Source organism: Phocoena phocoena, chromosome 6, assembly GCF_963924675.1.
Source record: "Phocoena phocoena chromosome 6, mPhoPho1.1, whole genome shotgun sequence".
NCBI classification, from domain to species: Eukaryota; Metazoa; Chordata; class Mammalia; order Artiodactyla; family Phocoenidae; genus Phocoena; species Phocoena phocoena.
Genome location: NC_089224.1, coordinates 109,411,083 through 109,514,719, shown reverse-complemented (window position 1 = coordinate 109,514,719; position 103,637 = coordinate 109,411,083). Strand labels below are relative to the sequence as shown.

Sequence of the window (103,637 nt, the reverse complement as noted above, 5' to 3'; positions counted from 1 at the left end):
CTGTGTCTCAACTTGTGCCCTGCAAACGGGTTCATCTGTACCATTTTTCTAGGTTCCACATACATGCGTTAATAAACGATATTTGTTTTTCTCTTTCTGACTTACTTCACTCTGTATGACAGTCTCTAGATCCAACCACGTCTCAACATATGACCCAATTTCGTTCCTTTTTATGGCTGAGTAATATTCCATTGTATATATGTACCACAACTTCTTTATCCATTCATCTGTCGATGGGCATTTAGGTTGCTTCCATGACCTGGCTATTGTAAATAGTGCTGCAATGAACACTGGGGTGCATGTGTCTTTTTGAATTACGGTTTTCAACCACTTCAGACCTAGGGACACATACAGACTGAAAGTGAGGGGATGGAAAAAGGTATTCCATGCAAATGGAAATCAAAAGGAAGCTGGAGTAGCAATACTCATATCAGATAAAATAGACTTTAAAATAAGAATGTTACAAGAGACAAGGAAGGACACTACATAATGATCTAGGGATCAATCCAAAAAGAAGATATAACAATTATAAATATATATGCACCCAACATAGGAGCACCTCAATACATAAGGCAACTGCTAACAGCTATAAAAGAGGAAATCGACAGTAACACAATAATAGTGGGAGACTCTAACACCTCACTTACACCAATGGACAGATCATCCAGACAGAATATTAAAAAGGAAACACAAGCTTTAAATGACACAACAGACCAGATAGATTTAATTGATATTTATAGGACATTCCATCCAAAAACAGCAGATTACACTTTCTTCTCAAGTGCGCACGGAACATTCTCCAGGATAGATCACATCTTGGGTCACAAATCAAGCCTCGGTAAATTTAAGAAAATTGAAATCATACCAAGCATCTTTTCAGACCACAACGCTATGAGATTAGAAATGAATTACAAGGGAAAAAACGTAAAAAACACAAACACATGGAGGCTAAACAAAACACTACTAAATAACCAAGAGATCACTGAAGAAATCAAAGAGGAAGTAAAAAAATACCTAGAGACAAATGACAGTGAAAACACTACGATCCAAAACCCATGGGATGCAGCAAAAGCAGTTCTAAGAGGGAAGTTTATAGCTATACAAGCCTACCTCAAGAAACAAGAAAAATCTCAAATAAACAATCTATCCTTACACCTAAATGAACTAGAGAAAGAGGAACAAACAATATCACAGATTTCATTAGCAGATTTTTTCTTTGTGTTTTGCTGTCTCCTCAGCTAGAGTATGAGCCTCCCGGGGGCAGGGATTCTTTCTTGTTTGTAGTTGTATTTCCAGCACCTAGAAGGCACCTGACTTGCAGTGGCCACTCAGCAAACCTCTGTAAATGAGTGAAGGGCTGAGGGCGGAAGGACACTGGTGCTGGGGGCCTGGGGGTGGACAGAGCATGGCAGGAAGAGGCCACCCTCCTCAGGGCTGCAGGGATGAGGTGGTGGGCAGGGTGTCTTTTTGTCCCCACTTTGGCACATTGTTTAGACCTCAGGGGATCCGGGAAGCCCGAAGGAACGGGGGAGACAGAAACCCTGCCTCTCAACCCCAGATGCCTCCTCCTCTAGACACGCCCCATTCCAGCCTTTCTCCTGAAGGCCTTGCCTGGTCGAGGCCCCGGCCCCAGGAAGCCTTCAGAAAGGGGTACACTTGCTGGCCTGCTAGAGCTCATTCTGTCAACGAAGTGAGGAGGGTACAGGCCCCAAAAGCTGGGCCCACAGTTGGAGGGACCTGGTTTAAACTTGGGAACAGGATGTCCCAACCATGAGGACTGGCTAGGAACGGACAGTAGGGAGGGACCCGCGGTGAGGGGTTTAGAGCTGGCCAGCCCAGCCTGAGTGTCCTGAGGAGGGGGAGCCAGCAAGGGGACCAAGGCCTAGTTGGGACGACAGTGACAGCGGTAGCAATTAAAGCCCTAAATCCACGTGCTCCTCCTGTATTTCTTGCCCACTGTCTACATGCCAGGCACTGTGCTAAGTACTGGGGACACCACTGTGACCAACGTGGTCCATTTCCTCAGGGACCTCCCCCTCCCCTGTCTGCCCCACATTGGTCCCCAAATCACACTGGTGACAAACTCCACGAAAAGATGTGAACCATACACAGAAACTCCTGTGGGGGCAGGGAGCTTCCTGCGGGCCTCACAGATTCACTCTGTCATTCAGCAAGTATTTACTGAGCACCTACTATGTGCTGGGCCTGCAGGATAGAGACAAAACTCCTCCTGTTGTGGAGTGTACAGTTAATGAGGGCAGAGTGATATAAACATAAACAAAATTCATGAGTAAAATATATAATGTCAGAGGTGAAATATAACAATAAGGCAGGGAAGGTGGATGGCAAGTGCTGGGGTGGGAGCTGTGAGATGTTTACTGGCAGGGAGCCCTCACTGAAGAGGTGCTATTTGAACAAGGACCTGAAGGAGGGGGATGCCCTGCAGTGGAGCCTGGTGGCCTGTGTGTGGCCTGGAAGGGGCGCAGCAAGGTGGGGCTTAGAGAGTGAGGCAGAGATGGGAGATGAGGTCAGACTCGGGGATCTGTTGGTACAAAGCTGGATCCCTGGGCTGCTGTACACTGACTCCAGGCAGGTGCGGTGGAAACAGGGACCCTTGGGAGGTCACAGCATCACCGGCTGGGACGGTGGTGGCCGGGTCCAGCGTGGCAGCGAGGACGTAGAGAGAACTGGTTAGACTCGGTTATATTTTGAAGGCAGAGACGGCAGGATACCTGAATGGATTGGGTAGGGGTGTGAGACAAAGAAAGAAGGGAATCAAGGCCAAGGATTTTGACCTGAGCCACTGGGAGAATGGTTTCCATTTGCTACCGTGGGGAGTGGCCAGGTTTGCAGACGGAAAGAGCAGGAGTCCAGCTCTGGATGTGTGAGGTATGGGAGGCTTATTAGACATCCAAGTGGAGATGCCGAAGAGGCAGGTGACACAGGCGCCTGGAGTTCATGGACAGGTCCAGGCTGCAGGGATCAGCTGGGGGGTCATCCTGGCAGAGATGGAATTGAAAGCCCTCCGACGAGATAAGGTCACTAAGGGAGCGTATAGATATATAGGAGCTGGTCGGGCAAGGCTGGGCAGAGTGTTCCGGGCCCCCATGACGTGGGGAGAGCATGTGGGAAGGTGCTGGGACTTGGGGCCAGCCTTACCCTCTTTCCTGACCTGGATTTCAGCCCAAAGGGTCCCTGCCAACATCCAAATACCTTATCCCGAGCCACCCCGGACTAAGCGCTCAGATCCACTCTCTGATACCCGCGTCGTTCTGAGAGCACTGGTTCTGGGTCTTTCTGCCACAAGAATTTGGTGTTTTAAGGTGAAGAAAAATGTGCAGCCAGGCTTCAAGCCAGGGTTTCACGACCAGATTCCCACTTTCAGAGGCTCCTTCTGGCTGCTGTGGATTGGAGGGGACAGAGTCAAAGCCCAGAGGCCGGTGAAGAGCCAGGGAGTTTGAGTGACAACTGATTAGATGGGGGTTGGGGGGATGAGAGAGAGGAAGGGACCGAATGGATCCCTGGTGGAGGGGGTGGAGGGGGAGGGAGAGCCCGGCAAGGAGCAGGTCATAAACCAGTGCGCACAGAATAATCGAATTAGCTCCATATACCTATGTGGAAAGCAGTCTGAAGGGTACACCTCCAGGGTGTTACAGCAATCGCTACCAGTATATGTGGGATTATAGGTCATTTTATTTTCTTCTCTCATCTGTATTTTTCCTTGTGTTTAAAAAAATTGGGATGGGACTTCCTTGGTGGTCCTATGGTTAGGAGTCAGTGCTTTCACTGCCGTGGCCCCGGGTTCAATCCCTGGTCGGAGAACTAAGATCCAGCAAGCCACTCAGCGGAAAAAAAAAAAAAGGGATGTAATTCACATAATATAAATTTACCATTTTAAAGTATATAATTCAGTAGTTTTAGTATATTCACTAGGTTCTTCAGCCATTCTCACTACCTAACTCGAGAATCTCCTCTGTGTCTTATATAGACTGTTTTCTACAACTAAATGCATTGCTTTTGAATAAGAAAAGTATTTGACAAATCATTTTGCTCAGCTGCCGGTAGCCCCAGGAATACGCCTTCCTGAGTCAGCTGCTAGGGCCTGTGGATGACCTGGATGCCCAGCCCCCTTCCAGACGTGGTGAATCTGAAGGAGGTGGCATCAGTCCTGGGAATCTGCATTTTAACCCAGCCTCTGGTCTCCCTCTCTCGCCTTTCAGCTGAGAGTCCCATCCCTTGTGTTATAAGCTCACCTGGGAGAGTGACCCCAGATGCCTGCTTGGTAGTTCTTTCAGAAAGCTTTGTAGGGGGGAAGGAGAAATGACACACATGTGGTGGGCAGAGTCAGGATTAAAGATTCCCCCAGGTCACTGCATCCTGGGTGTCGGTTACCTCTTCTGCCTGATCAACAGCTCCATCCTGATCTCTTCCAGGTCTCAGTCCACACATCCAGTGCCTTACGGGGTGTGTCCATTTGGACGTCTCGCTAGCATCTCAGACTCATCACGACAGAAACGTAACTTATCTCCTCCCTCCCAAAAAGAATCTTCTCCCCTTGGGCACATGGCGCCCCCCCATACTCAGTGGCTCCATCCAGAAATCTGAAACATCTTAGGCTCCTCCCTCTCCCCAGGAACCCCCTCTCTAGATCCATCAACCTGGTCCATGGGATTTCACTGCCTAAAGAGCCCTCAAGGCATAAGGCTTTTCTCCACTCCTCCCCAGCCCACAACCGGTCTAAGCCAGCCACTGCCCTTTCTCAAAGCCACCGTCTCCTGCCTCATCTCTTGGTCCCCCTAACAAGTTGTTACCCCGCCGGGGCTGCCCTCCCGCCCCCTCCCATATTGCAGTGACTGCCTAGACCTTCAAGCTCCAACATGGAAACCCCTCCCACAGTCACGGAGCACCTGAGACGTGGCCGATCCAATGGAGACGTGCTCTCTGCACAAAGTACACATTGGATTTCGAAGGGTCATACAAAATAAAAATAATGAAAACTATCTCATTCATATATTTTAAAAATTTGATTACACATTGAACCGATAATATTTTGGCTATAACGGGTGAAATATATTATTAAAATTAATTCCATCTGTTCCTTTTAGTTTTTTTTAAATGAACCTACTAGAAAATATAAACTTCCACCGGTGGCCACACTCTATTCCTAACAGACAGTGCTGTCTTGGACGTCCCTTCTAGTCTCCATTTAAGCATCGCCTCCACAGAGCCTTCCCGGGGTCCCACAGGTGACCTCATGCCCCTGTAATGTGCACCTACGCCCAACGGCACCTGGTCCTGGGCTTTGCAGCACTTTATGTGATTTAAGGAGGTGTGTCCCGAGGAAGACCTTTCCGTTCCGTCGTTCCATCGGTCAGGTGGGTGCGAATGGGGGCTGCCCAGGTACAGCCAGCTGCTAGGAGTGGGGGGAGGGGTGTGCTGGAATTTGGCCCAGTAGTGGGAGGGGGAGGAGGGGACCCACTGAATCCCCAGCATGGAGCATGCAACCTGAGGCCCAGGTTCAGGCCTGGTTCTGTTCCTCTTGCACCGTGTGGCTTTGGGCAAATCATTTCCCAGCTCATGGACGAATCTGATCTTCTCATGAGGGGAGGGTTTATAAGCGTCAAAGAGGCTGGGCACAAACGCACAACAAACTGTTAACATCTTTAACCTATTAAGAACTTTCAAAGCTAAGAAGCAAACGGTGAGCCCTCAATAGAAATGGGGAAAGTACTCGAGGAGGTGATACTGGAGCAAATGCAAGCCTCCCGTCGGCACAAAAGCTGTCCCTGACAACTCATCAGAGGAGCACAAAACAAACTGGAAAGAAAAAGAGTCAGTGACCATAACCCAGTGTTGGCAAAGAAGTGAGAAAACGGGCAACCAGCCACTGCCAGGCAGGTTGAGTTGGTACAACCTTTCTGAAGAACATTTTGGCAGTAAATACCCATATTCTCTGACTCAGCAATTCCACTTCTAGGAAATTATCCGAAGCCAACCATTGGAGCTCTATACAAGTGTTTAGCTTCAAGGATGTTACTGTAGCGGCACTTATAACAACAACAACAAAAATGGAAACAGCCTACATATCCAAAACCGAGGGATTCCATTATCCATACCATGGAATGCTGTCCAACAGTATTAAATTACAGCATGGACAGAAATCTACTTACGTGAGACAGATCCGTTAACAGCACAAAAAAGTTTCAAAAATCCTAGGATGATGCCAACTGTGGGATGAAAAAGAAATCTGTGCTCTTCATTGTGAGTGTGTGTGGGGTTTTTTTGGCCACACCAGGCGGCATGCAGGATCTTAGTTCCCAGACCAGGGATAGAACCCATGCCCCCTGCAGTGGAGGCGCAGAGTCTTAACCACTGGACCGCCAGGGAAGTCCCTGTGTTTTTTAATTAAGTAGTTTTTAATCATATTTTTTCTCCAAGTTATAAAAAGATTATCAAAAGTATATAATCCAGTATCTCCTGAAGAAAAACCAGTCTCAGTGGTACACATGTCCTGTGGGGAAAAGGGTTCCCTGGTCAAATGCTTTGGGGGGATATCCCATCTAAGAGTCAGGCACGTTCGCATACTAAAGGCTCTGAGAAATCCTGCGGGAAAGAAATTTGTTTTATTTCAGTATTTCTACTCTTATTTTTTCCTTAGCTCCAGATAGCATTTGAAGAATTGATGTCCTGTGGAATACACAGACGTGAGGAACCCACTGTTTTACGGGTTCTCCCGTGGGAGAAATGATGTAATGAAGCGGTGAAATGGATGGCGGCGAAGCACTGAGTCTTGAGTTGTCATATTCACAGGGTCGGCACTGCTAGAGAGAGCCCACCCGGCGGCCAGCTGCCTCCCCATCTCGGATGTCCTGCGGGTACCTGGCCCAAAGTGGGAGCTGCATGGCCACAGGCTGGGTCCAGCTGAGCTGATTCACCCTGTCCCCAAAACATGCCCGGCTCCAGCCCGTGGGCAGTGGCTGCTGTAGCGCTGTGTTGGGCCGGGGCTTGGTTGGAGAGAGCGGCATGAACCACTGCGCTGTGGGTCATGGTCATCACGGAGGAAGAGGCAGCACTGTGTATCTCCGTGCTCCCTTGGGAAGAATTCTGTGGTCTTTCCCATCCTTCTTTCCTGCGGGGCAGGCTACATCATTCAGCCCGAGTGAATTACCACCCCGTCAGGGCAAATGGCGATTGGAGAGGACCAGGGGCTCTGGGGTCAGAGAGCACCAGGGGCTGGTCCTCCATCCATGATGTCAGAACTGCCCACCACAGTCACATCCTCACTAGGCCCTCTGGCCAGCAGCAGTTATAGGGGCCTGTGGAAGTGGCCAGTGGGACAGTGGTTAGCACAGGCCCTGGAGCCAGACTGTGCTTACTGGTTGTGTGGCCTTAGGTAAGTTACTTAAACTCCTTAAGCCTCAGTTTCCATATCTGGAAAGTGGACATAATAAAAATACTACCTCCCCACAGAATCGTTATGAGAATTAAGTGATGTATGGAAATACTTAGCACTCCTTAGTAAAGACTGGCTATTATTATTATTGATGAATAATAACATAGGTTTTAATAATATTATTGTTATTGACAAAGGAAAAGAGATCATTTAATGACATCATCTGGGGGGCGCCCAGGCATGTGACGACCCGAGCACGTGATGTGGTCAGCGCCGAGATCCTCACGGGAGAAAAGAAGAACAAAAAGAAAAACAGCTGGGCAGGTCTTCAAGACGGCGGAGGAGTAAGACGTGGAGATCACCTTCCTCCCCACAAATACATCAAAACTACATCTACATGTGGAACAACTCCTACAGAACACCTACTGAACACTGGCAGAAGACCTCAGACTTCCCAAAAGAGGCCTTCAGGTGACCTACACGCAGAGGCAGGGCCAAATCCGAAGCTGAAACCCAGAAGCTGTGCGAACAAAGAAGGGAAAGGGAAACCTCTCCCAGCAGCCTCAGGAGCAGCGGATTAAATCTCCACAATCAACTTGATGTACCCTGCACCTGTGGAATACCTGAATAGACAACAAATCATCACAAAATTGAGGTGGTGGACTTTGGGAGCAACTAGAGACTTCGGGTTTGCTTTCTGCATCAAATTTGTTTCTGGCTCAATGTTTATCTTAGTTTAGTATTTAGAGCTTATTATCATTGGTAGATTCATTTATCGATTTGGTTGCTCTCTTCCTTTTATATATATGTGTGTGTATGTGGTGTTTTTTTTTTCCTTTTCTTTTTGGGAGTGTGTATATGTATGCTTCTTTGTGTGATTTTGTCTGTATAGCTTGGCTTTTGCCATTTGCTCTAGGGTTCTGACTGTCCGTTTCTGTTTTTTCTGTGGTTTTTTTTTTTTTTCTGTAAGTATAGTTTTTAGTGCTGGTTATCATTAGTGGATTTGTTGTTTGGTTTGGTTGCTCTCTTCTTTCTTTCTCTCTTTCTTTTTTCTTTATTACTTTTTAATTTTTTTATTTTTCATAATTTTTGCCTATTTGAATAACTTTATTTTTTTTCTTTCTCTCTCTCTCTCTCTCTCTCTCTCTCTCTCTCTCTCTCCTTCTCTCCCTCCCTCTCTCTCTCTCTCTTTCTCTCTCTCTCTTTCTTTCATTCCCTTTTCTTCTGAGCTGTGTGGAAGACAGGGTCTTGGTGCTCTGGCCAGTTGTCAGACCTGAGCCTCTGAGGTGGGAGAGCCAAGTTCAGGACACTGGTCCACCAGAGACCTCCCGGCCCCACATAATATCAAACAGCAAAAGCTCTCCCAGAGATCTCCATCTCAACGCTAAGACCCAGCTCCACTCAACGACCAGCAAACTACAGTGCAGGACACCCTATGCCAAACAACTAGCAAGACAGGAACACAACCCCACCCATTAGCAGAGAGGCTGCCTAAAATCATAATAAGATCACAGACACCCCAAAGCACACCGCCAGACGTGGTCCTGCAAACCAGAAAGACAAGATCCAGCCTCATCCACCAGAACAGCAGTCCCCTCCACCAGGAATCCTACACAACCCACTGAACCAAACTTACCCATTGGGAGCGGACACCAAAAACAATGGGAACTACGAACCTGTAGCCTGTGAAAAGGAGACCCCAAACACAGTAAGTTAAGCAAAATGAGAAGACAGAGAAATACACAGCAGATGAAGGAGGTAAAAACCCACCAGACCAAACAAATGCAGAGGAAATAGGCAGTTTACCTGAAAAAGAATTCAGAGTAATGATAGTAAAGATGATCCAAAATCTTGGAAACAGAATGCAGAAAATACAAGAAACGTTTAACAATGACCTAGGAGAACTAAAGAGCAAACAAACAATGATGAACAACACAATAAATGAAATTAAAAATTCTCTAGAAGGAATCAATAGCAGAATAACTGAGGCAGAAGAACGGATGAGTGACCTGGAAGATAAAATAGTGGAAATAACTACCGCAGAGCAGAAAAAAGAATGAAAGAATTGAGGACTGTCTCAGAGACCTCTGGGACAACACTAAACGCACCAACATTCGAATTATAGGGGTCGCAGAAGAAGAAGAGAAAAAAAAGGGACTGAGAAAATATTTGAAGAGATTATAGTTGAAAACTTCCCTAATATGGGAAAGGAAATAGTCAATCAAGTCCAGGAAGCACAGAGAGTCCCATACAGGATAAATTGAAGGAGAAACACGCCAAGACACATATTAATCAAACTATCAAAAATTAAATACAAAGAAAAAATATTAAAAGCAGCAAGGGAAAAGCAACAATTAACACACAAGGGAATCCCCATAAGGTTAACAGCTGATCTCTCAGCAGAAACTCTGCAAGCCAGAAGGGAGTGGCAGGACATACTGAAAGTGATGAAGGAGAAAAACCTGCAACCAAGATTACTCTACCGAGCAAGGATCTCATTCAGATTCGAGGGAGAAATTAAAACCTATACAGACAAGCAAAAGCTAAGGGAATTCAATACCACCAAACCAGCTTTACAACAAATGCTAAAGGAACTTCTGTAGGCAGGGAACACAAGAGAAGGAAAAGACTTACAATAACAAATCCCAAGCAATTAAGAAAATGGTAATAGGAACATACATATCGATAACAACCTTAAATGTAAATGGATTAAATGCTCCAACCAAAACACAAACACTGGCTGAATGGATACCAAAACAAGACCTGTATATATGCTGTCTACAAGAGACCCACTTCAGACCTAGGGACACATACAGGCCAAAAGTGAGGGGATGGAAAAAGATATTCCATGCAATGGAAATCAAAAGAAAGCTGGAGTAGCAATTCTTATATCAGACGAAATAGACTTTAAAATAAAGACTATTACAAGAGACAAAGAAGCACACTACATAATGATCAAGGAATCAATCCAAGAAGAAGATATAACAATTGTGAATATTTATGCACCCAACATAGGAGCACCTCAGTACATAAGGCAAATGCTAACAGCCATAAAAGGGGAAATCGACAGTAACACAATCATAGTAGGGGACTTTAACACCCCACTTTCACCAATGGACAGATCATCCAAAATGAAAATAAATAAGGAAACACAAGCTTTAAATGATACATTAAACAAGATGGACTTAATTGATATTTATAGGACATTCCAACGAAAAACTACAGAATACACTTTCTTCTCAAGTGCTCATGGAACATTCTCCAGGATAGATCATATCTTGGGTCATGAGTCAAGCCTTGGTAAATTTAAGAAAATTGAAATCGTATCAAGTATCTTTTCCGACTACAATGCTATGAGACTAGATATCAATTACAGAACAAAATCTGTAAAAACTACAAACACACGGAGGCTAAACAAAACACTACTAAATAACCAAGAGATCACTGAAAAAATCAAAGAGGAAATCAAAAAATACCTAGAAACAAATGACAATGTAAACACGACAACCCAAAACCTATGGGATGCAGCAAAAGCAGTTCTAAGAGGGAAGAATACTAGCAAACAGAATCCAACAGCACATTAAAAGCATCATACACCATGAACAAGTCGGGTTTATCCCAGGAATGCAAGGATTCTTCAATATATGCAAATCAATCAATGTGATAAACCATATTAACAAATTGGAGGAGAAAAACCATATGATCATCTCAATAGATGCAGAAAAAGTTTCCGACAAAATTCAACACCCATTTATGATAAAAACCCTCCAGAAAGTAGGCATAGAGGGAACTTACCTCAACATAATAAAGGTCATATATGACAAACCCACAGCCAACATCGTTCTCAATGGTGAAAAACTGAAACCATTTCCTCTAAGATCAGGAACAAGACTCTCACCACTCTCACCACTATTATTCAATATAGTTTTGGAACTTTTAGTCACAGCAATCAGAAAAGGAAAAGAAATAAAAAGAATCCAAATCAGAAAAGAAGAAGTAAAACTGTCACTGTTTGCAGATGACATGATACATAGAGAATCCTAAAGATGCTACCAGAAAACTACTAGAGCTAATCAATCAATTTGGTAAAGTAGCAGGATACAACATTAATGCACAGAAAATCTCTTGCATTCCTATCCACTAATGATGAAAAACCTGAAAGAGAAATTAAGGAAACATTCACATTTACCACTGCAACAAAAAGAATAAAATACCTAGGAATAAACCTACCTAAGGAGACAAAAGACCTGTATGCCGAAAACTATAAGACTCTGATGAAAGAAATTAAAGATGATACAAACAGATGGAGAGATATACCATGTTCCTGGCTTGGAAGAATCAACATTGTGAAAATGACTATACTACCCAAAGCAATCTACAGATTCAATGCGATCCCTATCAAACTACCAATGCCATTTTTCACAGAACTAGAACAAAAAGTTTCACAATTTGTATGGAAACACAAAAGATCCCAAATAGCCAAAGCAATCTTGAGAAAGAAAAACAGAGCCCCTGTTTTTCAGGCTCCCTGACTTCAGACTATACTACAAAGCTACCATCAAGACAGTATGGTACTGGTACAAAAACAGAAATACAGATCAATGGAACAGGATAGAAAGCCCAGAGATAAACCCACGCACATATGGTCAACTTACCTTTGATAAAGGAGGCAAGAATATACAATGGAGAAAAGACAGCCTCTTCAATAAATGGTGATGGGAAAACTGGACAGCTACATGTAAAAGAATGAAATTGGAGCACTCTCTAACACCATACACAAAAATAAACTCAAAATGGATTAAAGACCTAAATGTAAGGCCAGACACTATCAAACTCTTAGAGGGAAACATAGGCAGAACACTCCATGACATAAATCACAGCAAGATCCTTTTCGACCCACCTCCTAGAGAAATGGAAATAAAAACAAAAATAAATAAATGGGACCTAATGAAACTTAAAAGCTTTTGCAGCGCAAAGGAAACCATAAACAAGATGAAAAGACAACCCTCAGAATGAGAGAAAATATTTGCAAACGAAGCAACTGACAAAGGATTAATCTCCAAAATATACAAGCAGCTCATGCAGCTCAATATCAAAAAAAACAAAACAAACAAACAAAAAAAAAAACAACACAATCCAAAACTGGGCAGAAGACCTAAATAGACATTTCTCCAAAAAAGATACACAGACTGCCAACAAACACATGAAAGGATGCTCAACATCACTAATCACTAGAGAAATGCAAATCAAAACTACAATGAGGTGTCACCTCACACCAGTCAGAATGGCCATCATCAAAAAATCTACAAACAATAAATGCTGGAGAGGGTGTGGAGAAAAGAACCCTCTTGCACTGTTGGTGGGAATGTAAATTGATACAGCCACTATGGAGAACAGTACAGAGGTTCCTTAAAAAACTAAAAATAGAACTACCATACGACCTAGCAACCCCACTACTGGGCATATACCCTGAGAAAACCATAATTCAAAAAGAGCCATGTACCACAATGTTCACTGCAGCTCTATTTACAATAACCAGGACATGGAAGCAACCTAAGTGTCCATCAACAGATGAATGGACAAAGAAGATGTGGTACATATATACAATGGAATATTACCTAGCCATAAAAAGAAACGAAATTGAGTTATTTGTAGTGAGGTGGATGGACCTAGACTCTGTCATACAGAGTGACGTAAGTCAGAAGGAGAAAAACAAATACCGTACACTAACACATATACATGGAAGAAGATAGGGGCAGGACAGGAATAAAGATTCAGACATAGAGAATGGACTTGAGGACACAGAGAGGGGGAAGGGTAAGCTGGGACGAAGCGAGAGAGTGGCATGGACATATATACACTACCAAATGTAAAACAGATAGCTAGTGGGAAGCAGCTGCATAGCACAGGGAGATCAGCTCGGTGCTTTGTGACCACCTAGAGGGGTGGGATAGGGAGGGTGGGAGGGAGATGCAAGAGGAAGGAGATCTGGGGATATATGTACATGTATAGCTGATTCTTTCTTTTTTTTTTTTTTGCGGTACGCAGGTCTCTCACTGTTGTGGCCTCTCCCGTTGTGGAGCGCAGGCTCAGCGGCCATGGCTCACGGGCCCAGGCGCTCCGCGGCATGTGGGATCTTTCCGGACCTGGGCACAAACCCGTGTCCCCTGCATCGGCAGGCGGACTCTCAATCACTGCGCCACCAGGGAAGCCCTGATTCACTTTTTTATACAGCAGAAACTAACACACCACTGTAAAGCAATTATACTCAAAAAAAAAAAAAAAAAATGACATCATCTGTGGAAAGGATCCTGAACCAATATTGTGAGGGCTGGTCCTAGGGTCAGGCATGGGGCCTCCTGAGCCTCGGTCTCCTCACTTGTAAGTTGGGATCATGGTGCCCTGGGGAGCCTGCTGCCTCACAGGGCTGCTTATGGGCCTTGACAGTGGGGCTTCCCCATGGCAGAAGGAGCAGATATCCCAGGGAGCCGCTGAGCGAGTGGGTTTGTGAATGAGAAGCAGGTGCAAACCCCATTGGCGTGGGGACACACGCTTCCCTCCTCCGTTCTCTCGGGCACCTGGGGAAGTGAGAAGGGATCTCTTTGCTCCTGAGTCCATGACCATCACGGCCACCCACCATTAACAGGCAGTGTTCTGGTCCTCAAAGTCTCTCTGCCCGGTGTGCTTGCGAGATGTACCTTCTCTGAACCTCACCTTCCCAGGAAGCCTTTCACGAGGGTCTCGAGTGAGCTGGAGCTGGCCACACACACACACACACACACACACACACACACACACACACACTCCTGCTGCCCCAAGCCCCGCACAGAAGCAAAGGGGAACGGGCTGTCGGCTAGTGTTCCCCTGTCCTTGCCAACCCCACTAAGGGTTATTCTCTGGGTCTGGGGAGGGGTCAGGGAACCATGCTTGCCCCTGGCCCAGCGGAAGCGAAAGGGGGATTTATTAGAAGGTCAGGAGGAGCCAGGGGGCAGCCCTGGGACAGTGCCTGTTCCTCCCCGATATCCCGGCTCCCGGTGGCCCGCAAAAGAGAGACCAAAGCTGGCTAACGGTAGCAGAACTGGCAACGTTTGTACGCACAGAACTGCTCAGGGGACTGATGGAACAGCCGGAGGACGGGCTGAGGAGGGGCAGGACCCAGGAATCTCTGGAATGTGGAATCTACTGGCAGAGGCAAGGAGACAGTGTCTTCAGGATGAGATGGGCTCTGGCCTCTTCCTCCTCCTCTGCAGCCCTTTGCCCAAAATCCAGTCCCGAGAGAGACTGTGTGATGGTCCACGCCACACTGGGGTCTGGGGACTACACTGGATGGGGGTGGACAGGGCAGCTCGGTGGACAGCTTCCCCAAGGTTGATCCCAGTGGAGGAGTCGGGGGAGTCTCCCTCCAAAGTAAACTGGGTGTTCTTTTCCAGAAGAATGGGGAATGAATGTTGGGGAGGAACGGGGTGCAGCGGGGCAAAATCTAGTACATGATGCCCAGGACCCTGCTTCTTGGGGGCAGTTTCTGCCTTTGCAGACAGCTTCCCCTGTGCCTCCTGCCCCAGCTCGGCCTTACAGTCCCTCCAGGTCACCTGCCCACCAGACCCGCCAGTGAGTCACAAAGCCCAATCCTGGGGAAGAGGATCTGATTGGCTCACATGAGTCAGGTGTTTGCCTGGTCCAATCAGCCCTGGCCAATGAGGTTAGGTCACACAATGCCAGCTTCAGAGGTCCACCCTCTGGAAACGGGAGCTGGACAGACACCCTGAATACCAATGACCACAGAATTTGAGAATCCTCAAAGCTGGTAGCCAGTATTTGAAGGCCCCAAGTCCAACGTGCCCGACTTGCAGACAGGAGAAAGGAAGACAGAGGCTTGCTTCTCTCTGAGGGGCGGGTGCTGGACCCCCTCCCTAGGGACTAGTGGGCTCTCCCAGGGTCAAGCTCAGACATGCTCAGGAGTGGGGAAAAGGAGCAGCTTTCTTGGAGGCCCAAGCCCTGGAGCCCATGACCACCCTGGGTGCTGGGGAGCTGCACACCACCCGCCCCCCAGCTCATCACAGAGATGTCTGTTGGTTTCCAAGCCAGGCCCAGCCCCTCCTCATCCCAGGGAGTGCCAGAACCAGAGTTAGGGGCCAGAATACAGTCTCTTCCGGGCAGATGCAAGGGCTGGCTCCTAGGAGAGGCCCTGACGGCTGCTGGGGCCCAGATCAGCTCTCCCAGGCTCCCGGGCCCCATATGTCTGTTATCTCTGAGCCAACCCAGCAGCCCCATGAGGGCAGGACTCCATGTGTCTTGTCACTGCTGCCTGGCCAGGGCCCAACCCAGAGTGGAAGCTCAGACAACACTGATGAATATGGGTGGTGACCCTTCAGCCCCTTGACTCCTCTCTGACCATGACCTTAAGTCTGTCTCCTTGAGGTCAGCCATGCAGTGAATACAATAACGCCCAGGCCACTGTCCTGGGCTCCAGGCCCACTAACCTCCTTCTGGTACAGACTTGGACAACTGCTCTCACCCTCTGGACCTCAGTTTTGCCGTTTGTACAATGAGGGGCTTCAATGTTCCTTCCAGTTCGGACATTGTATGCTGTAACAGTTCCAAGCTGGGGTTCAGTCTTGAAGCAGTCAGAGCTGACCAGCATTCAGGTGGGACGCCTTGCCTGCTCTTGGAGTCCTTCAGCTTCTCTTGCTTTCAGACTTGAACTTAGTAAAGAGCAAGTCCACAGTAACAGCAGCAGCTACCACTCTCTGCGCCCTTGCTGTGTGCCAGGCAGTGCGCCAAGTGCTTCCTGAGCACCAGCTCACTGAGCCTTTGCAGGATGCTATGAATTAGGCAGCCAGGCCCAGGGAGGTTGAGGAGCTGGGCCTGGGTCACACAGCTGCTGACCAGCCATAGGGATTCAAGTCAGGCTTGCCTGATCCCCAGCCTGTGAGTTCACTATATGGTGCAAAAGCATCCTGAAATCTGAGTACAAAGAGATGTGTGGTCTGCTGAGACCCATCTTCATGTAACCGCTTGGTTTCACAGCTCACCAACACTGGCAGAAGGCAGGGTATCCACATGATTTGGGGCTACTTACTGCTGCATGGATAAGTCTGCAAAGCCCCTTCCTCCTAACAGCTCTGGGGAGCCTGAAGGGCTGCACCTGCTTGGCCTCTGAAGTTTTGCGGAGGGAGCCTGACAGCACCCCCTGGGTCCAGCAAACAGTGGACAGCCATCAACTGTGCATCTTTAAAGCCCTCACTGTCAGGACTTCCCTGGTGGTCCAGTGGTTAAGACTCCGAACTCCCAACGCAGGGGGCCCGGGTTCGACCCCCGGTCAGGGAACTAGATCCCACATGCTGCAACTAAAGATCCCACATGCCGCAACGAAGACCCGGCACAGCCAAATAAATAAATAAATATTAAAAAATAAAATAAAGCCCTCATTCTCAACGGCCGCTGGGCCATCACTAACATACTGATGTGCAGACCTCACACCCAATCCCCCAGCCCAGGGAAATTCACGCTCCCTCACTGACTGCTGGCCAAGGATGCCTGACCCAGGGCTCCATGCCCAGTGTGGGATCCCTGCCCGCCCTACGAAGCCCAACCCACTGCAGGGGACTCAGACGGTGTCTTCGTGTAGATTCTGGGAATAATGAGGCAGAATGCTGCAAAGTAGGATGTAGGAAAAGCTCCTCTGGTGGGTGAGGGCACAGGGCTGAGAGTTTGGAGGAGGAGTTCTAGAAGTGTCTTTCCTGGAGTCCCCAGCCCCCATCTCTCTGCCCCTTCATTTATAAAAGAATGGCCTCTGCTCCTCGTGACTGTGAAATGCTTCTAGAGCTAGCACGGCCACACGCCCCCTCTCGCCCCACAACAGGTTAAGTATGGGCTGGGGACTGGAGAAGGGACGTCCTTCCCCCCTCGCTCCCACTCTGAGAGCCCATCCAGCAGCACACTTGACCCAAGTCCCAAGTCGCTCCCAGGCTGGGGGTGGGAAGGGCAGATAGGACCTGACGGTCCGTGGAACTCGGCCTCTCTCGCCTTCCTGCCCAGCCCACCAGTTCCTGCTCCTCGTGGCTCTCTGCCCCACTCCATCTGAAGGACACCTGCCAACAGCAAGCTGACAACAGGGTCCTGCAGGTGACAGAGTGCCCCTTGGGGCCTGGGGCCAGACTGAAACCAACAAACCAGAGGGAGAGACAGGCATAGCTTTTGGCTCCTTCCAAACAGGCTGGTGGTTCAGGGGTGATTTAAGGGCCAGCTTGTCTCCAGGGGTGAGGATGGGCTCTGAGCCTGGAAGGCCGTGGGAGCCAGTGCAGGCTGTGGGGTGGGGGAGGCCCTGTGATGACTTGGCCCCTTATTGCCCGTGTGACCCTAGGTTCTCCCCTGTTCTGCTGCATGGCCAGGTTTCCCGGCAGTTCCCTCCGGAGAAGTAAATACAGCCTTGTTAATAATTCTGTCTGAATCACCCGGCCTCTGGCTGCTCTGTGCTAAGAGTGGTTCATAGGGGCCTGGAGAGACTCATAACGGGGAGGTTAAACACGACTGAAAATCAATGAGGCCACCCTCTAATGGGTTTTATGAGGCCTGGACCAGGAAAAAGCAGGAGCCACAATAGTCGGGGCCACCAATATGCAGGGCGGGCAAAGGAGCCCGCATGCGAACTCCAGAAGGGGTAAACAAGTTTTCTCTCAAAACCAACAAAATCAGCTTTTATCCCAGGCTCAGCCCTGGAAGTCTTGTTGCTTCCAGTCAAAACGCAGAGTGGTGGGTAGGAAGGACTCGCCCCAGGATACAGCACAGCTGGGCTCCAAGTCCGGCACTTGCTGTGTGGCCGTGCGCAGGTGCGCAGGTCAGTTGCCCCCTGGGACTTCACCTTGGCTGCCTGGTCTATGGAACTGGGCGGGCCCCCTTTCGTGCTCAGTGTTGGGTCTGGGGTCAGGGTTGCTGAAATCCCACCTGGCTGCCTGCCCTCAGGGCACCGGTGATGAATGAATGTCAGTAGCAGATTCTCAGGAAGGACACTGTATAAACCATCCCCTCCCTTCCCATGACAGCCCTTCCACCTCTGCTAACTATCCCCTTCTCGTCTCAGAATTCTGCCCCAACATTTTCCAGGGAGCCTTCCAGAGCCCTCCAAGGAGACTGCAAAGGTTCCTCAGGGCTTCCTGATCCCTTCTGTCAGAGTGTCTACCTGCTGGAACACTGCAGAATAACAGAAAACCTGACCTAAACTGGCTAGAGCATAAAGGGAAATTTGACGCATGTAACTCAGGAGTCCAGCAGTACCTGCCTTCAGGCAAGGCTTGATCCCGGCTTATAGGTTATGAGAGGATCTGGGTTTCCTCTCTCCATTTCTGGCTCTGCATCCTCAGCATTAGGGCCATTCTCAGGAAGGCTCTCCAACTTGCTGCAGGCGGCAGTTTAGGTGTCCCACCTGGTGTTCACATCTTGCTGAAAGTGACCCACTTCCTCCCCACCCTCATCCTGCCAACCAATCAATGTAGTGGGGTGGGGAGACAAGGGATGTGCCGATCAGTTTCAATCCCTTGAGGTTCAATCCTAGAGCTAGGAGTATGGGGTCAGTCTCCTCCAAAACACAAGCCTGAGAAATCTGAGGTCCAGTTTGGGATAGAGAAGAAGAGATAAAAGTGCGAGAGGCAGCCAGGCCATGTCCCCCACATCACTCCTTTGTGCTGTAATTACCAGCGTGCTGGATGCTCAGGGTGCAGTCTGACCACATCACTTCCCTGTTAAATCTTGCCAGTGCCTTCCCACTGCCTTCATGGTAAAGGCCAGCCTCCTTAGCAGAGGGCCTCTTGACACAGCCCACATCTGCTTTTCTAGTCTCATCCCTCTCTGCTCCCGACTTCCCACTCATGATTCCAGCTCTACTGGATCCATCCCAATGTGCCAGGATCTCATCACTGGCCTTAGCACATGCCATCCCCCCCACCCAAACACCTTTCCATCGCTGCCTGCTTCATTGAGCTAATCCATACAAAATGGTACTTCCTCCATGAAGCCCTCCTTGACCTACCCAGGGTTGGGTGCACAGGCTCTGTGTTCCCACAGACACCTCTCAGTTTGGATCACTATTTTTTTAACAGCTTTTGTCAGCTATGATTCACATACCATACAATTCACACATGTAAACTGTACATTTAATAGTTTTTAGTATATTCATAGTGTTGTACAACCATCACCAAAATTTTAGAACATTTTCATCAGTTCAAACAAAAAACACCTCTTCTAAAAAAAAAAAAGTGGATATATGTATAACTGATTCACTTTGTTGTACACCTGAAACTAACACAACACTGCAAATCAACTGTACCCCAATAAAAATTAAAAACAGCAGCAAAACTCACTCTTTAGCAGTCACCCCTTGCGAGCCCCCTCCCCCTGCCCCTGGCAACCACTAATCTACTTTCAGTCTCTTCAGACTTACCTATTCTGGACATATTATATACATGGAATCGTACAATATGCGGCCTTTGTGTTTTCTTTCATCTAGCAAAATGTTGTCAAGTTTCATCCATGTCGTAACATGTATCAGTACTTCACGCTTTTTTTTATTGCTGAATAATATTCCTTTGTATATAGATAGACCACTTTTATTTATCCATTCATCAGTGATGGACATTTGGGTTATTTCCAATTTTAGGCTATCAGGAGTAATGTTTCTACGGATATTCGTATCCAAGTTTTTATGTGGACCTGTGTCTTCATTCCTCTTGGCTGTGTACCTAAGAGCGGAATTGCTGAGTCACATGGTAACTCTACACGTCGTCTTTGGAGGAACCGCCAAACTTTTCCAAAGCAGCTGCAGCATTTTATACATTCCCATCAGCAAGTGTGTAAGGATTTCAATTTCTCCACAACCTCACCAACGCTTCTTGTTATATATTTTTTATTATAGCCACCCTAGTAGTGTGTAGTAGTATCTCACTAATTTTGATTCACTTTTCTCTGGATGTTGAGAGTCTTTTCAGGTGCTTGCTGGCCATCTGTCTATCTTCTTTATAGAAATGGCTATTCAGATGCCAAGACCATTTCAATGGGGGTAAGGACAGTCTTATCAACTAACGGTACTGGGAAAACTGGGTATCCACATGCAAGAGAATGAAGCTGGACCCTCATCCTTACACTATACACAAAAATGAACTCAAAATGGATCGAACTAAACCTAAAACTCTTAGAAAAAAAAATAAAAGCTTCATGGCATTGGATTTGGCAGTGATTTCTTGGCAACAACAAAATAAATAAGTTGGACTTAATCAAAAATTAAAAATTTTGTGCAAAGGACACTATCAAGAGTGAAAATTCATGTTACAGAGCAGAAACTAACACACCATTGTAAAGCAATTATACCCCAATAAAGGTGTTAAAAAAAAAAAAGACAAAGATAGGGCTAATTCCTTGGTTCTGGAGCCAAAGAAGAAGAGATAAATCCAAGAGGAACTGGTGAAAGCCATACTCCCATCACATAGTCCCATGTGTATTCTAGTATCATAACCTTTGTTACTGTGTATGTAATCACCAGTTTACTTGTCAGTCTCCTAGACTGTCAGCAACTTCAGAGCAGGGACCACACTTTATTGTCATTATTATTCCTGTGCCTGACATAGTGGCTAATATTTACTAGGTATTTAATAAATGTTTGCTGAATAAAAAAAAAAAAAAAGAGTGAAAATTCAACCCACAGAGTGGGAGAAAATACTGCAAACCATATATCTGATAAAAGATTAGTATCCAGGGTATATAAAGAACTCCTACAACTCAACAACAAAAAAACCCAATCCAAAAATGGGCAAAGAGAACTTTGAGGACACGACGCTAAGTGAAATAGGCCAGTCACAATAGACAAATATTGTGTGATTCCATTTATAGGAGGTGTCTAGAGTAGTCAGATTCATAGACAAAGTAGAATGGGGGCAGTGCCAGGGATTTGTGGGGTAGGGGAGAATAAGGAGTTGTGGTTTAGTGGGTGTAGAGTTTCAGCTTTGCAAGATGAAAAGAGTTCTGGAGATTGGTTGCAGAACAACGTGAATTTAACGCGACTGAACCGTACACTTAAAAACAGTTAAGATGATAAATTTATGTATATTTTACCATAATTAAAACTAAACTAAAACTGAAATGAGCTAAGGGCTTGAATGGACATTTCTCTGAAGAAGATAAACGAATGGCCAAGCACAGAAAAGATGCTCAACATCACTATTCATGAGGGACAAGGAAATCAAGACCACAATGAGATACCAAATCACAGCCACTATGATGGCTATGATAAAAACAAAATAACCTATAAAATAACAAGTGTTGGCAAAGAACACTTGTGGAGAAACTGGAATCCTTGGGCACTGCTAGTGGGAATGTAAAATGGTACACCTGCTGTGGAAAATGGTACGGCAGTTCCTCCGAAATTTAAATACAAAACTACCATATGATCCAGCAATCCACTTCTGGGTATGTACTCAAAAGAGTTGAAAACAGAGACTTGAATAGATATTTGTACACCCACGTTCACAGCAGCACTACTCACAATAACCAAAAAGTGGAAGCAATCCAAGTATTCATCAATGGATGAATGGATAAACAAAACATGGTATGTCTATATATACAGGAAATGGAATATTGTTCAGCCTTAGAAAGGAATGAAATTCTGATACATATCACAGATGAACCTTGAAATTATTATGCTAAGAACACCTATTCAGATCCTTTGCCCATTTAAAAAATGGATTATCTTTTGATTGAGTTGTAAGAGTTCTTCATATATCCTGGAGACAAGACCATTCTCGGATATACAGTTTGCAAGTATTTGGGTTGTCTTTTCACTTTCCTGATGATGTCCTTTGAAGCACGGAAGTTTTAATTTTCATCAACTCCAGTTTATCTTTTTTCTTTATTGCTTGCCTTTGGTGTCTCATCTAAGAAACCACTGCCTAATAATACAAGGTCACAAAGATTTACTCCTGTGTTTTCTTCTAAGAGTTTTATAGCTTTAAGTGTATGGTTCATTTTGAGGTAGTTTTGGTATATGGTGTGAGGTAGGGCTACAAACTTACTTTTTGCATGTGGATGTCCAGTTGTCCTTAGCAGCGTTGGTTGGGGAAAAAAATTCTTTCCAGATTGCATGGCTTTGGAACACTTGCCGAATATCAGTTGACCATAGATGTATGGGTTTATTTCAGGACTTTCTATTTTATCTCATTGAGCTCTACATTTATGCTTCTATCACTACCACATTCTCTCCATCACTACAGTTTTTTAGTAAGTTCTGAAACTGAGAAGGGGGAATCCATCAGCTTTGTCCCTCTTTTTCAAGATTGTTCTGGCTACTCTGGATCCCTTGCATTTGCATACGGATTTTTTTTTTTTTTTTTGCTGTACACCGGCCTCTCACTGTTGTGGCCTCTCCCGTTGCGGAGCAGAGGCTGCGGACGCACAGGTTCAGCGGCCATGGCTCACGGGCCCAGCCGCTCCGCGGCATGTGGGATCCTCCCGGACCAGGGCACGAACCCCCGTCCCCTGCATCGGCAGGCGGACTCTCAACTGCTGCGCCACCAGGGAAGCCCTTGCATACGGATTTTAAGATCAGCTTGTGAATTTCTGCAAAGAAACCAGCTGGGATTTGGGTAGGGATTACACTGAATTTGGAGATCAATTTGGGGAGTACTGTCATCTCTAACAATACTGTTTCCTGATCCATGAATATGAGATGGCTTTCTATTTATTTAGATGGTCTTTCAGTGTTTTTGTTTTCAGAGTATTAATTTTACACTTCTTCTGTTAAATGTTTTATTCTTTTTGATGCTACTGTAAGTGGAAATGCTTTAATTCCATTTTTTGGACTATTCGTTGCAAGTACATAGAAAGAGCTGATTTCTGTGTATTGACCACGCATCCTCCTTGCTTGCTTTTGCACCTCTACGTTTAACACAGCAGGCAGGCACTCGGCCAAGGCATGGCAAAGGCTGGGAGTGGGGCAAGACTGGAGGTCAGGCCACCAGCTGCAAGGCGGCAGCTGATGTTGTAATCCGGGTTATGGGTGAGTGCGGCTGGCCTGGCTAGTGGCAGTGGGGAGAGAGAAGTGGGTAGGCTTGAGCCACAGGACTGGGATGGGGTGAGGGAAAGGGAGTGTCAAGGAAAAGGCCCAAGTTTTTGGCCTGGATCACATTTACTAGGATTGGGGAGGGGACGTGGTCATTTCATTTTGAAATTGTAGCTTTGAAGTGCCTTTAAAACAGTCCAGGGACTTCCCTGGCGGGCCAGTGGTTAAGACTCCATGCTTCCACTGCAGGGGGCACGGGTTCGATCCCTGGTCAGGGAATTAAGATCCCACGTGTCACGCGGTGCGGCCAAAAAAACAAAAACCAAACAGTCCAGGAGGCAGCTGGATAAACCGTAAGTAGCTCAGGACAGTTCTAGGCTGGGAATATGATCCTGGGTGTCAAAGAGCAGAAGAGAGCTGGGGCAGAGCCGAGGAGCCCAACACCAAAGGGCTGGGCGCAGGAAGCGGACTGTGGCCAAGCAGCTGGAGAGAGAAGGAAAACTACCGGAAGTCTAACCTGGCTGGCGTGGAATTCCGAGGAGGGAGGCAGTGGGTGCAAGGTGATGTGGCCAAGGGTGAAAGGGGAGGGGTCCCACTGTGCCATAGGCTGCTACAGTCACGACAGGTAACCAAGCCCCAGAGGCTGCAGGAGACTTTGGCCAGTGGAACCCAGACCGCAGTGAGTTGCGGGTACTGGAGGGGAAAGAGGCAGACCAGAGAAGTTCGCCCTGTAAGTAGGGGGCGGGGGCTGCAGCTTGGCCTAGGAAGATTTGTTTTTTTTAATGGGAAGAAAACTTGACCAAGCAGTACTGCTGATGCGAAGGGGCCAGTCAAAATGGAAAGGGTGGGAGGAAGGAGGGGAGGAAGCGGGGGCAGCAGTCATGCGCTCAACCCACCCCAACGCACCCCCCTTATTGCTCTCCCATCATGCGGTGGAAACCAGGCTCGCATCATTTTACGCTGTGGTCCTGCAAATACTAGTGCGTTGAGGAGTGCTTTCAGCCCTCGGCGAGGCTTGCAGCCTAGAGCCCCGGGCCCTGAATGAGACACGTGCTAAGCGCATAAACAAGACTTAAGCTCGGTTGGTTCTGCAGATGTTTCCATGAGCAGATTCCTTGTTTTTTATGAAAGTCAGCAACCCTGGCAAACTGGGAAGGAGCAGTGCAGGGTGCAGCTCCTGCAAGGGGCACAATGACCCCCTAAAATCCAGCCCCCAAACCGCTGAGGCAGCTTCTCCCCACGTGGTGGGGGCCAGGCCAGCTCTAGGGCAGGATGGATGCTCGGAAACGCCTGTTATGCAGGCAGCTCGGGCGCAGACCTGCGGGAAGAAAGTCCAGCACTTTCTCACCCTACTTACCAGCCTCACTGTCGAGTAGCCTGAGGGACCACGCAGCTCTCAACCTGCCGACCTGACAGATCCCTGGGGAAGGGCAGGGCGCCCGAAGGCGGCTGCCACAGGGAAGGAGCCCACGTGGGCGTCGGGAGGACTCCACAGGGTCCCAAGGGCCGTCGGCCGCTCTCAGCAGGTAGATCTGGGTCAGCTGTCTGCTGCCCACTTGGTCTGCTCTTCCGGCTCATTAGAGAAACCAGAAGGCGAGTGAGCTGTGGTCGGACCCACTGGCACAGGCCTTCCTGACCCTGAGCGGCACTGGAGGTGCAGGGTCCTCGGCCCGCGAAGTTCACAGGTTGTCAGCCCGGACGGCTGCATTTCTAACGGGGGAGGAGGAAGCCAAGGCTGATGGAGGGGAGCAGCTCAGCTGGCCCGCTGGCACCCCTCACCGGATTACCACTGCAACCCTGCCAGGCAGGCCCGGAGTCAGGACGCCGTCTCGCTGCTGTGTGACCAGCAGGAGTCTGCACGGGTGGGTGCTCGACGCACCCCCTGAATGACTGGGGCAAGTCTCAAGAAGGGAGCTGGGTTACACCAGCGGTTCTCAAGATGTAAAGAACCACCCCTGGGACCAGCCGAGGTGGCAGTCACCTGGGAGCTTGTTAGCAATGCAACGTCTCAGGCCCCGCAAGAGACCTACTGAATCAGAAGCCCTGGGCCCTCCGGGGACTCTGATGCTTACTCCAGTTTGTGAAGTACTGGATTAGACGGTCCCCAGGTCCTTCCCACACCTTTCCTCAGCTGTCCCCTTCCTGGGTGGCCTCAGCATCTCTCACCCTTGAGAGTCTCACCCGATTCCTGGGCTCTACTCTTGGAATGCCCTGTCCCCGCTCCTGAGGCTTCTCTCCATGGACACCCTGGGTAACCCAAGGCCTCTGCAGAGTCAGGAAGGAGCTGCGGGTGAGGCATGGCCGGTAACTGGAAAGCCCAGGGGAAACGACATGGACTCTGAGGCCCTTCATTCCGAGCTTCTGGGATGCTGTGAACTGAGGATCATTCCAACGTTACTGTAAACACAGCAACAGTACCCGAAGAGCTCCAGGCCAGGCCCCTAACTTAATCCTCATCACCACACCAAGGCTGGAGTCAGGAGACCTGGGTTCTCACCTCAGCTCCGATACTTACTGGCTGGGGGAGGGGGAGGGTGGGGCACAACCCTCTCTACGCCCCCATTTTTTTGCAGCTTTAAAGCCAGGGCTTTGGATGGACAAATCACAGACAGTCTCCTGAGTGGAAGAAGCCATACAAGGAAGTGTGATTCCACTCACGTGAAGTTCTAGAATAAACTAACCTACAGCGTAGAAATCAGAGCAGCGGCTGTGGTAGTTCTGGACAGGGGGTGGTTTTGACTGAGAAGGGGCACAGGGGACTTTATGGGGTGATGGAAATGTTCCATCTCACTTATGGCAGAGGCTACAGAACTGTATATACACTTGTCAAAACTCATCCAACTATACGCTTAAAGGGTAAATTTTACTGTATGTGAGTTACACCTCAATTTAAAACATTCCTAGTAAAATAAGGAGTTTGGGATTGGATGACTTCCAAAAATGCTTTGAGTCTGAAATCTTGGGTTTCTCTGATTCTGATGTGGGAACACCAGCAGGGTTATCTGATGACCAACATCACAAGAGGGTGAACCCGAGCCTGTCGCAGGGTGGGCTTTACCCCAAGCCTCCACCGTCATCTCCCCTCAAATGGCAGCAGTGCCCAGGCCCTGACTCAGAGAGCAACCCCTGTCCCCAGTGGAGGCAGGACACCAGTCAACTACAACTGATCTTCAGTTTGTTCCAAAACAAAGCCTCTGGAGTTGAAGTCACGTCTGAGTTTCAATGGCAGCTGAGACACAGGGAGCTTCTCTAGTAGGTGTCACTCTTGCCAGTGGGAGCGAGTGGGAGGCAATTAACTAATTTAATGAACAAAAATCACAAAGGAAAGAATTTTAAGGGGGGAGGGGGGTGGAGAGACAGCAGGCAGGAGTTGGCAACTCCCTCGGATTACAAACATACGTTCCTGTCACAGAATCTTTATTTTACATGTTTGCATCACAGCAGGAGAACCCATCCCCTACATCACCCGGATCGGAACCTCCACCCGGCAGATGTTCACATAAACACTCTTCAGTGACCATCAGTGTTTAAAAAAAAAGTACTGAAAACTCCTGCTGCATCCCAATCTAACCTGGAAAGCAAAGAATATTTACAGACATTTTCTCCCCCAAATGAAACTTATTTCTGGATTGGATGTGTCTGAGTTCTTCTGAGGTCACATGACTAGGCAAATCCAATTTATCATCTGCAAAAGCTGCTTAAGGCATCAAGAAAACCCCCTTGTGTGGACAGGATTTTTGGATCCTTTTGTAATAAGTGTCTTAAACGCTAAGAAGGCTGACCGCCTGGCTCCCTGACTGGTTTGGCTGCCCACCCCAAAGCCTCAAACCCCGCCCCAAGATAAGCTTGCTGTCTGGGGGCGAGCTAGCTCTTCTGTCTCACCTTGACCTTTACTGACTTTATCCGCACTCCTTCCCAAACGGCCCGCCTGCAGACTTCCTGCCAGTAGGTCCCAAAGGTCCTTGACACGACACAACCAAATCCTTGCTCCTGCACCTCCCCGCCCCGCCCCACCGAGTGCTTTCTGCACACAGTCTCTCGGAGGATGTGCGTGTCCATGTCCTAGCAACGAGCCACTGAAAAACATTATATTTCAAGCATAAGCCGTGCAGAGAGGGCAGATGCATCGCCAGGCGACAGAAGGGCCCTGGGGGGAATGTCCGGCTTGCCAATCAGTAACTACATTCCAGGTGGTAGTGACAAGTATTAGCATCAACTCAGGTGGAGCTCTTGTACGACCTCCTGCCAGAAACACCCTAGAGAAAACTGGAGTAAAGGGCAGATCTTCTAGAACGTCTGGTATGGTTTTTGATACACCAAGAGGTATCAAGTTAAAGTCTAACTTAACTTCTTCCGTGGGGAATTCTGAAGAGAAAAGAAAGCAGCAGGCCACAGGCGCCCTGGGCTCAGCGTGTGGGGAATCTGCTGAAGGTCAGGCGTGGGTCAGGGAAGCAAGGGTGAGGTGTGGAGTGCAGAGCAGGCGGAGGAGGGGGCGAGGACCCGTGTCCTCTGAGCAAGCAGCAGGAAGCACCAACAGTCCCACTGCTCTACGGGGTGCACAGAGCAGGGCAAGTAACCCATGAGACTGTCTCAGGTCCTAGAAGCCTCCCTCGAAGGAAATGCTCCAGGATGGCGGAGATGGTCAGAGCCCCTCACAATTAAAACTGGCATCTTTGACACTGTTCCTTGGTCGGTACAGACTAAAATAAGACATACATCTCCGTGCAGGGGCAGGAGATCATATACGGTCCAAAGCAGTAATATGTACTCTTGGGATAAAATTCTTAGCTTGGAAAATACATCCTTCACACAGCTGCTGGGAGAAAATGCTGCAATGCACCACAGGCTTCAGCCCGTATTCCCAGACTGAGCCCATGTGGAACTGATGGGCGAGGGCCAAGGCGAGGAAAGAGAAGGAGATGAGGGGGGGAGGAGGGGGAGGAAGGCGGGGAAGAGGGAGGGGGGGAGAGCATCCTGTGGTGAGATCACAATGAGGGAGTGGATGCCTTGCCGAGGCAGCCCCGTGGAGTGGACTTATGAAGAGATTGGGTGCCGCCTTGGCTGGCTGGACATGTCCAGGGGAAAAAAAAACTGGAAATTTTACTCTAAAGTGGTTTCTTGAAAGAAAACTGAACAGACTCAGGCTATGATCTGAGAAGCCATCTTTTACACCAGAGCAAGCTTCTCTTTACAAGAGGAGCCAGCAGGAGTATTCAGCGGAGGCACTGCTGCTAAAACGTTAAAGTATTGCGGGACCAAGACACAGGCTGATGGAGTCTTCGGCCACTGTTAAGAGCCAGGATTAAGAGATCAGTGATTGTTCTTGTGGTCCCAGAAGTAATTTTCTAGCAAAACACACACACTCTATCAAAGGAAAACAGATCCTTTACTTACTAAAGTTTCACAGCCAGCGGCACCTCCAGTCCACGGCCGGATTCTCAGAGGAAGTACGTATATTTCGCGTAGGCAGAAACGGGGAGCAGCGCAAAGCGAAGCTATAAATACCACCGATCGTTCTATGATGTGCACCGATCCTTTCTGCCCAATCCCTGAAATACTGAGAGGGCTTAACCATTCAAACACTGCATCACCGTGAGCCCAAGGGGACTGTGAAAATCAGGCTGCAGGAAGCGGGCTGTCAGCTGGGGAAGCACCTTGGCTTTAGACCCCAATCAGTCATCTCTACTCAAGAGTAGAGCTGAATGCTGCTTACTGCCATCAAGTCATAGAGAAAGAGAACAAATTTTTGCAGAACAGGATGAAGAGCTTAAATACTTTTGTAAAAACTTGAACTACCACCTATTTTCCCAATCTTGGGCTGGGGGTTTGATTTCTCTTGATCAGCGGCCTGCCTTTAAATCTTCTGCCAGTTAAAATATAGGACGTGGGCAGACGACCCGTTTGCTAGGAAGCCTGCGGCCTGCCTTTATTTCTAATCCATTACCTTATCTCATCTGTACCTTCCGGCTCCAGAAGGGTCAGTACTGTAAAACTGCAGCCTCTCAGCCATTCTGCGAGCCTAGAGGTGCCGCGTGGGATTTGAAGACCAGCCGGTACCACAGAGAAGCCCAGCCCTCTGGCTCATGCCCTCCTGTGACCGCTGGGGCCCGGGGACCTCAGAGTAGGAAGGCTGAGCAGGGGCCGGTGCCAGCCCACATGCACACCCTCATCTTCATTTACTCGCTTCCCCGCTTCCAGCACATGAAGTGAGGACACCTCCGTGGAGACCCTTTTGTGGGGTGTGTGTGTGTGTGTGTGTGTGTGTGTGTGTGTTTCCTCAAACCTTTGGTTCTTGCCAAGAGGTCTACGGCCTAGTCGAGAACATCTGCTTGCAGGACGAACAGCAAACACGTCCCTCGGAGGGAAGCACCAAAGGAAGTTTTGGCCACAGTATGCGACACATTTCTTAATCACTGGGATGGTGTTCACATCAGGTAAACAAAGTCTGAAAAATACTCCCGTCCTCCCTGCCACTTCCTTCTCCTGTCACACAGCTCCCAGATTACTTAAAAGACAAAAAAAGGCCCTTAGATGAATACTTGGGGCCTATTTCCTCGCTCCTGAAGATGGGAAGACACACGAACCCTTCCCTAAAATATCTGCGGAGAGGTGGGCAGCAGCAGCCTTGGAAGACGCTGGTCTTCCTCCTCACTCAGCCAGGACCGAGCCCCTGTGGAGGTGGCACTGGGCAGAGCACAGAGGGCTCATCGAAGCACATAGAAAGGACACTTGCTTCCTCACTGGTCATTTAGGAAGTGACAATGGTACAGGAGAGGGAAAATAACTGTTTTCTGAGTAAAGACACTTCAGGTTCCCAAACTGGGCATACTGAGCGGCACCCCTAAATCTTGTGGTTTCTGATCGACCCTTCCAAGCCAGAGGTAAGAGAATAACCACCAGCCACCGTCACCATCCAGCACCCAGGAGGCAGGCCAGGGGGTGGGGGGGGTGGGGGGGGGCTCAGGCTCCTGACGCACGTGGGCACTGGGAGCTACCCCGCCCGGCCGGGACCCCACGCTCCAGGGAGCTTGCCTGATGCAGTGTTTCAGTCCCCATCTCAGGCTCCAGCCGCCAAAGCCTTAGTAGGAAATGAGCGGAAAGCCCTGCTATGCCCTCCGTCACAGGGAACCTTCTGAGCTTGTCCCAATACTCAGATGACTTGGCTACGAGCTGCAGTACTGCTCACCTCAGGCAATCTATCCGTGCTCCTCTCCAAGCTCTGAAAGTTTGGAAGGGAACCTCACTGAGCTTCTGTGAAAGATCTCATCATCCCCACACCCCAGAGTAAACCTGCTAATCACCCTCATCTTCTTTGCATACTTACTCTTGGAATACAGGGACAAGGTCTGCTGCATTCCTCCCTTTAGAAGTCCTACCTGGCTACAGGGAAAGCTTTGTCATGATGATGATGTGCCTTAAGGATCTGCTCCGACATGATCCTTTCTGCCCCCAGCTGCTCCTTAAGGAAAAGTCCTTCCCGTTTCCCCGTATTCTGATCACACAAAATAGATGCAGCTGCGAGAAGAGAGGGACGAGAGGGCCGCCAGAGACGGTGCTGCTCTGCGCGGTCAGGGGGCCAGATGTTCAGGGAAATCCTACAGGAGGCGGCTTTTCGAGCTTAAAAACACACTTCCGTCCATCCATTAGGTAACACACAACACACTTCAGTCAAGAGAACCATTTGCCACCACCAGGGCCTTGACTCTGACACCGTAGCCCTCGGACGACTGTCGTTCCTGGTCACTTTCAGAATCCGGGATGAAGGTCTGGGGCGACATTCAGGGCCGGAAATCCTGGGGCACTCTCTTAATACTAAATTGGGTTTTGACTTTGCTTTCTAAAATAACCTGATCTCAATCGTTTTTTGTCCCCAAGATGCAGCGATGCTCACCTCTCCCTTCTTTGTGAGCCCCCGTGCCCCACTCGACATCTGCTCGTTTCCTAAAGCCCCTTCCCGTGCCCTGAACGGCTGCAGACACACCACCACCCGCCATGCCCCATCCACCAACATTCCACTGCTACACACTGGGCCACAACTGCACCTACCTGAAGAGTTCCCAATTTAAAATAATAGAGATTAAAAACAAAGTCTTCCTTTTACCCTCCTCCTCTTACACCCCCTACCCAGCACTCCCACCTGAAGGAGAATTCTAGCTGCCTATCACCAGCCACAGATCCGGCTTCCAGAAAAGAGTGAAAAGTTAGGCTTCCGTGGCAATTGCTCCCAGCCACAGGCTCTGCGGTGTCACCGTCGGGAGGGCCGACCTCTCTCGCCGACCAACAGGACTACAAATAAACCGTTTCCTTTGACAGTGCCGCCTCGGAGCTCCTCCATCACGCGCTGCCTTCCCACTCACCCGGCGGCTCCACCGAGCCATTGGTCACCTTCTTGACTTTCTTCATATTCTCCATCACCCCTGACGTGGTCACTCTGAATGAGGGAAAAAACGAGGAAAACCTCAGTCTTAAAGTAAAAGGCCGTCTTCACCACAGCACAGCGGCAGCCAGGGGTAAAGGGTGTTGGCTCTGGAATCAGACACACGCGGGTTCAAATCCTGACCCGCCCTTTGCTGGCTGTGTAAGCTTGCCCAAGTCACGTGACCTCCCTGTGCTGCAGGAGAAACACAGTCCCCACTTTCCAGAACTGTCGTGAGGGAAAAACGAGATTCTCTGTCCTGCCCAGTCACTACACACCAGCTGTTATCACAACCAGCATTCATCTCTTTTTGTCACAAATTTTTATGTTAACGTATAAACACTAGTCACAATTATGACACCAGCATCTGTATCATAATTAACATTCTGAAAAAAAGCTAATCAGCTGTAGACGTTTACACTAACCAGCCCCAGTGGATCATTTCTGAGTCCTGGGACAGAACCACAGGTTTGGAGGAACTTTCTGGGCCCAAAGATTCTTTGACCGTTAGAGACAGAGAGTGACTCACACATCTCCTGAGAAGGTGGGGGTCTATGAGAAGACAGCCTCTTGCCTCACAAAATGTGAGCTAGACAGATTCTAAGGATCTGGGTATCCATGACGCAACTGAGCAGCTCCGTAGCAGGAAACACCAAGCCGATCCTGAACTCCACCTGGTAGGCGGAGCACAGGGGATTTTCAGGGCAGCAAAATGACTCTGTATGATTCTGTTATATAATGGTGGGCACACATCTGTCCAAACCCACACAGTGTACAGCACCAGGAGTGAGCCCTACTGTAAACTACGGGCTCTGGATGATAACACGCCCATACAGGCTCATCAATTGTAAGGAACGTACTACTGTGGACAGGGGATGCTGATAATGGAGGAAGCTATGCGTGTGTGGGGCGGGGGCATATGCGAAGTATCTGTACCCTCTGTTCAATTTTGTTCAATGTTATGAACCTAAAACTGTTCTACAAAATAAAGTGTTAGAAACAAACACCCCTGGCCCAGCATCTCCTTAAGGCCTCTAGGAAGCAAGGAGGCACCTATGTTCCTCCATCGCGGACCAAGAGGAATTTCCTAATCAGTAAAATAAATTCAATCAATCATTCCAACAGACTCTCTCCAAGGACCCTACCTATCCCCCGCACCAACTCCCAAATCCTGTTACTTACAAATGGCAACTCAGTGGCCCTACATGTGACATCTAGAGTTTGTCCAGCTGGACCTAACAGTAGATAAATTATTTTATTTGAGTAAGGAAAGAAAATTTTTTCTCCCTTCTTTCCTGCCACCAGCTGCTGCTGTGACCAAGCCCCAAAGCCATCCAGTCCTCCCCAGAGTTGGGGCTTTTCTCAAACAAGAGTCCTTTGGACTCATGCGTTATCTGTACTTCTGGTAAAGCCAGGACAAAGTATGCTGCAGGTAGGTGGTTCTTGTGGGAACTGAGGGATCCCTGCAGAGGCTGTGGGTGAGTATAAATGCAGCCCCCAGACAAAGGGAACACCAACTGAGAGAATCTAGCATCACTTCCTGCCAGCCGGTGCCCGTCTCGGGCCTGACCTCACCGGGAAGCGCTCACACTTCTCCCAGGAGAAATCCATGCACCCAGGGCAGCTTCTAAAAGGACCTCCTCCAGACTAGGACATGGGCACCACAAGCCTTTCCAGCCCCAGCAGAGCAACCCCTATGCGCCTCCAAACCTGTTGATGTAAGGGAAGAAGTACAACCTTGAGTCTTCCAGCAACACTCCTGGCAACAGCCAGCAGATCGTGTGGCTACTGCCCCAGGTTGAAAAGGACAAGGAGGAGGCCAACCCGCGCGGACGCGGAGGGCAGAGCACAGGCGCCGTGACCCGAGGACGGCTCGGAGAGCGGGCCTGGGAAAACCTTTGCTCCCTTTCCTTCCCTAAGGAAATACTCCTTGCCAGATGGTGGCCCAACTGAGAAAACAACATTCACTCTGTCAGGCCAGGCCTGGGGCAAGGACAGAGAGCTGGAACTGGTGCTCCCAGGGAGCCCACTGCCCAGCAGAAGGGACGGTCTTCCCGACGGACACGCAGAGCCACTTCACACAGACAGGATGGGCGTGCCAGGGTGCAGGTGTGACGACGGCTTGGGGTGAGAAGAGTCACCTCCTGTGTTGAAAGACAGGAGCAGCAGCGAGGTGGAGGAGAGGGGGGAGGGCAGGGGAGTTTCTGAAAAGAAATCTAACAAGAAAAGGCTTGGAGGAAACACAAGAAAGCTCCCCGACAGTCAGGGAGTGCTTAGAAGCTGCTGGTGAAGGAATGTGGCAGGTGAGTCGAGGGTGGGCACGCGGGGCTGTGGACAGCCTTCCGTGCTGTGTCACCGGGGTGGGAGTGACTCTTACACCTGGGTTCTCGGGCCTGGCTCCAGCAGGATCCAGGGGAGTCAAAAAAGCACAGAGACACCTGAACCCCCAACATTCAGAATCTAGTCTCTGGGGAGGAGCCAGGGTATCCTCTTAAAAAACAGTCTACAGGTGATTCGGGTAGCTGAGGAGAATGGACGGGAAGGGAAGAAGATGGGAGGTGAGGACATCGGCCACACGAGGGTAGGGCACCAGGATAAAGTGGGGAGAGGGCGGGAGACACGACGTTAAGCCTCCAAGAAGCGGTCACTCACCCCACACAGGCCGAGGGAGAGGGAGGCATTTAGGCCAAGACCCATATTCTGCTGACAGCGACTGGGTGGATGCCGAAGCCCACAGGGTATGCAGGAGAGAGGCAAGCTTGGGGTGACAGTGGACAGGTGGACAGAGGGACCCGAAGCTCAGGACAGGCAAGGGAGCTGGAGACTGGGGAGCGGTGAGTGAGCGGCGTGGAGGCGCCCCGGCTGCGGGGTGAGGGGTGCGTGGGCACAGAAGGGCGGCACGGGCGGAGCCAGCGATGATGGGATGTGGTGTGAGGCTGGACGGGCGCTGTGCCCTGGCTCCCCAGTGAAACTTCTGCGAAGTGAGAGGGGTGCCAGGTGGAGGAGACAGAGGAGGAGACCGTGGTCAGACTGACGCCCGGGAGCCTCCCGGGCAGGAGGCGGCGCTTTGGCAACTTCACAGCTCCACGCACACCCCCCTGCATGCCCTGGTTTCAATACAAACACTGAATGGGGACCACAGCCGAAGAGCCGTCCTCGGAGCAGCGCCCCGCACTACACACAACCTGCGCACAGGCCCTCCGACACCGGACAAAGCTCAGGCCGAGCACCGAGCAGCGGTGATTTTCAGTCTAAACTCAAGCCCCAGGGATGCGAATGCAGGTGCAGCCCCCGGAGCCGCCCAGGCGGGGACAGCCCGGTCCCCAGAGGGCAAGGCCTGCCCTTCCTGCCTCTGCCCATCCCAGCCCTGCCTGACCTCTCGCCCCCACTGCTGAGATGCCTTTCTGTGGCTCCAGACACACACCTCTATCGCAGCGCTGTCTACACTCTGTCATGCTGTTCCCGTAGGAGACTGGGGCACCGGCTGGTGTCCGGAACCACCTGTAGGGCTGACAGAGCGCTCATACCACCACAGGTAGACTCGGTGCCCGGGCCAAGCCAGCCTCTCTGGCTGCCAAGTCCCACGCTGCTTCCAGCAGAAGCTGTCCTGCCCCCAGGGCCTGCTCAACTTTTTTGAGCCGAGGTGGCCACTCCTGACTTCAAGAGGACACTGGCCCAAGGGTCAGCAGCTCCTGAGCCGGTCTGAGGCAAGGGGCAACAGTGCTAAGGCGACGGAGGTGCTCCCGGGGGATGGGTCCAGGGGAGCGTGGAGGATAGAGAAGACAGTGGAGCAGAGAGGTGCCCAGAGGAGGGGAGCTCCAGCAGAGACGGGGGGAGCAGACGGACCCAGCTGCCTCTCGCTTTCCTTCTACCCCTATGTGGTGACGTCTCTTTTCCTTGTAGAGGCCTGAGTCTCGTGTTTGCAACCAACAGGGCCCTAATGAATACGGGAAAGACGAGAAAGGGGGCTTCGGGTCCCCACTGCTCCTTCTGCCACACGAGACTGCCGTCAACTGTGGCTTGGGCCGAAGTGGCACACGGATGTGTCTGTTTCTGTAACCAAACTAAATCTAAATGCTAACCATTTCTGGACTTGAAATGTGGAGAGGTTTGGTTAAGAGACAGTTCTATTAGTCTCCAACCTCTGTTTCTACATTTCCTGGTTACCCACTTGCACGAATGCAGGAAGTAGTAAAAGGTTGCCGGAGACCCTGAAGCCGGCACTTGGGAAGGGGAACTCCAGAGACACAGCTTCTGGAACCCAAACCAGATCTCTTCCCGCTCCCGCTTCTCAAGATGGCAGAAATAATTCAGACCATCGAGGAAACGCATAGCACGTGCGGTGGCTAAAAGTCTGATAACTGAAATTACATCCAATACTTAACTTGCTGATTTTGCTATGATAAATTCTGTTACCAAAATCAGTAAGCCACTCTGAGCTTGAGCCCAAAGAGAGATGTCAAAAGGAACAGAAGGAGAAAAAGATGGAAAGTCAGCATTACTTCTGAAGGCGCCCTCACCCCCCCAGGCCCAGGGGGCGCAGCTGCCCGGACTGCATGCAGGCCTAGGCTGGAGGCGGGGAGGACGCACTACCCTGGGCCAGACTCACTTCCCAATGCACCGCCCTCCCGCAGCTCAGCTTCAGACAGGAGGTAAGAAGAGGTGAATGAGAAGCTACCCAGAACCTCAGTCGGCAAGGTCACTGCGCGGCCCAGGTCAGAGTTCTGGTGCAGAGGGCATATTAGGAAGGGTGTGAATTCGTCTTAGGTGTGCGAGGCATAAACATGATTACTGATACTTTGCACAAAGAGGTGCTTAATGTCCTGGGTGGGGATCAGACCTAGTGCCCTCTTTCAGGAAACACCCTCCAGTGTGCATGACAGGGCACTCAAGACCTTCTAGAAAATGCAGGCAAGGCTGTGCTGGTCTCCGGTTTGGGTTATTTCTGGAGGATTTAAGAAGGCCTCCAGGAATAGAACTTGCGAGCAGAAGAGGGAGATGACAGTCCGGGCTCGGCGGTCCCAGAAGCTGCTGAGCCTTGACCCTCACCTGCGGCGGAAGCCTCCCCCTCAGGCCTTTTCTGCTGTCACATCTTGTAACTTCACAGAACTTTCCCAACAGTCGAGTTCTCAGCTGAAGAGGAATCCCAGCACAACTGCCTTGCTGACTAAAAGGCACCTGGCCTCAGCTGGCTCCTCAACTTGGCTTTCACAGGCTCATCGGGGCTGGTGCTCCCGGGAACACCACCACCACTCCTGTAAGCAAACCTTCATTTGGGCCGACTCCCTCTCTAGGCTGGTACATGTGCAGCCCTCCCGTCACGGAAGAGACGCTCACTTCACCATTACGGGAGGGCCCACATTCAGCCAACCCCGGAGAACAGAGCACAGAGCGCTCTTCCCCGGTAACAGGAGTAGAAGCTGAGGCAACCCAAGGGTCAACCTTGGCTCAAACTGCCCACCCTCCCCAAATCTTGCCAGAAGAAAGAAACACACTCCCCCTAGTCTCCAGCGGACTGCTGGTCTGTCTTCTTCCCTTTTCCTCCCCTGATTTTAACACACACACAGGCCCTCTTGCGTTTTCGTTACCACTACCACCAAATACTGTCAGAGAGAAATAAAAACCAAAACAAATTTAAAAAATTTTGTCAATGAGACAAACATACCTTAACAAAGCATCTGCGATTCTAGATGCAATGGCTGGTGGAAAGGATGTGGGGAACAGGAACGCCTGCCTTGCTGGGGAGAACATCAACTGACCACACTTCAGTCAAGCGGAAGATGCTAGGACCCAGCCATTCAGCTTCTCGCTATGACCCCAGAGCAACCCTGCCTCGAACGGTTACGGAATGCTGAGCTACAGGGCTCTCCGCAGGGGAAAGGAAAAATACACCACGTCTCAGGTTACTTCCCAAAGCTGCTGCTTACCAGATGGACTCTATTTTTTTACCAACAGCTTAAGTATTTTAATTGTTTCCAACTAAGCTTGTTCATTATAAATATATAATAAAAATGTACAAAGAATAACGTTGCACTTTTTGGTTAGATTTAAGTCAAAGGCATTCATCAATAAGGAATCTTCGGATGTGAATATTCCAGAAATTTCTCTAAGCCATCTGATGAGGAAATTGTCTCTGAGTATTACCTTACTTAGGAAGGTATTGGCGGACATTTAAATTGAACTCAGACTTCTTCAAAATAAACCTTAATTTAAAAAAACTATTCTGGCCTGAGGGTCTGGCTTCCAATCTGCCTGAATCTCGGTGCTGCCTGAGATCCTTCCCTTCGGGACACTGATAGTTCTAGGAAAACCCTCAACTACCAGGAGCCACTAAAAATAAAATAGGCCACTTGGATGATCACAAAGGTTTGAGAGACAACCAAGAGTCAGGGCAGGGTTGAAGGAGGAGGCTCATCTCCTCCATGAGGCCCCTCCTTCAAGATTGGGAGAGGGGGTTGTTTATCTAATGCATAGACACCAACACAGAGTCGAGCAAAATGAAGAAATCGAAGACTATGTTCCAAACAAAAGAAAAGCTAGAACCTCAGAAAAAGCCCCTAATGAAATGGAGAATTGACTAGAAAGCTTTTCTGAAAACTAAAATGACTAGTTTAAACAACTTGTATATGAACGAGAAGCATGAAAACAAATTTACACAAATGAGACCTAACGGAAGGAATGGCCATCTTGATTTAAGGCAGCCTGGGAGCATGTCTTAAAAAGCAGTTGCAAGATGATTAAGTTCCATATATACGCTGTAAAACACTGTGGCTATAATTAGCAACACTATGATACACTTAAACGTTTAGTAAGAGGCCACGTGGCTGACAGGGTCTCGGTGCTCCAGCTGGGTGTCAGGCCTGTGCCTCTGAGGTGGGAGAGCCGAGTTCAAGACATTGATCCACCAGAGACCTCCTGGCTCCATGTAATATCAAACAGGAGAAGCTCTCCCAGAGATCTCCATCTCAATGCTAAGACCAAGCTCCACTCAACGACCAGCAAGCTACAGTGCTGGACACCCTATGCCAAACAACTAGCAAGACAGGAACACAACCCCACCCGTTAGCAGAGAGGCTGCCTAAAATCATAATAAGGTCACAGACACCCCAAAACACACCACTGGATGCAGACCTACACACCAGAAAGACAAGATCCAGCCTCATCCACCAGAACACAGGCACCAGTCCCCTCTACCATGAAGCCTACACAAACCCCTGAACCAACCCCTTAGCCATTGGGAGGAGACACCAAAAACAACAGGAACTACGAACCTGCAGCCTGCGAAAAAGAGACCCCAAACACAGTAAGTTAAGCAAAATGAGAAGACAGAGAAACACACAGCAGATGAAGGAGCAAGGCAAAAACCCACTAGACCTAACAAATGAAGAAGTAGGCAGTCTACCTGAAAAAGAATTCAGAGTAATGATAGTAAAGATGATCCAAAATCTTGGAAACAGAATGCAGAAAATACAAGAAATGTTTAACAATGACCTAGAAGAACTAAAGAGCAAACAAACAATGATGAATAACACAATAAATGAAATTAAAAATTCTCTAGAAGGAATCAATAGCAGAATAACAGAGACAGAAGAACGGATAAGTGACCTGGAAGATAAAATAGTGGAAATAACTACCGCAGAGTAGAATAAAGAAAAAGGAATGAAGAGAATTGAGGATTATCTCAGAGACCTCTGGGACAACACTAAACGCACCAACATTCCAATTACAGGGGTTGCAGAAGAAAAGAAAAAAAAAAGGGACTGAGAAAATATTTGAAGAGACTATAGTTGAAAACTTCCCTAATATGGGAAAGGAAATAGTCAATCAAGTCCAGGAAGCACAGAGAGTCCCATACAGGATAAATCCAAGGAGAAACATGCCAAGACACATATTAATCAAACTATCAAAAATTAAATACAAAGAAAAAATATTAAAAGCAGCAAGGGAAAAACAACAAATAATATACAAGGGAATCCCCATAAAGTTAACAGCTGATCTTTCAGCAGAAACTCTGCAAGCCAGAAGGGAGTGGCAGGACATATCTAAAGTGATGAAAGGGAAAAACCTACAACCAAGACTACTCTACCAAGCAAGGATCTCATTCAGATTCAATGGAGAAATTAAAACCTATACAGACAAGCAAAAGCTAAGAGAATTCAGCACCCCCAAACAAGCTTTACAATGAATGCTAAAGGAACTTCTCTAGGCAGGAAACACAAGAGAAGGAAAAGACCTACAATAACAAACCCAAAACAATTAAGAAAATGGTAATAGGAACATACATATCGATAATTACCTTAAATGTAAATGGATTAATCGCTCCAACCAAAAGACACAGACTGGCTGAATGGAGACAAAAACAAGACCCGTATATGTGCTGTCTACAAGAGACCCACTTCAGACCTAGGGACACACACACACTGAAAGTGAGGGGACGGAAAAAGATATTCCATGCAAATGGAAATCAAAAGAAAGCTAGAGTAGCAATTCTTACATCAGACAAAATAGACTTTAAAATAAAGACTATGGGCTTCCTGGTGGCGCAGTGGTTGAGAGTCCGCCTGCCGATGCAGGGGACACAGGTTTGTGCCCTGGTCCGGGAAGATCCCACCTGCCGCGGAGCGGCTGGGCCCGTGAGCCATGGCCGCTGAGCCTGCGTGTCTGGAGCCTGTGCTCCGCAACGGGAGAGGCCACAACAGTGAGAGGCCCGCATACCGCAAAAAAATAAAAATAAAATAAAGACTACTACAAGAGACAAAGAAGGACACTACATAATGATCAAGGGATCAAACCAAGAAAAAGATGTAACAACTGTAAATATTTATGCACCTAACAATGGAGCACCGCAACACATAAGGCAAATGCTAACAGCCATAAAAGGGGAAATTAACAGTAACACAATAGTAGGGGACTTTAACACCCCACTTTCACCAAGGGACAGATCATCCAAAATGAAAATAAGGGAACACAAGCTTTAAATGATACATTAAACAAGATAGACATAATTGATATTTATAGGACATTCCAACGAAAAACAACAGAATATACTTTCTTCCCAAGTGCTCATGGAACATTCTCCAGGACAGATCATATCCTGGGTCACAAATCAAGCCTTGGTAAATTTAAGAAAACTGAAATCTTATCAAGCAGCTTTTCCAACCACAACGCTATGAGACAAGATATCAATTACAGGAAAAGATCTGTAAAAAACAGAAACACATGGAGGTTAAATAAACAAGAGATCACTGAAGAAATCAAAGAGGTAATGAAAAAATACCTAGAAACAAATGACAATGAAAACACGACAACCCAAAACCTATGGGATGCAGCAAAAGCAGTTCCAAGAGGGAAGTTAGCAATACAATCCTACCTCAAGAAACAAGAAACATCTCAAATACACAACCAAACCTTACACCTAAAGCAATCAGAGAAAGAAGAACCAAAAAACCCCAAAGTAAGCAGAAGGAGAGAAATCATAAAGATCAGATCAGAAATAAGTGAAAAAGAAATGAAGGAAACAATAGCAAAGATCAATAAAACTAAAAGCTGGTTCTTTGAGAAGATAAACAAAATTGATAAACCATTAGCCAGACTCATCAAGAAAAAAAGAGAGAAGACTCAAATCAACAGAAATAGAAATGAAAAAGAAGTAACAACTGACACTGCAGAAATACAGATGATCATGAGAGATTCTACAAGCAACTATATGTCAATAAAATGGACAACCTGGAAGAAATGGACAAATTCTTAGAAATGCACAACCTTCCGAGACTGAACCAGGAAGAAATAGAAAATATAAACAGACCTATCACAAGTAATGAAATTGAGACTGTGATTAAAAATCTTCCAACAAACAAAAGTCCAGGACCAGAAGGCTTCACAGGCGAATTCTATCAAACATTTAGACAAGAGCTAACACCTATCCTTCTCAAACTCTTCCAAAATATAGCAGAGGGAGGAACACTCCCAAACTCATTCTTGAGGCCACCATCACCCTGATACCAAAACCAGACAAGGATGTCACAAAGAAAGAAAACTACAGGCCAATATCACTGATGAACATAGATGCAGAAATACTCAACAAAATACTAGGAAACAGAATCCAACAGCACATTAAAAGGATCACACACCATGATCAAGTGGGGTTTATCCCAGGAATGCAAGGATTCTTCAATATATGCAAGTCAATCAACGTGATACACCATATTAACAAACTGAAGGAGAAAAACCATATGATCATCTCAATAGATGCAGAAAAAGCTTTCAACAAAATTCAACACCCATTTATGATAAAAGCCCTCCAAGAAGTAGGCATAGAGGGAACTTACCTCAACATAATAAAGGCCATATATGACAAACCCACAGCCAACATTGGTCTCGATGGTGAAAAACTGAAACCATTTCCACTAAGATCAGGAAACAAGACAAGGTTGTCCACTCTCACCACTATTACTCAACATAGTTTTGGAAGTTTTAGTCACAGCAATCAGAAAATAAAAAGAAGTAAAAGGAATCCAAATCGGAAAAGAAGAAGTAAAACTGTCACTGTTTGTAGATGACATGATACTATACATAGAGCATCCTAAAGATGCTACCAGAAAACTACTAGAGCTAATCAATGAATTTGGTAAAGTAGCAGGATACAAAATTAATGCACAGAAAATCTCTTACATTCCTATCACTAATGATGAAAAATCTGAAAGAGAAATTAAGAAAACACTTCTGTTTACCACTGCAACAAAAAGAATAAAATACCTAGGAATAAACCTACCTAAGGAGACAAAAGACCTGTATGCAGAAAACTGTAAGACACTGATGAAAGAAATTATATTGGGAGATTGGGATTGATATATATATACACTAATATGTATAAAATGGATAACTAGGGCTTCCCTGGTGGCGCAGTGGTTGAGAGCCTGCCTGCCGATGCAGGGGACACGGGTTCGTGCCCCGGTCTGGGAAGATCCCACATGTCGCGGAGCGGCTGAGCCTGAGTGTCCGGAGCCTGTGCTCCGCAACAGTGAGAGGCCCGCGTACCGCAAAAAAAAAAAAAAAAAAAAAAGTTGTAAAATGGATAACTAGTAAGAACCTGCTGTATAAAAAAATTCAAAAAAAACACCATATGTAAAAAAAAAAAAAGAAATGAAAGATTATACAAACAGATGGAGAGATATACCATGTTCTTGGACCGGAAGAATCTACATTGTGAAAATGACTATATTACCCAAAGCAATCTACAGATTCAATGCAATCCCTATCAAACTACCAATGGCATTTTTCACAGAAATAGAACAAAAAGTTTCACAATTTGTATGGAAACACAAAAGAGCCCAAATAGCCAAAGCAATCTTGAGAAAGAAAAACGGAGCAGGAGGAATCAGGCTCCCTGACTTCAGACTACACTACAAAGCTACAGTAATCAAGACAGTATGGTACTGGCACAAAAACAGAAATATAGATCAATCAAACAGGATAGAAAGCCCAGAGATAAACCCATGCACATATGGTCATCTTATTTTTGATAAAGGAGGCAAAAATATACAATGGAGAAAAGACAGCCTTTTCAATAAGTGGTGCTGGGAAAACTGGACAGCTACATGTAAAAGAATGAAATTGGAGCACTCTCTAACACCATACACAAAAATAAACTCAAAATGGATTAAAGACCTAAATGTAAGGCCAGACACTATCAAACTCTTAGAGGGAAATATAGGGAGAACACTCCATGACATACATCACAGCAAGATCCTTTTTGACCCACCTCCTAGAGAAATGGAAATAAAAACAAAAATAAACAAATGGGACCTAATGAAACTTAAAAGCTTTTGCACAGCAAAGGAAACCATAAACAACATGAAAAGACAACCCTCAGAATGAGAGAAAATATGTGCAAATGAAGCAACTGTCAAAGGATTAATCTCCAAAATTTACAAGCAGCTCAATATCAAGAAAACAAACAGCCCAATCCAAAACCTGGCAGAAGACCTAAATAGACATTTCTCCAAAGATGATATACAGACTGCCAACAAACACATGAAAGGATGCTCAACATCACTAATCACTAGAGAAATGCAAATCAAAACTACAATGAGGGGCTTCCCTGGTGGGCGCAGTGGTTGAGAGTCCGCCTGTCGATGCAGGGGACACGGGTTCGTGCCCCAGTCCGGGAAGATCCCACATGCCGTGGAGCGGCTGGGCCCGTGAGCCATGGCCGCTGAGCCTGCGCGTCCGGAGCGTGTGCTCCGCTACGGGAGAGGCTGCAACAGCGAGAGGCCCACGTACCGCAAAAAAAATAAATAAATAAATAAGAGGGACAACCTCTGGAGCAACAAACTGCGGAGAGCAGCTGCTCCAGCTCATACCACGCTGCTCTTAGTTACGTGAGGGGCAAGGGAGGGAAGGGAAGAAAGGAGATTCTTACACAGATTCCATTTCCAAGTCATCTTCTTCCTGAGAAAGTTGTAGGTAGGGGTTATCTGAAGCTGGACGGAACTTATACCCCGTTAGAACAAAGAACACCAGCGTGGCCATTTCATCCAGGAGCTGCAAATTTTAAAACCACCCCCAAATAAAGGGATTAGAATACTGTTCTTCAGAAAGCAGTGGAACTAAACAAACTGACCCCCCCCCCCCCCCCCGACCACTCGGAGATCAGTCACTCAAATGCCAGAGCTGACCGCTGGGGAGCATTTTCCTTAGAGGATTTGCTGAAGCCTTAGCTAGGAGCATTCTGCCCAGAGATGACATTTGAGACTCCTTGCTTTAAGTGTCTTCATTGGCATCTTTTAAGAGCTCATTACATACATACATTTTCCTACAGTGTCTAAAGCACCAAGTGAGAGCCTCCAGAAAAAAGTCTCGAAATCATATGGTGGCTACCCTAGTTCTAGTATATTGCAAAGATACTTTGTTATTGAAATAGTAATAATGGGCAAGAAAAAGGGAGGTCTGGATTCCAAGCTATTCTAAGCCCTATAACTGACTTCATCTAGATTTTAATTATACAGGGCAAGTCTTTCTCGGCCTGAGGCTTTTCTCTGCAAAAACTTTTAAAATTGAAAATTAAAATCAATAATGCAATTACTTCCAGATTTCTCATGTAATCCAGCAGCTTTCCGGGACAAACATATCGTCTTAATTGCAGACCGGAAGAGACAAAAGGTCTTAGTGGCCACTGCCAAATAAATTAGTAACGATCTTAAGTTACACCCTAAGACTTCATCCTCAGACACAAATTCTCTGGCACTGTCCCCTGTGAGCAGCATACCTGGTAGAGCCACTTCCACTGGAACGGAACAGCAAGTTTGAGGAGAAATGCAATAATCCTGGTGAAGTATATATAACATACGATCTATATGAGGGGCAAAGAAAACAAGAAATAAAATCAACATAGAAATTATGGCACCCCTTTCTTCCAATGACCTGCTTTCACAAATTAACTATAAAAGAGAAAACAGAATTACCTGAAGATTATTTGACACTTATAGTGCTAATTAATAAACATGGCAGAGAGACAGATGCTCTGCTAGTTACACTAGAAAGGATTTCTTCTTTTTCTCTAGGTGACCAAGATATTGACTGATCACAGTCACACCCACTGGGAGGACACTTTGCTGTAGTTGCTCTTAATTCCTGAGTAACCCCTTCGTCGCCTAATTCTCATACATAACCCACTGATTTCAAGCCCCAAAGGGTAATAGTTTTTAATTCCCAGGATTTGAGAAATATTTTCCAGCAGTAATAGCGAAATAAAGCCACACAGGGAAAATACTGATTTTTAGTCTCTTGAGCAGATGCTGCAAATGTTTGAGGTCCACGCTCAGGGGAAGCACCGATAATCCTAAGCATTCCAGTAAGAGAGGACGTGAAAAGGATTCAACATGATGACCCCTCGAGAGTGGACGGCTCACTGGGACCGCACCCAGGGCAGACAGGCTTGCAGGGGACTGTGCAAAATGACAGTCAATGCCAAAACCACAGATGAAGATGACTCAGAAGCTTTCGTTTAGTAGTACGGAAGCAAATTCTAGAAGAAATCTATACCTTATATAGTCCAGGAAATTATGACTCTAATAACTTATAGTAAGTCCTGCCTTTGGTGCTACGTTTATATGGACTTTTCATGTTCATTCCAGTCCTGTTTGTAGATATGATCCCATTTTTGTAAATGAATTTTTAAAAAAGCAAGTCAAAGGAACAGCTGTGCGTGGCATATGCCTAGAAAGGAATCTAGCGAAATAACCATTGAACTGTTAACCATAATACCTGGGGGGAGGAGGAAGAAAAGGGGAAGGGGTATAGAAGGTCGGGGTCATAAGGGGCTTTTGCTGTGTTCCTATAATCCTGCATTTTAAAAATATCAAGCATGTATTACTTTTCTGAGTATTTAAAGCCAAATTTAAAACTAAAATTTAAAAAGAAGTAACTCAGATATTTAATTTCCCATGTCCACGGCCCCCATCTGGTTTTGTAAAACGAAGCCCACACACAGCTCCAGGTAGCACACTTCCTGTGCTTCTACCAATGTTTTGGAAGTTCATTAGCTCTACTCCATGAATTGACCTTATTTACAAATTTAGGAATTTTTTACTCACCAAGACGTAGTAATGTCTGAAAAGTTTCAGCTTTGCCAAGTTAATGGCAGCTGGGGAGAAGAAAAGAACAAAATGAGAGGCTACTTCTTTCCTCATTCTTAAAGCCCATCATATTCAGGTACCCTCTCAGTCAAGAGGCCAAGTCTAATGCACATGGGTACCGCCCAAGGGGTCGGGGGCACATCTGTATTTCTGGAAATGCAGTTTGGCAGGGTCTCCCCCAGTCACCAGGAAGAATCTGGGAGCTGTGGCGGCAACATGCTGGGACTCCCAGCTCCAGTAAACCAGTGCACCTCTCCACTCCACGTTCAGAAGCTTTAAACAGCCATGCTGAGAATACAGCGACACCACAGAAATCGGCAGACACTACCAATCAGGACTCTTCCCCCGCCACCCCCAAAGCCATCATTAAACATTTCAGCTCTGCCACTGTGGTTACAGGGCTGCACCCCCCAATAGGACCAGTCCCAGATGGGTCCCTGAGCCCCATCCAGGGGAGCCTCCAGCTAACTGAGGGTGTAAATTCAATTAACCCATGGGTGCGTCTTGCAAATTTCACTTAGGTTTTCACTAAGTGTCTTGTAACAGAGCCCTTTAAATACAACCTCCCCAGCTTTGCCCTACCTTCAAGATTGCTCAAGGTCAGGGAGCCAGGACAGCTAACTTCCTGCCACCTCCAATGGCCATGAAATACTGATGATGACCACAGAGGGTAGCCTGGCTCCCTCCCCGATCAGCAATCCTTTCATTCATCATAAACCTCCCTGCAGGAGGCAAATTAATTTTGCTCAGTAACGTTTAATTCCTGGTTCCCTTTAGGAATGGAACTGTGGGTGGTGAAGGAGCGACTTCCTTCCGTCTCCCTCCTCTGGCTCACGATTAGTCGGGGGGCAGTCAAGCTTAGGATTCCTGGAATCCTGAACTAATCTTCAACTAACAGTATCTGCAAGAATCCGCTCTGAGAAACTGAGTGTGTCAATGAGAGAAGGTTCAGAAAATCTGAGAAATTCTAACTCCCCAAATCGAGAGGCTATAATACCCACATATAGAGCTGTGATGGACTCATGCACTCAGGTAACACCTGAAGAAGCTAAATGAAGCAGGCAGATCAGCAAAAGCTTTCTTATCTAGCAACCCCTCTGGCAGTCTTGCTATTTTTTAAATTAAATCTCTCTGGTTCTCCGTCCTTCTTCATCTACTCTGACTCTGGGCCAGGTCCCTGGATGCAGCAGTGACCACGGTGCCTGCCCCAGGGGTGGCTGCCATCCCTTAGGGAAGGAGAGGCACTGGATCACTGGCCATCCACTCACAATGCTAAGCGCACAGAGTACTGGGCGGTGCGGGTGTGGGGTCAGGTTCTCCTCCCCGCCTGGGGGACAGGAGAGGCTTCACGAGGTCAAGATGTTAAAACTGAGAAGTGTCGGATAACTACGTCACCAGATTTCAAACTCTGCACGTTTGCATGAACCAGGGTTCCTTCTGTGTTCCTCTCTGCGTTTGAGTCTCTGCTCACACTGGCGGCAGTCAGCGACATGGCCAGTTGCTCCTGCACTCTGCCCCATAAAACCAGGTGGCCTACGAGAACTGGGCCCCTTCCAAACAAGCAAATCGGTCTTGGATTTGGACGTTCAATCCTCTTCTTTGTGAATAACTGACAAAAAACAGCACCAACAACCAGACCATTTAGACAATAAAAATGCTTTCCAAGTCTCTTCTGAATTTTGCTTGCTGAAATAAATCCTGGCAAATGAATCTCCCTGCCTTTGCTTCAACAAGGAACATCAGCCCAGCAGAGAGAAGCAGCATGTTTCTATTCCTGGATTTCACAGTGCTGTGCTGGGATATGCATGGTTGCCATGGCCACGCCCAACCGAAGGGCTCCCAACTCAGACTAAGGGGATAGGGAGGAAAGACAGGATTCCCAAAGGAGGTGGTGTCCAAGCAGAGGCCTGACGGGGGCTCAGGAGGGAGCGAGAGTGGAGAGGCCGAGCAGAGAGAACGTTGGGGAAGAGCATATACCAAGGTTTGGAGATGCTGGTATCACGTCTCGGTGCAGAGAAAGCAGCTCAGCGCAGGTGGACTGCGGAGAGGCTAGGGACACGGCTGGGCTGAGGACAAAGCCCAAAACGCGGTCAGACGCAGACCTCGAGCTGCTCTCCTCGTTGATGCCAAGGCCCCAGGGAGCCTCTGAAGCATCTCAAGCAGGGCAAAGCCTGAATCACATCTACATTTTGGAATAATCTCTCTGGAGAAAAGATGGAAGAGTCAAGAATAAGAGTCCAGGGACTTCCCTGGCGGTCCAGTGGTTAGGACTCGGCACTTCCACTGCCGAGGGCCGGGGCTCAATCCCTGGTCGCGGAACTAAGATCCCACAAGCTGTGCAGTGCGGCCCCAAAAAAAAAAAAAAAAGAAGAAGAAGAAGGAGAGCCCCACTAAGGTCAAAAACCTTGAATTTGACACCTCATTATAGTTTTGATTTGCATTTCTCTAATGATTAGTGATGTTGAGCATCCTTTCATGTGTTTGTTGGCAGTCTGTATATCATCTTTGGAGAAATGTCTATTTAGGTCTTCTGCCCATTTCTGGATCGGGTTGTTTGTTTTTTTGTTATTGAGCTGCTTGTAAATTTTGGAGATTAATCCTTTGTCAGTTGCTTCATTTGCACATATTTTCTCCCATTCTGAGGGTTGTCTTTTCATGTTGTTTATGGTTTCCTTTGCTGTGCAAAAGCTTTTAAGTTTCATTAGGTCCCATTTGTTTATTTTTGTTTTTATTTCCATTTCTCTAGGAGGTGGGTCAAAAAGGATCTTGCTGTGATGTATGTCATAGAGTGTTCTGCCTATGTTTTCCTCTAAGAGTTTGATAGTGTCTGGCCTTACATTTAGGTCTTTAATCCATTTTGAGCTTATTTTTGTGTATGGTGTTAGGGAGTGATCTAATCTCATTCTTTTACACGTACCTGTCCAGTTTTCCCAGCACCACTTACTGAAGACGCTGTCCTTTCTCCACGGTACATTCCTGCCTGAATGGCCATCATCAAAAAATCCAGAAACAAACGCTGGAGAGGGTGTGGAGAAAAGGGAACACTCTTGCACTGCTGGTGGGAATGTGAATTGGTTCAGCCACTATGGAGAACAGTATGGAGGTTCCTTAAAAAACTACAAATAGAACTACCATATGACCCAGCAATCCCACTACTGGGCATATACCCTGAGAAAACCATAATTCAAGAAGAGTCATGGGGCTTCCCTGATGGCACAGTGGTTGAGTCTGCCTGCCGATGCAGGGGACACGGGTTCGTGCCCTGGTCCAGGAAGATCCCACATGCCGTGGAGCAGCTGCGCCCGTGAGCCACGGCCGCTGAGCCTGCGTGTCCGGAGCCTGTGCTCCGCAACGGGAGAGGCCACAACAGTGAGAGGCCCGCGTACCGCAAAAAAAAAAAAAAAAAAAAAAAAGAAGAGTCATGAACCAAAATGTTCATTGCAGCTCTATTTACAATAGCCCGGAGATGGAAAAAACCTAAGTGTCCATCATCGGATGAATGGATAAAGAAGATGTGGCACATATATACAATGGAATATTACTCAGCCATAAAAAGAAACGAAACTGAGCTATTTGTAATGAGGTGGATAGACCTAGAGTCTGTCATAAAGAGTGAAGTAAGTCAGAAAGAGAAAGACAAATACCATATGCTAACACGTATATATGGAATTTAAGAAAAAAAAAATGTCATGAAGAACCTAGGGGTAAGACAGGAATAAAGACACAGACCTACTAGAGAATGGACTTGAGGATATGGGGAGGGGGAAGGGTAAGTTGTGACAAAGCGAGAGAGAGGCATGGACATATATACACTACCAAACGTAAGATGGATAGCTAGTGGGAAGCAGCTGCATAGCACAGGGAGATCAGCTTGGTGCTTTGTGACCGCCTGGAGGGGTGGGATAGGGAGGGTGGGAGGGAGGGAGACGCAAGAGGGAAGAGATATGGGAACATATGTATAACTGATTCACTTTGTTATAGAGCAGAAACTAACACAACATTGTAAAGCAATTATACTCCAATAAAGATTAAAAAAAAAAAAAAACCTTGAATTTGTAGAGGTTCCTCGAAGTGGCAAGGGATCTGTCTGACAGGGCAGAGCAGTGGCGGGCCAGGGAACAAGGTGGATCCTGTCTTAGTGGCTGGGGGAGGGGTGGGATGAAGTTGAGAGTACCAGAGAGAATTCTTCAGGTGAAGTCTGAGCCCCCCGCCATCACAGGAAAGCAAATCAGGGGCAGAGGGAGGGCTGACTGAGAGGAAGCAGAGGGGTCAGGTCACCGCAGGTCTCCATGGGATCAGAGGAAGGTGGGGAGGCCTCTCCCATCCCCCTGCGATCTGCACCACCACGGCTGCCTGTCAGACACTCCGAGAAGTCAGGCAGGCCAGGAAGCACTCAAAAAATAAGCCTGCACATGACGTCCAGGCAACACGAGGAAACGTCAGCACAGGCACCAATGCTGTGCCATCCCAGGACACGTGCTAGAACAGATAAACGGACCTCGGGAACAACCGGTGTTGACTCTTAAGAAATGTAGCCACAACACGCAGGGCTCAGGGTTGATCCCGAAACCCAACAGTCACGACAGACATCATTTCCAGTCACAAGAAAGACATCCGTTTGCAAGTCTGCTGCTCGTGGGATCAGGCTCCCGGGTCCCACATGGGTGTTCCAGTCACAGCCACGGCTGTGAAGGCAAGAAGCAAGCTCACTTATTGTTGTGAGTAACAGCGTAAGCCCTGCACATCTGAACATTTTGGGTTCTAATTCCAACTGTGCTTTTACTGGCTGTGTGACCTCAGATAATTCACCTAACTTCTCTGAGCCTCAGTTCCTTCATCTGTAAAACAAGAATAACACCACCTACCACTAGGGTTGGTTGGAGGAATTGATTGACACGGTACGTGGAAGACAAACAGCACACAGTAAGCACCAGATGAACGTCTGATGTTACAGCATTAGGACTGTATTAGGATTACAGCTGATCCTTGAACAACACGGATTTGAACTGCTCAGGTCCACCCTGACGTGGATTTTCTCCCCCAGCTGTAAATACTACAGTACTAGGGGACCCGTGGTTTGTGGAATGCAGATACGGAAGAACAGCGGTGACTGTTATACTCACCGATTTTCGACTGCGCAGAGGATTCGACTGCCCCAAGCCCCGCGCTGTTCAAGGGTCAACTGTTTATTGTTTTCCAATACCAGATGTGTTGTGGTGGCTGCCACATCTGGCAGGAGTCCAGGCTCTAGTAAGTGAAACGGGAACAAGTGGTGGCCCTGGGCTCTCCTGGAAGCAGGGCTGCCCTGTGCACATGCGGAGTCAGCACGCTGAGCAGAGGAGGAACCAGCTCTGAGGGTGCAACCTCACCAGTGTCCTGCAATGGGCAGTGATGCAGCACGTCGCAGCCTGGAAGCCCAAGCCTCCCCTTGCTTTTCTTCCAAAAAAGCTTTCCCTGCAGCTAAGAGCGCCGAAGGCCTGCGGCTTACTGGACCACGGCAGGGCTGGTCTCCCAAGGGAGTGAGGCTCACCACGTCTGGGCTGGCTATTTTTGATCCCACCACGAGGAACAGCAAATATGGTAAAAGAATGAGCAAGATGAGAGGAAAAATACCTCGGAAGGAGCCAGGAGACCCGAATTCTGGTCGCTGCACCATCGTAACTCAGTGTGCCCTAGCCTGGCCTGCCACTTCCTTCTCTGGGCATCAGTCTCCTTTAGAGGAGAATGTCTTAGTGGTGGGTTAGAATTTCTTTATGGCAATGGCTCTTAACCGGTGAGCACCAGAATCATCTGGAGAGCTTTATTTAAGGACAGATGCCCAGCTTGCCCCTGATTCTTCTGCAGTTGGGCCTGGCTATAAGGATTTTGAAAAGCCTCCCAGGGAACAGGGAAGGGCAGGGATTGGGGGCAGGGAGGGAGCAGGTCCACCTGCTTCAGGAGCTCCTACAAGGCTGACCTCTCATGGATTCCTCTTCCTCCCACTCACTCTCAGGAAAACAGCCATGACTCTGGGTTTTGGCAAGTGCTTTTTACTGATGAGCACAGAACAAGTGCCCACGAGGCAGGAAGAACCCAGGTTCTCATATACTTAACAAGTCAGTTCTCTGATGCAGTAGCAAAAGAGCAAATGCGCCCGACCTAGAGGAAACACCACACCCTCCCTAGACTTTCACCTTTCCTCTTTACACCAATGGGTAACTAAACAGGCTGGCAAGAAGGCAGGTCGTCCCTTCCTCCCCAGTGGTCTTCCCTGGGTGGTCTCGGAACTGTGACAATGAAAAGAACAATAGTGCTGGTGGTCACATCTATTGAGTAGTAACCACGCACCAGACATCTGCCTGGGCACCCCTCATGCTTCATCTCATGTAATCCTCACCACATCCTCTATGAGGGAAGAGGCATTGTTACCACTGCCTCACAGATGAAGGACTCAGGCCTGAAGTTGTTTAGTAAATTACCAAGGTCACATAGCTTGTAAGTGGGGAGGCCAGTGCTCAAACCCAAGTCCCTCCCTCCAAGGACCAAGCTCTTAACACCTACACTTTGTGCTAAGAGAAAGGCAATCCATAGCTTTGTAATCCACTGGCAGCTCAGGGATGTGATGGTGGCTCAGAGTGTGGGCAATGCCCAGGAGCTGCCAGCAATCCAGTATTGAGGCGTCAATACTGGATGATCCATGGGACACAGAGGCAAAGGCCCACGACAGCCACTTAAAGGGTGAAAATCCTTCCCCGGGAGTAAGGAAAGCCTCAGGGCTTAAAAACATCCTCACCTACCCATCACCTTTTTCTCCTGCTTCCTCCCTGCCACGCTTCAGAGGGAATTTTGAGTCAAGCACAAAAATTAAAGAAATGAGTGTGATGGCAAAGCCTGGACGGCAGGAGACTCACTCTGACTCACTCTCAGTAGTACCATTTCCACAACCTGCTTCAGCATCGGGCTCAGGCCCACTCTGTACGGGGGACAGGGCTGCTTCCCCTGTTCACGGTCAAGCACAGACCTGAAAGCCAGGCCACACACTGACCTGGGACCCCACTGTTCTGAAAGGGTCCTTTCTGGGGAGTGATCAGCTCATGGGGTGCCCTATGGCCTCCACTAAGAAGAGATTCCACTAACGCATCTCGCAGAGAAGGTATCAGCAAGTACAAGGAAGGGTGCGCTAATACAAGAAGAACTACTTAGAGAAGGAAACTCTTTGACCTTCAAACTGTTGAGGGTTGTGTGAAAGGTGGTTCAAAATACATTTCCAATATATACTTAAATCAATGACCCAGGAGTGGTCAAAAGTCATGAACTGAACAGTTAATGACTGTGCATCTTACTGTAAGCAAACTTTTATCTTAAATGACTAATAAAAAGAAAGAAACAAGAATGGCCCAAGAGAGCGGCTGATGGCCATCCCACACGAGGAAAGTAATTCTATGAAGACGTGCACTGTCAAGTCAAGCAAATTTCTGCCTTTTGCTTCCCTTATACTCCAGAACCACACCAAAGGCCCCGCTAGAGGAGGGATCCTCAGGGCCAAGCTGATCTCAGACTCGGCTCCTGTCAGCCCCTCCCATCACGTCCCGTCTCTGGAAGTCCGCAATGAGCTGAGCTGAGTAGAGTGCCTGGGACTCCCTCAGCCCCAGGGCCGCCCACTGCACAGATTCAGTCCGTGGCTGTGAGGAAGTCAGACATCCCACTGCTTAAAGACACAGCTGGTTAACAGCGGACAGCACCTTCTCAATAAGAGAACCGGACCTCCCTGAGTACTGCAGTGATGGAGAAGAGCTGCTTTCAACTGTGTCTGTCTCGAGACTCTCAGGGTCAAATGCATGCTGACAACCCTAGACAGAGAACCACGCCCGGAGCCAAGGTGGGCCGCCAACCCAGATTACTGACCAGGCCCGCTGGGTGGCCAAGGGAGGGACTCCTCAGGCAGTTAGGCTCCCAATGTTTTAAAGGCCTAATAAAAAACTGGTAATGTGACCATGATAAGGCTGGTTCTCAGCCTCAGGACACGAGGGGCCCCTTTGCTTTTGGTTGTAGATTATACGAACTCAGGGCGGTATCACTGGCTAAATGATTATTTCAAAATGTTGATTAGAAGCTGTGATTAGGTTCACGACATTGAAGGAATTTTGTGTGATCTGCGGAGGGCAAGTAATGAGAAGGTTTTGGTGTTTAAAGAAATTAAAAATCACTGGGCTTCCCTGGTGGCGCAGTGCTTAAGAATCCGCCTGCCAATGCAGGGGACATGGGTTCGAGTCCTGGTCCAGGAAGATCCCACATGCCACAGAGCAATTAAGCCCGCAAGCCACAACTACTGAGCCCACGTGCCACAACTACTGGAGCCCACGCGCCTAGAGCCCGTGCTCTGCAGCAAGAGAAGACAGCGCAGTGAGAAGCCTGCGCACCGCAATGAAGAGTAGTCCCCGCTCGCCGCAACTAGAGAAAGCCCGCGCGCAGCAATGAAGACCCAACGCAGCCAAAAATAAACAAACAAATAAAATTTTAAAAAAAATTAAAAATCACTGTATTAAGCCAGTCTCATAAAATACACTTTTTTCTCTCATTCTCTCTTCATGACAGTCTACTTAGCTATGGTTTTCACCCCTCCTAGGGTCACAGATTTGTTTGAAAATTTGCTGAAGGCCATGCACCCCCTACCTGCACCTGAAGTGCCTGGAGGCACACGCCAGGGTAAGGCACTCCCGGATGCCATGGGAAGAACATCAGAGTCAGAGGGTCGCCACACACTTCAGTGAAGTGGCCCTGAGCACAGGACAGAATCCTTTTGAGAGCTCGACATATGCCCCCTCACCTCAAGCCTTAAGAGAGGTAGGAGGTTTTATGAGTACTTCTATCACACTGCCGGAGAGAAAGTGGTCTGCCTAACACTCCACCCTTCTGGAGCCGAGGACTGTTACAGTGTTCCCGTGGTATGCGTCAGACTGCTGGCACAGAGGTGGATTTACAAGTACATGCTCTAGCTACACACGGACAAAAGGAAGCATGAACATCTTCTGAGGGACCGGATAAAGGGAATCTCATTTCTTCTGCCTCTTCTCTCCTATCATCAGGAAACAGCACTCCACAGCCAGGAGCCCAACAGACTACACTCCACAGTGGGGCAGACACTAGCAGACGGCAGGCAGTTCTGGAGGAAATCAGCCTTGCCCAGGCCGCACCCCGTCCTAGAGCACCGCCCTCAACCCTCACCTCCCGCCCCAGCCCCATGCCGAGAGATGGAATCACGCCAGATGTGCAGCCGGGAGGCTCCCCCTTCTCCTGCCCTCCTTCTTCCCCTCCAGGCTTTTGACCCAGAGTCTCCAAGTTTAACCTAATCACAGTCCTCAGTGCCTAGAGCATCAGTGCATCTGGGGCTACCTTAGTTTCCACTTGGACAAACCTGGAATTATAACCAGGAACTGAAATCAGGAAAAGGTGCTTACTCACATGGGCCAGGCGGAAGGGTACAACCCAAAGCCCTGCTGGTAAACAGAGGAGATCCATGCGAAAAGCCATCTTGCTAGTTAAAGAAAGGTACCAATTCCCATTAGAGTAAACAGGTCAGGTAAACACCAGAGCAGATGAAGATGCAAAAGCTATTTTTCCAATCAAACAACAAAGAACACAGTGCTGGATACAAAAGTTGGAGTTCGGCAAATACGTAAAAGCAGTGATTTCTTACATCTATGTGAGCTTAATAGTTTTCAAAGTGCTCAGTATAAATGAAGTCAGTCAACAGCACTACACTGTAGGTACGGTTTTTAAAATGGTATCTCTTAAATGTCTACAACAGTACAACAGCCAGGAGCCGGCAAACTGTTTCTATGCAGGCCTGGAGAGTAGGCGTCTGGCCTTGCGGGCCGGGGAATCTCTGCCACCTCAGCGCAAAAGCAGCCACAAACCACAGGCATACACACTGCACAGCTGTGTTCCAATAAGGCTTTATCTATAAAAACAGACAGGGGTATTTCTCTTCCTTTCTCATCAGTGGGTTTTTCATTAGGCCTGTTTATATGAATACATCCAAATGAAACATTTTTTCCCCCCTGTGAGTTGCCCAGAATGAACAGACATCTTTAATAGTCATAGAATATGGCCAAGTAAGTCTGAAACGGGCTCAAGTAGGCACAGGAGAAGAGAACCAGGCAGGCTTTTCACTCCCCTTCACGGTCATCGTGACCACCAGACTCAAGAAGCCTTGTCCCTAACACACGTTTCTCAAACTTTCAATGTCAGGACCCCTTCACACTTTTTTTTTTTTTTGCGGTACGCAGGCCTCTCACTGTTGTGGCCTCTCCTGTTGTGGAGCACAGGCTCTGGACGTGCAGGCTCAGCGGCCATGGCTCACAGGCCCAGCCGCTCCACGGCATGTGGGATCCTCCCAGACCGGGGCACGAAGCCGCGTCCCCTGCATCAGCAGGCGGACTCTCAACCACTGCGCCACCAGGGAAGCCCAGGACCCCTTCACACTTTAAAAAAATTACTGAGGACCACAAAGAGCTTTTGTTGATGTGGGTAGAGCCTACCAATACTTACCATATTAGAAATTGAAAAAAATTTCAAAAACATTTAATAATTCATTTAAAAGTAACAAAAATAAATAATCCATTACATGTTAATATAAACAATGTTTTCCTTATTAAAAAATAACTTTCAAAAAAATTTCATGAGAAGAGTGAAACTGTTTTCCATTTTTGTAAATTCCTGTAACGTCTGGCTTAATAGAACACAACTGGATTCTTGTATCTGCTTCTGCCTTCAAATCTGGAGTGAGGGAGTGTTTTGGTTGAAGTCTCTAAAGAAAATAGGGCCTAATCAGATGTCGGCCTTCTCAGAGAACTGTGAACAGTCGTCTTTGATTCTGCATTAAAGCTTGACAAATGGTAGCTTCTTAAAGATAGGTGAGGTAGGGAATCTGAAACTGTAGCAATGAACTTTCTTTTCTTTTTTAGATTACTGGGTTTTTTTAATTAAAAAAATTTTGTTGTTTAATTTTTGGCTGTGTTGGGTCTTTGTTGCTGCAGACGGGCTTTCTCTAGCTGTGGTGAGCAGGGTCGCGGGCTTCTCATTGCGGTGGCCTCTCCTGCTGTGGAGCATGGGCTCTAGGTGCACAGGCTTCAGCAGCTGCAGCACACGGACTCAGTAGTTGCGGCACATGGGCTCAGTAGTTGTGGCGCGTGGGCTTCAGCAGTTGTGGCTTGCTGGCTCCAGAGCGCAGGCTTGGTAGTTGTGGTACACGGGCTTAGTTGCTCTGTGGCACGTGGGATCTTCGTGGACCAGGGATCGGACCCATGTCCCCTGCATTGGCAGGCAGATTCTTAACCACTCCACCACCAGGTAAGTCCCTGTAGCAATGAACTTTCGCACTCTGTCACAGTAAAATCCACTGGTCCATCTTAGACTCTGAATGGATCTTTTATTCACGCATGACTGTGTAACATGCACTGATCAGGTAGAAAATATTGTTTCATTGAGTTAAGCAGATCTCTGAAATACTGAAACTTGTATCATAAAATATTTTTAAAGTCACATTTGTTTAATATCACCCCTGCTCACACCAGGTGTCTGTTAAGAACTGGGAAGCCGTCAAGCTTACAGTGGTAGATTATAAGTTTTCCCAAATTAAAATCTGTGCTTTCAAGTGAAAATTAGATCACTGACAGCAAATATTTTTAAAAGTTTTCATGAAGTGACACATTCACTTCGTTCATTTTCAGGAAAATGTTTGTCAAAAGCCCGGGTCTGAGTAAACACAGCTCGACTGTCATCATTCTTTCAAATAAAAACAGTGTCCCGAGAGAAAGCAGAGTTCGCCTCGCAACTCAAACAACTGCACACATGCTTTTCCTCAAGATGACCACCACAGCCCGGTACAATGCACACGTGCTTCCTGGGTACGCCCCATCCCACACAGGATGGTAAAGACAAATATTCAAGGGTCGAGACTGAATAACATTAGTACTTTCTCCTAATTCATCAAGGTCATTCTTAAGTGAAGTGAGCCTTTTTCACCCCCAGGAAGTAGATGGTAGTGAAGAATGCAGCGGCCACTAACAGTGTGGTGCCACCGTCCTGAACCATGCTAAGGCGCCAGCTGTTTTACCCACCTCTGCTTTCGCACCATCAGTGCAAACATCAACAGCAAAGAAGGCTGCTAAAGTCTTATTATGAAAGAAGTTCTGATCCTGAGGACCCTCTTGAGAACAGCTGCCGTCTCAAGGCCACAGCTACTTTCAGAACATAGCGGCAGCTGGGAATGAAGCCCTTCCTCCATAACCTCTTCAACGAGCCAATCACCATTTGTTTAAGTGCTTTTGAAGCTCACATGAAAGCTAAGATTCCGAAGAAGGCTTCCGCTGAAATTTCCTCAGAAACAAAAGGGGAAAAAAGAAGATGCTCAGAAGCAGAGATTGTTAGTTGGATGTATGGTGTGTCTCCCCAATCCAGTCCTCTGAGGTAATGACACTGGAGGAAGAGAAGGGAACAAGGGTGCAGGCTCAAAGGCAGAAACAGCCAGTGACTCCCGGAAGGCAAAACACAGCGCAGCAGAGCTGGGCGTGCCTGTGAAGACTCAACGAAGCCTCCTCTCAGAGGAAGTGGCACGGCAGTGACGCTAAATGACAGGGCACCTGAGAGAAGCCACCACGTGTGACAGGAGAGACAAAGACACGACTTAAGGACAGTGGGCAGCTTCGCCCTTAATGTTTTCCTTTATACTTTCTCAGCTTCTGTCAAAAGGAATCTAGACACAAAGAAGTAAACAAATCCAAACCCACATTCTTTGAAAGCTACCTGCCCCCAAATAGCTGGAACACACCTCCCACTCATTACCTATGAAATAATCTGCTCCTATAAAAACTGACAACCCCGTACCCTGGTGCCACTCTCGCCTCCTGAGATGGCCCACACTCTGTGGAGTGTGTTTCTCTCTAAATAAATCCACTTTTTACCTATCAAAAAAGAAAAAAAGAAAAGAAAAGAAAGCAATATGAATCCCAAGTGCAGGGAGAACAACTGCAAACAGCCTTTCCCCACCTGCAATCAGTCAGCCTCGACTGAACTTAAACTGACATTCTCAAGCCCAAGCCGCGGTCAAGGTCATGTAATGAGTCCGTGGAATAATGAGACTAAGAAGAAAAACCATCCAGCCAAAAGCTTCCAAATCCCGCAGGAGGCTTTACTGCCCACGGCCTTTGCTCTGTCAGCTGCCTCCAGGATGGGCTAGATCTCAGGCCGGGAGAACTGAGGAGCAGAGAGGGTCACCCGCAACATTCCAGGACCAGCAGGCGGTGGGCAGTGCACTCACTCAAGCTCTCCCGTGCTGCCTCACCTCTGTCCTGGGGTAGCCGAGCAGGGCGTAGCCGCTCAGCAGCCGTGCCCGAGGACGGTGTGCCAGCACAGCGTGCTGCCCCTGAGTTCTCTGCAGGGGAGACTCCAACCGCGGGGACGTGGCTGCCCTGGTTCTGGAAGGGTCACAAGCATAACCACTCTTCAAAGTTCAGAGTGAAATATGCGTTCGTGGATTGGCTCCAAAGCACCCCACCGCCTAAACCAGTTCAGTGAAAGAGCACGAATCGAGAAGACACCCTATTCTAATCAACTCTGTCCCTCTTTCAGGGGCTTGTGATATCTGCTGACGACACATGGGTGCTTTCTTAATGGTATGTCCCCGAGAACGGTGGAACGAAAGCCCCGGTGTGCCTGCAGGACTTCCGGTTTTCATATTCGCTCTCTGCTGAAGAGGTCCCATGCTGTCACCTGGTGGAAAAAACAAGAAACTGCCTTGTATGCCCCAGGGGATGACAAAAGCGTTCCTGTTCCATAAAGCTTCTCTTTACTACAGATGCTGGGGGACAACTGTGACCCCCCCATCTTGGGCTTCACTTGCTGTGCTGTCCACCACAGGCCGGACACTTTACTAAACAACAATCAATGTCTCATGGAATAAATGGTCACAGAGACAGTTAATTACCACAGTCGCCCCCAAGCCCTCTAAAAGCAAAGTGGAGAAGGCAGAGAGGTGTCAGAGGATCAGAACAATGGAGAAGGGGAGAAGGGAGTGGTGAGGAAGGAGCAGAGGAATTCACAAAGGGGTAAGGATGAAGCCAAGAAGAAAAGTACAGATAGGACTTCTCTGGCGGTCCAGCGGTTAAGAATCTACCTTCCAACGCAGCGTACGCGGGTTCGATCCCTGGTCGGGAAACTAAGATCTCATATGCTGCAGGGCAACTAAGCCCGCACACCGCAACTACTGAGCCCACATGACACAACTAGAGAGCCCATGTGCCGCAACTACCGTGGGACAACTAAGCCCGCACACCACAACTACTGAGCCTGCGTGCTCTGGAGCCCACGCACCACAGCTAGAGAGAAACCCATGCGCCGCAACAAAGACCTGACGCAGCCAAATAAACTAATTAATAAAAAAAAGAAAAGTACAGATAAAACTTATCAACTGGAAAACGTTACCCTTGGGATTTTTGAACATTTTCAGTCAAACAGTCAGTAAAATGAACCCAGAACTACTGAAGTGTAAAAAGATGAAAAAGTTAAAATGTTTCATTTCAATATATTAAAATAAGAGAAAGACCTATTCATTAAGTTACAGAAATAATAAAACCAACTTTTTATATAACATGCACAGAAGAAGGAAAAAAAAAAAAAAGGCAAGAACATGCCCAAACAATAAGTTCCCAGAAGGTGGGTTTTTACTTTCTGTTTGTGGCAGCGTCGTGCTTTATCAAGATTCGAATTCATAGTTTATTTTTTGCAGCTTTCCTTTATCCCACACTCCAAGGCAGAACGGCTCTCTGAGATCCGTGACTCAGAAAGCCAGGCTAAAAGCAAAAGATTTCTGCAGACCACGTTCCAGCTTAAACTCACTGAAAAGAATCTATCCCAGGAGTTCCCTGGTGGCACAGTGGTTAAGAATCCGCCTGCCAATGCAGGGGACATGGGTTTGAGCCCTGGTCCGGGAAGATCCCACATGCCGCGGAACAACTAAGCCCGTGTGCCACAACTACTGAGCCTGTGCTCTAGGGCCCATAAGCCACAACTACTGAAGGCGCAGCGCCTGGAGCCCGTGCTCCGCAATAAGAGGAGCCACAGCAATACAGAGCCCGCACACCGCAACGAAGAGTAGCCCCTGCTCGCCAACTAGAGAAAGCCTGCGTGCAGCGATGAAGACCCAACGCAGCCAAAAATAAATAATAAATAAATTTTTTAAAAAAGTAAAAAAGAATCTATCCCAGAGGGCATTCCAGAGGGAGAAGGGAATCCAGGGCCTTTGAAGGAAGAGAGAGAGAGAAAAAAAAAAAGCTATTTCCTGGGACTAGAAAGAGAGTTGGCACATTCTGCAAGTGTGGCCTTATGGCCACCTGGGAAGCTGGGGGCACCTTGGGAGCCTGGAATCTGAGTACCGGGGCTCCCAGCCTGGCATGACCCTCACACACCAGGCTTCTCACAGCAAGAGCACTTCACGGACCCAGACAGCAGGAATCCCGACAGCAACTACTGTGGACCCCAAACTGGAGATACCCCAGCGAGTACTGTGCTCTCAATAAGAATGCCGGGATAGTGCCTGACACTGGTATGAAGCCTTGAAGTCAGGTTAATTCAATTTAAAGAAAATCATGTGATATCAACTGTATAGCAAAGGTGAAGGAAGATTTGTACCTACTATCTATTTTCCAAAACGAACCTACATTACTTTTACAATCAGAAAACAGGTCAGCAACAAAATTTTATTTAACAAGAACAAATGAATAATCTGCCTTAAAGAACATTACTACCAGCACTGGGTGTGGGATTTCATGGATCCAGAGGCAGACGGGACCTCTGAGAGAGCGTGCCTCCTCAACCAGCTGTGGCCTGAAATCCCCGCGTGGCCCAAGGCAGCCTGTCGTCATGGACATTATTCAAATAAGCCCAGAAATGCAAAACATTTTCTATGTGGTTTCTTTTCAGACTCAGGAGGCATGGTTTGAAAATCAAGAAGATGCAAAAGGGTTGTAATGGCACAACCATTTAAAAATCAGAGTTTCAGAGGTTCTTTCTGGCATGAGTCTCTCTTTGAATTAATACTGACACAGCTATTTTGAAAGCGTGTTAAATCAGCAGGAAGGGATGCTTTACACATAGCCATTCCCAATCCATAACAGCCCCTGTGCTCACAGTGAAGTGTTATCTGGTCCTTCCAAGACAACATTTTCTCCTCCTGACTCAGCTCTGAGAAGGTGAAGATCACACTCACGAGTGGTGATAAGCAGTCACCTCCAGGCCTCACACAACCGCTCTCAGTAATGCTCCCCACCTGCCTCACCGGCAAACAACCCGGGGCTGCTCTTCCAAAGCCCCTGGGGCTCTCCCTTGAGCTCCGGCCTTCCTGCCCCACGCTCAGTAGTGCCCAGGCATGTGGCTTTAGGGAACGCTGTCCAGCACCAAAAGGAACTTGCCTTTTCCATCTGTTGCTGATGCTTCTTGTAAATGTCTGATTGACCTAAAAATAAACATTTGGAGAACAAAAAAGTTAGCTAACAAATTTGCATTCCTCTCTATTTTCAGCACTAGTAACTTGAGGCCTTGAATTTCTCGATTATAAACTTAAAAGGCTGGACTAGATGATTTTAGAGCACTCTCCCTAGACAACATGATTGTTGATAATCAACCCTTCAGCATGTAGGGCGCCCAAGCCTGAGGGTTAAAGATGCCCTCTGCTGGCTCAAAAACGCCTGGCAGAGACCTGGCTGTGAGGGGAAAGATCAAAACACAGTAACACTCCTCATCTTCTCCTACCTAATCTCTCAGTCCCACAGCTACGCCCCCGCCGCAACACAGCTAGGACAACGGAGCCTCCGTGAGTTCACCTGCTACCTGGAGAGAATGGACCCTATAAGAAGGTCACAGGCCGACTTCTGAAGTCTAGGTCTAGGAGCTGCGAGCACAAGGCTTCATGCAAACTCGATACTTCATCGACCTGAGATTTCTAACTTTGCTGAAAAAATGCCAACCTCCAGGGAATCTTTTCTGGCTGTGAGGTGCTGGTAACTAATTACCAGTCAGACAGGGGAACGTGAACGTTCTTAAAGAAGCTGTAGGCCAGCAGTCTAGGCAGAGTTCTCAGGCACCGAGGGAAGGACTGTGTGGGAGGAAGGGCACAGCACAAGCAGACATGGCACAGGGGGAGGAGGGCTGGGGTCTCACAGACCCAGGCTGCAGTCCTGGCACAGCTGCCCACTCTCTACTCAACTGTAAGTAAGTCATTTCTCCTAAAACCTCTGCAGTTTGCCCACCTGTGAGAACTGAATGGCGCAACATGTGAAGTTAAGTGGCACAAAGCTGACACTGAACCAAAGCTGGCTGAATCTGAATGTTTAACAAAAACTTTGATACTGTTTCTTCAATTACCTCTTTAGCACTTGAGTTTTTCATTTTACAGCAATTTTCAGAGTGTCTACCTTGAAGAATCTTGCCATCTGGCATCTGCTCCTTAGTGCTGTAATTACCAAAGGGCAGGAGATGGCCCCTTGTAGCTCGAGTGCATCTGGGGCTTCCCCAATCCCCCAGGTCCTTTCTATGTTACTGTGCAAATGTGGCAGTGGGGGCTGAGGCTCTGCTCCCTAATAAGATGCTCTTTCTACCTGAAGACAATGCTGGCCATCCTGTTACAGAAGCCTGCGCAGGATGCGGGGAGGTTGTGGAGATTACGAAACTCACTCTGCTCTCTCTCCTATGCTGGCAGCTGGCAGCTCAATTTACCAAACTGATGCGTCTACACATGTGATGCATGACAGAGTTAGGGCTAAGAGGGAATCTAAATAACTGGCCCGAATGAGGATTACACTCCACTGGCACCATGTTCTAAATAATCAGAATAACTGAATGACCCGATCGACCCCAGGAGTCTAAAAATATTAAGTCACTGCATGGGGCACTGCAGAGTGGAACACCTCACTTCTAATAAAAGGTAGGTAAATCTGTATTTTTAAACTTTATTCTAAAAGAACTGATTGCTTTCAAGTGGCCACAGAACTAGGTCATTATGAAGGCGAGTGTTTGACTTTTGTTAGCCCTTCTTCCTCTAAGTGCTTCCTACTGAAGCAAGAATTTCCTTCACTTTGATAAGATCTCAGGAGGACATTCTTTCTCATCAACCACTGACTTGGCACTAACGTGTCTTCACACACAACCAAAGCACGACACATACACGCATCTAAAGCCTGCCACTTCCAGGAGTGAAGCAAACCATCCTGAAGGTACCTGCAATGTTTATGAGCTGAGAACTATCACTGGTTTTATGTTAGTAAACTTCCGCACTTTCTACCCAATCTGGCAAGATGAGTCTGTGTATGGGCTTTCTTCAACTCCCTTCCCTTTAAATTCATTCTGCTATTTTATGTTGCTACTAAGTTCTCATCTCAAGAATCTTCTCTAGTGTCTGAACTGCTAAAAGCCTGTGCCAGATGAGCGCTATCACTATCTACCCGGGAACCTGAAAGAGACACAAATTCCAAGGTCCTGCCCCTGGAGACTAATTCAGGTGAGTCTGGGGCCCAGGAAGTTGTCATTTTTAAACAGATGCCCCGTGTGATTCTGACCAGTTTGGCAACGGCGGGTTCAGCCATCGGGCTGGACAGACAAGCCCACGGTGCACACGCGGCCTCCCTCCCCGCAGGCACTCACCATACCACCGGGAAGAGGATGGCTCCACAGCACAGCAGGTCCACCAGAAACAGAGAATCCTTCCACAAGCCATACTCAGTCGTCCCCTCCTCGGTGGACTCTATGATGATATAGGCCACGTTTGCCAGGACCTGCAGGACACAGAAGTTGCTGAGGCCCCAAAGCATGGACAGATCTTTACAAGAGCAGCCCCGATGCGGGGGGGGGCACCGGGACCTAGAGACCCCAACCTGGGACCACAGCGCGGTTTCCAGGTCCATGTGCTCTTGCAGAACATTGCTTCCCTCCAATCAAGAAGTAGTCTCCGTGCCTCCTCGAGCTTGCGACTGCTCTGACCAATAGAGGGTGGCCGTGACTGACACATGTCACTTCCAAGGCAGGTCACACAAAGGACACTGCCCCTGCCTGGCTCTCACACACCTTTGGAGCCCCGGTCTTATAAGAAGTCTGGCTACCCTGAAGCGGCCCTGCCGGAGAACCCAGGCAGAGAGAGAGAAGATGCCCGAGGAGTCCCCACAGCGGACGCGGCTTGGTTCTCCACAGAGGTGCGTCTGCGTCCACGGCCTGCTTCAATCTCCAAAGTGAAGGACGTGCCTTGTACATTCGGTCCTGTCATTAAGCTCTTAGCATGTTATGAAAAGTCCCTCAGCTGGCTAAACAGAGAGAGCAATATTTTACAAACTGTGACACTACTGAGCATAAGGGAGACATAATTTATGAGATATTCTTTTGAAGATTATCACTAGGTATGAAAGCAGAGATCAGAATCCCACCTCTGTACTCCACGCGAAGTCCATGGTCCAATATACTCTGCTTCACTGCTCTAAAGGGAATTCTCCACACTTCTACAAAAATGTGAAACCTGTCGTGCAATGACTTGGGAAGGGTAGTTTCTCTTTCCATCTAGGACTTATCAGTTAAATCATTACTGAAGCCATAATTCACTTAATACAAATGCAAAAATTAGCTTGAAATTTCAGTCTCCCACCGACACCCAGCCTCTGGGTTCCTCCTGCAGCCCAGTCCATCCTAAACATCTGCATTTGTGGCTCTGTCCATGAAGACAAAGTGGGAAACTAACAGCTTAAATGCTTAATCCCATTTTGTCCTTAGTTCACACTCTTGACACCAGACACAAAATGTTCCCAGAGGTGCTGGTGTGGAACCAAGCGCCAATAATGTTCTCGAAACTCCATTTTTACATCATCACTCCCTACTCAGAAATGCACAGTGGCTCCCCGTGACCAAAAGGAAACAGTTTCAACTTTCCAAGGCTGATGCTCAAGGACTTCCCAGACGAGTCCTTACATTTAAATACTCATAACTTCCTTACATTTAGTTTTTTAAATGGCCATCTTTCCTCCGAGTGACCTGCCACGTAACCTTGTGGGGAACAAAAGGGGGGAAGCTGGGAAGATGTGTCCCTTATATCACAGTTTAGGCTATGTGAGAAAGAGTCAAACTGGAGGGGAAGGCAGCGGCTCCTAGAGGGAAGGCGAGGTGGGGCAGGACGGCAGGGGAGGAGCACCCCGGCTCACAGCCTCCGAGCTCTGAGACCTTGGCAGGCTGGAGAACTCAGCCCGGCAGAGAAGTGGCCCCAGTGGCTCAACAGCCAAGACCTGCCCAGCGCCTCAGCACCTCCTGTACACCAGACAGTCGTGTCATGTTTGCCTCCGTCTTGTGTCTTACCTTAAAACCTAGGCAAGGCTCATTCCCACCATAGAGCTCTTCCAGATCATTCGAACTGGGGTGAATACTCTCTTGTTGGAAACCTACAGCAACTGGTCTGTACCATTCACTTGGCACTAGTGTGTGCCCCTTATTATTGACCGTGAAGATGGTTTTGCCGCAAGCATTGCCAAACCGCTGATCACCAGAGTGGAGCAGGCCGACCTGGGTGCCCAGAAAGTTGTCCCTCTCCCACCCTCACCTGCCACACTTACACTGTGCTCCAAAATGATTGGCTGACGAGAACAACTTTATCAGATAGAAGCTCCCTGGTCAAGCAGAGCTGAGGAGCTGTGCATCTCTGCTAGGACCTCTCTGTTTATTACGCGTCCCTTACGTCCAGGTTCTATATCCAATAAGACTGTTATACATAAGACAAGGTTCCTCTCCTGAGGGGCTCACAATTTTATAAAGTTGGCCTCAGTCCGGGGCCCCAAACATATAAAGCATTTAATAAATGTTTGCCCCAATGTCTCATAGTCTACCGTGTGGAAACTCACTGATGTCATTCAGTTTTAAAATAATTTGTTGGGAATTCCCTGGCGGTCCAGTGGTTAGGACTTTGCGCTTTCACTGCCATGGGTGGGGAACTAAGATCCTGCAAGCCATGCGGCATGCCGGGGGGAAAAAAATTTGTTGGTCAAGTCACCGTGTACCCAAGCTTCTTTGCTAACAGGACCATCTTGTTACAAGGCAAACAGATTCCCTAATTTCTCAGCAGCTCCCTATTCACATGCTGGCTTAAAGACGGCAGATGGTGGAGCAACCCCCCGTGCAATGACCTGAGGTCCAGGTCTGTCAGAATTCAGAAAGAGAGGCCCAGCCTCCAACCCCAGAGGCAGAAGCGGGGGTTTCCAGAAGTGACTCCCTCTTCCCAGGCAGGCCTGGAGCTGAGACCAGCTAAGTGTCAAGAGAGAACGAGGACAAGCAGAACTAGGGCTCCTTTACCTGAAGCGGGATGACGATCATGAAGATCTTTTTGTCTTTGTCAGAAAGGATGTGCTTAATGAAAGCCCAGCCGGTGCCAATGAGTGCGATGGTGATGAACAGCAGGGCCCCTTTCAAGCTGCAAGGGGAAAAAATGAACAGACACCAACGGGTCTCTTTAGCGTCTCACTCTGAGAGTTGGAGTGTACAGCTCGTTCTATGATTTCACGCACTGCCGGCAAAAGACAGGCGGCCAGACTCAGGCGATTCACCGTAAGTGAGGAGCGCTTTCAGGCACACGCTAGCTAGCTACGCGCCCCACTATCTGATCGGCAGGAGCACGTCGACAGCCCCGAGCTCTCAGGTCGGGACAGCCACTGCACGCCACACGCCTCAGGCCTGGCAGGAATCCGGCAGGCTGCCCTGGGAGGGCAGGGCCAGTCAACGTGGGGCAGGTCTCGTCCTACCACGGCTGCCCCAACTTGTCTGGCAAGTCACTTGGCAGGATGGGTGCTTCCTGTGTCACTCCGCATACTTACAGGTGAGTGATGTAGTACACCACAGCCCACCCTTCGATCGGGAAGCCCTGGGAGGAGATATAGTGGTAGTCGATCTGCAATCAAACAAGTGCATTTCAGGAAGATCATCTACTACAAGCCTTACACACAGCAGAACGGGGAATGCCACCAGAGGCCCTCATGACGGGGGACACCCGCTCCCAATCCGTAACACTGAGCTTGCTGGCGCACAGTGACGCCTGTAAGCGCACTACAAATGTCAGGAAGCCTGCGTCCTGACAAGGAACTCGACGCAAGGGTTCCACGTCACTAACACCTAGTCCGGGTCCCTCTCCTTCTGGCCGCGCCACGCAGCATGTGGGATCTTAGTCCCCGACCAGGGATCGAACCTGCACCCCCAGGACTTGAAGCTCAGAGTCTTAAGCACTGGGCCACCAGGGAAGTCCCAGGGCCCCTCTCTTGAGGCAGGTGATTCACTCTGGCAAATGGATGCCTATTCTTTTCTTTAAAATCTCCAAGGGAGTTCCCTGGTGGTTAGGATTCCAGGTTTTCGCTGCCGTAGCCCAGGTAAAATAAAATAAGATAAAATGACGTATAAAACCACCAAAAAACAAATAAAAAAAAAAGACCTCCAAATGCCACAGGTCTTTTCAATGCCCCAGTCAAGAGCTTTACCTTTCATAGCCTTGCTGCTTACATAATAAATCAGTCAGTAAAGTCAGTAAAAAAATCTATGTGGGATCACCTAGCTTCAACTATGTTATCTTTGGGAAAAAATCTGTAAATTTAGAGCTACCTGAAATCACCAGTGCATTTTAACTAAAGTGACCAGCTTCAGTAGTGGCCCAAATGCTTCCAGGCAGGACTCCCAAAGCTGACATCAGTTTCTTTATACATCTTTCATTCTCCCGCACGTGGCTGTCTAGATGTGAAAGTGACTCGAGAATCTTATCATTCATTATCTACATGGTTCCAGAAAGAATCTTTTACCTTACACCCAAATGGGAAATTATCCAAATAATTGTCATTTCTTGAGATTGTAACTGGCTATATTATTACTTTTTCTGTGACAATATTTTTTTTTTTTTTTCTGTGACAATATTTCTAAGTGCAGTAGGATCTTGTGCACATGTCTGGAGACTGTCACCCTCACGCATAACCCATGGATACCTCGTAGGCCTACAAATCAGGGAAGCTGTGATCTTACTCCCATGGGCAGGCTCATTTCAATCTGCATCAGTACTAAATATTCAAAGCTTAAGCTCAATTCTTATGCCTCAATCTTTAGAGCATCAGTTTTCTCTCAAATAAGTATCCTAACACTGAACTTCATATCAAACGGGAACTGGAGGGAATATTTGGAAAAATAAAGGAAGTCATGGAAACAATTCAGCAGGTGGCACACTAATCTCAAGAAATGACTGGGAAAAAAAAAAAAAAAAACCCCACCAACAAGTGTTCTGAGAAAACTCTGAGTCTGAAGGTAACGTCTGAAGATCTCAAGTCTAGTATTAGGGAGATTGTGATGATTTATCTCCATGACCAGTCCCTACCAGACCAAAGGAGGCTTCATGACAAAGGTATTCTTTCATCTCTTATTTGATGTGTCCTGTCTTCTACTTTATTTTTCCAGACAGTATAGGCATTGTACATCATTTCATAAATGACCGCAAAATACTAATACGTACTGCGTGGAACACCAAGGAAAGAGACTTGGTGAAAGGAAGGGCGGCCATCAACCAGTGAATTTTAAATACATCATTCCTATGTAAAAACAGAGAGAAAAGAATTAAAGGAATATTTCATACTCCCAAAGAACAGGTGAAGCTCCAGGCATCATATAAGGAGGCAGTAAATATAATCTAAGCAAACCACAAACACGAAACTTTTTAAACAAGCGGTTGCTGCCAGCAGAAAAGGCCTGGAATGGAGTCCCAAGTCACCTCTACTATATAATTCAATGCTGTGAATGGAGCTGAGTTATGCACAATGGGTTTCCAGGCCTGATAAGATGGAAATCTAAACAGGCTGCCAGCTGCTTCTCCAGGAACCACCTTGGAAAGCCCGCAGAGGCAAGAATGAGGCAGATGGATCTATGAAAATGGCGTGAAATCCCCAAGAAGGCAGTGGTGATTAGGTATAGCTACAGGGGAAATCTGTAGCCCGGGGAGGAGGATTTGGAGCCAGGCAGCAGGGCTGGTCAAAGAGAAAGCGCTGGGGTTGCGCCCCTCTCTCCCCCTCACAGCTGGAACCTGCCAAACATACCAGGACAGTGGCGCAAAGCACCCACTGCCCCACCTCCCCCTACGGGCACGAGTCCACCTTCGGGCTGCCAGGCATTCAACTCCTCTCTACCCCTTCCCTCCTCAACCTAGGAATTAACCTAATAAGACAAACAAAACCATGAGGGAGAAAAGTCTTAAACTCTATTAAAGAAAGCAAACAAAGACTTGAGTAAGAGCTACAGTGGGGACTCCCACTCTCGGACATCAAGACATTCTGCAAAGCCACAGCAGTGAAAAATGGGAAATGGGTGTCGCATCAGACAAGTAAACCAACATAACAGACTAGAAGGCTTATAAATAGATTCGTGTGTGTACAGAAGCTTGATAGTTAAGGTGATACCAAGTCAGTGGGAAAGGAACAGCCTGCTTAATGACTGACATTGGGAAAAAATTAGCTCAAACCTGTATAAGAAATAAGGAAAGCTGGATCTCTGCTTCACACTTACTTACAGCCCAGGTGGAGTCTGCTAAGCATAAAACACACATTTTGTAATCTTGGAGTAGGAATGGGCCTCTTAAGATCCAAGGAGCACTGCCCCAAAGACTAAAATTCGAGCGCTGTGACTCCATTAGTATGAAAGATTCTTACTCAACAATTCAACTGGGAGAAGAAATTTGCAATGCCTAAGACATGCAAGGGATTGAGATCCGAATGTGTGAGGAACTTATGCAAAGCAACAAGAAAAACACAGAAAATCCCACAGAAAAATATGCAAATACAGGCAGTCACAGAGGGAAAACCCAGAAGGTTAACATGTCTCTGCTAAGATAATTCATATCACTGATATTCAGAGAAATGCAGAAGAAAATGAGGTACCAGTTTATACCCGTCACACTGGCAAAACATAAGGTGTCAGTGTTGGCACACGTGTAGTAGGAGCATAAGCCGGCACAGGCACGCATCCTGGCGGGCAACCACTGGCACTTAGCGAAATTAAAGGAGAGCTCCCCGACACCCAGGGCACCTCCTTCCGAGAATGTACTTCAGAGGCTGCAGACCCCTCCGGGGACAGGAAGGAGGGTGGATCATGACAGTATGGGGAAGCAGGGAAATGAAGACAACCTAGGGGTCCACCATTAAGGGGGTGGGTGAGTGGAATGGGACGCTCACTGTGGATGACGTGGAGTAGCTGGACAGTAATGAACTGGATGTGCACACAGCCTTGTGACTAGATCTTAAAGAGGATATTCTGAGTGAAAAATGTACAAAAACAATACCTACAGATGGAACAGTTTATATAAATTAAAAATACATGCAGGGCTTCCCTGGTGGCACAGTGGTTAAGAATCCGCCTGCCAATGCAGGGGACACGGGTTCGAGCCCTGGTCCGGGAAGATCCCACATGCCATGGAGCAACTAAGCCCGTGTGCCACAACTACTGAAGCCCGTGCGCCTAGAGCCTATGCTCTGCAACGAGAGAAGCTACCGCAACGAGAAGCCCGCGCACTGCAACGAAGAGTAGCCCCTGCTCGGTGCAACTAGAGAAAGCCCACGTGCTGCAACAAAGACCCAACACAGCCAAAAATAATAAATAAATTAAATAAATAAATTTATATAAAAAAATACATGCAATACCAATAAACATTATTTGTTTACAAGAATACACAAATATCCCCAAAACACATACTAAACGCATCTGAGTGGCTGGCCGTGCGGGGAAGGAACAGGAGAGGGGACAGGAAATAAAACAGGAGAGGGCCTTGCACAGAACGATAAGGAGGGTGTGTCGTGAGCTGACGCACACCCAGTTTCCGGACTGGTTTCCTCCCTGGTACTTTCCTGCTCCAGTGCCTACCTACTTGAAGGTCGAAAGGGAAGTCAAGGCCAGAGTAGTCTGTCCCTCCTGAATAGTAATGAGATTTACCCAGAGTGCAGAACCGTCAAGGGCTGTGCTCACCACACACCCTGGCCACCAAGACTCGCAGTCCAAGTTACAGCATTGATGGCTGGGCCGTTATGTGAATGAAGGAAAGATCTCGGGAGCCACATCGACCTGGCTCACATGCGGGTTCCACCCTGACGACCTTCATCTCTCTAGGCCTCAGAAACCTCTGCTGAAAATGGGCCAACAATGGCCTCAAGGAGCTATGACATTCAGTGCCTGGCTGGGCAGAGGGCAGGTACCAAACCGATCAGCTGCCCACGTTCCCTTCCCACTTCCCCGTGCTCTGGGGCCCACAACAGAACCACAAAGGCACAGCAAGCCACTCTGGGTCCCAGGGCCAGCTCTGTCGGGGGATGCTAGCCATGTCTCTCACTTCCCCGCTCAAGGCCTCAATAAGACGAGGCAAAAAAAGCTCTCAGTTCCCTCCAGTACTAAGGGGCTACAAGTCTCTGAAATGTGCTGGCAGCCCTGGAGTCACATGTGTGACGTGCCTCACATGGCTGTCTGTGAGACTCCTGGAAAAACACGGGGATGGGGGCTTCCCTGGTGGCGCAGTGGTTGGGAGTCTGCCTGCTGGTGCAGGGGACACAGGTTCGTGCCCCAGTCTGGGAGGATCCCACGTGCCGCGGAGCGGCTGGGCCCGTGGGCCATGGCCGCTGGGCCTGTGCGTCCGGAGCCTGTGCTCCGCAAAGGAAGAGGCCACGGCAGTGGGAGGCCTGCGTACCGCAAAAAAAAAAAAAAAAAAAAAAAAACACAGGGATGGGGCAGAGGGCTGAAATGATACGTTTCTGTATATACGCTATACTTCAACAAGAAGTTTAAAATACGTTGTACAAAGTAGGTCAGCCTCGTTTAATCACAGATTTTAAGCTGCTGCCATGATTTTATAAGTGAACCAGTGACAATGACTGCTGCATCGCTAACTAAAAGGAAATTAAAATACCACTGAACGTCTGGCTAAACTATTTTGTATGTCCCTCATCTTTGCATAGCACCCTGATCTGCAAAACACTCTCGTACACATCATTTCAGGGGGAATCACATAAGAAAACTAAGGATCTAAGACTTTGAGGGGAAGGCAGGGCAGTTATGACTGTCCCAGTTCTGTAGCTGGGGAGAAAGAGGCTTAGAGTGAAGGAAGGCACACAGGCAGTAAGAGTCACAGCATTTACACCTGAAATCAGGTCTCCGACTCCTAGTTCTTACTTTTCTAATAACGGCAAAAGCAAAAGTTTCTTTAAAAAAAACAAAGCAGGGCTTCCCTGGTGGCGCAGTAATTGAGAGTCCGCCTGCCGATGCAGGGGACGCGGGTTCGTGCTCCGGTCCGGGAAGATCCCACATGTCGCGGAGCGGCTGGGCCCGTGAGCCATGGCCGCTGAGCCGGCACCTCCGGAGCCTGTGCTCCGCAACGGGAGAGGCCACAACAGTGAGAGGCCCGTGTACCGCAAAAAAAAACAAACAAAAAAAACAAACCAACAAAAAAAACAAACCAACAAAAAAAACAAACCAAACGCCGCCCCCCAACCACCTTTTATAGCCTGAATTTGTAGGATTCTTTTTTTCTTATTAATGGCTGCCTGACCTCCAGTCCAAACATGATTATGTCGGGTTCTTCACAAGTAAACAAGACACAGTTCCATCCAGCAGATGTAAAAGATTTATAACAAACAGGAACCAGCAACCACATCCAGCAGGGCCCAGTACCCAAGCTGAACATGTCCACTAGAAGACAATCTGGCCACCAGAGGTTAAAGAGATCTCAATCTGTCCCACTGCTCCAGAGAAAGAGGTATCTGGTACTTGGGGGTGCTTAATTATTGTCTGAATTTAAATCCATATTATAATACCATATTCACATACCTTCATTTACACAGTTCATGGGCCTTACACTATAACAAACACTTCACACTATTTTTTAACTGAAAATTAGTATTGTTTTCCATTTAGGGGGAGGGACACAAACACTAGCTGCATACATACGCTGCTGCTCCCCTCAAGTACCAAGAACAGGAAGTTAAAGCCTCAGGGATTTCAGAAGAAAGGCCAAGAGTCAGGCAGGTGGGCTCTGAAGAGCTTTTCTCGAGTGATGATCCCCTGGAGGTCAGTATCTACCCCGCCCAGGCTCTGCGCTGGGGCCTTCAGCGCTCAGCAGCAACTCCATGCTCCCACCAGGCACTGGGCTGTCGTCACTCATCTCTTAAGAACAAAGAGCCCCTGAATGGGACCAATGTGTTCACTCTGAGTCCTGGACTCCAGTGTCCTCGCTATGGAAATGTTTTGCTTATACATTTTATTTTGCTTGTGTATTACTGAAATATTTGGATTTGCTTTTTAAACAAAGCAATGGGAAGTGAACAAACACCAAGGCATGCAAAGGCCTCCCAGGCGGCAAGGCTCCTGCACGGTCTCCCTTTGTTTCGGGGAACATGCCCTTTGGAGAGAACAGGATCGCTAGTGCCAAGTCCTCCAGGTTCAGAAGACAGCAAAAGGTGAAATTATATAAATCCCCGAACGCTCCTGGATGAAGGGCTCAAGGAGGTGATAATTTACCGTCGTTTTCGAAGGATGTGAATCCAGATGGTCCCAGACAGCAAAAAGAAAAAGGCCATAGAAATGTATAATTTGGGGAGAGGAATTTCTCCCGCTGAGAGGTAGCTGTCAGGATTCTTCTCTGTGATCTCGATCTGAAACCAACATGACATTAATTTTTACTTTTCAGAAACAGATCATCCCATATTCAGCAATCTGGAATCTTAGCTGTTTCATGGAAGTTCCAGAAAGTGAGTACCAGCAGATAACAACCACATTCTTAATGCAAAGGCTGAAAGCATAAACACACCCTAAATTGCTTTATATTTTCTTTTTTATGAACCCTCTGCTGAAGTATCCTGCCCACTGGCAGGAATGTTATTTTGGCCACCTGTTTCTCTTACTCTGGCTTAAGTGTTCTTAAAACTACTCTCCTAAAGAAATAACTGTCTCCCATTTTACACGGCTGACAACACCCACATGTGAGTTTCTGTATGGTACTCACATCGAGGCTGAATGAAAACTTGTCGTTAGACCGTACTTCACTTCCAGGGCATTTATGAAAATAAAGACTGTAGAGGCCTTCTTGGTCTTCAGTGCTGATGTTAAAGAAAAACTGAAAGTGAAGAAGAAAAAAATTTAAGGGTACCCAAATCCTCAGCTAAATTTTTAAATCTTAGAAATAAATCGTGAATACCATGAACAGAAGAAAGCAGACTGCTTACTTAGATAATCAAACCCTCCCAGAGCAGAGTCTAAACAGACATTTTCTAATTCTGTGATACCCTCCTAATATTTTGTTATAACAATTTTCAAGCTAACAGAAAGGTTACCAGAATTATACAGTGAATACCTATGTACCCTCTACCTCGATCCTACAATTAACAGTTTACTACACTTGCTTTATCACATACCTATCCATCAGTGATGGGTTTTTGCAGAAGTCTGCAGAGCTAACCTAAGATACAGTTTTCTAGTTTTCAAGCCAACATACTGTTGTTTTGCTCTTTGGTAAAAAATACTTCTGAGAAAGAAAGGAGGTTCATCTGATACTTGAAAAGGTAAAGGACCAGTATTCCCTCATCAAAATTTACCCCTATGATTTTAAACAACAGTAACAGAGGCTACATTTTCTACATTTAGACATTTTTCTTTGCTTTCAACATTATTTCATGTATTCAAATGAAGTTTAATGTAAATTTTAAAATGTATATATATAAAAAGATCACAGAATGTGACACTTTAATCAATTCCAGAGAACATTTTACTAAAAGCCTAAAATATACTGATTAGGGTTACATATATAGGTGGTAAACTATGAAGAAAAGTGAGCAAATGGTTATGATAACATCTTTCACGATAGGGGCTACTCTAGAGTTGAGAGGAGCACGAGGGCCACAAGGGGGCTCTGGGGTGTTGGCACTGTTCTAGTTCTCATCCCAAGTGATGGTTACAAAGGTGATTATTTATAATTACTTGTACTCAACATAAGTACTATACACTGTTCTATAGGTACTATACCTCAAAATTTAAAAGAATGGGGGAAAAAAGAGACATCTGACAAGAAGACGAAAAGAAAAGACCAAGAATTATTCAAGCTGAAATTATTAGCATTAAACCATGTCCCAAACTCTTCACTGTAAAGTGAGAGCATGTATTCCCGTCCACCCAAGGTAGCCACAAAAAGAAAACTTTTCTAAACATGTAATTTTAATTACAAAAGTAAGACTCTCATGAAATTTCTAAAAAATATTTTTTAAAAAAATCAATAGGGGGCTTCCCTGGTGGCGCAGTGGTTGAGAGTCCACCTGCCGACGCAGGGAACACAAGTTCGTGCCCAGGTCCGGGAAGATCCCACATGCCGCAGAGCAGCTGGGCCCGTGAGCCATGGCCGCTGAACCTGCGCGTCCAGAGCCTGTGCTCCGCAACGGGAGAGGCCACAACAGAGAAAGGCCCACGAAACACAAAAAAAAAAAAAAAAAAAATCAATAGAACCATCATGGTGGATCAGAGTAGACACCTGACACTTGAAGGGAAAAAAACAAAACAAATAAAGCAAAAATGAAAATTTTAGGGTTGGGGTAAGCCCTGACAGTCCCTTTCCAGCTCTAGGTAGATAAACTATCAGACCTCCTCTGTGGATGGAGCAGAAAAGCTCAGAATGACTGTACTGTCCAAAACTGGGAGGACACTGGGTAGCAGAACACTAAGGAGCCACCTGCCGGCTTCTTTACAAGGAGAGGGGAAGCCAGGGAGAAAGCGAGCTGCCCATTCTGGGTGCTGCCTGTTCTATGCATCCCAAGAACCCTATGAACTGGCTGTTTGAAGCAATTGTTCTGAATCACCACAAATGCTGCTTTCCCCTCAGTACTCACCTTGACACAAAGCACTAGTAACTGACAAATGTGTATCCTATAAATGCTTTCCTTTTGTGACTTAAAAAAGAAACATTCAAAATACTTATTTTATTAACAAACATTTTAAAGTGAGGGAAAGAAGACAGAAAAGTACCTTTTGTATTTTCTTAAGAAGGTAGTAAAGCAAAGTGATTAAACACATGGGCCTTGGAGTCAGACAAACCTGGGTTTGAACCCTCCCATTGGGCAAGTTACTTAACCTCTCTGAGCCTCAGTTTCCTCATCTGTAAAAGGAGAATAATAACAGTACCTAATTCACAGACTGCTGGGAGGATGAACTGAGATAATGATGACATGTAAGTACTTAGCACGATGTTTGACTCACTCATTCATCTCCATAATGACTGACGGGCAGCCTGTTATGGGCCAGGCCCAAGATGAGGAATTTCATATACAGCAGCAATAAAGCAGATAGAGGGCTCCCCTGGTGGCACAGTGGTTGAGAGTCCGCCTGCCGATGCAGGGGACGTGGGTTCGTGCCCCGGTCCGGGAGGATCCCGCATGCTGCAGAGCGGCTGGGCCCGTGAGCCACGGCCGCTGAGCCTGCACGTCCGGGGCCTGTGCTCCGCAATGGGAGAGGCCACAACAGTGAGAGGCCCGCATAACGCAAAAAAAAAGCAGATAGAAATCCCTGCCCTTATGGCTACCTTCTAAAGGGAGAGACAGATAATAAATACAGTAAATAAGTACAAGTATACCGTATGTTGGAAAGAAGCACTAAGGGAAAAAACAGAGCCAGGGTTGGGGCGGGGGGTGCTGCATTTAAAACAGGGCGATTGGAGGAAGCTTTGTTGAAAAGGTGACATTTGAGCAGAGACTTGAAGGAGGAAGAAATTGATCACACAGATTCTGAGGGATGAATGTCCCTCCAGCAGGTACAGCTAGAGCGAAGCCCAAGGCCTGATCTTTTCTAGGAGCAGCAAGGTGGCCTGTGTAGCTGGAAGAGAGTAATAAGCAGGGGGTGGGGAGGAAACAGGAGCTGAGGCGAAAAAGTTGACAGCAGCTGGACCACGTAGGTTTGCAGACCACGTGGAAGGACTTGGGCTTTTACTCTGAGACAGAAGGGAAGCTGTTGAGGATTCAGAGCAGATGAGCGCCCCAAAAGCTCTCAGTTAGCTGTTAATACCGACGGTCACTAAACTTAAAAGAACATATAAAAATTGTTAGATAGGCAAAAGAATCTATGGTGAAAGAAATCAGAATAGCAGAGGCAGGGGTGGGGGACTTTCGGAGATGGTAAAAATACAGAGAATCTTGAGAGTGGGTTATGTGGGTGCATGCAGTTGTCAGAATTGATTGAACCATACACGTAAGACCTGGGCATTTCCCTCTAAGCAAATTATACTTCAATTAATGAAAACTGGTTAGGAAAGAGACAGTGATCCTTACAAATTAATGATAAAAGATTATTTGTATAGTGCTTTACAAAGCACTTTTATTTTTGAAGAATGATACACCTAACAACCCTATGAGACACGCGCCCTCATTTTCCATTTTCATATCATTCAAGAGCGAGGTTCAGAAGTTGAGTGAGCTGTCCAAGGTCACCAGCTAGCACATGTGCTCTGAAATCCAGTCCAGTGTCCTCCCCCGGACCCCACACACGGGCTGTGATGCTGCCATAAACACTCATGTGCTGTTAACAGTGGTGACAGCTGAGCAGCTCACTCAGGCCTCTAAGGCTCAGTGAACTCATCTCTGAAATGACAACATCACCCTAAAAGATCACAATGGTCCTTTCAGGTACAGAAGTTTGTGTTTCTGACACACTCTGAATGGGAGGCAGCATGGGATTGGAGAGGCAGAGGTGTGGGGACAGCCAGGGAGAACTGGGTTGGAATCCGGCCCTTCTCACTCACACTGAACATAACACTCTGAGTTATTCTCTCTCAGAGATTTATGATTTGATAAGTGGTGGGTAACAATACCCACCTTGTAGGTTTGTTACGGAGAGAGCTACTGTATTCAAGTGACTGACACATACCTAAATTACTACTCCTAAATTCAAAATTTCTATAAAAATTCACCCTTTTACATGGTAGAGAGAAATTCTACGAAGCTTGACTGAAAGAGAATACATACCTGAAATGAAACTGCCCCATCATTATTATGAACAGAAAAGGATTTCTCTCCTGTTGCCTAAAAAAGACATTAACGACCTATTTTAGAATGAGACTGGTGGAAAAAGCATGCTAATAAAAATAAAAATTTTTAAACTCCAAAACATGCTTTTCTTAAACCCAAGCTTTCTTCAAAAGCTCACTGAAAAAGAAATTCACCATTTTTTCAAGATGTATGAAATTACCTTTCACAGAGAATGGTAATCCTTTACCCATTTCCTTTTCTCATCTACCTCTTGTCTCTTCAATACCCCCTATTCACTACTGAACACCTCTCTAGTCTTAAAGCTTCCGCTAGACAACGGATGCCAACCCAGGTCACACCCTGACACAGCACCTGGGCTCCATCCCCGACTTCAAATGATCTACAAACTGCCACCAGTACGACAGACTGAAGGTAAGTAACAAAAAAGAAGGAACTACTGATCCATGGAACAACATGGGCGAACCTAAAATAATTATGCTAAATGAGAGAAGACAAAGAAGAGTAGGTATTGCATAATTCATTTATAGCAGCTTCTGTAAAACTAATCTATAGTTACAGATCAGTTGTTACTTAGGGACAGGAAGGTGACAAAGGGACAGGAGAAACCTTTGGGGTGATGGACATGTTCACTCTCTTGCTGTGGTGGTGGTTTCATAGGTGTACACACAAGCCAAAACTTATCCAATTGTCACTTTAAATATATGCAGTTTATTATATATCAATTATACTTCAATAAAGCTGTTAAAATAAAACAAAATAAAATACCGCCATTTGGATGTCCCATCACTGAAAAATCAAGATATCCCAAACCGAAACTTTCCTGTTTTTCCTTCTGCTATTTCTACTTCCTACACTTCTGGGGAGGGAAAAAGAAATCTACCTCTTCTCCTACCCTCCCACCAGCCCCAAATGACCTCCCAGACTGATTGCAAAGCTCTGCTCTAGTTCAGATCCTCATCACCCTAAACCTGTATTATCACAACAGCATTCCTCCTGGTCCCTCTAGTTTCACTGTCTCCCTCTCCAAGGCTACCCTGCACATTCCTTCAGAACTATGACCTTCCCTTAACACCTTCTGCATCACATTCCATCCTTGTCAAGAACACACGATGACTTCCTGTTTTCTGTGCATCGATGCCTTCAACTTTCCAGCCCTCTGTTAACTAAGACACTTCTCTCTGCTCCCAAATAGGTAGCTTTTACTTCCAATAGGCCAGTGCCCAGCACCTGCCATGCTCACCTCCACTTCCGGTCTTTGCTCATGATGGCCTTCACCTCCTTCGCTCTCTTCTTCCCCAAACAATCTACCAAACTTCAAGCCCTGGTGACGCCTCCCTCCAGAGGGCTCTCCGAGAGCCGAGCCCACTTCCCTCTCCTCTCACTATCTGAGCCTCTATCGTGTAAGTGCTGTATAGCTCAGCACTCAAGTCTTACTTTGAAATTGTTTCCGAGTGCCTAAGTTATCTCCCCAAACAGAAAGCAACCCCCTGTAGATCAGGCATGCAGATGTATGTGTGCGCACCTGTGTGTGTACATATATACATATGTATATACATTCCTATACGCACACACATACACAGACATACATATTACACCCAGGAAAGCCGAGAGCTTAAGTCAGGTTATTTCTTACCTTTGAATCCACTGTACTTCTTTCAGACTTTCCACTGTCTAGAAGCAGAACCATTTAAGAGTTATTATTGCATGATTCAGCTCATATGTATATTACAGTACCATTTTATGAGACTCTAGCTCGTCTAATATCAAATAATTGAAATAATCAAAACGGTGAGGCCACGTGCCATCTTGTGAAATGTCATCTGCTTAGAACCCCAAACACTCCTGAGCTGTAGAAGCCGCAAATGGCAACCTGTTCTATTATAAATGCAATCTAATAAATGATAATATTCAGTACAGACGAGGGAAATCATCTCTAAATAACCTAGTGCATGTTACTGTCAGAGATACCACGTGGAATGACTTCCTTATCTTCTAAGTAATTACATTTGAAAACAGATCATTGTTTAAAATACATATATATATAATATATAAGATTTATTTATATACATGGAAAAATAGGAAATAATATTAGCATAAAGCATACTATTTTTATTTCCACAGCAAGGAGTGTAGAAATTGCTAATGACTTCTTTCAATGAACAGAGAAGGCAGCTGTGTCTTATTTTTACTTAAGACCCTCTTCGTGAGGAAGACAGCATCTCAAATTCCCTGCAGGAAGGGAGAGAGTTTCAGAAAAAATAGAAGGAAAAGAAGATTTTCTGCCCAGGGAATGGTTATGTGAGCCTGAGGAACCTGGACGAGGAGGAGATGGTGCACATACATACGTGAAACTACATCATCACACAAATGTAACATTCCTGCACATCTTTTAATCTGGGTTAGAATTTTGACAAACCGAGAAAAAGACACATAAATAATACAATCAATAGTTATCTTTAAAGCACTCAGATAAATTATTAGATAAACCTAACGGTTAATGAAAGACGTGACAAATATAAATTGGTTAATCAACACATGGAGGAAAAGAGCAGCCTCAGTAACAAGAGTGACTTCAGGGCTTCCCTGGTGGCGCAGTGGTTGAGAATCTGCCTGCCAATGCAGGGGACACGGGTTCGAGCCCTGGTCTGGGAGGATCCCACACGCCGCGGAGCAACTAGGCCCGTGAGCCACAACCACTGAGCCTGCGCATCTGGGGCCTGTGCTCTGCAACAAGAGAGGCCGCGACAGTGAGAGGCCTGTGCACCGCGATGAAGAATGGCCCCCGCTTGCCACAACTAGAGAAAGCCCTCGCACAGAAACGAAGACCCAACACAGCCAGAAATAAATTAATTAAAAAAAAAAAAAGTGACTTCAAAATCAAGAATACCTTTTTGCCTTTCACTTTAGAATTTAAAAAACAAAACAAAACCAAAAACCCAGTATTGTCTAGGACATGGTGACGTGGGCACTATTCTTATATATTTCCCAATAGGAGTATAAATTCACACCACTCATGTGGAGAGGAATGAAAATATGTACCAATATTCTCAAAAGTATTCATATCCTTTGAACCAGAAATTCCAATTCTGGGAACCCATCCTAAAGAAAGTTCTACATATGAAAAAAAATCTACAAATAACAATGTCTGATGTAGCAATGTTTTAATATAATAGCATCAAGGTTGAAATATGTCTCTTTAAGGGGAAAGGCTGAGCAAATTACAGTATCCATTTAATGGGATATCTGATAAGTATGAAATAACTTAAAAGTTGAGTGAACAGGGATGCTTATAAAATTATAAACGTGTATGAGTTTTAAAAATCAAATATTCTAGACTTAGGAAACAAGTTTAGAAGGAAATATAAATTACTAAAATTCTAACACAGGGAGTAAGGAGAAATGACATTTCTTCTCCCATATTTTCCACATTTTTCTTTGTTACATATTTTTATATCACCTCAAAAATAAAATAATGCTAAGATTGTATGTGTTTTTACTCAGGAACAAAACAGAATCTACACATCAGGGTAGTGAAGAAAATGCTCGCTTCTACCTCACAGTTTACCTTGTTTTTTCTGAGTCTGGCTCCCTGCTGAAACAGCGTTAACACCAGGCTCCTGGCTCTGACCAAGGACTTTCTCATCCTTGCTGAAGATGATCTTTGGTAACTGGGTACCAGCTTCTGGTGGAGATCTTATTCGCACTCTATATTCAAACAAGACAGAAGAAAAAGAGTTCAAAGTAATGCTTATGGCCAGTAAGTGTTATAAGTTAGGTGTTGTTTCCAGCTCTAAATCCATCATCTCATGCAGTCCCTTGATGTCCTATGATGCAGATTCTATTATCCGCATTTTACAGATGTTGAAATGAAAGCTCAGAAAGGTTAAAGAACCTGCCCAAGAGTAGTAAGCCAGTGAGCAGCTGGGCGAGGACCTGGGCAGTCTCACTCTAAAGCTTAAGTTCGTAGCAACCATACAATTCTGAGGTACACATTCCCCCCTAAGTATGTGCTGTGTTCAACAAATTGGTGTACAAGGGAAAAGGAACAAGAGGTAAAAAAACCCCAGTAAGATGTTAAAGTGAAGCCGTGGGGAGCACGCAAGGGGCAGTGAGCATCATTAGTAGCCCGCCTAATATGCATTTCCTCCCTTCTCCCTGCTTACCAGACCGCAATTTTGTTTGCCCCATCCCGCCTGAGGAGGAACCAGCAAGTTTCCATGCCTGAGTGGACACGCAACCTCAGCTGGCACCATCACTCGTACCAAGGGGCACATGTCTAGCACTGAACGGGGAGGAGCCTTCCTCTCTTCCCCTCAGCTGGATGCAGACAACGCACTCACTTCACTGAACACACCATGCTATTGCACACCACTCTGCGCTTGTATATCACGTTCCCTTTGCCTAAAATGCTCTTCCCTTTCTTACTCATCTGTAAAGTCTATTCATGAGAAGGGTGGTCGCACCAACACTTCTCTGAAGCTTTCCCTTCTCTTCTGCAACCCTCAGTCTCTCTGCTCTACTACTTCTCTAGTTTGCTGTGATATTTGTATTGCTCTTCTGTCTCCCTCATCCATCAAGAAGTTCCTCCAGGACTGGACCTCTGTCTTCCTCATCTTGTTTTTAATCTCCAGCACTCAGCAAAATATTTGGCATGTGGCAGACAATAAATGGTAACTTAACTACCAAATTCCCCCTAACTTTACTCTAGGATTGAACTGAAGGATTAGTAGAATTACTTACTCACTTCTGGAGATGTCTAGGATTAGAAGGGTGACAGAGGCAGACTGTTTCTTTAAAATACAGTAATTCACATCTTCATCCTGAGAAAGGAAGACCCAATTACACACCACCTTATTCATTCACACTGGAGTAAGAACAAAACGTTTTCAGGAACTAAGCAAATAAGTGGCCCAGACTCCATTCAAATAACACAACTGTGGGTGCTCAGAGATGCTTGCAAGTCAAAGCTGCTACCACCTCAAGAAAACAGCACTGACGGAAGCAGGGTGTTTCCACCCAGCGTCTTGGGTTCGAGTGAAGGGAGTGATCAGGTCATGCACTTGATGCTCACCAGATAAGAAGAAAATCCGTCATTCTTTGTGCGGTCTAGGCTGAATCCAATCTAAGAGGGGGTAAAAACAACGGAAGTAAAGAACCACACGATGCCCGGGCGCCCTTACCTTCATTACTCCAAGAGCAGAAAGGTGACTCTTTTGGCCTGGCCACCTCTTGGTTTCCTTAGCATTCATTTTGTAAGAAGGATCAGTTGTTACTAAAATTATTCAAGAATTACAACTTAACTGTTAAGAATAAAACTATCTGACGCCCGCTCACAAGTTTAATTTTCTCTACATTCTGATACTTCATATTTAAGTATGGGGTGAAGCTTTCACCTAAGCAACAGAAAAGATGTCCTGGAAAGGCACTTACAGTTGCGTCCTTGTCTGTGGCTCCTTCAGGCTCCTTCACTGAAAGGCTACTGACATTCACCATCATGTACCCATTCTTGAAGAATCCAAAGGTGTTCAGATGAACCTTATGCCTCACATCATCCTAAAAGGATTTGCAGTGGTGGAATTAGTAACACGGAGAAGTTAACTTGATTAGTTAACCTACTCATTTGCTTGGAAAACTATGGTTACCTAGTTCCCTGCTACCTAACCAACGTTTCTATATATTCAGTAATACAGACAGCTGTGTTCTTGCTCCAAAAGCTGAAGAAGACTCACCAGATACGCATAATATAGCAACAATTTTGCAGAAGGAAATGCACAATAGATTCGATTCATTCCAGTGTATTTGTAAGGGTCCCGGGGGCAGACTCGATGGCCTGTGGAATGTGGATTCCAGGAAAGGAGGAACAGTGTTTTAGTCATCCTCCCATGCTTCCTTCAAGTACAAGGCCTGGCATCCAGTAGGCACTCAAAACATGCAGGCGGGGGAGAAGAGGCCAAAGCTGCTCCAAGAATACACTCATTTATATAAACCTTCTTAGGCGTTTTAGTGTAACCGGCTCCTCCCACTGCAGGACAACAGGAATATCTGAACGTTACTTGAACCTATCTCAAAATGGTGATTCCAATGTCAACTCAGTCAACAAATTTTAGGGCCAACGGAGCAATGATACTAGTGAGTACTTCTAAGTTGAGGCTCCACAAAGACGCTTCACATTGTGCAGTCATGAGTTTTGTACTGAGAACTATTTGCCCAAATGTGCACAGTCACTAAGTAGCTCCTGAACGCGAGGCATTACGCTAAGCACTTTTCTAAAGCTCGGATTTGGTCCTTCCTCGAATCCGCAGAGCCATTAATGGTAGTGTTTGTTGCTTGCTCATGTTTTAGAACTCTATCCGCTGTTTCTTTCATTTTAAATATAGCTCTCTTACAACATACTGAGGAGCTCTGAAACCCCTAATTCTGTTCTTGGTCATCTCTGCTGACTTTCCTAGCAGTTTGTCTCTTTGTGTGAGGGGTAACTTTTTATTTCTAGACTTGGAGCTTCTGGACTTCAGAGGTAGTCTAATTGCAAACACCAAACGCCTGTGATGAGAGGCTAAGGATCAGATCTTCAGCAGAAAAATCAAACTGACTCCTCCCATAGCTAAGACACGTTTTACTGCCGTTAGGAGGGCTCTATCTCCTAGCCCACTCTTTCACTCGAGGAACAGAGCTCTGGAGAGGCTGCTGTTACCAGCCGAGCAGAGGGACACAGTCCCGGCGGCCCTCCCGGTCTGGGTCTAGGGCTTTGGCTCCTGCTCTCCCTCACCGGCTGCTCAAAATCCAAGGCTCTGGGTCCAGATTTCTACGCCTTGGGGCAGCCCTGGCTTGTGTTATTTTGCCTCTGGGGTTTCAGCTCCTTCTCTCCCTCTCCCCTTTATCTGGCCCTGGGACTTTCCCTCCTCTTTCTAGGAGCCCAGCTATGCATTTGCTAGATAGACTTCCTTCCACCTCCAGGTGGGATGGAGGAGCTTGCAGCTAACCAGCACTCCCCGGGAGAAAAAAAAAAAAAAAAAGCCAGATAAGATAACTTAACTGTTATCTTCCAGAAGTCATCCGCTAGAAGACACTGGAGAGCTGCTAGACCACAAAAACCAGAAAAGCTGGGCTTCCCTGGTGGTGCAGTGGTTGAGAGTCCGCCGGTTCCTGCCCGGGTCTGGGAAGATCCCACATGCCACGGAGCGGCTGGGCCCGTGAGCCATGGCCGCTGAGCCTGCACGTCCGCAACAGGAGAGGCCACAACAGTGAGAGGCCCGACCTCACTGTACCGGGGTGGGGGGGGGGGGTGCAGGGGGACAAAAAACCGAAAAGCTAAAGCTCCCAGTCTTTCCTGGGACTCTAAGAGAGATGAACCTCCACGGAACATGATTTGAGTGGGCATCTTCTCAGTTCTCCCGAAGGTATTACAAGGCTACTACCATCCTAGACTCACAGAACAGAAATTAATTCAGCTACATATGATGGATCACTTTGGACTTTAGGGCTTAATACTCCGGCAAAATCCATAGATGAGAAGGGCTACAGAGGGACAATGAAGGAAAATGAAAAAATTCCTGCCCCATGCAACGTGGATGGATCTCACAGACATAACACTAAGCAGAACAAGCCATATTCCCCATAGGTATAACAAATTCAAATTCAAACGTTGGGGGAAATACGCTAAAGGCAATAGAGCTCAGGATGGTGGTTGGTTATTCTTGGTAGGGAGAGACTTTCCAGTCACTTGGGGGATGCGGCCTTTAGGAGCTTCTGGAAATGCTTGGTAACATTGTTGCTGGTTGCACAAGTATTCTTACACAGTGGAAATTCATTGAGTTGTATGCTTACAATGAGTATTTTCTTTAGCATGTATATTATACTTCAATAAGTTTACATTTTGAAAAGTATGTTTGTTCTAATTTATCACGCATTTAGATGCTGTGTAGCAAAAATGGAAGCCTGTTAATCGATTTTTATATTCACATAGTCCACCACAGTGTCTATTTTCTAGGTTTTGGGGGGAAAATGTTTCAATTGTAACCTTATAACAGTGATTTTTTTTCCATACAAACTCTATTCCTTTACTGTTTTTTTTTTCACTTTTGTATAGCATTTCACTTGATAATACAATGCCATTAAAAACATGTTTTTGAATATTTTAAACAATCACAACAGCATCACAACTCCCTGTTTTCAGCACTTACCAAGAACTGGGTTATGTGCCAAGGGCTTTCCTATGATGTCTAATCCTCACTCAGCCCAGTGTGGTTAAAAGCAGTATCCCCATGACAGGGATGAAGACACAAGTTCAGAGATGAAACGCTACCCAAGACTATGGACACTCTAAGTGGTAAAGCTGGGATTTCAACACAGATCTGATGTGAAAGCCATTTTCACACCACTATCCCCTAATATTGCAAAGTAATAACAATATAATATTAAATGCAGGTTGGAGTACCTAGAAGAAATGGACAAATTCCTAGAAACATATAACTTACCAAGACTCAATCTGAAGAAACAGAAAATCTGAATAAGGAGACTGAATCAGTATTCAAACAGTTAAGGAAAAATTAACACCAGTGTTTCTCAAACTCTTCCAAAAAATTGAAGAGGAGGGAACACTTCCAAACTTATTCTACATGGCCAGAATCATCCTGATACCAAGCCTATAAGGACACTACAAGAAAAGAAAATTACAAGCCAATATCCCTGATGAACAAAGATGCAAAAATCCTCAACAAAATACTAGCAAACCAAATTCAACAGCACATTAAAAGCCTCATACACCATGATCAAGTAAAATTTATCCCTGGGATGCAAGGATGGTTCAACATACGTAAATCAATAAATGTGATACACCACATTAACAAAGTGAAGGAAAAAATCCTATGATTATCTCGGTAAATGCAGAAAAGGCATTTGACAAATACAACATCCTTTCATGATAAAGACGCTCAACAGATCAGGTATGGAAGGAATGTACCTCAGCATGATACAGACTGTAATATGACAAGTCCACAGCTAACATCATACTCAACAGTGAAAAGGTGTAAACTTTCCCCCTAAGATCAGGAACAAGGCAAGGATGCCTACTCTCACTATTCAACACAGTACTAGAAGTTCTAGCCAGAGCAATCAGACAAGAAAAAGAAATAACAGGTATCCAAATTGGAAAGGGAAAAGTAAAACTGTCTCTGTTCAGAGATGACATGATGTTATAGAAAACACTAAAGACCCCTCCAAGAAACTATTAAAACTAATAAATTCATGGGACTTCCCTGGTGGTGCAGTGGTTAAGACTCCGCACTTCCAATGCAGGAGGCCCGGGTTCAAACCGTGGTCAGGGAACTAGACCCCACAAGCATGCCGCAACTAAGAGTTCCCATGCCACAACTAAGGAGCCCACCAGCCGCAACTAAGACCTGGCACAACCAAATAAATAAATATTTTTTAAAACCTAATAAATTCAGTAAAGTTGCAAGACAAAATCAACATACAAAAATTAGTGGCATTTCTTATACAATAACAAAATATCTGAAAGAGAAATAAAGAAAACAATTCTATTTTCAATAGCAGAAAAAAAACAACAGGAACCTCCCTGGTAGTCCAGCAGATAAGACTCTGCACTCCCAATGCAGGGGGCCCAGGTCTGACCCCTGGTCAGGGAACTAGATCCTGCATGCATGCCGCAACTAAAAGTTCACATGCTGCAACTAAGAAGTCCACGCGCCACAACTAAAGATCCTGCATGCCGCAATGAAGATCCCGCATGCTGCAACTAAGACCCAGTGCAGCCAAAATAAATAAATAAATAAATATTTTTTAAACTTTGGAATAAATTTTACCAAGGAGAAGGAAGAACTATACAATGAAAACGACAAAAACACTGATGAAAGAAATTAAAGAAGACACAAATAAATGGAGAGATAAGCTGTATTCATGGATTGGAAGAATTAACATTGTTAAAATGTCCATTCTATCCATATCATTCAGTGTAATTCCTATCAAAATTCCAGTGGCATTTTTCACAGAACTAGAACAATCCTAAATTAACATGGTACCACAAAGACCTTAAAGCAATCTTGAGTAACAAGAACAATGCTGAAGGCATCACACTGACTGATTTCAAAATGTATTACAAAGTTATAGTAATCAAAATAGTATGGTACTAGCATAAAGATATATAGACCAATGGAACAGAATATAGAGCCCAGAAATAAATCCACTGATTTATGTTCAACTGATCTTTGACAAAGGTGCCAAGAACACACAGTGGGGAAAGGATAGTCTCTTCAATAAACGGTGTTGGGAAAACTGTATATCCACGTGCAGAAGAATGAAACTGGACCCTTTTCTCACACCATACACAAAAATCAGCTCAAAATGGATTAATGACTTAAATGTGAGACCTGAAACTGTAAAACTACTACAAGAAAACATAGGAAAACAGCTTCTTAACAATGGTCTGGGCAATAACTTTTTGGATAGTAACCAAAAGCACAGGCAACAAAAGAAAAATAGACAAATGTGACTGCATCAAACAAAAAAGCTTCTGCACAGCAAAGAAAACAATCAACAGAGTGAAGAGACAACCTACAGAATTAAGAAAAGTATTTGCAAACCATGTATCTGATAAGGGGTTAGTTAATATCCAAAATATACAGGGAACTAAAACAACTCAATAGCAAGAAAACAAATATCCTGATTTAAAAATGGATAAAGGGGCTTCCCTGGTGGCACAGTGCTTAAGAATCTGCCTGCCAATGCAGGGAACACGTGTTCAAGCCCTGGCCCGGCAAGATCCCATATGCCGTGGAGCAACTAAGCCCATGCTCCCCAACTACTGAGCCTGAGCTCTAGAGCCTGTGAGCCACAACTACTGAAGCCCGCGTGCCACAACCATTGAAGCCTGTGCGCCTAGAGCCTGTGCTCCGCAACGAGAGAAGCCACGACAATGAGAAGCCCGCTCACTGCAACTAGAGAAAGCCTGCGCGCAGTAACAAGACACAACACAGCCAAAAATAAATAAATAAATAAAAATTTTAAAAAAGGATAAAGGATCTGAATAGATATTTCTCAAAAGAAGACATAAAAGGTGCTCAATATCACTAATCATCAGGGAAATGTAAATTAAAGCCACAATGAAATATCACCTCACACATGTTAGAATGGCTATTATCAAAAAGTCAAAGGACAACAAGTGTTGATGAGGGAGTGGAGACAAGGGAACTCTTGTACACTGTTGGTGGGAATGTAAATTAGAAGAGTCATCATGGAAAACAGTATGAAGGTTCCTCAAAAAATTAAAATTAGAACTCTAGGGAATTCCCTGGCAGTCCAGTGGTTAGGACTCACTGCTTTCAATGCCATGGCCCGGGTTCAATCCCTGGTCAGGGAACTAAGATCCCATAAGATGTGGGCGCGGCCAAAAAAAACCCTCTATATGATGCAGCAATCCCACTTCTGGGAATAAATCCAAAGGAAGTAAAATCACTATCTTGAAGAGATAGCTGTAACATTAATCACAATAGCCAAGATATGGAAACAATCTGAGTAGCTGTCAGCAGATAAATGGATAAAGAAAATATGTGTTTATGTATGGACTATTTTTCGGCCTTAAAAAAGAAGGAAACCTTGTCATCTGCAACAACACAGATGAACCTGGAAGATATTACGCTAAGTTAAATAAGCCAGACACATAAAGACAAATAGTGCACAGTCTCACTTATACGTGGAACCTAAAACAGTTGAATTCTAAGAAGCAAAGAGCAGAATGGTGGTTACCAAGGCTGGGGGTAGAGGGAAATGGAAAGATGTTGGTCAAAGGGTACAAAGTTTCAGATACGCAGGATGAGTAAATTCTGCAGATTTAATGTACAACGTGGTGACTACAGTTAACAGTACTGTATACCTGGGGCTTCCCTGGTGACACAGTGGTTAAGAATCCTCCTGCCAATTTAGAGGACACGGGTTCAAGCCCTGGTCCGGGAAGATCCCACGTGCCACGGAGGAACTAAGCCCGCGAGCCACAACTACTGAGCCCGTGTGCCACAATTACTGAAGTCCGCACACTCTAGGGCCTGTGCTCCACAACAAGAAAAGCCACTGCAATGAGAGGCCCATGCACCACGACGAAGAGTAGGCCCCGCTCACCGCAACTAGAGAAAGCCCGGGCAAAGCAACAAAGACCCAACGCAGCCAAAATAAATAAATAAATTTATTTATTAAAAAAAACCTATACTTGAAATCTGCTAAGAGAGTAAATCTTAACTATTCACAAACATACAATCAATTTTTTTTTTTTTTTTTTGCCTTACGCGGGCCTCTCACTGTTGTGGCCTCTCCCGTTGCGGAGCACAGGCTCCAGACGCGCAGGCTCAGCGGCCATGGCTCACGGGCCTAGCTGCTCCGCGCCATGTGGGATCTTCCTGGACCGGGGCATGAACCCGTGTCCCCTGCATCGGCAGGCGGACTCTTAACCACTGTGCCACCAGGGAAGCCCACATACATACAATTTTTATTTGTCAATTATATCTCAATAAAGCTAGAAAAAATATTAAATGCAAAGAACAGAAACAAACTATATACAGTTAAGAGCTAAATTTGTTTTTAAAAATTAAAAGGTATACATATTTACAATTATTTATAAAGGATTTGAAAGAAATTCAAACCATGAAAAGGTTAGTACCAGTGGGATGGTGGGTAGCAATTTTTTCTTTATACTTTTCTATATTTTCTAAATTTCTAACAAAGACCGTGTGTTAATCTGTAATTACAAAAAAAAATCGTTATTTCTAAGTATTACCATTTGCCAGTAATAACTGCAGGACCCTCGCCTAACCTAACCTCTGACACTCCATTTTAAGATATTATGTCACCATATCAAATAAGATACGTATGGAAGTGACTCTGTAAACTGTATTTCACTATACAAATCATAGAGACACAAACTTTGAGATTGAAAGTAAACAGGAAGGTCAAACATTCTAGCCACTCATTCAACTTTGATTTAATTCAATGTAAATAAACCAATATTTACAAAACACCCCTAAGGGCTGAGGCCCAAGAAGTGATAAACACTCAGTCTCAAAAAAAATCTCCAACAGCCAGGCCTAACTGTCCAGGAACAAGGAAACCTCTCCTTCTACCACAAGGAAGCCAGAGATCTGGGGGCCCTGGGATGAACATCCCGCCCACTGTAAGTGCTACAGCCAGAGTGCTACAGGCAACATCTGGGGATGGGGTGTGAGAGGGGAAGAGAGAAGCCTCAGCACTCACATCTGTCCCTCCAGATACTCTCCCAGGTAAGAGGCAGCAATGTCAGTGTCTTGGCAGAGTGACAGAGTAAAAGGAGGCAAGGCAAGGAGTTGCCAAAGTGGGGTGAAGATGACAATATCTGACACAAGCCATGAAGATTTAATTACATTTTCAAAGCCCACTCAAATCATTTCCATTAGCACTGAACCAGCAGTAAGGTTTGCCTGTTTCTCCAAGGATCACAGAGATCGCAAACATTTGACCTTGTACCCAATACTGTGCTAGGAAGAACTCTATCACCATTCACTCTTATTACAACACTGTGAGACAGGTGTTGTTATGCCCACTTTACAGATGAGGCTCAGAGTGGTAAAACTTGCTTAAAATCGTAATGTTAGTAGGTGGCAAAGCCAGTATTCTAACTCAGGTTTGTTTAAAACCCAAACCTGTGCTCTTATCCATCTCATACTTTTTACAGGGACTCCCCTGGTGGTCCAGTGGTAAAGAATCTGTCTGCCAACGCAGGAGATGCGGGTTCAATCCCTAGTCGGGGAACTAAGATCCCACATGCCACATGGTGCAGCCAAAAAAGAAAATTAATACTTTTTACAACCAAATAAATGGTATATGTTTTGCTTGTTTTAAAAATTTTTTATTATAGAAAATTTCAAGCCATCAACTTGTGATCAATTTTGTTCCCTTACATTCCTCCCCATATAGGGGAGGAATAAAAAAATAACTATAAAAACAAGTTATATTCCTAATCCCAGTAAACTGCTCATCAAGTTAATTAAATGAATTTGTTCACTCATGAGAAGTCAAGGCTACCAGAACATAAACAAAATACAGGACTGTTCCCAGGTACATATTTATATGGTTGATTGTAAAAACTTATATTTTTTCGTGGCCTTCCTTAGTAGATTTATATTATCTGAAGTTGGTGGAAACATAACTGACCCACAGTTATAATCTCAAAAGTACTAGTTCAAACAAAGACATAAGCATTAGTTTGATGATGGTGATGAAGCCATCTGAATTAATGTATACTTAATTTATCATAGAGGATCTCAGAAAAAATGCAGCATCAGATTATTCTGGATTATTTCAGACTATTCTGAAAGGTTTTCTGGTAAACAAATAAATAAATTTATTTATTCATTTATGCATGCGTGCCGTGCCGGGTCTTAGTTGCAGCACGCCAGATCCTAGTTGCAGCATGCATGCAGGATTTAGTTCCCTGACCAGGGATCCAACCTGGGCCCCTTGCATTGGGAGTGCAGAGTCTTACCCACTGGACCACCAAGGAAGTCCCCTGAAAGGTTTGTTCTTATTTGCAATAAACTACTTTGTAAAATTAAAACTTTAATATTATTGAAATTCTAAGCCAAAATTTTACCCAAAAAGTTTATTTAAAATGTGAAGTTTTGGGGCTTCCCTAGTGGCGCAGTGGTTAAGAATCCACCTGCCAATGCAGGGGACATGGGTTTGAGCCCTGGTCCGGGAAGATCCCACATGCTGCGGAGCAACTAAGCCCGTGTGCCACAACTACTGAGCCTGCGCTCTAGAGCCCGCAAGCCACAACTACTGAGCCCGCGTGCCACAACTATTGAAGTCCATGCGCCTAGAGCCCGTGCTCTGCAACAAGAGAAGCCACCGCAACGAGAAGCCCGCGCACTGCAACTAAGAGTAGCTCCCGCTCGCCGCAACGGCAGTAATGAAGACACAACACAGCCAAAAATAAATTAAATTAATAAATTTATTTTTTAAAAAGTGAAGTTTTGGTTCTTAATTATGGGTGCAATTTTTTTTCTCTTTTTCATGTTTTCTGTTTGCATGCAACTTTATTTTTCCCACCACAAATGCTTTACCAGCATTTAAGAACATATATACACTGAAAAGTATACTCTTACTGAAATAAGTTTTCCTAAATTTTCTGGTCTACAGAGAAGATCTGAAATTAGAGGCCAGCAGGGGGCTAATAAACATGCTGAGATCCTGAACCTCACCAACAGTCAACTTAAAATAAGATGTCACCTTTTCCCTGTCAGGCTGGCATAAGCTGAGACATAATGTGTCGTGGAGTATGTGGGTAAGTGAACACCCTGAACCTGCTCATACTCTACTGGTGGAGTGCCAACTGATAAAACCTTTATAGAGGGCTATTTGGTACCTTTCCTAGGAATCTACTCCACAGAAATACACAAAGATATATGACAAGAATATTCATAGCAGCTTTGTTTATAATAGCTAAAATCAAGCAATAAAAATACACTATAAATTTCCATGAACAGGATAGACCTAGAGTCTGTCATACAGAGTGAAGTAAGTCAGAAAGAAAAAGACAAATACCGTATGCTAACACATATATATGGAATTTAAGGGAAAAAAATGTCATGAAGAACCTAGGGATAAGACAGGAATAGAGGCGCAGACCTACTGGAGAAAGGACTTGAGGATATTGGGAGGGGGAAGGGTGAGTTTTGACAGGGCGAGAGAGAGTCATGGACATATACACACTAACAAACGTAGTAAGGTAGATAGCTGGGGGGAAGCAGCTCGGGGCTTTGTGACAGCCTGGAGGGGTGTGATGGGGAGAGTGGGAGGGAGGGAGACGCAAGAGGGAAGACACATGGGAGCATATGTATATGTATAGCTGATTCACTTTGTTATAAAGCAGAAACCAACACACCATTGTAAAGCAATTATACCCCAATAAAGATGTTAAAAAAAAAAAAATTTCCATCAACAAAAGAATGATTTTTAGAAATGGTGAGTCCCTCTTACAATGAAGTATTATTGCAGTAGTTAAATAGAAGGAAGTAGACCCATATATACACTAACATTTTTTAAATGTCCACAACTAAGTGAAAAAGTTCATTCATTTGACAAGTATTTATTGCGTACCTACGGGCACTGCTCTAGGTTTTGAGAACAAAACACTGAAAAAATGAACAAAAAGGCCTCTCTCACTGAGCTTACGTTCTAGTAGAGACAGACAGGTAAGAACAAATAAACAGTATGAGCCATTGTCTGCTCAACGGTGATGAGCACGACAGAGAAACACAGCAGGGAAGGGAGAGGAGGAGGGCGTGCAGCACTGCCAGCTAAGCGAGGCTGGTCAGAGAAAGCTTCACTGGGAAGGCATCTTTGAGCAGGGACTGAGAGGAGCTGGACATCAGCCTGCAGGCGTAAAGAGGAAGGGCACTTGGGCCTCGGCATCCAGGAGTGCCACCCTCAGGTGAACCTCTGCTTTGTGGACGGAGGACTGCAAGAGGCCAGGATGGCTGGACATTGGCTTAGAAGTCATCGAAGAGCTCTGCACACACCCTGACCTGACTTACATGTTATAAAGTGACTACACCAAAAAAAGGAAAGAAAGAAACATACGTGTGGGGAATGTGTATACGAAGACCTTAAACGTGGAAGGGACACACCAAATGGTACCAGTGGTCAACTCGGAAGAATCCAACTAAGGGGATGGGCAACAGGAAGGACTGGACTCACAATAGAAAAGCTCTTAGGTCACCAAAAAGCAAGCTTACTTGTCATATAACAAATACTACTTGACTCCTTCAAATGTTTTACGAAAGGTAATTATAACTTCTGCTGTTCTAATCTACACTCTATCCAAGTAAAAACATTTTTGGTTGTCTGCAAACTACGCTTCTCAAAATGAAGTACTGTATTCAAAAAAGTCATTTTTATTTGACTTTAAGAGTGAATAGGGGCTTCCCTGGTGGCGCAGTGGTTGAGAATCTGCCTGCCAACGCAGGGGACATGGGTTCGAGCCCTGGTCTGGGAGGATCCCACATGCCGCGGAGCAGCTGGCCCCATGAGCCACAATTACTGAGCCTGCGTGTCTGGAGCCTGTGCTCCGCAACAAGAGAGGCCGCGATAGTGAGAGGCCCACGTACCGCGATGAGGAGTGGCCCCCACTTGCCGCAACTAGAGAAAGCCCTCACACAGAAACGAAGACCCAATACAGTCAAAAATAAAATAAATAAATAAATAAAAAAATTTAAAAAAAAAAAAAAGAGTGAATAGGATAGTTTTTGTAATCAAATTTAATTCTTAAAAATCACAAATGGGGAATTTCCTGGCGGTCCAGTGGATAGGACTCCGTGCTTCCACCATAAGGGGCACGGGTTAGATCCCTGGTCAGGGAACTAAGATTCCACATGCTGTGGCCAAAAAAAAAAAAAAAAAAAAAAAAAAGACAACTATATTAGGGAAAAAAGAATCAAAGCTCTCCCCTGCCCCCGAGTCACTACTATTTCACCACCTTGTGAAAACTATTCAGAATTTGGAGATTTCCCTCTAATCTCTGTTTTATTTTAATATCATTTATTTTCAATTATAAAACTTACACATGCTCACAGAAAATGTAATTGAAAAAGTACAGAAAAGTAGCTGCAACCTTACCACTCAGGTATAAACTAATAATAATAGGTTGGTGTTTTCCTTTTACATCTAAGAATATTTAAAACACATTTTTCAGTCATTGTAGCTTTTCAGTGGTACTAACCAAACAAAACAGAAAGGTACAGAGCCATAATTTATAATCTTGCTGTTTGGTGGCATCTATAACAAGATCAGCCACGTACTAAGCACTGACAAGCCCACCACCCAGGTGCAAAGAATTTCTATTTTTATAAACACTGGCAACCATACATTTTCCAGTAGTAAGCGCTCATTCTAGAAAATCTGGAACACAGACACACATTCATTTCCTCATTCAACATACTCTTCCTGAATCCTCATGTGTGTCAGGCCCTGTGCAATCAATGGTCAGCGAGACAAGTGAGCCCTTGCCCTCAGAAGACTCACAATACCCCTCGCTGTAGAACAGTAAAAGGAATAGCGACAAATAGTCAACTCCCCACTCCCCACAATTACCAAATGTCTGTATTGTAGTTGCTTCAGAGCCACAGGAAGGGAGGGCGGGAAGGAGGAAAAGAACAGAACTTCATTGACAAAGTTAAGCGCCTTTGTACCTCTGCTGAATCCTATTCCCCTCCACCATCGTTTCCCAAGCTCATGAATTGGTTAAGTGCGCGTCTATTTTTCACTGGACGTATCCATAACCATAAACATCATATAGCATTGCTATGTTTCTAAAATTTGGATAAACTGTGTCACGATGTATGTGTATGTCTGGCAACTTGCATTTTCAGACAACACTGTATTCTTTGAGCACCTAACTGTGTTGATACATTCATTGAATATGCTCTAGTTCCTCACTTTGTCTGCTTGTGTTCCATCATTATGTACATCACAGTATATCCATTTCCCCAAAGCATTACTTGTGCATTCAGGTTAATTCCCAATCTTCTGCTGTGACAATGCTGTTATGAACATTCCCTGTACATATCTTATGCATTATGTGTGGGGGGATTGAGGGTATATATATATCTAGATGGCACATTTTCAATTTTACTAGAAATTGCCAAATGGATCCCCAAAGTATATGAAAGTTTCCTTACATCCTTAATGAAACTTGATGTCATCAAACATTTCATTTTTCCCAGTTTGGGGGAAAATCAAGGCTGATGTTGACTGAATTTGCATTTCCTGGTACTTCATGAGTTTGAGCACCTCATCTAGGTTTATCAGCCATTTGGGTTTTTCCTCTGTGAAATGCTTTTTTAAAAATATCACATGTCCAGGCTTCCCTGGTGGCACAGTGGTTAAGAATCCGCCTGCCAATGCAGGGGACAAGGGTTCGAGCCCTGGTCCAGGGAAATCCCACATGCAACTAAGCCCATGTGCCACAACTACTGAGCCTGCGCTCTAGAGCCCGCGAGCCACAACTACTGAAGCCCGCGCGCCTAGAGCCTGTGCTCTGCAACAAGAGGAGCCACCGCAATGAGAAGCCCGTGCACCACAATGAAGAGTAGCCCCCACTCTGATTTTTCAAAAGTTTAAATCCATTTATGACCAATGGAAATTTGAACCTGATTTGGTATTTCATGATATTAAAGATTAATTTTTTTCTTTGTTATAATAGCATTGCAGTTATGTTTTTGAAAGAGTCCCTGTTTCTTAAAGGTACATACTGAAATATTTATGGATCAAACAACATGATGACTTTTTTTCATTCTAAAATAACAACAGTGATAGGCCCGCGTACCGGGGGGAAAAAAAAATCACCAAGCTTCACACACATGAACTAAGAAACTAAAGAAAGGAAGGGCAATGAGACTAGAGAGGACGCTGGCTAACAGAAAGACTGGCAGTCTAAGAGTTGTGAGTTCCCCCTAAGGGGAACAGGGTGCCACTGATGGGCTTAAAAGGGGAGTGACATGACTGGCTTTGGCTTTTAGGAAGATCATTCCAGCTACAAAACAAAATACAAATTGGAGTAATGCTAGGACACCAGGTATGAGGAGACCGCCCTGGTCCAAGAGATAGAAGGATGGCCTAGACCCAACAGTCACAGTGGTGATGACAGAGTGCAGTGAATGGATTGGAGATCTATTTATTTAGAACACACATCTATGGAACTTGATGATGAGAAGATAAGAATAAAAGATTTCTGACTTGAGAAAATGAGCAGCTGGTGGTCCCAGATACTAAGAAAAGAAAAACTAGAGAAGGAGTACATACAGGTTGAGGGTGAAGGGAGTGGGAGGACAGGTTGGTTTCTAACATACAGAGGTGCCTATGAGCCATCTGAGTGGAAACAGGGGTTAAGAAATCCGATATACTTGTCCAGAGCTCAGAAGAAAGGTCAGGTCTGGAGATGAAATAAGAAAAAAAATTCCCATAATTCCTAAAGACAACTACCATTTCAGTGTATTTTCTCCTTTTTTAAAAAAGTTGTTTTAAACTTTTCACTAAATACTAGTATACAATTCTGCTCTTTTCACTAAATATTAGAACACAAGTGTTTTATGTTCCTCAATAACTTCATATTCTAAACTGTTTTCAAATATAAAGCAAGTGGAGTAATGATACTTCAATTTAGTTTTTCTCACAAACTGAATTTAGAAAATAAATACAGTAACATTTAACTGAGCTAGCTGATGGTCACCTACCTAGCCACTTCTATATTTTAAACAGCTCTCCAACTGGTAGTCCATTGACTAGACTGGCCCACAAATGTGTTACACTTGGCCAACACCGTGTTTTGTTTTCATTTTTAAATTTGAGTTAGTTGCTAGCTAATTTCACATAAGAGCCTGAATTTCTAGCTTTTCTTAAACACACACACACACACACACACACACACACACACACACACATATACATATGATCCAGCATATCCAGGCCACATAGGATGAAGGATAGATGAACATACTAAATTACACCACAAGGAAATAATCAGCAAAATCCAGTACGGGGGTGCTTGGAGGAATGAGATCCCCTAGATCAAGAGAGACTTAAGAGACATACTGGGCTTCCCTGGTGGCACAGTGGTTGAGAGTCCGCCTGCTAATGCAGGGGACACGGGTTTGTGCCCCAGCCCGGGAAGATCCCACATGCCACGGAGCGGCTGGGCCGGGGAGCCATGGCCGCTGAGCCTGCGCGTCCGGAGCCTGTGCTCCACAACGGGAGAGGCCACAACAGTGAGGGGCCCGTGTACCGCAAAAAAAAAAAAAAAAAAAGTAAGAGACATATTAACCAATCATAATGTAAGGACAATATTTAGATTCTGATTTTTAAAAAGTTTAAATCCATTTATGACCAATGGAAATTTGAACCTGATTTGGTATTTCATGATATTAAAGATTAACTTTTTTCTTTGTTATAATGGCATTGTAGTTATGTTTTTGAAAGAGTCCCTGTTTCTTATAGGTACATACTAAAATATTTATGGATCAAACAACATGATGACTTTGATTCCCTCTAAAATAACATAAGAAGTACTAATGTTGGCACAATATGTAGAAAGGAGACCCTCACAGTTTCTGGTGGGACTGGAAAATGGTACAGTCACTGTGAAAGTGCTTTGGCAGTTTCTTTAGAAGTTAAATACATATCTTCCATATGACCCAGCAATTCTACTCCACTCCTAGCTATCACCCCGCAAAATGAAAACATATGTCCCCACAAAGACCTGCATGTGAATGTCTGCAGCAATATTATTCACAATAGCCAAAAAAGGAAACCCAAATGTCCATCACTGGTGAATGGCTGAGCATAAGGTGGTATATGCATACAATGGAATAGTAGTCAGCCATTGAAAGGAATGAATTACTGATACACAGTACAACATGTATGAACCTCAACAACATAAATAAAAGAAGCCACACACAAAAGATCACATACTGTGTGATTCCATTTACATGAAATATCCAGAAAGGGCAAATCTACGGAGACAGAAAGTAGATTAGTGGTTGTCTGGGGCTGGAGGTGGGAATAGGAGTTAACTGTAAACCAACACCAGGGATCTTACAGAGGTGATGGAAATGTTCTATGGCTGAACAGTGGTGATAGATGCACAACTCAGTACATTTACTAACAAATCACTGAATTGTACACTTAAAATGGGTGAATTTTAATGTATTTAATATAAACTATGCCTCAATAAAGTTGTTTCAAAAAGTTAAGGAATCTAAAGAAAGAACAAAAGAGAAGAAATTTGAGAAGACTGAGAAAACCAGAAGAATGATGGAAAATGTAGCATGTGATGAGAAAACTGAATAAAAAATGAAAAGACTTGTTTCTAATTAAAAAATAAGGCATGCAAGTGAGACGTGATTTGTGTGGGGAAGGGGCAGAATTAGCCACTGGTTAATGGTTACTGAGGCTGGGTGACAGGTCCATGGGAGTTCACTATACTATTCTGTCTATTTGGTGTATGGCTGAAATTCTCCTATTTGTTTCAGTCTCAAGCAAAAGAAGATAATCTAATGCTGCTCTGACAGGCTCTCTTCAGGTGATTTCCATTTCCTTGGGCAAAACGCCATACTGTTTACTTTAAGGAAAAGGAGCAACTACAGTACTGACTATGGAAAGGGCACCACAGTACTTGAGAAACAATTACAAAGATGAAAAATATTAATTAATTTAGCACAATATGGAGAAATCAATCACCAGAATTACACCAACTCGGGTTGCTTCTACCACTGAGGATAGTATACTTTTTCCTCTATACCAATATGGTCAGTATCTATTTACCTACTGATGCTGGCCATCCGACACTTTAATTTTAGAAATGCCCAAAACCAAGAAACATGATCCAGTGTGTCCTAGTATTAGCTTTGTCTCTAATTTATAAACTACATAAGCTCAATTGCATGACTTCATCTAAGACTCATGATCCCAAACTATAAAGTGAAAGAATTTTAGGAGTTCATCTCTTGGAGTCGTAAACCTGGGGACTAGGGCCTATGGATAAGCTTCTGCAGGATTATAAAGCCCTAGAAATTCCAAGAAAGTTTTGCCTACATTTCTACCTGCATTTTCTGGGGAGAGATTCAATACCTTTCAGCAGATTCTCAAAAGCAGCCAAGACTCACTTGGCTTCCTGCGGTTGAGAACCATTTTAATCAGGATACATTTTATTTACAAACAACTGGTAGCCAAGGTATGGAGTATGGGTCTGGCCAGGTTTTTTAATCCAGATTCTGTATTCTTTAAACTGTACATTCACAAAATACAATGCTTTGTTAAAGTACTGTTTTAATAAGGCAAACTTTCTACAATCCCACACTTCTAAGAAAATTGTATATTATGAAAACAATGCACAAGGCTTTGAGTCATAACGATTTAGTTTTCTACTTTCCAGATATATTAACCTGCTGAATCGCCTGGAGGCATGTTTTGAGTTATAAAGCAAGATCCAAGGGATCATTCTAGGCCTATCATAAATCCCTTCCCTAGACAGACAATGACAGGAGCGAGAGATAAAAAGGCAAGCCCTCTAATTAGAAACATATTTTAAATGTTGGGTCTAAATTTCCGGTCACGTATTTCAAGCGAGATTTGAAATTCCTCCTGGAGATTCCCGCTTTGATCAGTCCAAAGTGCGCCCGAAGCCGAACCGGGAAATTGAGGCAAAGGTTCTGCCAAGTACAAGGGCATGGACAAGTGGAGACCGCGGACAAGCGAAGTGGGGCATAAAAGTTGGAGGTGAGAATAGAGGAGGAAAAGCAGGTTGCTGTCGGCAAGGAAGCTAGGGGAACCAGCAGGGACTGCAAGCGCGGCCTCCAGAGTCCTTCGGGGTTACGCCGCAGTTCAGCCCCTTCCCCTCTCTCAGTTCGAATCTTCCTGCCCTTTCCAGACAGACCGGGGACTCCCGCCATCCCCACAGCGCCCAACAGACCCCTCTCGGAGAGAGGCCGCGCCCGGGAAAAAGGGCGGGAACCCAAACGCTCACAGACAACCCCCCTCCACTGGGCCAAAGTTGCCCCCAGCTCCCGGGAGCGGCCGCGGCCTCCGGCCCCCGGCCTGCTCCTACCCGGCCCCGGTCGGCCTTACCTTGAGCGCCAGGTGGTGGACGCGGCCCAGGCCAGGCTCGACCAGCAGCTGCAGCAGCCCCAGTAGTGGGAACAGCCGAAGGCCGGCGGCCAGCCGAGGACTGCGGGAGCCCGAAGAGCCGACGGGCGCCGGGGCGGCCATGTTGGTTCCAGCATCACCAGCCGCTTCCTCTCCCGCCCACTTCCGGGGGTTAAAGGGCGGCGGCCGCCGGAAGGGCCTGGAAGGGGGGGTCAGGGCTCCGCGGCCAGCGGCATTTTTCCTGTAGTGTGGGGCCCGGGAAGTCGCCGAGAGGCCTAAGCTGGCCACTTCGAGGCCGTTCAGTTGGCTTCCGCTGTCAGGACTTTAGGTTTAGCCAGAAGAGGTGGCGCCTCCAGTGGGGACCCTGTGGCGGTTGCCATGGCAGCAGTCGCTGGGCAGAACC

At 46.3% G+C, this 103,637-nt stretch overlaps 1 protein-coding gene across 1 annotated transcript; it reads right to left on the bottom strand.

Annotated features, from left to right (window-relative positions):
* Positions 1 to 31,512: 31,512 nt before the first annotated feature.
* On the bottom strand, positions 31,513 to 103,378 carry GPR107 (G protein-coupled receptor 107). Its single transcript, XM_065878513.1, has 18 exons — positions 103,217 to 103,378; positions 84,989 to 85,111; positions 84,630 to 84,680; positions 84,299 to 84,378; positions 83,124 to 83,263; positions 81,192 to 81,229; positions 79,535 to 79,591; positions 75,541 to 75,651; positions 75,057 to 75,190; positions 70,024 to 70,099; positions 68,357 to 68,430; positions 67,839 to 67,956; positions 65,163 to 65,293; positions 62,936 to 62,979; positions 46,446 to 46,495; positions 45,119 to 45,202; positions 44,273 to 44,394; positions 31,513 to 31,866 (listed from the first exon to the last, which is right to left on the bottom strand). Exons 1-18 carry the CDS (start codon positions 103,355 to 103,357, stop codon positions 31,770 to 31,772), a joined length of 1,671 nt encoding a protein of 556 aa, XP_065734585.1. The 5' UTR covers positions 103,358 to 103,378; the 3' UTR covers positions 31,513 to 31,769.
* Positions 103,379 to 103,637: the final 259 nt, after the last annotated feature.

Coding starts and splice junctions, on each gene's coding strand:
- GPR107 (XM_065878513.1), bottom strand. CDS start 103,357: ATGGCCGCCCCGGCGCCCGTCGGCTCTTCGGGCTCCCGCAGTCCTCGG. Junction 84,681..84,988: donor CCACAGACAAGGACGCAACT/GTAAGTGCCTTT, acceptor ACCCCCTCTTAG/ATTGGATTCAGCCTAGACCG. Junction 84,379..84,629: donor ACGGATTTTCTTCTTATCTG/GTGAGCATCAAG, acceptor TTCCTTTCTCAG/GATGAAGATGTGAATTACTG.